The sequence below is a fragment of the Oppia nitens genome, unplaced genomic scaffold (genome assembly GCF_028296485.1).
Source record: "Oppia nitens isolate AA-2021 unplaced genomic scaffold, nextdenovo-longstitch-racon4-pilon3 scaffold5_pilon_pilon_pilon, whole genome shotgun sequence".
NCBI classification, from domain to species: domain Eukaryota; kingdom Metazoa; phylum Arthropoda; class Arachnida; order Sarcoptiformes; family Oppiidae; genus Oppia; species Oppia nitens.
Window position 1 is genome coordinate 1,649,130 of NW_026533243.1, and position 113,487 is coordinate 1,762,616.

At 24.4% G+C, this 113,487-nt stretch overlaps 12 protein-coding genes across 12 annotated transcripts; 8 read left to right on the plus strand and 4 right to left on the minus strand.

The window, feature by feature from the left end:
* Positions 1-9,056: 9,056 nt before the first annotated feature.
* On the plus strand, positions 9,057-22,551 carry LOC128961168 (hemicentin-1-like). The gene is made up of 16 exons (XM_054307374.1): positions 9,057-9,061; positions 10,463-10,516; positions 14,029-14,352; positions 14,634-14,744; positions 14,958-15,164; positions 15,887-16,034; positions 16,435-16,586; positions 18,566-18,727; positions 19,404-19,532; positions 20,678-20,959; positions 21,233-21,274; positions 21,367-21,624; positions 21,712-22,008; positions 22,073-22,248; positions 22,313-22,441; positions 22,507-22,551. Exons 2-16 carry the CDS (start codon positions 10,486-10,488, stop codon positions 22,549-22,551), a joined length of 2,493 nt encoding a protein of 830 aa, XP_054163349.1. The 5' UTR covers positions 9,057-9,061; positions 10,463-10,485.
* Positions 22,552-27,270: 4,719 nt separating this feature from the next.
* Positions 27,271-31,304, plus strand: LOC128960893 (solute carrier family 12 member 3-like). Its single transcript, XM_054307058.1, has 12 exons — positions 27,271-27,670; positions 27,778-27,849; positions 27,923-27,998; positions 28,099-28,334; positions 28,410-29,090; positions 29,161-29,542; positions 29,609-30,184; positions 30,267-30,546; positions 30,645-30,731; positions 30,822-30,921; positions 30,996-31,063; positions 31,161-31,304. The coding sequence occupies exons 1-12, from the start codon at positions 27,302-27,304 to the stop codon at positions 31,294-31,296; spliced, it is 3,063 nt and encodes a 1,020-aa protein (XP_054163033.1). The 5' UTR covers positions 27,271-27,301; the 3' UTR covers positions 31,297-31,304.
* Positions 31,305-32,071: 767 nt separating this feature from the next.
* LOC128961169 (transmembrane protease serine 9-like) lies at positions 32,072-35,481 on the plus strand. Its single transcript, XM_054307375.1, has 11 exons — positions 32,072-32,261; positions 32,436-32,679; positions 32,781-33,207; positions 33,324-33,361; positions 33,452-33,569; positions 33,934-34,006; positions 34,076-34,148; positions 34,245-34,487; positions 34,555-34,975; positions 35,043-35,080; positions 35,361-35,481. The coding sequence occupies exons 1-11, from the start codon at positions 32,204-32,206 to the stop codon at positions 35,479-35,481; spliced, it is 1,854 nt and encodes a 617-aa protein (XP_054163350.1). The 5' UTR covers positions 32,072-32,203.
* Positions 35,482-35,661: 180 nt separating this feature from the next.
* Positions 35,662-36,430, minus strand: LOC128961171 (uncharacterized). The gene is made up of 2 exons (XM_054307377.1): positions 36,208-36,430; positions 35,662-36,134 (listed from the first exon to the last, which is right to left on the minus strand). The coding sequence occupies exons 1-2, from the start codon at positions 36,314-36,316 to the stop codon at positions 35,662-35,664; spliced, it is 582 nt and encodes a 193-aa protein (XP_054163352.1). The 5' UTR covers positions 36,317-36,430.
* Positions 36,431-37,422: 992 nt separating this feature from the next.
* Positions 37,423-41,731, plus strand: LOC128960894 (fibulin-1-like). The gene is made up of 8 exons (XM_054307059.1): positions 37,423-37,542; positions 37,610-38,041; positions 38,108-38,419; positions 39,135-39,742; positions 39,813-40,296; positions 40,366-40,911; positions 40,989-41,118; positions 41,200-41,731. The coding sequence occupies exons 1-8, from the start codon at positions 37,434-37,436 to the stop codon at positions 41,621-41,623; spliced, it is 3,045 nt and encodes a 1,014-aa protein (XP_054163034.1). The 5' UTR covers positions 37,423-37,433; the 3' UTR covers positions 41,624-41,731.
* A 1,481-nt stretch (positions 41,732-43,212) lies between these two features.
* LOC128960920 (MAP kinase-activated protein kinase 2-like) lies at positions 43,213-48,916 on the plus strand. Its single transcript, XM_054307087.1, has 6 exons — positions 43,213-43,679; positions 47,075-47,214; positions 47,283-47,594; positions 47,729-47,889; positions 47,973-48,058; positions 48,456-48,916. The coding sequence occupies exons 1-6, from the start codon at positions 43,500-43,502 to the stop codon at positions 48,657-48,659; spliced, it is 1,083 nt and encodes a 360-aa protein (XP_054163062.1). The 5' UTR covers positions 43,213-43,499; the 3' UTR covers positions 48,660-48,916.
* A 19,975-nt stretch (positions 48,917-68,891) lies between these two features.
* LOC128961172 (terminal uridylyltransferase 4-like) lies at positions 68,892-72,463 on the minus strand. The gene is made up of 3 exons (XM_054307378.1): positions 69,823-72,463; positions 69,398-69,755; positions 68,892-69,325 (listed from the first exon to the last, which is right to left on the minus strand). The coding sequence occupies exons 1-3, from the start codon at positions 72,223-72,225 to the stop codon at positions 68,892-68,894; spliced, it is 3,195 nt and encodes a 1,064-aa protein (XP_054163353.1). The 5' UTR covers positions 72,226-72,463.
* A 198-nt stretch (positions 72,464-72,661) lies between these two features.
* Positions 72,662-74,294, plus strand: LOC128961173 (exosome complex component RRP43-like). The gene is made up of 9 exons (XM_054307379.1): positions 72,662-72,915; positions 72,986-73,022; positions 73,088-73,151; positions 73,224-73,297; positions 73,361-73,558; positions 73,637-73,733; positions 73,815-73,929; positions 74,010-74,181; positions 74,289-74,294. The coding sequence occupies exons 1-9, from the start codon at positions 72,893-72,895 to the stop codon at positions 74,292-74,294; spliced, it is 786 nt and encodes a 261-aa protein (XP_054163354.1). The 5' UTR covers positions 72,662-72,892.
* Positions 74,295-75,420: 1,126 nt separating this feature from the next.
* LOC128960922 (carboxypeptidase B-like) lies at positions 75,421-77,352 on the plus strand. Its single transcript, XM_054307090.1, has 9 exons — positions 75,421-75,665; positions 75,728-75,998; positions 76,061-76,174; positions 76,260-76,392; positions 76,475-76,561; positions 76,623-76,845; positions 76,923-77,007; positions 77,079-77,108; positions 77,189-77,352. Exons 1-9 carry the CDS (start codon positions 75,498-75,500, stop codon positions 77,335-77,337), a joined length of 1,260 nt encoding a protein of 419 aa, XP_054163065.1. The 5' UTR covers positions 75,421-75,497; the 3' UTR covers positions 77,338-77,352.
* Positions 77,353-77,694: 342 nt separating this feature from the next.
* LOC128961174 (leucine-rich repeat and WD repeat-containing protein 1-like) lies at positions 77,695-80,032 on the minus strand. The gene is made up of 3 exons (XM_054307380.1): positions 78,403-80,032; positions 77,874-78,294; positions 77,695-77,784 (listed from the first exon to the last, which is right to left on the minus strand). The coding sequence occupies exons 1-3, from the start codon at positions 79,908-79,910 to the stop codon at positions 77,695-77,697; spliced, it is 2,019 nt and encodes a 672-aa protein (XP_054163355.1). The 5' UTR covers positions 79,911-80,032.
* A 607-nt stretch (positions 80,033-80,639) lies between these two features.
* Positions 80,640-82,775, minus strand: LOC128961147 (thyroglobulin-like). Its single transcript, XM_054307352.1, has 8 exons — positions 82,448-82,775; positions 82,243-82,362; positions 82,004-82,145; positions 81,818-81,894; positions 81,520-81,726; positions 81,266-81,428; positions 81,101-81,189; positions 80,640-81,021 (listed from the first exon to the last, which is right to left on the minus strand). The coding sequence occupies exons 1-8, from the start codon at positions 82,653-82,655 to the stop codon at positions 80,732-80,734; spliced, it is 1,296 nt and encodes a 431-aa protein (XP_054163327.1). The 5' UTR covers positions 82,656-82,775; the 3' UTR covers positions 80,640-80,731.
* A 12,328-nt stretch (positions 82,776-95,103) lies between these two features.
* Positions 95,104-96,390, plus strand: LOC128961176 (uncharacterized). Its single transcript, XM_054307381.1, has 2 exons — positions 95,104-95,717; positions 95,841-96,390. Exons 1-2 carry the CDS (start codon positions 95,563-95,565, stop codon positions 96,388-96,390), a joined length of 705 nt encoding a protein of 234 aa, XP_054163356.1. The 5' UTR covers positions 95,104-95,562.
* Positions 96,391-113,487: the final 17,097 nt, after the last annotated feature.

Consider the following 113,487-nt stretch of genomic DNA (forward strand, 5'->3'; position numbering starts at 1 on the left):
TAAAATTGCTGTAAATTTTAATGATCACTTATACAATACAACATAAATTAATATATTTTATTAATACTTATATTTGTTACACATGTGTAAAGTGATGTATTGTATGATAAAATAATATTAACTGTTATGATATTGAATTTGTTGATATTATAATAAGCATTTTTGTTATTTATTTAAATGAATAAAACATATAACTAAAATATTTGCATTGTAATTATATATAATACAGTTGAGAGAGAGAGAGAGAGAGAGAGAGAGAGAGAGAGAGAGAGATATTATAGTAAATGTTATATACATATTTGATAGCATATAATTGAAAGCAAACATGTAATGCAATATCAATCTGACAATTAAATACATACCAAATATATTATACAATATATACTATATATTATAAATGTAAGTCATAGTCAAATAAAATGTTAGAGAAACTATAGTTTGTGATCCGTTATGTTTCATTCACCGGTGCTATACTCTTAAACTCTAGTAGCAGAGCTCATAGAGAGCAAATCACTGAGCATTGAGAGCATAGGCTATAAGGGATAGACGAATAGTGAGAGGAAAGGGATCAATAATTGAGAGCTCATATTCTGGTTATATTCACATAGACTGGCATTTGCTGGTGTGAGTGCCGTTCAGTCGGGACGTCATACAAGACAACAATCTATCCGTTTATATAAATTATATAATAATATAATATCTATATATTCAATAAAACACATATAAATATCAATGATATAAGAAAAGCACTATTATATAAATATATATATAAATTATAGTGACGTTTATATAGTTAAACTCACAGTATATTTATATATATATTATAAGATACATATATGTCTTATGACATATACTGTATATCTATAAATATAATATCACTATCAATATATCCAATCTAWCTCAAGACAACTCAACTGTGTATTTAATAAAGTGATAATAAAAACGATAGTTTTCATCACTTGTTATTGTTTTGTTGCCACCACTTGTCTGAAACCAATCAACACTTTAACTCTATATATATATATATACTGTACTGTATATACACTACTACTGACATAAATAAAAACAGTTGTCAAACTTAATATCACATGAAAACCAAATTTGTTATCAATTTATCTATCGGTAAGTCTTATAGTTTGGTTATTAATAAAATTTATTTCATATGTTATTATTAGTTGCAATAAGTTAATCAAATAATAGTCATAAACTTTATAACTTAATGAATAATTATAAAAACAAACTTTTAATTTTTTAAATAAAATACTAAATAACTATTATTAAAATAAAATTATTGTCTAATTTAAATATTAATATCATAATCTAATATTATTATTATTGTTAGTATATAAGAAAAACAAATTATATCATGTGTAAATTTCAATAATTTTTATTATGTTATAAAAATATAATAACTTTAAAAAATATAAACACATTATAAACTCGTTATACTTTTACTACTTAAAGTAAAAAGTTTATTTTTTTGGCATTTACTTCACATTTTCATAAACAAATTTGTTTATCCTTTGAGTAACATTAGCTTATATAAAATATTTATATCGTAAATATCATATAAAAATAATCCATTATTTTTTAATACTAGAAAAAATCATATCTAATAGTGAAAAGTAAACGTCAAGTACTGTACAACAAAAATATATGAAAAGAGGTTTTTCACTATTTTTACTCYTTTTTTATAGACAATCCACGAGTAAGTAATAGTATATAATATATATATATTCATACAGTATATACTGTATATGTATAGTAGTTATAAATATATAAAATAAATGTTGTGAGACTTAAATTTCAATTTACTGTTAGACCTGACACTCCAATCTATCGTATATTTTGACATATCTTTTCATACATATTATCATATTATACACAAAGGTATTCAAATAATAAAATATACCCAAAACTACCGTATGATTTGATATGTGAATATTACAAATACATATACAGTATAAATATATATATATTTGTTGGCACCTAAACATGGGATTGGATTTCAAAACAAAATAAATATAAAGTCAAAAAAAATCTAATTTTATTTCCTTTTATAAAACCTTTTTCATCTATCAATGGGAAATAAAAATATATATACCAGTACATAAATAACTTTATAAAATGCAACAAAATTTTTCAATATTTATGTTTTTTCAGCACCGTATGAAAAAAAATAATTTTTTAAAAGTCATATGTTTGTAAAAATATGTAATAAATAAACAAAAACATTACTCATAATATTTGCATTTGTTTTTGTTTGCTTTTGTAAGATACTGTACATACATATGCATAGTATATATTTTAGAGCAAAAAAAACTTATTTGTTTTCAAAATTTTTCAAACAAAATAATAACAAAAAACCAATAAAAATAAGTTTTTTTCTACAGAATATTCTGTTATTAAAGCAATATTCATAATGCGTTATATATTAGTATATGAGATATAAATATTAACAAACATTTACACACATAGATATAAAAATGTTGTTATCCAACAAACTAAAAAAAGCTCACATCTCAGTGAATAACCAAACTATTTATCATTTTTTAGATAATAATGCAATATTGAAAGTATATCATAATTAACAGTTGAAAAAATATATCAAATAGAAAAAAGAGACGGGTATTAAAAAATATTATATTATTACTAAATGATATACTGTAATACTGTACTATAATGAAACATAGATTTATAAACCATATCATAGGATATGATATGATATATATATACTGTATTATTTAAAGAAAAATTACATACACTTTTTTTGAATACATGGCATTATGTTTTTTTGTATTGTATTGTTATAGGGTCTATGATTTGAGTTATTGCTATTGTCTTAATGTTTTAGTTTTTAGTTTTGTTTTATTGGGAATAAATCAAAGGCGATATTAATTTTATGAGTGTTGAGACTTCACTGATGTTTCAGTTATTTGTTTGATTTGAAAAATTGGATTTTTTTCATTTTTGAAACTATAGTAAATTCAAACACAAAAATAACTATATTGTCTAATAAAATATATCAATAATTGTTATATAATGTAAGCAATAATAAGAATATATACAAAATATAGTAATTTATATATATATATAATTATTGGGTACAAAAATATCGTCTCTAATATGTTGCTTTTAAAAAATTTTATTTATTATTTTATGTTTAATTTTGAAATTTAATTGAAAATGATAGCTTATAATAGATAAAAAAAAACATAAACACAAATATTTTACAATAAATTTTCCAAAACATTGTTATCAAAAAATATTGTAATGAAGTTAATAAAGTGGAAATATGCAAACAATTAATTTATTTGATGGTATTTAGTAATGACAATAGTGTAAAATACATTGATTTATTATGCATTAAAATTATATAGTAGTAGTAGTAGTGCAACATTATGATTAATTGATTATATGGACTATCAAACATATTAATGTTAATGTTATTTTTATTATTATTATTATTATTTTAACTATTTTATTATACAGTATTTAAATATTTGCATTAAAATCTTTACCAAAATAAAACAACTCATTAGAAAAATGCTGAGCAAAATAAAACGAAAATTAAGAAAAAAWTTTTTTTTGTTGTTAGCATTCATTGTTTGTACATTCATAAAGAATTAATTGAAATTCTGGCACAATTAGCTTAAACACTGGCCTACCAGTACTTATGTACCAAAAAGTATTGTATTTTGGTGGTGATGTACGTGCCATACAATCATTTATAAAAATAACAGTAAATTTAGTAATTGATGAGACAGTGAGTGAGTGGGTGAGTGATGAGAGAGAAAGAAAGAAAGAAAGAAAGAGAGAGACTTATACAGAAATCTTAGTAAATATTATTAATGTAATTAAAAATATAATTATTAAAATCTACAGTATATTAAAATTTTATAATATAAAATAAATATAAAACATTACGTTTTGTTTAATAAGTGATAAATCTCAAGGTAGTACTTATAAACAACTATTATAAGGATTTTATAATATAGATTAATGTTATTATTATTATTATGTATATAAAGAATAAATAGCTATTTATAAAGTAATAAAAACTATAATAACGTTTATTATAATATAGATTATATTATTTGTTTAGTAAATTTGACAAAAAAAATCTAAATTTGAATTAAAATCAATTGGTTTAAAAAACTGTTTTCTTACTTACTCAAAGTTAATGGCAAAATTATAGAACTATAAAAAATTTTATTATAATTTTTTTTAAAGTTTACAATATTTTAAATATTATTAACCAGAATGTAATGTAACTCAATTTTTATATTAACCATAAGATGAACTAAATTTTATATTTTTAATAATAATCATTTTTAGAGATAGTTGTTTTAAATTTTGAGATAACATAAAACTTTATTTTAATAAAAAAATAAACTTAGCATTTTAAATATTTTTTTTGTGGATAAAATGTTAATTTTTCAAAAAAATTGCTTTCTTCAATATTAAATCTCATTAATAACACAATTCAATTATAAGAAACATTTAGTAAAAAATGCAAAAAACAAAAATTAAATAAAAATTATTACACTTTTATTAAACAGTGGAATCTGTTAATGAAAAAATTGGTTACAATTCTAACCCAAATACAACAAGAATATTCTGGTAATAATAATAATAATAATAATGTCATTAAATTAGTAATTAAATAATAAAATACTTGAAGCATATTAAATACCAATATTCTGTTTATAAATAAAATGTGTTATAAAAGTGACGCCACTATTCAATAATGTTTTACTAATAATATTATTATGCTATTCCCAAAAGTATTGATTAAAACTGAGAATTTTGTTAYTTATATTTTCCAAACATATATTTTATACTGTATATAAATTATATAGTGTATTATATATATATATACCGGTATATACGGTATAATGTATTGCATACAACCATACAATATATGATTTTCATTTCTGGTTTAAAAGTTTAATGAGATTTAATTTGTTTTAACATTTCAATGCATTAAATATTAAAACACATACAGTAGTACTAATCAATAGATCACTGATTAATTGAACTCTCTTTTTAATATAAAATGTTTTTTATTATAAATGTTAATTGTATTGCTCTCTCTCTCTCTCTCTCTCTCTCTCTCTCTCTCTCTCTCTCTCTCTCTCTCTCTCACTCACTCACTCACTCACTCACTCACTCACTCACTCACTCTTTCTCTTATTTCTTTCTCTTTCATTATAAGGTTTTATCAACAATTAAATCATATAACTAGTCGTTAAATTAGACATTGTTTTGAGTCAAATCAGAGCACTCATACATTTATTTGATATGTAAATCACACACAAAACAAATAAATTAATTAAAGTCTCACTTTTAATTCAAGTTTGAGTTTTTAGTGACAACAAGACTGAGAGAGACAGTCATTAATTCGTTTATTTTATTTCATCCATTCATTCAGTAATTCATTTATTTCACTATCAATTATTGCATGTTTGCTAATGTCTATTATTATTACTATTTTATTTAAATCTATAGTAGGTTTTATTAAAATTATTATATACACTGAATACTGTTTATTAAAATAAATGTAATTTTCATTTTATTATATTAAATATATTTGACAGATCATAGTATATAAAAACAAGCTCTAAATTTTAGAGTCTAAAACTTTGTAAAAATATACAGAATATTTTTAATAAAATAATTTACATTATAATACAAGTACTGTATATACTTTTAATACGTTAATAATTTTTACTCATTTTATGCTTAGTTTGTAAATAAACTATTTAAAACTTATCTTTATTATGTTTTAATTATAAAAACTTTTTTTTAAATAATAATTCACAGTTTTTTTATTAGATTATTACATAAAACTGTTATAATTTATTTGACTCAAAACGTATTTACAAAATATAGCTTTTATTGTGTTAAAACATTTCACAAAAAAATATTAAGGAAACTATAAAACAAAACAAAAAATATTTTAATTACAATATTATTATGAATGCGATAAAAGTTGGATTTAACACATTGAATAAAAATGTATAATAAATGCACGACTAAAACAAATTTATTTAAATCAAGTCATGTGTGATGTGGTTATCATTGAAACACTTTATACAACAACAAGAGATGATTACTTATATATAAAATTTTAAATACAAAACAATAGAAATAAAAAAGACAATAGTTTTGGCACTCAGTCATAAAAATAATAATTTTTAAATATATTATTTTATAAATAAAATACAATTTTTTCTCAAGTATATACAAAAACTAAAATTTTTAAAAATATTTAAATGTTTATTATTTTTTTAATTGTAATAATTTAACTCTTTTTCATATAAAATTCTATACAAAAACTATTCATGTCAAAAAAATTATAATTTATAGCTTGATTATAGTAAATATTTATAATAAACATAAATTTAATACTATGATATAATACTATTCATATGAATAATAATACTCTAATAATAATAATAATAATAATAATAATAATAATAATAATAATAATAATAATAATAATAATAATAATAATAATAATAATAATAATAATAATAATAATAATAATAATAATAATAATAATAATAATAATAATAATAATAATAATAATAATAATAATAATAATAATAATAATAATAATAATAATAATAATAATAATAATAATAATAATAATAATAATAATAATAATAATAATAATAATAATAATAATAATAATAATAATAATAATAATAATAATAATAATAATAATAATAATAATAATAATAATAATAATAATAATAATAATAATAATAATAATAATAATAATAATAATAATAATAATAATAATAATAATAATAATAATAATAATAATAATAACAAATTACTTGTTTGTCATTCATCTCCACGTTTTTCTAAACTAAATGGTCGGTTAGTTTCGGACATAAAAAACAGCATTTATTCAAACAACAAAATTTTAGTTTATTTTGAAATTTCTAATTAATTACAAAAGTTTTTATACGGAATCTTTAAAATACAGAATAGCATAGAAAATCGTTATTACATTTTATTCTTGATTCTCGACATCATTTGCTTTTTAATATAAATATTATATACAGACTTTTTTAAAAAAAATGTAACTATTGTTATGTGGTTTTACTATTGAAAAGATATGAGAAAGATATTCAAAACACATACTTAGATAACAACAATAATAATAACAACAACAACAACAACAAAGTTATATTATGAGATAAAAAATATCTTATATTATTAGATAAGGTTTATGTGGTTTTTTACTTCTAAAACTAATTCATAAGATAAGTCCGATGACATGTATTACGCGAATAATAGGATTAAATTAAAATAGAGATTTGCTTTTGACTTAACCATCAATTGTGTGAAAATATCTTTAGTCTTTAAAGTCAATGGCTATTGTATTTGGCGAGATATATATATATATATATAGTGAATCCATAAGTGTTGTATAAACTATAAAAAGCAGATTTCATTGATAATAAAAATGTGTTTACAATACATGTGTGACACAATGTTTGACTCTCACAACTACACACTCGGTATCGGTCGACAACTTCAGCAAAATAATAATCATAATATCAAGCAATCAATAAAAATGACAAATATATTATATATAACTTTACAATAATTTATTGTAAAGTTTTACGGTACAAATTTGACAAAAACAATATTTTTCTTGAAATTTCTATTAGCTTTATCAAATAAACAATATTTTTTGGTTAAATTATGTAATATTAATCTAATCTAAACCTTAGGGTATATTTTTATTATTTGAATTAGTTATAAACTTTATTAAATTGTTATATTTCTTATATTGAATTATACATAAATAAAATTAAATAATAAATACAGCATCTACTATACATCATATTATTATTTATATTTCATTTCACATTGTTAATAAATAACAATTATTAAATATTATKACTGAAATATTTAATAATATAATTTTAGAGAAATTTGACACTACTATTCAAATTACAAAAATATTGATTTTGACACAGAAAAATAATTATTAAAAATTGAATATAATAATAGGCTACTATTATTATTATTGTTATTATAGTGTTTTATATTAAACTGAAATTTGTATTAATTTTATATATTATGTATTATACAATATGTAATCACATTAATCATAGTAATTGTAAACTAAATACAGTATACTTATAGTAAACTAAAAATAAATTATTAAAAATTAAAATATAAAGTAAAGTATTAAATTTAAATATATTAATAAAATTCAATAATTTTTTTATTAAAACACTATAAATTTTATCATCACATTTATTGAATCACTTTGTGAATAAAATATTCAAAAGATATATTTATATAAATTTTATATACAGTATATTTTCTATATACACACACACATTTTTGGATAAAATTTTGTTTTTTTAATACAATTGTTAGTTTGAATTAAAATATTTTGCTCTTTATTTGTGTGAATTGAATATATAATAACTACCATTTTGTTCAATTATATATATATATTTTGACTTCAGAAAAATAACTTTATTTTTTGATTAATATCCATTATATCTATCATTTTGAAAATATTTATATAAAATATACTAAAGTGAAAATATAACTTATATTTGCACAAAATAAATATAAAAATAATAAGTTACCTAATTGAATTCAAGTAAAAATTGTAAATATATATTCAATCATATAATAATGATTAGGTCAATAAATGTTAACAAAAAATAATAATTTACAGAATATACAGTATTTTTATAAACTAATCTATTAAATAGATATATAATATTATATTAATAATACAATAAATTAAGTAATATTTAAGTATTAATTCATTAAACTTTTTTATATTTATTAAACAGGATTTATTAAATAATGTTTGTAAATAATTTGGATAAACTATTATTACAACAAATGGATTAAAAATGAAAACAACATTTAGTTTTTATTGACTATCAAATCTCAACTCTCCTTATATTATATGACATTACCATAACATTGATTATGACAACCACTCCTCACTATTGCCTTATTATCATAATCTGTGAAATTTTATACACATTTGACGCCAAGGAATGGAGTAAGTATTGCAATGAATATTGTTTTTGTTGTGTCTTTAAAGTTAAGATTATAGTATTTTTTTGTATTTGAATTTATTTTTTTTAAAGTTTAATTTACAAAAGTTAATAATTTAAATTTACTACAATGAATACAAAAATTATTTATTTATATTTTAATTAAATTCAATAAATAAGCAATAGATTTATCAAAACTATATGTTCTGTATGTTTGTTTCTATAATTAAATTTGCTTTCTATAGATACACATAGATATTAAATAATAATAAAATGATAGTAATTAGTAATTGTATAATTAATATAATTGTATTACAAAAATAGCTCAAATGACGCTAAATTGATTAATTTTATAATATAAAACTAAAATGAAAAAAATATATTTATTTTGTACATTTATTAAATGTTATTTTATGTATTTTAACAGATAAAATGTTATTTAATATTTGACAAGAGATTAATAGTAAAATATTTATAAATATAATATAAATTTAATAAAATCTTATTAATTATGTAATATATATCTCATATAACATTAATGAGTATACTATGTAATGTTTTTACAAATAAAAAACTATATTAATTGATTTTTATAGATTTTTTTGCATATAGTGTATGAAAAAAGCTAAAATAATTACATATTACTTGCGATTGATATCCGTGATAAAACTATAGTACAGTATATAATACTGTACTGTAAATATATGGTTGTACTGTACTGTACAGTATATCAATGAAAATACAACAAAAAACACGATTTTAAATGTCAGATATTTTGGATGACTATAATTGAGTTATAGTATAGTGAATAGTATTTTTGATTATAACTACTGCTTTATGACTTCAAACAAAAAAAAGACAACAAATTAAAGTCACATTAACTGTGATAACAATTATAATTATTTTTGTTAACAAATTTGATATAAATAAAATATAATACTTGTATTTAAAAATTAAACATTTATAATTAGCAGTGATAGCCACTAAAAACATAATTATATAACTGTTTAAATATTTTTTAAAAATAAATATTTTCTATTCAATAAATAATTAAATAATAATAAACAGTATAATTGAATTATCTTATAATAATTTTTTCAAATTAACTAAATTAGCTTAAGAAAGTTTTTTGACTAATGTTAATATTTTAATATTTAATAACAAAACAAAAAATATTTATACATTAGTCTTTAATTAAAGTGAGTTTATGTTAGACATTATGTAAATGTATAGAAAAGATCAGTGTTTGTAATTGAATTGAATGAAACTTATTGTCTATAATTACAAATGTGTTTCTCAAGTGGTAACAAAACAGTGTTATAATGTAATCTCATTTAGTTAAACAATTTTATAATAAAAAATCGCAAATCTAATTTAATCATTTTATTATTTTTATTTTATTTCAGACACATTGCCGGCTAGCTTTCAAATGCCCGGATTTGAACAACAAGAAAATATAGGTAAAAAATTTTAAACGACTAAAAGCTTTATCCAATTTTTAATAGTATTTTGTTATTTTATTGAAATATTTTAAATATACAATTTAATTTAATTTTTGTTATGATGGCATTGATATTAAAATTTGTTCAATAACTAATAAAATCATGAATTTATATAATAGTATACAGTATATAAAAATTCAATATATATTATTATAATAATACTAATATTTTTTTGTGGTCAATAACATACATTATTCTCCACAATGTAAACACATAAATAATAATAACATTTTGATCATATAATGCATTTGCTATTACATAATATTATAGAAATAGTCAGTCATATTGCAATAAAAAAAATATTTTTATGTTATTTATATGTCAAAACTCAACATATTGTCAATTCATTACAAAAATAAACCATATAAATTCAAAATAATAGTACAATTTATTTATGTTATACATACATATAATATATTTTAAGATTTTGATATCTAATGATGTTTGAGTAGATTTTATTGATTTCATATAAATTATAAATCATAAGTTATTTTAAATAAAAAATAAAAAATATATAAATATAAATAATATTTTATTTTAATTACATTTTGTATGAGCTTATTTGATACAATAATATATAACAATAATATAATTTTATTATAAACTGATGTGATTATGAATTAATATAAAAAATATATTTATATCAAACACAATGAGAATAACATTTACAAATAAGATAAGAAAAGGACAGTTAGATTTTCTGACATAAACCATATATTATATGCTGAAAAACGTTTGATATGATATTATGTGTTCAAACATATTGTGTCACTAAAAAAATAGCAAATAAAACATAAAAATGATTTTCAGATTTTACCAAAACTTATAAAATCAGCAAAAGTTTTTAATAAAATAAATATTAGTACAAAAAAACAATTGAAACCCACTTTAAAGTGTTACCATATCTTTAGCACTACTGTGCAGTGATAGCTATAGAAGACATTATTAATGTATTTAAATTTAATACAATATATATAGATATATATAATTTTAATATATTTAAATATATGAGCAAATGTAAAAACATTTGTATATTTTGTGATATTAAATATTATATATAATTTATACTATATATACAGATATAATCGTATAGAATATATAAAAATATTTTACTCTTGGTTATTAAATAAATATAATTAATATTTATAAATACAAAATATTAATTATCATTTAGTGAAAAATAATAATAAAAAAAATTTAACTAATTTTATTTTAGACTAAGAGATACATTTAAACTATTCTTATATAAATCAAATTATATAATTTAATCAATAGTTTTTATTTCATTATTTTCTTATTTTTAAAATTTTTACACTTTAAGTGTCTGACTTACATTTGCTTTTAAAAAATAATTCAACAAATTTCAAGAAAAAAAATAAATGAATTTTTAAGTGATTCGTAACAATCATTTGATTTGTCTAACAAAAAAAATCAAAACTTTTAAAATCTAAATACTGTTTTTGTTATTTATTTGAAAAATTCAATTTTCTCAAAATTTATTGAAGTCATAGTATATGTGTTTGAAAAATATATGGTTTTGTTTTATTTGATAAGATACCATATAAATTAAAACTCAAATAATAGACATATATTAAACACAAGTAAAATAATTGTGTGTCTTATTTTTATAAACATCAATTTCTTGTGAATGCATTTTATCTAACAATTTATTTTGTGTGGAGTATTATTGTAATTTACTGTAGTTATTAAGTTAAATCAATTTGAAATCTCTAATCTAAATAACAATTTTAAATAATACACACATAAAAAATATTTATAGACATATATTACGTATATTATATATATTACGATATTATATTTGATTACATCTTATTTTACTATTTTTTGTCAATAATTTAAATGCGAGGAATTTCCCGCTAATATTACTGCCGATAAAAATTCTAAATAAATATCAGTATTATATTGAATTTGTTTRATAGTTATGTCAGACATATACAGTATATACAGTATATATATATATATATATATATATATATATATATATATATATATATATATATATATATTATTGTATATATATATATATATATATATATATATATATATATATATATATATAGCTTTGATTTCACGAGTTTATAGCATTGATACTATACAGTTATGTATAAATATAAAGATAAATTTTATTGAATGGGAAAACATATACAGAAAAMTATGAGTCAATAAAAGTCACAAAAATTGAAGTATAAAAAATTATGCCTTTAATATCGTTCATATATATAATGGTTGATATCAGCAAAAATCTAAAACTTTAACTTTCTATTTATTTAATAAATAAATATACAGTATATACGGTATATATATATATATATACACTATTACAGTAATATATAATATTTATCTATAAAAACAGCAAAAAAAGTTAAGCTCTTAAATAGTGGGTAAACTTAATCATTCAATAACTAAAACATTAGCCTTAAGTTTATGAGTAACATCAGACACATAACATCTTCAATATTACTGGTAATATAATTAGCGAAATGTTAAGACATTTATTCACAAACTATTTCCCTTTTTTGCCCCATATATTGGCGGCTATTAAATGTTAGACTCATTTCCGTAAATCCAAGAAAAAACAACTCTAATAAAGAGTCTGTAAACAAATCCATAGACTGATAATATAATAATAATAATAATAATATAAAAATTTATGTTTTGAAATACTGTGCTTATTGTTGGTGCAAATCATTGTACAGTATATCCAAATAAAATATATATCATTTTCAAACAAATTTAATATATTTTTAAAACTACTGTACTGTAAATGTAAATGTAAATGTAAATAAAATACTTATGCATAAATTTTATTATGATTTTTTGAATAATTATTCAATAGTAAAAAAATCTATTTAATAAACTATAGATATTTGTAAAGCAACTTATATACTAATTGATTGTAATATAGTTTAATACATCTAATATTTTATGTATTTGCTAAGTTGAAAAATGTATTATTAACTAATTAAACAAATTTCTTTTTATATATATATATATACAGTATATTTGTATATATATTATAAAATATATATTTTGCGTGTGTGTTTGTAATACTGTATAAATAATATTGTAATTTATAATCATTTTATTATTATTATGGTGTGCAACTTTTAATTAAAATTTAAATTAGCATTTTAAAACACTAAATTTTAGTGTTAAAGTAAATTATTTATATGTAATATTGAAAAATGTTTCAAATGAATTGTTTATTACTCTAAATGTTACACTAATAGAAAATATAAGAAATAATAATAATTTGCAAATTTATTGTGACTTTGCATAATAATACCATTAAATAATTTTCAAACTAATTGCAAAATATCAAAAACATTTATAATATATACAATTATAGTRTAATATTAATATCTTAAAAAATTTATACAAAATTATTTATATTGTTATTTAATTTTATATAATAATTATTTAATTATTGTTAACCCAAATGGTAACAGTATTACCCGAGTTTCGAGTGTTGTCCGGCGACCGCATTCAGCTTCCGTGTAACATAACGTTCCCCACCAATGGTGACTCCATATCACTAATACTGTGGTATAAAAATGATTGGGGCAATGGACCCATTTATTCAGTAGACAATCGGCAAACCGAGAGCAGACACTTTGTGCACAATGACATCACCAAYAGAGCCTATCTTAACATAAGTGCCCGAACTCTGACCATTGATCCGGTCAAGTCTGAAGACGAAGGAGAGTACCGATGCCGTGTAGACTACCGATGGGCCCGTACGGTCAATACATTAATGAATTTAGTGGTCATCGGTAAGCTGGTCACACATAAAACACATAATTATAATATATATATAATTTATATATAGTATATATAAAATTTATTAATACCATTATATTAGTTGATATACGAGTTGAGTGGCAATTGTTATTATATATGAGACAAATAAAGTTATCAATTATTGAATAGCTTAGGCATAGCTGAGAGACTAGAAATGTCATTATATTGAATATATTAAATAGGAAAGTCATATATTGTATATGATATATACTGTATAATATATATATATATATATATGTCTGTCTGTATGTAGTGCCGCCTCGCAAAGTGATCATTAGGAACGAGCAGATGGAGGCTATAGAAGACGTGGCCGGACCTTATCAGGAGGACACCACCATTAAGCTGATATGCGAAGCTAAAGGTGGTATGTGTCTGTGACCAGTGTTATGCCTACTACTGTCCAACTAATTTATTTTTATGCCTAACATTCATGCCATTAAACCGCCTAATCTGTGACAATCACTACTACTACTACTACTTCTCTACATTCACTCATAATTGCATCACTTTTTTCTTTTTTTCACTGAATTTATCGCTTATGGATGTTATGTATACATTAACTGCTGGTCGCCAATAGCCAGACCACCAGCCAAAGTGCATTGGTATCATCATAACCAGCTTATTGATGGCACCAGTTATGTGGTACAGGAGGGCACCCGTGTAAGGAACGAACTGACCATTGGTCCACTCACTAGAAGTCACTTATTTGCTGTCCATCGATGTCAGGCCTTTAATACCAACCAAACGCATGCTATAGAGGCCAGTGTTATGTTAGATATTAATTGTAAGTCAAACACATTGTCTGTCGTTTTCAATAATTGTTATAAATGTTATAACTTATTGTAGTTTATTATACCATAAGTGCCGTATTGTCTATATCTGTATTATAGTTATAGATATCACAATATATATATATAATAATAATAATATTTATTATTAATTTTGATTTTATTATTGTTACTACTCTTTTACTTATTCTGTATAATACTGTATACATGTACAGTATATATACAGTGTATATAATTTATATTTTGAGTGTTAATGTTTATTATATTTTACTTTTTTGAGTATTGATTTTTTGACATTTGTTTTAAATGAGATATAAATTATATATTATAAGGGTCTAGAAAAATATAAAAGTTAGTCATATTTTGCTATTTTTGTAAATAACATATAATTTAAAATAAATGCTAACTTTATTTTCATTTTTATATTTATTTATAAGTTTATATATATATATCAAAATTAAAACTATAGTATATTTATCATTACAATAAATTGTCAATAATTATCTAAATACTGCATAAAATATATCCAACGTAAACGAAAATCTTATTTATTGAGACTAACAAAATTAATAAACTAATAAATAATTTTGATTTTTTTCACAACAAACACAACAAAAATATAGCTATTAATAGCATACATGTTATTTATATGTTATAAAATAAAATAAACTAAACTATAATCTTATTATTTATTATTATTATTATTACATTTGGACAGTTCGCCCAATATCTGTCCAAATATTGAATGACTACATTCAGCCACTAATATCTGGTAGAAGTGTTGAAATAATGTGCCAATCGGTGGGTTCGCGACCGGCGGCGAGGATTATGTGGTTTAAAAATGACAAACAAATCATGTCTTCCAGGTTTGTCAACTCATTTATCATTTTTAAACATACTTTACAACCATATATATTATAGATTATATATTTCATACATAGTATACATACAGTATATATATTCAGTATTGTATTAATAATAATATAACCACTAATCATATCTCAATTTTGTCATTATGTTATACAGCAAAATATAATTTTATATAAATATATGACTTTTTTCTATTCATTAATAATTTTGTTTTAATATAACACAAGAATACTTTAATAGCAAAATTTTATTTATTATTTATTAAAAATCTTTTTTTTTGAAAAACATGATTTATGAGTATTTGAAACAAGACATCATCAAAAAAAGATGGTGTAATTTATTTTTTAAAAAACAATTTCATATATATATGTTGTACTACTACTACTATAATCATAGGGAATATTATTCAGATGACAATAATGTAACCAAAAGTGTGCTTACAATGACACCAGTGCCTGATGACAACGGCGCCCGATTAGTATGTTTGGCCGATAACGTCAAGATAACCAACAGTTCCATAGAGAATATCTTAACACTTGATGTCCACTGTATGTTGAAAATAATTTTTATTATTATATCATAAAAATTGTTATATTATTTTTAAACATTTTATTTTGTGTTCAAAAAGTCAGTTTACAAATAGCTAATTATTAAAAGATAAAAATCAGTAAAAAATAACTTTGCTTAATTTAAATATACTGTACTGTATATAATGAATATTTTATAATATGAAAATTTAGTGTCAGACAAGTGTCAAACAATAACACATTGAAATAATAATAATAATAATAATGATAAACAAAAAATCATATATTATTAGGTCCCTTAACTTTACTTTTTTTTTAAATAAATGAATTGCAAATCATTTATTTTGTATATATTTTTTTGGGTAAAATCTTTAAATATTGTATTGACTGTGAATAACAAATACCCCTTTCATTTGCACACAATTTTTTGTTTTATATTGTCTGTCATTTCTATTGATTTATTATTTTGATTTTTTTGTAGTAAATTTTAAAATTATAGATTTGGAGTATTTTTTGTTTTGTTTAGAAGAGGGTAAACCCCACTAAAAATCAATACACACCAGTAATTTGTGATGTTATAAGTTATATACTGTTAGTACAGTATTAGTTAATAAGTGATATATATATATACCACTGAATATATATATATATTGAAATAAATCCTAATTTCTGACAGATTTTATTTACAATAGAGCAACAAAAAATTCAATTAACTATTTTCATTGTTAGTATAAAATATGTTTTTTTGTTTGATAAAAATAATATAACGAAAGTAGACATTTGTTTTTTAAACACATTTAATAAATGTTTTATCAAATATTTATAGTGTCATTATTATTAATAACATTATTATTAGTATTACAATATAATACAGTACTTTATTAACAGTACATTTATTGTTTAGCAAAATCTTTTATATTATCATTAATTAGTTAGTTGTTAAAAAAATAATAATTTAAAACAAAGATAACTCACAAAAAATATTAATTTATATATTAAATATTATTTAAGTCATTTGTCACAATATTAACTATTAGAAAACAATTGTATTTAATGTATTTGTCAATAATACAAAATTGAAAATAATTGTTTTCTCATTTTTATTTTGTGTCGCGAATTTGTTTGTAAAGTACATATATAAGCAATAGTTTATCAAATAAAATAAAATAGTTTTAAATGTCTCCTTTATATAGTACATCAAAAAATATCTAACAGTAATATAACAAATCATTGACCCTTTTTAATAGATAAAGTTTTTTCTGTCATTAATGACAGAGAAATGCTGTCTGCAATGGCAACTCCACCTCCAGTGGTGAGACTAACTCCGGGGTTGTAATGATTTATTTTTTGTTTTTTGTGCACCACTTATATGATAGTAAAACATTAGTAAAACAATCACACATTCATCTCATTGGTAGGTTCACCGTATTTGTAGGCCAAGTGCTCACAGAATATTCTGTGTATTATATTTATATATTCAATATATATATATAGTATATATATATCAATATATAAATATGTGAATTGCTTAACAAAATTTAATTCAATTCTGGTGTTGATTTCAAAATACAAACACAAACTTATTATTATGATTGCAGTAATATTACTATATTTTATTATAACAAAAGGTTTTGGACCTTTAATTTTGATTTCCTTTTTAACCATTTCTATTGCATACCTTTTCATAAGTTAATCACACAAAAAAAGATCGTAAATATTTTATTACAATATTTATTAGATTAACATTTTATTTACTCTCAAATGGATAAAGTTTTTAAATATAATTCAATTCAATTATATTATACAGTACTACACTATATACTGATATATACAGTATGTATTATATACTGTATATTATATACTATTATATTAAAGATTCAGACATAACAATAATTTCTTTTAGACAATAAATCCATTAAAAAACGATTAGGCATTTATCGATAATATAATTTTTGTTTTGTTATTTTGTCTATTATTATCGTCAAACATGTTATAATCAGTTGAGCCGAGAGCCAGTCTTGTAATGACAACGAGTCCCAAGAATAGTGTTGTCGCCGAAGGAAACGACGTTCACATGGATTGCAAAACCAAATCAAATCCGCCGTCACTGGAGTTCAGTTGGTTTTACGACCAGAGGATTATCAAAACCGAACTAAACTATGGTATTGACCGATAAAATAACAATTTGTTATTTTTTATAGTAGTCTTTATTTGTTGTTAAGACACACAGTATTTGAGTCAAAAATAATAACTCACAAGAGTTTTATCGCATTTTTTTCTTCTCTCATATCAATTGTTTGTTTTGCCCACAAATTGTGTGTTGAAAGCAAATATCTATATATCATAAAAATATAGTTATATATATATATATATTACTCGATATTTATTTCATATATAAAATTTTATTTTTTAAATCCACTTTAATAGCAAACATACAAAAAAATAAAATAAAATCAATTTGTTTATTATCGATAACCTTATATATTATTAGTCGGTTTTTATAATATTATTTTTATTTTGTTTTTTTTGGTATAAAAAATCAAATGATAGATGAGTTTGTTATAAAATATTGATTTGACTTTCAATCACAAAATATGTTTTTATTATTATTAAAGTTAATGATTTATAAATAACTATTGATATTCTATACTTATTATTTATCTATATATATCATATATAACTTATTTTTCTTTCTATTAATATTTAGATATATTGTAGTATAGATTTTTGTCACTTTAAATTTAATCCATATTTATTAAAATTGTGTCACTAAAACTTTTTTACAAATTATTCTATACATAATGATTGATATTATTATTATTTTTATACAAAACTCAGGGATCTTTATAACTAACTCTACGCTCAATATACGTAACGTTAGCCGAAAACATGAGGGAAAGTATTATTGTTTGGCAACTAATTCGGTCGGAAGGGGAAAAAGTAATGATTTCATACTTTCTATTGACTGTAAGTACTCCTTATATAATCTCAAAGTAAATATAGTATATATTTTTTTGTTACTTTTTAAATATTTTTTTTAATTATACCTCTACTTAATAATATTAATAATATGTATGTGCGCTACTGTTGAAAGCTATCGATAAATTATTAATATATAAGTATTTCTATTAATTTTGTGTATATATACTGTATATATCTAATATCAGCTCAAATAACAATTATCTTTTTTTATTACGAAACTACTATATACTTATAGCCAATACTTCTTATCCATCTTTTAGTCAATTCATCTAAATATAAGTCGGCTTTTAGTTAAAGTGCAGTCACTTTCATGGAGATCAAGGCATTGAAAGTTAAGCCTATTGTTTATAATATACACTCTGTGTCTGTATTGACTACAATATGGGATACATTATTATGATTACTATTGATTGTGATTATTGTGATTATTACTATTACTAATCTATAGATTTAAGAAATTTATTCAATGTTAAATAAAATATTTTTATTAATTTTTAAAAAAAAACTAGTTTATACATAAATAAAATAATTATTTGTATATATATTTATAAAATGTGAAAAAATATACCCAAACTTTATTTAAGACTCTTTTTCATTTGAGATTTTACACTATATATTATATACTTTGAGCTAAATCGAGTGAAAACAAACTAAACTATATATTATTTGCACAAAAATATATTACTTTAATATTAAATTTAGACAAATATTATATTATAGATGTGGACAACAATATGTTGTATTTCACATATTGTATTATATAAGAGACAATAATATTCATAGATAAATTGGACAGTAAATAAATTTAATAGATTTTAAATTTTAAAAAATATTTGCACACATAAAAACTAAATTACCAGGGTTTACTTAATTTTCGACAATTTCATATTTTTTTATCATATTTTGAGTTATACTAACTGATAGTTTTATCACAATATGTACTTAATAATAAAATTTATGAACAAATTTTTATACTTTTAAATTTAATTCCTTATAAAATTAATAAAATAATAAAGTTTGCTATTCATTGGAATTATTATTATTAAATAAATTGTATTAATTTAATTTTAAATATATTTAACAATAACGATATTTAGAAAAAAATTATAATTTTTGGTTTCAATTAATAGATGCACCCATTTGTAAAAGTGGTCAGAAAATAGTATACGGAGTCGGTTTGGACGAAACGGCCCGAATTTTATGCGATGTCGACGCCCGGCCATCTCATGTCACCTATCAGTGGACATTCAACGATACCATTGATCCGACTCTAAAGTTTTACAGCGAAGGTCTTCGTAGTGTATTATTATATACACCAAAATCCCGCCATGACTTCGGTTATCTGAGCTGTCGGGGCACTAATGTGGCCGGCATTCAACAGTCACCCTGTGTTTACACAGTCATTCCCGCCGGTAATGCCCAACACTTTTTGTGTGTGAATATATTAACATAAATTAATTGTACGACAAATAAATGATCAAAAAAAATATATAATCAAATATTTACTTATGATAATTGTCTGAATGTTTAAAGACATTTGTTTTTGTTAACTGAAAAAATCAACAAAAAAATTCTTAACACAAACACAAAACTTTTAGTGAATACCAATTGTATTAATATTATTATTATTTAGAGAAAAAAAATCTAATTATTTTATTTAATTTTATTRCTTTAATTATCTAAAGGCAAACCAGAAGCTGTAGTTAATTGTGAGACTCATAACATCGGTGTGTAAAACCTTTTTGATTATGATTTATRTGATATCATAAATAACAAAACAACTATTTTTTTTTGAAAATTAAATTTAAATTACAAATAGGTTTTACATCGTTAACCATAAGCTGTTCGCCCGGTTATGACGGAGGCCTACAACAGACGTTTGCGTTGGAAGTGTTTCAGAAAAGTGATGACAAATTAGTACTCAATCTGACCAACAGTTTGGTGACTACCTTTGAATTAAGTGCTTTACAACACAATACCGATTATAAAATTAAAGTCTACGCCAATAATGTTAAAGGCAAAAGTGAACCGTTCACCACTTGGGCAAAAACCAACAGTCCTCCTGTATCGACACCAGGTTTGTTCACAATAATCCAAATACTATTAATAATAATAATAATGCAAATAATAAAACTTAGATTAAAATAATATGAATAATTTGCAGAAATATCGGCTAAAACTGATGAATCTAATGGAGTAACAGAAAAAATTGTGATAATAGCTGTTATATTAGCATTGATTGCAATACTTTTGGTAGTATTTTGTAAGATTTTGCGTAAATTAAAACAAAAAGTCGGCGAAAGTGATGACGAAGACAATGTCGACGACGACAACAAATCTGAAGAGACCGGCGATTATACTGCTGGCGATGACATTCATAGTCAGCTAAAGAGTTATCACAATCTTAACGGAAGCGCCACTCGTAATGACAATTATAGTAACTCATTGCCAGCGGCGACCAGTTTAGTCAATTATACATCAGATTTAAGTTTTATTTAAATTAATATAATTATTATAATTTACAGATTATATCAATGAAGTCAATAATAGAGAGAGAAGTAATCAGGACTGCTATCAGATATATGAAGTTCAACTCCAAGAAGACTTAAATGATTTTTACCATCAAAACGACTGTATTTATATTAATCGCGATGTCAACAGTCCAATGATGTCGGAACCGGGTGTCCATTGGTCACCAAATGTTAGAAATGCTTTAAAAAAATTATATTTCAATTTTAAAAAAAAATAAATATATTGTGATAYAGGTTTCGACTAAATCAAGTTGTCTTGAAATGTCTTATCCATCGATGGACACCAATACCTTAGGACGATATCATAATAGCAATAATTATAATCAATATTTTTATAGCAATACAATTGCTGGTAATAGAAATGTATGTATTATTTATTGTAATAAATTTTATGATAAATAATTGATTTATAAAAATTGATTTAAAAGGCACACCGAAAAAGGACACAATCTTATACATCAACACCTGTTTGATAATAAAATTGCTTTTTTTGTTATTATTTTGCACACAATTTATTAAAATTTTTGTTAATATTAATCATTAAATCTTCTTAAAATTGTTAACATATCTATCAAATAATAGAATTATTATTATTAATAAAAACATTTTTAATTATTTTATTAAATTTATTAATGTAACAAATAAAAGCAATAAATAAATAAATAAAGATATGATAAATAATAATATTTTTAGATAATAAATAAATATTGTATATAAGTTATTGATAAGCGTAACATTTATTTATGTATATATATTATATTATATTATATATTATATGTATTATAACATTATATATATATCTTATATTAAGATATTTTAAATTTAATATTTAAAAATATTCAAAAAAAAATTTAAAAATATTATACTTTTGTGTGTGTGTGTGTGTGTAGCATTTCATTTTGCGAATTTTAAATTCTGACTTCAGATTATACTACTAATAATGTATAAAAGTTGCATTAAAATTTTGATATCTCTTCGATAACATAGACAAAATATCAAAGTAAAAAAATTTTAAAAATTTTTTTAAAGTATAATTGAATAAAGCATTAAAACAAGCATAAAAATATTATAAAATTTTGATATTCTTCGTGAACATGAAAATACATCAAAAAAATTTTAACATTTAATATAAATAAAAATAAGATATAATAGATAAAAATTTTATTTTTTCTAAAATTGTTGCAAAAGTATGATAGCTAAATATTTTGATAACTTCTGATAATATGTCTATAGTCGAGTTTATTACAATATCAATTAATTTACATGATATTCAGTTTATTAATTTAATCATTTGATATTTTAATATATATTTTATATACTTAATCATTTATATTTACATGACTAAAGTTGAATTTATTTTATCATATGAGTCATTTGACAATATGACTAAAATCAACTGATAATTAATTTGCTAAGATAATATTTTATAAATTTTTTTTATAATAATTTTTTTGATCAATACATAAAGTATAATAATAATATTATTTTCTGGGCTTTTATAACATTTAAATATATCTAAAAAATATTAATAAGTTGCCATTAATATGACAGTATTATTACCTATCATTAGTATTATAACATTGGATATTACGTTAATGTACATAAAATGCTATCATTTAATATAAATATAGCTGTAATGTAGCTAAAAATGTTATTTTCTATAATTGTTGACAATATCTAAATATTTGATAACTTTTGATAATAAGTCATACGATTCACAATATAATTAATTTAAGTGATATTCAATAATTTAATTTATTTTAATATATATTTTATATAATTAATTAATTAATTAACATGAGTACAACATTGATTTAGTTTTATGACAAAATATTAAATACTGTAGATATCAAAATAAATTATTTTTATAATAATTTTTTTGAAATGTCAATTTAATTATCTGCGATTTTTATTTTTGATTTAAATTAAAATAAATTGTATTTAAAAYACAACTAATTTAAAAATGCCTTTAAGTTTATAATAAAATTATTTGACATACATTATCAATGCTCTATAAATTAGTGTCACTATTGATTCATACATTTTGTTTACTTTTATCATATGATAGTTATAATTGAATGTCACTATTATTGTGATATAAACTTCTTAAGAGTATATTAATTGTAAAAATTTATAAATTAAATAACTATTAAAACATAAGCATCACATCCAAAATATTCAAACTTATTTAATATAAATCAAAATAATTTACATTATTTTTTACTATTAATAACGATAATTTTAAAAATGTTATAATAATTTTTATTAARTAATTATAAACATTTTAATAATTTTGGCTATTTTTATTTAAATTATATAAGTTCAMTCAAATGAGTTGGGTCAAATGTTTTTTGGATATTATAAGCTTAAATATTATTAATAATTTATTATTATTTTATAGATTTTAATTTTGGAGATTTTGAATTAGATATTATAAGTTTTGAGATTATAAATTTGTATAAATCAAATTAGATATTTTCATTTGGATTTTATGAGTTTGGATACATTGTATTAGACCCAAACATAAACATATTGTACAATAAATTTGAAAAATCGTATCTATAAATAACTTTATATATTTTTCATACAATTCTAAATACAGTATAATATTTAAATAAAATAAATGCTATTACAAAAAAATTGTTGATAACTAGCAAATAATTGGCATAAATTACTTTATAAAATATAAAACTAATAGAAATACAACGAAATAAATACAAAAAGACATGTTTTTAAAAACATTAATTTTAAAAAATATTTAAAAAAATTATTCATTAGTATATTATTGCTGCTAATAATAAACTTTTTGTTAAAACTCATAAAATCATTAATTGTCATTGCTATAAATTCATATTTCTAATTATTGTTTAATAATTTTCCATAATTTATATGCATTATTAGTGCTCAAGTTTTTAAAATATAAACAATTAAAAGATTTTTAAATAATATTTGTTATAAATGACTACAAAATATGTTATTATTATAAAATTTATTTATTTAAAAAAGATATACTGTATTAATAGTCTTGAATATGTTTACATAAATATTTGCACAAAAGCTATTAAACGCATTTATCAATTTGTTATAATACGGTACTTGTTGTTTAAATTTCTTTAAAGTAAAAAAAAAGTTTTATTAATGGTATCATTATTTAAATTGTTTGTTTTTTATTTCACAAATATTTATGAAATATTTTTTTGATGACTAAATAAATRTTATAATATTTTTAGTAACTTTAGAGTATATTATAAAATAGCAAAAGTATTAATCATTAAATACATATTATATAGTTTATATTATACAGTTCAATTTACTAAATTTGTTACTGTATTTAATTAATAAAAAGATATTAACAAAAATATAACCTATTAATAATAATATTATAAATACAATACTTTATAAACTAGTAAACGGTATTTAAAAATCAAAAACTAAAAATAAATTTATTATAAAAGTTTGTGTTAAATTATCATCAATATTATATCTAAATTACTTGTATAAGATTAACGATAATACATGTATAATCATTTAGATCACTTAGAGATGAGTAAATCGAAATTTCTAAATAATGTTTCCACAAAATTTTCAAGGTTTCAATCAAAATATATAAATTCAATTTATATCATAGTTCAGGAAATTTATAAAAATGTGTTAAACTGTATTAATTTTGTTAATTTTTAATATTAATTAAATAAGTACTAGTATTACGAAATATTAATCATAGAAAAAATAAAATTTATATAAGGGTTTAGAAATATTATAGAAATTTCTGTTTACATTCCTTTTTAGTCATTTATAACATTATTATTTTATTGCTATTATATTTAATTTATTATTATTTTAATCAATCTTTGACATCTGTATATATGACATATTTATATATATATATATATATGTGATAACATTGATACTAAAAATAAATTACAAATTAAGCAATGTTTATGTTATTTACGGTAAATAACAGTTAATTATAAGACAAAAACAAGTGAAACAAACTATATTGATAATTATTTGTAAATCTTTATAATATTTAAATTGATTATTTATATAGTTAACAAAAATATATTTGATCTATKGTTTAGTTTCTTAATAACTAAAAGATAACTAAAAGATAACTAAAAGATAACTAAAAGATAACTAAAAGATATCTAAAAAAAATAATTAAAAGATAACTAAAGGATAACTAAAGGATAACTAAAGGATAACTAAAAGAATATTAAGACAAAAAATTATTTATTTACTAAAAAACATTTTTCTGATTCTATTAAAACCAATAATAGAGTATTTTTTGTATTAGTTATAAATAAATGGTAACTAAGTATTTAAWTTATAAGTTTAACTAATATTACATAAGATTATGTGAGAAACTATACTATATTAACAATTATAATTTATCTAAAGATGATTTTATATCATTGTTTATAAAATTATTCACTACAATTAAATTAATAATTAATAATCTTTTAATAAAACATAAAAAATAATTCATAGTTTGTTTATTAAGAAAAAATAAAAAAAAGTGTTAAATTAAAACAATTTATCCTTTAATATGTAGAAAATAAACTAAAAAAAAATAAAATATAAATTTAATTAAACTAATAAATCAATTGATTTATTATTTAACAGAAACACTTGTATAGTTGTTAATGACATCGACAAAAGTGCGATGAAATATAAATATAAATTTTATATAAATGTTAATTACATATAAAATCGAGTGCATATTATTATTATTATTATTGTTTGACAAAAAAACACTTTGTTTCTATAATTTTTTTTACAAACACTTATATAACAAATAAATAGCAATTATTATTTTCTAATAAATAAATTAAAATACCGTTTCTTAACTTTACTATCAAACATGAATCAACAAATTCAGTAAATATAGTATATTTTTTTCTTTTATTGTTTTAATTAATATATTTAATGATAATAATAATTATTATTATAATTACAGAAATTATTAATGAAATGCATTATTAATATGCATTTGACGCGATACACATAGGATATAATAAATAATGAATGAAATAATTAATTATTGATAATAAAAAATACAATTAATTGATTTATAAATCTTATAATGAAATCGAAGTCAATTGTATAAACAATATGTAATCATTGATTGCAATAAAACTTGCGATTCACTAACAAAAATATCTTACAAAACAAAAAAAAACTTTATATCTTAATAACGTTAACTATTGGTAACAACAAGTGATGACAAAATACATACCGAACCGTTTCCAACAGCAAAACGGCGGTCATCTGAATGCCGCATATCTTAATGATCTCAACGATGACAGCGAGAGTACAACTGATCGCGAGTTTTCCAATTATATTCCGTCTTCGTCCGTAGTTTTGCCCGAATTTCTTAAAAATTTGGCCACAAATCGGCAACAAAAAAATTCACGAAACAATAATCTTGAACTTACATCAAATGTTAGTCCAGAAACTGACGCTAATATGAATGTCATCACAGATGTCATACCACACGAAGACTTTTATCGACGCGACAATACTATTCACAAGAAGTCTCGCAGACCTGACATTGAAGAGCTTCACTTACCATACAATTTAGGCAAAAAGGTATTTGAGTCACAAGTTTTGTCTCAAAAAAATTAATATAAAATATTTTTTGTTGGTATTGATGGACACATATTTGATTTAATTAATTATTCAAACATTTTTTTCAGAGTATTGATGGCGACAATAATGAAGACAGCAATGTTAAAAGTACTAAACTAGGATGGATTGATGGCGTCTATGTATATATATAATATTTTATATATTATTTTAAAAAATATGATTCAAATATTTTATATAAATTTTGATCACTAGATCCGGACAATGATGAACCTGTTTGGTGTTATGTTATTTCTGAGGATGGGTTGGATGGCGGGTCAGGCAGGAGTCAGTAAGTGATCATTAGTTAAATCATAGTTGATTTTATCATACAGTCATTTAAATAAATTATTTAATAATAAAAAAATTATCTCAAACTTATTTCTAATTAGTATTAGCATTGGTACAAATACTTGTGGCAACAACTATCACTGTAGTGACCACCACCTCAATGATAGCTATGTGTACTAATGGTAATATAGGTGGCGGTGGTATATATTCAATGGTATCGCGAACGGTTGGCCACGAGGCCGGTGGAGTCATTGGGTTTATGTTTACCTTTACTAACGCGGCATTTGTTGGACTTAACGTTTTGGGAACCGCTGAAAGTGTTTCCGATATTTTAAATGTCTGTATAAATTATATTAAAAACTATATATTCAATATCTACAGTATATACTCAATATTGTCAATGTTTTGTTAGGCCTTCAATACAGGCATATGTCAGGTGCCGTCCGAAACCAACGATCAGCGAATTATTGGTTATATATGTCTTATAATAATAGCCGCCATTCCTATCATTAGTCTAGAGTTCGAGTCAAAGACAATGATGTTCTTCTTCTTAACTTTGGTTGTGTCGCTCATTGACTACTTTGTCGGATCATTTATACCGCCAACAGAGCTTCAACAGTCACAGGGATTGGCCTATTGGCACAAATATGTTATTGTTCCCAATTTGTTTCCCCGATGGGATGGTTCAGATTTTTTCGGTGTGTTCGGCGTATTTTTCCCGTCGGTCACCGGCATATTTACCGGTGCCAGTATGTCGGCTGACCTGAAAGAGCCAGCATCGGCCATCATAAAGGGCACTTTCATGGCCATAGCCACCACATCCACGACGTACTCCATTATTGTCATATTTTTGGGTTTTACGATTGTCGCCTATTCAGATGGCAACGCTGCTTCAATTATCTTTAACAACCAAACCTGTGAGGCGGCCAATAACTGTCCCTTTGGTCTAATCAATAACTTTCAAACTATGGCACTCACGGGCGCCATATCGCAGACCGGCATTAAAATAGAACCATTAATATATGCGGGAATATTTGCGGCCACTCTGTCATCAGCACTGGGCTGTTATACAGCCGCTCCCAGAATATTTCAGGTTTAAATTTATACATACAGTATATAAAAAACAATTTATTTAAAATTAAATATACATCAAATGGGTTCAGGCTTTCTGTGACGACCATTTAGTACCAGTGATTACATGGTTTGGCAAAGGTTATGGACCGAGTCGTGACCCGAGACACGGCTATATTATTACGTTTATAATTGCGGCTATATTTGTGGCAATCGGTGACGTCAACACTGCGGGTGTCTGGATATCAAACTTTTATTTGGGCGCCTTTTTTATTGTCAACATATCTTTGTTTCACGTTTCRATGGTTAATCCCATCAGCTTTAGGCCAGGCTTTAGATTTTACAACAAATGGATCAGTTTGATTATAGGCCTGTTTTGTGTGGCACTTATGTTTTTATTTGATTACATATCGGCAGCAGTTGTTTCTGGACTTATTATAATCATATATTTGCTGATGTTTTTTGTCGACCCATGTATGTTAGCTATCAATTAACAAATTATTTTTTTTCTAATTATTTGTTTTATGTTAATCTCAAAAGCAAAGGCAAATTGGGGCTCATCTACCGAAGCGTGTTGTTTTGACTGCGCCCGTAGTCTAACTTTCCGTTTGAATAAACAGGAAGACCATATTAAAAGCTATCGACCAATCGTATTGTTGCTATCGGGAAACCCGAAAAATCGTCAGGTATTGGTTGATATGGCCAATAGAATCACTAAAGGTCACGGTATGCTATTTCTATCGCACGTTACGGAAGGTCCGCTCTCCTATAAGACTAGGGAACGGGTGATCGACTCCCAGAGAGTCTGGATTAAGAGCGAACGTATCAATGCCTTCTATAAACTGATTGAATCGGAGTTTCTCAGCGATGGTATTCGCAATCAGATGCACTCAACAGGTGTGGGAAAGTTTACACCAAATATTGTTATGTTGGGCTATAAAAGTGATTGGAGATCAGCTAAAGATGACGATCTGCGCGATTATTACGATGTCATACACAATGTCTTGGAAGCACACTATTCGCTGGTTATGTTTCGGGTCAAAGAGGGTCTCGACTTTTCCGATCATTTTGTCGCAACATTTAACAACTCTTTAACTGTTAATCGCATGGAAAACAGTTAGTATTTWAACAATTTTTTTTTAAAAATTAGTTTAAATCATGTTTTTTATATAAATTATATTTTTTATCAATAAAATAGATGGAGAAATCTATTCAATATCATCGACAATGGATTCAAATACCAATGAAACAACAACAACGAAGACACCGATGTCGCACATGGAGTGCCACCGGTTAGCCAATCGGTTTAAATATAAGCAATCGCCCGGTTTTATAGATGTCTGGTGGCTCTATGATGACGGAGGACTCTCTCTAYTAATACCCTATATCTTGATAAATGACAAAYTATGGCAAAAATGTAGACTAAGAGTGTTTACCGTTGCTGAAGGCAATCAGGAACTAAATGTCATCAAAAATAAGTATATAATTAATTATCTATAAAAAAAACTATAATACAATAAATGTGTAAATAATATATAGGATAATATTGAAAATATTAATTTTGTAAAACACACAGTTTGTCTGAATTGTTAAAAAAATTTCGCATACCTTTCGCTGATGTGTACGCCCTGTCCTACGATGATGTCGAGCTATCCATTGAAACGTTTGTATAACTTATTGATAACAATTAGTTTTTTTTWAAATAATCAATATTTGACTAAAATAACAATTTATTAAAACATTCATTTCTTAGTAAAAGAAAGTTTGACTCAATACTKGARAATCGTATTATGGATGACATTACACCCATTATCAAGACATCACCTAAAGAACTATTTTCATTCAAAGAACAGGTAGTTTTTTGTGACTAATAAACACATAATTAGTATATTAAATGACTTTATTATTATTATTATTATTATTGAAGACAACCAAAACTATGAAACTGAGAGAACTGATGGTTAAATACTCGACTTCGTCGACATTGATAACACTGTAAATGATTTTTTTTTTGATAAATATATTTTGCATCTTTATTTGTAAACTTAACACAAATATTATTTATTTAACAAATTATTTTTGTATTTCATAGGACACTACCGATTCCTCGCAAATACAAGTGCTCGGCTACACTATACATGTCATGGCTTGAAGTGTTAACCTATGATATGCCGCCTCTATTACTGATTAGAGGCAATCAAAAAAGTGTGCTAACGTTTTATTGTTAAAAAATGATATTGACTTTTAATTTAATTATGTTGTTATTGTATGCATTTAGTTTGATTAATACAGTTTAATTGACGCTAATTTCCATAAATTTGCTTGAATTTATTTATTATACTATATTATTGAATTAAAAACAAAAATAAATGCAATTATAGTATATTGTAAAGTACGATATGTTATTGTTATTTTTTAGTTTAGTTGTAAAAATACTTAACAATTAATTTATATATTATTAATTTGTGATGATTATTAGAAATGATAAATAAATAATACAATGAATATCTTATTTATTAATAATTTTAATTGTTGCAATTTCCTTTTGAATATATTAAAATGTATTGCATTAATAATTTATAAACAATATTAATATATACAGACATAATCATATATCATATTAATATAGATACTGTATAATTTATATATTTTTATTTTATATAATAATAATAACAATAATAATAATATTAAATTTTTAAAAATAAAACATAATTTATAAAAATTAATTAACTTTTAAAAATGGATACTATTTTTTAAATATTGAGATTCAATATATAATTATTATATTTTTAATATAGAAAATAAAATCTACTGTTATATTAAATTACATTTATAATGAATGTTAATTTTTTTTATATAATTGAAATTTATTATTATTTTAAAATAAAATATTACAAAACAAATTATTTTTAAAAAATTACAAGTTACATTTTGAAATCGATTTAATTTTGATGTAATTATTCAATTATTAGCAAGTTTATATAACAACATTTAAAAATAAAACTACTAATTTTTTGCTAATTTTTAAACAGATATAATTATAACAAATTAGTTAATAATATCATCCATTTTTAATAAAGTTTTACATATATATATAGTGTACTAAATAATATCCAATTTAATCTATTAATTGAGATGTGCTCTAAATTCTTATTAGTTTTAATTATAACAATAATCTGCATAAATATAAAAGGTAATTATTATTATTATTATTATTATTAATAGTAGTAGTAGTAGTAGTAGTAGTAGTAGTAACAGTAATAGTATATTATTATTAAAATTATATCTATAAATAATTATTTGTTATTTAGCTAAAAGCATACTTGTATTATTTGATAATATGAAATAAAAATATCAATAATTTCAGTAAATGATGGCAGAAAATACCATAAAAAGTCAATGGGAACCGATAAAAGTTCAATTAATTACAAAAACTGCGGAATAACTAAGAAAAAGGCCGGCAATATTGTTGGCGGCGAAAAAGCGGCTGAATATGAGTTCCCATGGATTGTATCGTTTCAGAGACCAAAAGGCAACTTAATGGTACACTTCTGCGGCGGTTCCATAATCAATGACCGATGGCTACTGACGGCGGCCCACTGTTTTCAAGGGTATGCCTACAACACACACATACACACACATTCATATTTGTATTTTTTCTATAATCAGATGATTGTTATTTATTTTTTGTTTGTTTGTTGAATTTAAAAAGTGTATTCAATACGACGATGAGAAAGATGAAAGCTGTGGTGGGAACTACTCAATGGGCATCAATTGGCACTAATGGGGCCGCCTATGAGTTTGAAGGGGTTTTTAATCACGAAAATTATGATCCGGAAGTCTATGCCAATGATATATCGCTAATCAAGACTAAAAAACCGATTGAATTTAGTGATTCAAAAACCATGTATTTTATCAATAGTGTGTGCATTAGTGATGAAAAGACCAAACTTCCCGCTACGGCCACTGTTTACGGTTGGGGTTATCTGAAAGAAGAAGGTGAGCCCAGTCCTGATCTAATGAAAGTAACGGTTTCCAAATATGACACAAAACTATGTAACGATGCCTATCAAGAATTTGTCGGCAACTTTACGCCCCAAATGTTTTGCTATATGTCTCCCGGAAAAGATTCGTGTAAAGTATGCAATCTTTAAATAATTAGACAATATTTGATAAAAAATAATTTATTATTATTTTATTTGTTTGTTTGTTATATTTATAAACAATTTAATTTAATTGCTTATATTTTTAAAAGGGAGATTCTGGTGGACCACTTACTGCAGTTATGAAAAAGTAAAAATCATTCAAAGTTTTGTCGATTGTTTTGTTTTATAGAAAATATTAATATTTGTGATTAAAACTTTTTTTTTTAATTATTATTAGAAAGGGTACCCAAATAGGTATTGTATCATTTGGACATGGATGTGCCCGACCTAAAACACCCGGTATCTATCAAGAGGTGGGCAAATTTCATGACTGGATAGTCGAAACTATTAACAAACATTAATTATTTGACTTATTTTGATGAATGATTGTTTGCGTTTAATAAATTGTAATTAATTCAAAACAAATTTTTTTTAATCAACTATCTATGCAATACAATACTATTACAATAATTTATATAATTAAAAATAATTAAATAAATGTAGTTATTTTTAAATAATTATATTATAAAATTTCTAGACAATAAAAATGTAATTAATTTTATGCAATAAATAATTAATTTACTATAAAAATGTCAGATATTTATTTACATATTTATTTCTATAATATATATTTACATAATAAATATAATATCATTTTTATTATATTATCAAAATAAACTTATGAAATACATTAATATACAAATGTTGTTTCAATTCAAGTATAAATATCACTTAATAATAAAATCTATGTTATTTAAATCTGCTATCTTATTGTTTTTAATTATAAATCAATGTAATAAAAATTAAATCAAATTTAATTATAAATTATTTATGTTATATTTTACTTACTATATTGAAATAGGCTTATTAAGCAAAAAATCGGGATATTTGCCACTAGTAGGCAACAATTTCACTAAATCTGGAAATGATTTCTAGTACAGTAAAAATATTTGAAATTAATTATAATTAAATTATATAAAATCATTTTAATTTAATATATATATATATATCAATTTGATTTATTTGATTAGTTATCAAAAAAAGACTATTACGACTACGAATGTATATAAAGGTCCGTCAACACGAATCAATCCATCAAATTGTGGAAAAATTGGTATCTCTGGGAGGATAGTGGGCGGCAATGAAGCCGACATACGAGACTTTCCGTGGATGGTATCGTTTCAAAAGACAATAGGCTCCAAATATGAACACATTTGTGGCGGATCTATCATTAATCCCCGATGGATACTAACAGCTGGTCATTGTTTTTTCGGGTAATTTTTACATTATTTAAATTATACCATTTCCTCTAACATGTATTGTTTTATTTTTGGATTTGAGACATAAACATTCATTGGGTAAAATTCGCGCAATGGTTGGATCAACAAATTTAAATGATACCAATGAAGGAAACACATACAACATAGAAAAACTGGTTATTCATGAAAACTTTGAACGAATAAACTATAACAATGATATTGCATTAATTAAAGTTAAACACCCGATTGAGTATAAGAACAATGGTGCCAATCATTTTGTTAACTGTGTTTGTCTACCGGCACCTAATGATAATCCACCGAAAAATGTCAGAGTTTACGGATGGGGACGGTTAGGTCAGTTTGATTCTGTGAGTAAAGTGCTGATGAAAGTGAATCTACAAAAGTCAGATACTAGTAAATGCAATGATGTCTATAGGAAATATGTGGGACAGTTTACCAAAGAGATGATATGCTACACAAACCCGGGTAAAGATGCCTGTCAGGTATGTTACCTTTAAGTATGGTAACAATAATTTATGACAAAATACTAATTGTTTCCCAATATAATAGGGTGATTCTGGTGGACCACTATCAGCCATTGTCAATGAGTTTGTATAACAATTTGTTTGATCTTTTTTTAAAAATATATTACAAACAAACTAAAAACGACTAATTCATTAAAAAATTTTAGTAAAATTATAAAAAATAATATTCATTAAAACTGAATTAATTTTATTACATTAATATAATATAGAAAATAAAATTATTGAAAAAATATAATCAATTATTCGATTAGACATAATCCATTATAATCCATCCATCCAGAATAAAAATTTAATTTAATATTAATAAATATTATTTCTATTTTTTACAACAATTTTCATTTAGAAAAGAGTATCAATTTGGTATCGTTTCATTTGGCCAGGGATGCAATGAAAACAACTATCCCGGTGTTTATACAAATGTTGCACTTTATAGAGATTGGATTATTAAAACTATCAAAAAATAAAATCTAGTATTTGAATTAAATTAGGGTTTTGTTATTTTTGTATAATCACATATTTTTTATATACTGTATTCAACAGTATAATACCTACAGTAAATAATAATAATTTTATTAACATATATTAAATTATAATATTAACATAATATACTAAATAAAAAATTTAATTATATATTTTTATAATATTCAGATAGCTTTGACAACAGTTGGATCATCCCTATGACTATCGTGTCGTACCTTTTGGTCGCCGACACCCACCATAACAGGGTTTCGTTCTCTGTTTGGATCAAAAGGTGTACTAAACTGTTCATCCATTGTCTCATATTTGTTGGTTTCTGATTCATTTGTTGACTCAGTTGTTGTTGTAGTCGTCGTCGTTGTTGACGTTGTTGTGGCCGACGATGTTATAGTCACCCATTCATTTTGTATCTTAAAAGGTGTCGTCACATCAATCGTATAAATTTTGGTAGTCTGTAGACCCACTTGACCACCGATGTCTTTCTCCACACAGATTACCACATTTGACGCGTATCTATGTTGAGAAGGAGTTGGCGGCACTTCTGTAGTAGTAGTAGTTTGTTGTCCATTGGTTTTTCTATTGTTTTTGAACAGATTATCAAAAAATTTTACCACTTTTTGTACAAATTTGCCGACTTGTGCTAAAAATTTAGTAAATGATAATATGCTTTATGTAAATAAAAGTTAGCAATAAATAAATAAATATATGAATACCGAAAGCATTTTGCCACCACTGACTAAATTTATCCCAAAATGTCCGTTTGTCGGTCTCCGATAGGTTACGACTGGATATCTTATATTTGCGGAACACCTCTTCGGGCATATTCTCAGGTTTTTCTGGACTATAACAGCGGACAGACTTTTTCGAGTCATTAGTCGTCTTCTGGTAAACTGGTTTACAGTCGATCACTACCGCTATGATAGTGACAATCAAAGTAAAACTAAATATTAAATTAATGGCAAACATTTTTTTATTGTATTTTTTAATCTATCAGAAAAATTAGGTTTCAAACTGTATGTGATATTGAACTTAACAATTGATTTCAAAAATGTTTTGCATTATTAATTGTTTGACTAATCTGTTTTGTAGTGCATATTCAATTGAAATTATATTTATTGTAATTTGCATTTTTAAGCTGAATCAACATGATCATTTATTTGATTCATTTTAAATAACAAACTTGTATATCATTAGTACTTTTTAATTAAAAACATATTTAATATTTATTACATGTTAATTACAAATTTTAATAATGTTAATGATATTCAAAAATAATTTTCCATATAATCAATATATAGAATCTATAGATTATAAATATAAAAAATTATTAAAACAAATTGCTTTATTTAATAGTAACTTTTTTAATTGTATTTGTTTATTAAATAAAATAATAAATATTTTTAAATACATGGCCTCTAATTAATTTTAAATGCTTGACAAATATGACAAATAATTATCTATGAAACATAATAACTATAAATTATTTATTTATCTTAAAGTCCTTTAAGATTGATTTCATTTATTTGTTTATAAACTCTATTAAAATATAGCAATTTATTTATGAATTCATTAGAAAACTTGATGCAAATTATTTAATAAATTATTGTTGACTTTGATAATAACCATATCAATCATTTTTCTTAACAATGTTTAATTGCTAATAGATATTTAAATAATAATTATCATATTATTATAAATTGACATTTAAATTTATAGCATATTTTATGGGGACATCAAATATAATCTATGTTAGCGTGTTTTAACTCATATAATTAAAATGTAAACAAATAATACTTTTAATCATAAATATTGAGATAAAAAAAGTTTTGCTTAAATAATTTAATATATAGAATAGTATTTACTATTTATTTCTATTAAACTAAAACAGTAAATAAATATCATTTCCTAAATAAAAAACTTTTATTTAAACTATGCAAACATGACTTTTAATTTCACACAGTTTTTATCATTATTAATATTATTATTAACATTATATTTGGTTAATAACAATAATTTTGCCACAACTCTTGCCAGCAGTAGATATGACGGTATTATTATAAATATAACTAATAGAWAACTAATAATATTAAAAAAAACTATTTTTTTAATCATCAGATTATGAGTTCCTATTAGAGAAGTGCTGCGATGTCGGCACTAAACGGGCCAAACAAATGCCGACCGGTGGCTGTGCGTACAGTAACACATCGTTTGACAGACTTGTGGTCAACTCAGAGTTTCGTCGACAGTGCGAACATGTGGTCGAGATCTGCTGTTTCAAAGAGCACCGGAGCCGACACTGCGATGAGGGTAAGTCATATGCCCGATCAAATGGTGACTGCAGTGGATTGAATACCGGACATACCATCAGTCCATTGCTCAATGAGTCGGCCAAAGAGTGTTGTCTATCGTGCAAATTGGGTCTAATGGCACGTAATGATCGGTTCCCCTGTACATTCAACGCTCATGGCACTTTTGGATTGGGATATCCCTATGAGGATGTCTACTACGAGTGCTGTCAGCAAAATGTCGAAAACATTAGAAGAAGTGGTAAATACAGTATATGCGATTTTTAAATACTAGATAATTGCCTTTTTTAAACACTCAACAAATTAGGTGCATCAATTAGCATATGCGACACTACTGCATCTCCCTGTGCCCATAATTGCTACGATCCCGGTGCCGATGTCGGTCCTGTAAGATGTTCATGTTTTAAAGGATATCAATTGGCAAATAATGGCAGAGACTGTGTGGACATCGATGAATGCGAAGAAAAGACACATAACTGTGATCTGAGTAAACAACAATGTGTCAATAATGTGGGAGCTTTTGAGTGTATAAACAGTACGGCCAGACAACAACATATACAAGAATCACATACCTGTCCTAATGGTTATAAGTGGAACAGTAAATATAAGCGATGTTTAGGTCAGTCATTATTTAATATATATATAATTTATTTATTTTTTACATAAGCATTGTCAAATAGATATCATTATACTGTAAATTTAACGAATGCAATAATTTTTATATAGTTAATAACTATTTTTTTAAAAGCATACTAATAATCTCTTATTAGCATTGAATGCATTAAATTTAAAATAGTGAAATTACTGATCATACAAATAATATATAAATAATATAACTAATTTTTATGTGTTGTCTTAATTTTAAGCAAACATTATTTAGCAAAAAAAAGGTATGATATTTTGACATTGAATCATAGCCTATGATAGTTAATAAGTTATTATTAGTTATTAGTTATATTAATAGATTTCAAAATTAAAAATATTAAGTATCAATACTGTACTGTATAGTAGTATTCATATTAATATATTTATTAAATGTTTTTTAATAGTTAATAATTAAAGCAAATATGTTTTTAATATACGTGCTTTTAGTATATTAAATGCTAATTTAAAATTTGAAAAAATTATAATATAAAAATGTGACTAAAATGGAGAGGGAAAATTTTTCAAAAAAAAACGATAATAATCAATGACTAATTATAATAAGCATCATATGATATGTTATCAAATATCAAAAACATTTAATTGAATTAATATTTATGGTTATATATTGTTTGCTTAAAAATATATTATGCATTATAAGCATATGTATTACATAACAAATTAATTAACAGACTTTGACGAGTGTTTCGCCAAAACCGATGATTGCAATCGCGTGACACACGTGTGTAAGAACCTGTTGGGATCATTCACGTGCATTATGTTGGGAACTACGTGTCCACCGGGATTCAAGAAAGGTCCCGGTGGAGACCGAGACTGTCAGGACATAGACGAGTGTCTGGAAAATAATCATCAATGTCAGGAACCATTAGAAAACTGTATCAACTCTCAGGGCGCCTATTATTGCGAACAACTGCCAGATAATATAGGCGACAATGAGATCGAAACAATATCGTCGACATCAACGGTTGATCCAACAAAATGCCAGAACGGCTATCGATTCTCCAAATTGACCTATCAGTGTGAGGATATTGACGAGTGTCGTATTGGTCAACACACGTGCAATCTGGCCACACATAATTGTATTAATACAGAAGGTAGGTATGAATGCGCTCCCATGATGTCGGCCAACTCGGATGGAGACAACTGTCCGGTTGGTTTCCGCCGCAATCGGTGGTCAAAGTTGTGTGAAGACATCAACGAATGTGAAACAGAATACACGCCCTGTCGTAGGGATCAGTCGTGTCGTAATACTATTGGTAGTTATGTTTGTTACTGTCAGGTATTGGACATATTAAGTAAATTTAGTCAGATATTTGTGTACTAAACTTATTTTGTTTTTTAATAAAAAGGCCGGTTATATCAAAGACACGGTGACGGGTGAATGCAAGGATGTCAATGAATGCCAATTAGGGACACATACCTGTCATAATTCACTCAGATGTGATAATACTATTGGATCGTATCATTGTGTGAGAGTACAAGACTGCGGCACCGGCTATACAATCAACGCCGAAACAGATCTCTGTGAGGACATCAATGAATGTTCGTTGGGAACAGATAACTGCGGTCAGGACTTCCGGTGCCGAAACACCGAAGGATCATTCAAATGTGATCGTATTCGGTGTCCATATAGCCAGCACCTGGCCAGCGATGGCACGTGCATTAGTAATGAGTGCAGAGATGGAAAAATATATAACTATACTTACAACCGGTGCGTCGATATCAACGAGTGTCTCAACTCTCCCTGTGCTATCAATGAAAAATGTATTAACACAGTTGGAAGCTACCGGTGTTCCAGCTATTGCACGCCTGGCTATCAACTCACCAAATACGGTATTAACCTATTTTTGTTGCCAATAGTTTATTGACTTCAATATTGCACTTATATGCTGTAATTAACAGGTAACGCCTGTGAGGACATTGATGAGTGCGCTTTAGGTACACATGAGTGCAAAGGTATGCAAATATGTCGCAACAGACCGGGAAACTATATGTGCGAGTGTCCACTCGGGTATATACTTAATCAGAACCGGGATTGCGAAGACATTAATGAATGTACCCGTTATGGCACGACTGTATGTTCACCAGACTCGTCCACTTGTGTCAATACATTGGGCTCATACAGGTGTGAGTGTAAGCCGGGCTTCGAGAACGACGGTTCCGGTAAATTCTGTACGGATATCAATGAATGCGACAGACATTCACACCGCTGTTCAAATAAATGCTTCAATACCTGGGGATCATATCAATGCCAGTGCGATGCCGGCTATAAACTGGGACCCGATTTGAAGACATGTGTTGACATCGACGAGTGTGAAGAGTTTGAAAAGAAAGACATGTCCAACAATTTCTATCTATGTATCGGTAAATGTCATAACACTCACGGATCTTTCCAGTGCTCTTGTCCTTCGGGTTATCGATTGGGAAGTGATGAGAGGACATGTCAGGGTATGTCTAATCAAAACTTTTATTAATAACTCATCTAATAATAAAATTAATTTTTATTTGCACCTATATTTGTGAAGATATTAATGAGTGCGAAGAGAACAACCATTGCAGAGGTGAAGACGAGACGTGTTTGAACACAAAAGGAGACTATAAATGCAATCGCATTGTATGTCCGGTTGGCTATCAAAGGGATGCCTCACATAAAAGGTATTACATTTTTTGTTCAGTATTACTGATAATTAATGATTCATACAAATACTAAAAATCATATTTTTATCACAAAAACAGTCGGTGCAAGAAAACTCACGGAACTGCCATTTGTACCGACACTACATGTATTTCTGAAGACTTGCGCCAACCATTGGCCTATTCGTACAACTATTTGACGTTCACATCCAATATGACAATCCCATCCACTGGTTATCTCGATCTGTTCACAATGAAAGGCCCAGTACTGTCGGTAACAACTGTCCAGTTCGAGTTCAACATGAAGTCGGCAGTGGTTGGCAAATACGGTGTGCCGGCGGCCACTGAAGACAACTTTCAGTTGCGGCGGACATCGTTTAACGAGGCAATGGTATCGTTGGTGAAGCCGGTCATCGGCCCACAGGATATTGTGTTGGAACTGGAGGTCAAGCTATACCACGGCGGCACTTATGGCGGCTCATCAATGGCTGTACTCTATATATTTGTGTCGGAATATACTTTCTAAACATTATTTCTAAACTTATAAATAACACATTTTATTCAAATTTTACTATTCATATGATATATATTTTTTAAGTGACTGTATTTTTATAACAATTGACAATAAACCTATCATGCTCAATTTAATATCAACTAGATTCTTAATTCATTGTAATCTTAATGTAAAACATAAAATGAGTTTTAAAGCATTTACACATTTGTTGCACCAATAGATTAAAAACTAATTGAATTTATTGTTAAACATTTTATTTTAATATGAATTTTTGGTTCAATTTTAGTTTATACAGTATATTGCAGTCGTAAGTAACTAATAGTATTACTGTGTTATCCCTTATAAATTATAGGGATTTCAGACAATAGATTGACCCATAAAATAGTCGGCAGTTATTTAAAAAATGTAATTAAGTTATAAAAAGAGAATATTTTCTATAAATGATATAAATATTGAATTTAAATCTATTTGTTAATTAAATTATTGCTAAATTTTTAGTGAAATATACATAAATATATATTATTATCAAATATAAATTATTTATACTTAACATATATAATTTTCTAATCTAATAAATGTACCTAGAGTATAATATTATATAATTTTATATAGCAATTCTACAGTAACATTACACACACACACACACACACACAAAATGTACCTTGTCAATATCTTGATAAACTTAATAAACTAATAAAAATTAAAGGGGGAAAAATCCAAAATAAAATGTACTGTTTGCTGCAATTTTATTTTATTTTATTTTTGAGTACATAAAAAATTGATCTAGTTGAAAAACAAACATAAATATATACAGTAATTGAGAATATGTTTGGCAGTGCGTGTTTCAGTTCAATTACAATACTATTATGCATACAAACAGTACATATTTCATAATTGGTGTCATATTGATTGTGCAATCATTGAATAGACAAATATTTTTATTTTTTTTAAATAGTCCCATCACTATATATCGTTATATTTTATATAAATTAATCAAATACAAATATTTCATAAATAATAATTTAATAAATTTTGTGTTTGATTGTCATATTTTTAATAATTGTCGTTTAAATAATGAAAAAAAAACTGTATGACCTGACCAAAAAATTTTGGTGTTCGGACCCGTACCTGACCTGACCTGAGCCCTAACTTTTACCTGACCTGACCTGACCTGAAAAATCAGGTCAGTTTTCAGTCTCTAGTACATATTTCATAATTGGTGTCATATTGATTGTGCAATCATTGAATAGACAAATATTCACAAAAAATAGTCCCATCACTATATATCGTTATATTTTATATAAATTAATCAAATCCCTTTTTTAAAAAAAAATAAATAAAAACTGTATGATTGTTTCTCTCCCCCCCAAACACTCTATTATAATTGTTGATTACTATTGCATACACTGTATGTAGTCATCAACTGTCGTAATGTGTACGTCGTGTATGGATTGGCAGCACTGAACACATTATATATGTTAGTGACGTAACTGTCATACAATGGTTTCGTCACTAAAACGATAGGCAATACTACAGTATTAGACTTTTACTGTAATAATAATAATAATAATAATTTAACAAAAGTAATGCAGAGTTTAGTTTGAATRAGTAATTTAAAAAACAAGTCATTCATTCAATACATGTATTAATTATAACATAGACTTCAATAATAGCAGTCATTCAATAAAATTCATTTAAAAAAATTCAAACAAACGTTTTGTTTTTGTCATAAATATTGATTACAAATCAAAAAAGTATTATTTAGTTTGTGTTTAGATTTGAAACAAAAGGTGAAAATATTTGTTTAATACTAATATTGTTATTATTAACAAAAAACAGTGTTTTATACTCAAGTTTTTGTTGTTGTTGTGAACCAACTGTTCCCGCGATGTTTAAGTCGCTCACCGATAGTATATCGTCGACAAAGCCGTCGTCGACCGGCCTTAAGGCCAAAGGACACCCCATTATCAACGACTACCGTATCAGCGATAAGGTGTTGGGTTTGGGCATCAATGGTAAGGTTGTCGAGTGCTTCAGCAAAGCTAATGGACAAAAGTATGCACTGAAGGTATGTTCACATTCATCAATGTCTTCATCAGTTGTATCCATATATCCTAAAGTCCTGTCTTTTTACCCGAAAAGCCATTGACCGTACATTTGAATCATTGATTTAATGTTTGTATTTTTCGAGACAATAAAATTAAATTATGTATTCAATTGAATCTTAAGTCATACATATATTTTAACTTTTTGTTTATTTGTTTGTTTTTGTACTGAAAAAAGTGTTACTTTTTTTCTTGTAATATATACTGTAAATACTTGAATCACTTTCCTCTTAAGCTTTCATTTTGTTTTTTTTTTAATAATTTTATGGTTATATTATTAATTTAATTAATATTTAATTGATATATGAATACTGTTTTTTATGTAATTGTTTGACTGCAAAAAAAACAATAATAAGATAAGTGATTAAATGAAACACAATTAAAATAAAATATTTTTTGTATTTATTTATACTATACAATATATTTAATTAATACTGTAATAAATAGTAATCCCTGAAAACAACTATATACAGTATATACCTGTTTATATTATCATTAAAAAATGTTAACCTTAAGGTTTAGTGTCAAAATAAAAGGTATTGATATAATAATAATAACTTATATTTAATATAAAAATAATAACAATAATGACATGTGTTTACTCATAGTATTAGTCATAGGGTTTTGATAATTATTATTGCATTTTCATCGAAAGCATTGTTTGTAATATTCATTAACATTAAGTGATTTCCTTTAAATGTTATAAAAACTAGTATTTATCCTGAAATGCAATTTAAAATAATAACATTGTCTACATAAAGGTATAATACAGTATAATATATTATAGATATAGTTTTTTATTGTATTATTTTATGATTATTATTAATCTATTTGCCAATAGAGAGACACTAATATTAAATGTTTAGTTTAATAATTAATGTGATATTAATCTAATATCATTGCAAACTATCAAAAAGTCAATAGTATTTATAACCTTTTTTACTCATATTTTTTTATTATTTTTATTTTAAGTTGATTTTCCTTGAAAAAAATTATTGAATTTATAATTTTTTCTAAATAATGAATTATTTATAAAACAACCAATCATACGTTAAAAAACAAAAAATAATGAAATTTTAGTATTTTTTGTCGTTAAATGTATCGTTAGAATCAATCAATCATCGCATAAGTAAATGACATTACGATCGACAGTAAAAAATTTATCGTAAAATTAAGTAAAGTTATTATTGTAAGGGAAAGTAAATGTTGTGTGATATTTGAAAAGTGATATTATTATTTTTTTAAAAATAATATTTTTATTACTTTTTTAATATAAATATTATAGTTTGAGAGCAATTTTCAAGTATGTGCTAAAGTATCCAATAAATTGTTTGTATTGTGCAAACATATACCCATCGCTTTGTATCTAATTTTATTTTATATTAGATAAATAATATCTATTATTAGTTAAGATTAATTTTTATATACCAAAATTGTTTTGCTAATATATATATATATAATTTGGTAGTTATGATGAATTGCATGAAAATGGAAATTTTATTGAAAACTTTTTTTAGTTGCATAAATGTGTTTTGATCTGTAATTTCCAGTATAACCCTGTTTTTGAACAGTTAGTATTATTTGTATTATTATTATTTAAAACTTGTATGATGTCATGTTAATAATTTAGAAACTTTATTGAAATATAAAGAAAATTTGTTGTCTATATTTATATAATCTGTTTATTGTCATCTATTTATTAATTTAAATTTATCATTTTATTTTATTTCTATTGTATAAAATATATAGGTGTATATGCATTGTATTAAACATGATTTTACCTATTTTTTCATATTCAATGATAACATATACACAATCATATTTAAATAAATTAACGAAATTGTAATGTTTTTATTATGTTTTTTATTTGTATGCTTGCATTCATATTGTATATGAAACCAACAAATGAATTGAGATAATTAAAGATATCCTTGAATTTCAATTGATATCATTTTTAGTGCCGTACTGTGGGTTTGAAATAAATTGAAATAAGAGATGAAACCCAACTTTAAGTGCATTTATAAATAGTTTTTTATTTTGATTATTTCATAATGTAGTAGACTTTTAATATATATTAAATTAATAAACAATTGAACATAAATTACAATTTAATTATAACATATTGTATAGTCTATACTTTAGACCAATAAATGTCTAACATATTTATTATTTGTGATATTATTTATATTGAAAAAATGTTATCTCATTATTTTTAATATACTTATACTTATTTAGAGGAATTCCTGTTAATTTATTACACAATTAAATGTATCAATATTTCTTATTTTGTATTGTTTTATTGAAAATATTCTAAACTATCTAATATCCTATTTGATTGTTTTAATTTTTCTCAAAACAGTTATAATGATTGAATATTATTAAAAATTATATATATTAAAAATATGTATTTGTAGATTTGTTATATATTATAACAAAATTAAACTATAATAACAACTGTCAACATAATATGTATTAAAAATAAGTAACACGAGTTATATCAGATGATATTAAATTGAGGTTTACATTGAAGTAACAAACAATTTCGTCATAAATATTATGGATGACTACTATTATTATGATGACTAAAAACAGTTGTGTTTCTCATGAAAATAGTTTGTATGGTTGTTGTGATAAAAGTGAAACCTATTTCATAAAAATCATGTCATTTATTATTGCCCAATCTTTTTGTTGTTTTTTATTTTTATTTCTGGCCTATTATTTGATAATGTTTTTTTTTGTTGAATTTGTCTAATATTTATTTGTTTGAAATTTTAAAAAATATATATTTCTTTATTTATAAGAAACATTTATTTATATTTACAATTTTTTTCTACACATAATATTTTCTTCAGTCAATCTATTATTAGTTTTTGGCTCAAATATTGCGTGAATTTGCAGTTTTAAGTTACTTTCATATTTATATAATGTTATTTGAGTTTATATTAGATAATATTTATTAAATAGAGTTTATTGATTTATATACATGTATGTATTTTTTTATAAATATTTTTTATTTTTTTAGTTACATAACGTAGTGAAAGTTTTTAAAATTGTAATTTATTATGTAATATATTAGTTTTTAAGTGCATTAACTTTATATTAGTATTATCACAAGATTTTGTTGTTATATATTTTCAAAAACTATGGGATAATTATAGCAATTTTTGGGTGTTTTTAGGAGATTAGTGTCATTATATAAGGCATTTTTGACAGGAATTTCGAAACAGAATATTCTCTATGAATATTAATGTATTTTAAGTCGATGTGTGAAACGTTTTGATGACTTATTTTTATATTTCTATGCGTTGTTGTTATTTATATACTAATGATTTGTTGCTTTATTTTTACTGAAACATAGGTTTTACGAGATTCAGCCAAAGCTCGGCGTGAAGTTGAACTCCATTGGAGAGCCAGTGGTTGCAAACATATCGTCAATATCAGTGATGTCTATGAAAATGCTTATGGAGGACATAAATGTATACTTGTTGTCATGGAATGGTTGGTTTTGTTGATAATTGTATTATATGTAGTAATAATTATGTAATTAATTTGTTTTTTATGGACAGTATGGAAGGCGGAGAACTTTTTCAACGAATCCAAGAGAGAGCCGAAAATGCATTTACAGAGAGAGAAGCGGCAGAAATAATGCACGATATATGCCGTGCCATACAATATCTTCACTCCAAAGATATCGCTCACAGAGATATTAAACCAGAAAACCTATTGTATACCCGAAGCGATAATACAGGTGTACTAAAACTAACAGACTTTGGTTTTGCCAAAGAGACCTCAAATCAATTGTCATTACAAACGCCTTGTTATACACCATATTATGTGGCGCCCGAAGTTTTAGGGCCTGAAAAATATGATAAAAGCTGGTAATTAACCATTTGTTTGTTGATTGATTGATAAAAGCATTGTATAAATGATTTTTAATAGTGAAATATACACTTATGAATACTTACGATAATTAAATAATAATTTGTTTTCAAAATATTTCTTAAATTTTCAGTGACTTGTGGTCGTTGGGTGTAATTATGTATATCCTATTGTGTGGATATCCGCCTTTCTATAGTAATCACGGTTTAGCTATATCTCCGGGTATGAAGAAACGTATCAGAGCCGGTCAGTATGACTTTCCTGATCCAGAGTGGAGGCATGTTTCCAGAGATGGTATGTATTTTTTGTTAGGGGTTACAAGTGATTGATTTAATTTGTTTTATTAATTAATGTTTTCCTTTATTTTTTCATTATAGCTAAAGATCTGATTAAAGGCTTATTAAAGACAGATCCGGTACAGAGATTAACCATTGAACAAGTGATGAAACATAATTGGATTGCTGTAAGTATTGCACATATAATTAGATTTAATTATTTACCGGTAATAGTGTTATAATAATTGGTTGTTTTTAATTTGTAAGACTATTTTTAGTTTAAATTAAATTATTAAATAAATATTTACTATTACATACCAATGCCTCTAATTTTAATAAAAATACCAGTAGTGATGATTAGTTTAGTTAAGCCTACAATTATATGAATTACCAGAACTGTTAGATATATATTTAATTGATTTATGGCTATACCTGTTGTGCGAAATCTCTATGATTACCGCCAAATAGCAGTCTATTAAAGACAGTTTTTATTACTATTATTATGGATAATGTTATTACGATTAACAATAATAAAAAATATTTTATTTGTTTGATTTGATTGGATGTCAATTACCATATAAACAGCGTTACGCTGAAGTCCCACAAACGCCGCTCCATTCAGTTCGTGTTCTTCGCGAAGATCAGGAACAATGGCCTGAAGTACAGGAAGAGATGACTCAAGCCTTACGTACGATGAGAGTCGACTTCGAGGACCAAATGACTCTTAAAAATTTAGAGACCAGTAATAATAGATTATTAGAAAAGAGAAAAATCAAAAGCAAACGTTAAAAACAACAACATATTCATAGAACTGACTGACTGTCTGACTGCCCATCACTTGTTTAACCGTCACCTCTTTGATGTCTATTTTTTATTACTTAATTATATGCTATTAAATCTAATATAACAAAGAAGTGATGTTTTATCTTATGTAATGTTATGTTAGTTCAGCTTTTGTATTATACGATTAAAGCTAATAGTAATAATAGTCCAAAAATCAGTGCCGTTTTTTTTGTTTGTTTATAGCAATGAAATTATGTTTTTTATGTTAATTGGCAATCATTGACATTAAAAGTGTTTTTATTTGGCAAAAAAAACATATTTTATTTTTTCTTTAATTAAATATATCAATAATTATTTAGCAATTTTATCATTTAAATAGTTTAGTTAACATATAAAATATTGTATAATCAGTTATCTATGCAGTCTTTCATTTGAGAGTTCATCACTCAATGATTACTAATTATAACAATTTTAATAATAATAATAAAATTTATATATTTTCTGAAAATATTTATATAAATAAATAAATCATTGTATTGATAGCACTAAATATATTACATTAAATATAGAGAATTTATTTAAATAAATAAATAAAATCCATGAATAAAGTTATGAAACAATAATAAAAATGATTGATTTCATATATAAATATTAATGCTATTATTTATTTTGTATCAATATTTAAAGTATATTTTTAATTATTTATTTAATAATAATAATAATAATAATTTTTAAAACTAAATAAATAATAAATAGCTTATCTGATTAGACAATAATATTAATATTACTTATAAATTTAACCTAATATACCTCGAATAGTATTGTTGCTTGATAATTTAGATACAATTGTATAATTTAATAATGATTTAAGTTAAAATTAATTATATATTTAATACAATGATGAATGATTAACATGAATAGCAATTTTTTTCTAAGTCAAGTGTCATTGTATTGTGTTTTTGCACTAAAAATGATACAATTATTTCACAACAAAATTGAATTATTGCAATAATAATTTTTCAACGTTATACTGAATAATAATTACAAATGATTATGAATTTATGAATAATAATAATAATTTTTGCATTCATTGTATGAAATTTTTCTCCTCATAATGTCATAAATGTCTTTTGCATTACAGGAAAATAAAACTTAAAACTAAACTTTTATGAATTGATGAGTGAGTGTATTGCTCTTTATTATTATTATTATTTTTTTATTATTAAATATACAATAAACTAGCAGATGGTCTAAACTTTATTATAATTATTATCATAACTTATTTATTTGTAATTGTTTGTAACCATTACCCGGCTATAATTTTAAAACTTTATTAAAATTAAGTCATCATTACATTTTATTATGACATGTTATTGTTGATGACATCTAAATTATAATATTAAATATAATAATAATAATTGTTTGACAAGACTATTGTAAATACAGTACAAAACATTACTAATAAAATACATATTTGTATTCAAATATTAAAAAAGTATGAGTTTTTTGCACTCAATAGCCGAGACAACTGCCATTAAAAGTGCACTTTATATGCTAATTGTTTACTTAAATTTTAATATTTTAATTAATTTTAATTGAATGTTGGTTTTTTATGAATATATTGTATTTTTTAAAATTTTATTTTATATCGTTATTATCTTTTAATTTTAATCATTTTTTTAAATCTCAACTCATATAAATCGTTATAATAACTTATAAAAACATTTGTATTTATGTATAATTGCATAAATAACTGTTTACTTAATTTCAATGCATTTAGCAAAACAATTATTTCTGTTTTTTTTTTGTCAATTACAATTGACAATGAATTTATAGTATAATAATAATAGTAATAATAATAATAATTTTGTTTGAGTAAAATTATAATATTTAAAGTGTCAACTATACAATAACAATAACAGTAAAAAACATTTTTTTTGCAAAATTATAACATAATTTGATGGATCTTTATTTTTTTACAAAAAATGTTTTTTTTACGAAATACTGTATTACGCAAACACTTACTTATATATTATTATATAACTGTATCGAAATTATAACAACAAATATTGTTTAGCAAACAAAATATTTATTTTAAATATATATCTATATATATTGTATATGCAATATATTCAAAATATATTTATAATGCCTTTTATTATTTAAGCTGAATATTTTCGGTTTTAAAAAAATAATATAATATACTAAAAAATGGGCCAAATTTCTAAACTAGTATACGAATATACAGTACAAACCATTTGGTATATATCTTAAGTGTTAATGTCAGTCAGTTTAACGGTCTATTTGTTTACTTACCAGTGCTGCTGATTATAAAGTCTTTAACAATCATAGCTGTAGATACACACACACACACACACACACACACACACACACACACACACACACACACACACTGTATGTGTCAATCAATTAAATTCATATATATTTTATTATTGGATTCACCCAAACATTGTTAAACGAAAATAAAAAATAATATATAAAACTAACTAATTGACACCTATTGTGTCATTGAATTTTTTTTATTAGTGAACAATATATAATTGTTTGGTCTGTAAAAAACTAATGTTATCATTATTAATGAATTTTTAATAATAATATTACTGTAGATACATGTATAAATTATATAGTTTAGATAGTTTAAATTATTATAATTAATAATACTGTAATAAAAATATAATAAATTAATAATTATTTTTATGACTAATCTAATTTTATCATTACTATTTTCACTTAACACTTAATAAATAGCTTAACAAATTATTAGCAAAAAATCGAGATTTTAATTACGAAAAAGTCATTGCCTTTATTTTTAATTTATTATTATTATAATATTGTTGTTTTTATTTGACACTATTATATCATTATTTTCACTTTAATTAATATGCATAACAAATAATTAATTATTATTACTATATTTAAGGAAATTATAACAGTATTATTATCGATAGATTAGAAATCTATATTTTTGTTGTTTGTATTATTGTCAAAAATTATAAAAAATAAAATTATTAATAATACATTAATAATATTTATTTTTTAAAAAAGTATTGCTTTTTTTTATATTAAATGCATAAAATGCATAATTATTTTATTATTATCAAAAATTAAAACACGCTTTAATGGCTAATATTATTATAATATAYATATATTATTTATATTGATATAAATAAAATTATAATTTCCGTATAAATGGTACAATAAGTTAGTTTTTTAGTTTATATTTGAATATAAAAAATATGAAAAATGAAATTCAATTATAATTTAATTTGTCCACATGTTTACGCTTATATAACATTGTATTATAATATTATATTTACAGTAAATGTGATACAGTATAATGCATTTGGATCTAATGGTAATTTATAGCACAGTTTATCCAAAAATAACTGATTAAACAAAAGTATAATTTTGTTTTTTAAAAAATAAGTACAGTTATATCATAAGTAGATTAAAATCATTTATGTTTATTATTATTATTAGTACTACTGTATTACTATTATCATTTTGCACTGAAAATTTGAAACGGATTAAATAAAAATATTATATTTGTGAAAATTATAATTTCTTAATAATAAAACAAATACTAGTATAACGTTATAAGTTATATAAATATATATATATAAATAACATAGATATGACAAAAGTCGTGATAATATTTAATAGATTATTGGAAACAACAAAAAAATTAATTAAAATTTTTTTAATTGATTTTATACTCTCAAAAGTTTTCTTTTAAAAAAATAAATCTTATTAAAAAAGTAATAATATTTTATAACTTATATTTTTGTTATTAGAGAAACTAAAAATAGATTAATATAATAATAAGTTAGTAGTAATATTAATATTACTGTATTATTATTTACTATTACTATCGTTATAATATAAAAAAGAGAAATTTTTGTCAACATTTGTCTAAAAATAAAAATAATATCATTTATTATAAATCATTATTATAATGTTATTAGACTATAAATATAAGTTTTAGTTTTACTGTAAATATTTAATATATCCGGTAAAGTATTTTCTATTTTATTTGATTTTTTTGTCGTTCAAAATATTTTAAGAGTTAAAGTTTGATTTTATTATTTTTATACCAAATATTTCACCACATTTTTTTGTCTGTTTTTTAGTATAGCTAACAATCAATTTTATTATTATTATTAAATTTATATATTTATTTATAAATATTTTTCTTGACTCTCAACAGAGATATCTATTGATTTTTCCGGTATTTTCCGTATAAACCATATGTTTGTTAGAGTTGTTATCGAAAACCACACAACAAATCGGATCACAAATTTTTCGTTGAGTTGTATTATCCGTATCTTTAAAATTTGATATAATTTTTTTTTGTTCAAAATATGTTGTCATCATTTTCCCTAATATACAATAAATAAAGAATTCAATATACAGTTATTATTAATAATAAAAACTGATTTTTTTATTAAATATTTGAAAAAAAATCCGTATTTCATAACTACAGTATTTGATTCGCTTCGTTAATTCAATCAATTTATCAATAATAATAATAATACACATATATTGTCTAATTTATAAATATCTATGTTATATACAATAACTTTATTTATTTATTTTATTATTTCATATTTTTATTTGACACCTTTCTGTTTAAAAAATATAAATTAAGTTAATTAATAATTTTTAAACATTTTAAACAAAAGTGTCAGTCAATTAATTTATCGTTTATTTTTTTGTTTGTTTTATCTACAGTACTATTACAGTATACTATATAATATTTCATATAATATAATTAATTTTGAAATTTTTTTCAAAGTCATTTATTAAAAATATTATTCCATACAAAAAAATGTATTTTTCAAAAAATCTCCCAAATAGTTATATATATACAGTAGATATTTATTTATTGTTATTTTTTCAATAAAGAAAAATATATGGATTTTTTTTGTCTTTATTTTACCACAAATTTTTACCACACAATAAACAAGTAATTTTGTGTTTGTGTCTAAAGTATTTTTTTGTTTGTTTCTTTCAACAATAATATACAGTATTAATGGGATATTCAATGATTTTCAATGTTTTGTTAGTTTGTGTTTTTTGTTAGGGTATAGTCAGTCCAACCCCCTAAAGGAAAGGTCACCAAAAAATTTATTTCATCTCAACTTTGTTTTATATATATATAATGATATATATACTGTACAGTACTTGTGTTTGCAATTGAATAAACACTTATAGAGACTTAAAATGATAACTATTATATACTAACCTGTGTTTCAATAATAAATAGATTTATATATCATATTATATTAAGTATTTAAAACAATTAATGATTTTATTTTTTGTTATAACAACTGATTTCCTGATATAATAACACATTTATATATTTTCTATTTATTTGACAATAAAAGCCTTTTTGTGTTTTGTTATTTTGTTATTCAATATTATATGCTGTACAGTATATATATATATATATATTTAGTTGTATTTATTTATTTAATGATATAAGCAATTAAATATTATGGTATTAAAAATATTGAAAAACGTTATCATGCAACAATTTAATCAACTATAAAAATTATTCACGATATTTATTTAAAGATTGCCTATTATTGATRAAAAAATTGTACCGCAATAGAGTATAGTTTTATATATTTATATATATATTTTTAAAAGCAAACAATAAAACCAATTATATACCATTTAAAAACAATCTGTAAATTTATTTAAGAGTTCAATTAGTTTAAAATAATATTTTTGTTTTCAATTAAGCTGATACACAGCAAATAACAGATATAAAAATATGTAAATAAAAAATAACAATTTGCTTAATAGTTTAATGTTTGATGTTTTTATTAATATAGTTTATATTTTGTTATTTTTTAAATATATTACAATTTATTTAAAATAGAAATCCGTAAACCATTTAAAATAATTGTTTTAAAATATATCATTAATTTACAATACTTATAATAATGTATTATAAGTTATAATATATCTCAAATATAGTACGATTGCATAATACTGTATATTTAAAATATTTAATTTTAATCGACATTAACTATAATATCATTATTATGCAGTATAATATTATTAGAGTAAAAATTTAAGTGAAAATTTTTTTGACATTAGTAAATTTGAATATAATTTTAGTATTTATAAACTATAATAATAATAAAATACAATATGTTTGTATTTTTGTGTAAATACATATAAATTTTTATTTGATACTGTAATTTATTATATTTTAATTCTAATTGTATTTTTTTAAATGTTAAATAATATAATATTTATAGCTAAAAATAAATATACTGTTTATCTGTAACGTTTATTTATAAATATTATTATTTGTGATTTTTTTTGTTAAATATTATTATTTTTATATAAATATTTATTTATTTATATAGTACTGTATATACATTTTTTGTTAATATATATTCATATATACAGTATATAATGTATTATATAAACAAATATATAATCTATAAATTTAACAATGAAAACAACAAAAATATTTATCAACTATTTGATTAATTAACTTTAAATTATTTAATATAATGATTTCTTTAAAAAAAACTTTAACAAAAACAAAAATTATTTTATATACACAATGAATTATATTACACTACTATGTATACTATATATAATACACTATTATTTTATAATTATAATTTATAATATTGCACTATTAAAATAAAACATAATAAATCATAACAATTTTATTGTGTATATTAAATTGTTTTTTTGATGGTTTAATTTTAGATATGAAAATTATTTAATATATGTATATTAATATATCTATTTTAACAATATATAAATAATAAAACAAATATTATTATTTTGAAAAAATATATTATAATTTAGGCATTTAATTATTTATATATTTATTAGTATTAATATAATATTATGATAAAAATGTATTTCATATTATTTTTAGGTTAAATATGTATAAATATAACATTGAGAAATAATAAATACATGTATAAAATGTATGCTAAGTTTTATGAATAAATTTCAATTTTGTCAATACATTTGTTTACGCTTTGAAACACATAAAATATATAAAACTGCAAATATTTTTTATTTATTTATTTTTTCCGACTGATGTCCATATAATAATTAATTTGTTTGTTATATTTTAAAAAGTATTTTTAGAAAATGATATTTTAGATAACATCAACGAAAATGGTTATTATAATTGTTTTTTTGTTTTGTTTTGTTTTGTTAGTCAAACAGTTTATTATAATTATTAAATTCAAACTCAATTTGGATAATATTTACATAAAATATTAGTTTAATTAAGATTTTTTTCAATAGTATGTGATTTAAAAATTTGTTTTTAAGTTTATTTTTTTATTTTCTCAAATACTTACATATACTATTAGTAAATAAATAGGCTATTGATTACCATTAATCATCAACGAGTATATAATTTACAAAATGATTTAAAAGTGTGCAAAATATATATCCAATAAATGTCAAATTTAACAGCAATTTTTATTTTTATTTAAAACGCGATAATTTGTCGATAAAAACCAATTAATTAATTAATATCATTAATAAGTTGAATTTATTTTATTATTAAAAAAAACAAAATATGACATTAACTCATAAAATTTAACGTAAAATTTATTTAATACTTTTTTTTGATACACTTTAGTTTAATTAGATATTATACAAATTTTATTTTTTATAAATGATAAAAACGTGTTAATTTTATAATATATGGATATAGAAGAAAAATTTATGGCACTATATAAATACATAGTAAAAATTAAAAATAATGTATTTAAAAAAACGGCCCAAATATAATAACAATATTTTTCATTAATAATTATAATTATTAAACAAATAATATATATTTATTAGATATATTAATTACAATATACCTCTACTAGTAGTACAGTATGTAATATATTTAAAAAAAACAACGATACTATGTGTGTGGCATATAATATAGGCACAGATATAGTAATATATTACTGATGACATCCCGGTTCTGATGGGACAATGATTTTAGATGAGTCTCTCATCGTTGCTATTATTCCAGACAACAATATTTTCGTTAGCTATCTGTCTATTACGGGCTCTGAAGTTGTTATTGTGATTACCATTGTTTACATTATTGATATTACTGTGCTTTTTGTGCAATTCGTCGACCATTTCCGATGAATGCAACCAATTGTGGTTACCGTTTGGTTGTGCAATACGTCTCAACTGTTGTCGAGAAGTTTGCGCCGTTTGGTTGTTGACTGAAACGGGACAATTGCCCGGATGTTGATGTCGACCGCCGTGATGGTTGTCCATAAGATCGCTTGTATTCAACGAATCGGTATCCCCTTCGTGGTCGTCGCCGCAACAATTGTTTGGGTTGTTGGTTGGATTGGCAAATCGTGGCATAAATGTGTTGACACTGGACGCGGCACCAAAGGGTAACTTACCTCTCGGCGCCGGATGATAGTAACCCCGTTGGCAGCACCAGTCACGGCCCGCTTTGTTGGCATCCCTGAACAACCATGAAGATGAACAGCTGATACAGTGACAACAGGTTGGACCGAATAGCGGTGCCGGCACTGCAACCGGATTACCATTTGGCCGGCTGTTGCCAGACTCCGGGTTGGGCTCAACCGATGTGCGGAAATAGCGGGACAGATCTTGTTGGTGATGTTGCAATCGGTACTGATGTCGTTGCCACCGAAGGGCTGCCTTTTCGGCTTTTTTCCACGACCTGTACTCATCGCACATATCACGACAGCGAACAGACATTGCGACCACAATAAGACACAAAACGGAGAGCGCACAGCACGAGCCGATCAATATATAGGCCAATCGTTCAGTGGTCAAGCGGTAATTGGCACCGGGATAGTCGCCATAACCATCAGGAGACGTATAGTTTGGGTTGAGGGCTAAATTGTCGGCGTAATCCAAATCATTTAATTCAGTCTTATTGCTAATGCCTTCCGTGGTATAGTCCTCTTGTGGAACTGTTTTCTTGTTACTGGTTCTCAGCACAGGGTTATTGTTAGCAAACGATTCTTGTGGTTGAAAGCCAGTCTCAGCTCTATGACCTCCCGGTGAATAACTTTCCGAATCGTTCAAATCATTGGTCTCGTAGTTCACTCTTGAAGACCAGTCTTGACTTTTATTGTTTTTATTATGACTACTAATTGCTATAGAAGACGATGACGACGATTGATGATATGTTGGTCTCTTTGTTGTTGTAGATGTTGTGGTAGTAGTAGTAGTTGTTGTTGTGGATGGAGTTGTAGTAGTTGTTGTTGTTGATGGTCTTGTAGTTCTGATTGTTGATGACTTTGGTCTGTTAGTGCTACTCGTGCTCATTGTCCTGATCTTCATTTTAGTGTATTGTATTGGACGAGCAGTTGTACTTGACTTTAGCACATAGACATTGTTGGCCATCGATGTCGATATAAGGCTAATACTGTTTGGTGTAGTGATGGCAATAGTTTGCTTATCTGACGGCACATTTAGACGTATCGATGGCATACCTTCACTAAAGAGAAACTGTCCCATATTTGTAGGGTTTGAGTGATAGTTAGTGCTATCGCTTGCGGACGTATCGGGTGGTGGTCTCATAGTAGTTGATTTGTAACGATTTGGCGACTTATAGTTATTGTCCAAAAATGGATTGTTAGTTACGACAGGACTGGGTAACAGTGCAAACAAGTTGGGCGCCGCTGTATATGATTTTGTTTGATCCAATTCAGCATTTTTGGCGTCTAATTCTGCTTTAAGAAGTGTCGCCAAATCGACTGAATTTCTGCTTATTTCCAAATTGTTTGACTTTAATAGTTGTGTTAAATTGGCTTTTGTTTTAACCACAGAACTACCGGCGTGTATGCGGTGCTCATATGGAGGTAACGGTGCTATCGATGATGTTATATAATGAGATTTTGAATATGGTGTTGAAATAGTGTATTGAACAGGGATTTGAAATTTCGGCGGATTTACGGCATCGATATACTCGTGCGCTATATCTGGCGGTAATCCCAGATCACTGTCCTCTCGTCGGTTAGATTTTTTGAAGACATTTAAAAGCCGATTGAGTGCAACACTAGAATTTGGATTTGTCTCGGCTTTTGTCTCATTTGTTAGTTCACTATTGAAGGCACTGTTAGGTTTGACACTATTGTGATCATTGGCCGCTGATTTAAACCAATTGATCGATTGGGAAGCACTGGCAGTCAGATCGCCGCTACCGTCACTATTAGTTCGACTTTGTGTCTTATTGTCGGACACCACCGATATCTCCGGTGAAGTCGTCGATGTTGTGCTAACTGTGCGCTCACTTTCGCTATCATTGCCATTATTAGTGATATTTGTATTGTTTGTACTAATTATTGTCAACTGTTTAGTGACGATAGGATAACTAAATATAAACATTAAAAACAGTGTTTCAATGGTATAGAAATGGCACAACATTTTATGTAACGAGACATTCAACTAAACCTAAATTTCACACTCAGTTTATTCATATAAATTGTATAAATATTAGGATTTGTGTTATAATTTATTTTTATGTTTCTTTATATTTCTTGTCAAATATTGTTATTCATAAATAATAATAATAATAATAATCACTGTTGGTATTGAAAACTACTTGATTTGCCAATTGTCATATGTATTGGTAGCTCTCTCTCTCTCTCTCTCTCCCTCTCCTTAATCTTAGGATTCACTTGAAGGGAGTCTCTGGCAGTGAGGAAGTCGTGGATCGGTAGGCATTAAATGAACCAATTTGTTGGGTGTCTTCACACAAACCAATTACTTGTCTTACTTTATAAATATAATCTTTTTTAAAAAATCATTGAATAGTTAGATAAACGGACTCTTCTTTTATACAGCGATTATCTCAAATCAACAATACATTTGCCTTTTGTTAGACATCGCCGGAAATTTTTGTTGAGTTACTATTTATTGCAATGTTATTATTAAATTGAATTACACATGAAAATCACAATTTAATTATATGATACATTAGTTTTTAAAAATATATATACAGTATATATACTGTGTATATATATTAGAAATTACTGGTGAAATCTAGCATTTATTCAATTTGCTAAATTGCAATAACAAAAATAAACGTTGAGCACCGGTAGTTTATTTGTAGTGAATTTATTTGTAGGTACAGTATTGTTGACATTCATTGTATTACATTATTATGATTATTATTGTCCGTATTATTATTAGCTGTCAAACAATTGACTGATAATTGAGACAATAAGTTGTCGACAATTTCGATGAAAAGCATTTCTTTGATTTGAGGAAAAAAACAAATAAAAATTATTATTATTTTATAATAATAAACATTTCATTAAATGCTATGAAATTTTATAAAATATGTCAAATTGTTATAAAATTGGAGCATTTATATACACTATAAAAAATTATATACACTGTTTATATACTGTATTTAAGAAAAACAAAATTAAAAAAACATTTTTTTATAAAATATAATAAACGAGTTCACAAATATATGCTGTAAATAATAATAACAATAACTTTCAAGTTTTTTTTATTTATTTTTATATGTCTACAAAACATATACAATAATACAAAATTGTAATTCAAATATTATACTTTCTTTTTATTTTTTTGCTAAAAAAAATCTGTTTTAGACTCACTTAAAGAAAATTATATACACTTTTTGTATTAAATTTTAACTTATATTTGGCATTAAATGCAACGCAAATATATATATTTATAGAAATAAAAATAAATTATTGGAAACATTTGCCAATCATTGAAAGTCTATTGAATATAAAAACACTGAATTAAATAAAAATCAATAAAAAATTTCAAATATTCTTTTAAAACGAAACTATTATCCATTGATGATAGTAATGGATATCTTTTCCTTATTTAACACATTTTTATTACAATTTAAACAACTTTTTATATTATTATTATTATTATCATTACTATTATATTATATACATAAAGATAATGAATATATAATATAATAAAAACACAAATTCTGTAGTCCTTATGACTATTGCAGTCAAGTGCTTGCCTTACGGTTTACTTCAGACTAACTCAAGTGAGAGCTTCAACAGCAGCTGAGGCACAGGTATGTTCAGTCCCACACGTTATACTGTTTGGGCGAAAAAGCAGGAATTGACGGTTGAGTGGCAGCAGCACTGGTAGCGCAACACAACCATTGGCAGCGATTTGCAACAACAACAGTATACACAATCATTAAAAGTCACTCATGTATATGACTTGATAGAGAAAACTACCTGTCCTCTATATATACATATATAACATTATACAGTAAAAATGATAGCTTTATATATGATATGCCGTCTATTTGGTCTCACTTTGACATTAGGTTTGAACATTAAATTAGTCGACTTGTGCTTAAAATTCTTGAAATTACATTATATTTATACATATATGAGCGCCAAATACCGGCCAATTGCCTAATATATAATATAATAACTATTATATAACTAATGGCATATTACCCTTTAGGGCGGGTCAACAACATTTGTTTGTCTGTGTTTTTTCATATATGTTTTTATTTGTTTTTTTATTTGCTGTTTTTCTACTAAATTCAGTAAAAGCGTAAAACTTTGTTGTTTTTATTTTTATTAAATCTTATTACAAACTTTATTTTTTTCTACTGGAAAAAATTTGATTTATTGTCCAATAACCGAAATATTATTAAATAAAACTGTAACAACATATCATAAACATTAAATATATATTAAACAGTTTTTTAAAAACTATTTTTGGGGGCTATATTACGAGCATTTAATAAAATAATAACAAATGGCAATCAATGGTGTAAAAACTGGATGATTATATAACTTATTATTATAATATATGCTTATATACTATACAATAGTAGTATTAGTAGTGTTTGTTAAATAAATTGCATTTTCTTTTCTAAAAGTAGTCCTAATTTTTGTTGAAGCTGTCAGTTAGTTCACAGGTATAGTGTTGTAGCCAACTGTGCTAACTCTTTAGTACATACTGTGTGTGTGTGTGTGTGTGTGCACTGGGAGTCATGCAATGTTGCGAGTATTGTCGGCTTTTGATAACATTTTGTTATTAAATTGCACACAATTTTGTTATCATTGGTAAACTTTTTTTTCATTGTTAGACATAATAACATTGAATGCCCTTAAATATTATTTCACATGTGTATTACTAATACATTTAGTTTATTAAAAATAATTTTTTCGTTTTGTCACAAATTACTTACAAAAAAATGATAATAAATATATTTTTCAATTGACATTAAATTTTATTATTATTTAAGCTATCATTTAATAACCAATCTTGCAATTGAATGGTTATTTTTCCTAATATCTCATACCTTTAAAAAAGCAATTACTGTACATTGCATTAAATATTTGACATTTCGTTCGTATAAATATTAGTATCAAATCGGTAGCCGGTATTATAATGTATATAATTTTTGCCAATATTTTACATTTCAACAAATAAATGATAAGACATTATATTTAAAGTAAACCATAATATTATTTGTTACTATTCTAATAATATTTGTCTTCACTAAAGTAATTTTATTTATTGCTTTTTCTAACAAATATTATTATTATTATAATAAATAATTCTTTCTTAACAATCATTTGTATCCAAATATACACATAAATATATATATATAACTAAACTATTTTTATGATAATTACCGCATTTTTTTCGATTAGCATTTAATAGATTTTTGTTGTGATGACTGATATATATATATACTTAAGCAATAGTTTTGAATACATTAAGAGGTATGTCATAAACACAATGTTGTGTTATCTGCTAATGACATAAAACCCTTGATTCCTGTGCTCTAAATTATTGATCATTTATTTTTTTTTGGTTAAGAATTATTAGATAGAAATGTATTTAAAGATAAAAACACATAATCTTTGGAACTAATGCCTGATTGAGAGCCAAAAGTCTCACAACAACTGAATAAGAATTTCAGATTTATGTGAGAAAAAGACAACTCATTTGTTTGTGACAACAGTTTTAGCCCTAAATTATGTGTGGGATTGCTATTGAAATGGTTAAAGACCTCACCGATCGACACAAGCCATTGATTAACAATTAGTAGTTTTGACTTAATTTAATTTATACATTATTTTTAAAAACCCCCTATAATTTTGTGTGCCGAGTAATTTGTATTTGAAAATTATATGCTTATATTTAGAAAAAATATAAAAAAACAAAAAAAAATTAATTACCTTTTCTTTTCCTATATATTTAGCAATAATATTAATAGGATAATAATAATAATATAGTTTATAATAAGAGTATTTGTAGCAATTATTCAATTAATTTAGTTATTTTAAATGTATAATTTGTAAATAGCCCTGAAAGATTTACTTGAGTTTAAAATGTTAATTTAATTGACATTTGTCTTATATGTACAGTATATTAAAGCTAATTAAAACTGTCAATAAAATTAACAACATAATTTTATAATAGTTTTTAAACAAAAATTTCTGATATAAATTAATTTAATGTAAAAAAATATTTAATATTTTACGATTGTTAGTATACCTTACTTTATAAATAAAAATAAAAATAGCAATATTTTCAATTATATATACAAATAAAAATCTAATTTAATAATACAATATTCATTTATATAATAACAATCAAATTGAAATTTAATATTACATGTCTATTAACGAAATAATAGAAAATTGTTACATTTAAATTAACAAACAATTTAATTTTAATCTATTTATAAGTATAAAAACTAAAATGCATGACTTTATAATTTTATTATAAATTTAAAATAAAATATATATAATATATAAGTAATTTATTTTTAGTAAAAATATAGCTTAAACCTCGAAACAAATAATACATAAAAAATTATATTATTTTATGGTTTATTAAACGATTTACTTAATAAAAAATGGATACACAATCCTATTGTTGATATAATAACTTTGGTATTATATATACTTTAAAAAGTTTAACTCAAAGCAAAAATCACTTTTTGAATAGATTTTTATTTGGAAACCCATAACCAAAATCATTAGTCATTTGTTGCTTTTGAATATATTTAAAAATAGATATTTTCCAAACTATATACAGTTAGAAATTTTTATAAAAATACAATTGAATTATTTTTTGAGAAAAATTATTACTACCAGTAGAATAATAATAGTTAACTAAAAAAGAAATATTAACAATAAATACAATATTTTTTGAAAATAATAACACAAAAAATAATGCGCGAAAAATAATTGTCGGAATTAAGGCCTTTTGTTAAGTTTTATGTCAAATATAAAATAACATTAATAAACACTTTGATTATATAAAAACTATAACAATAAAGATATAAATAGAGAGAAAAATTTTATCTAAAAAAAAGTTATATTCAATATTGTTAATATATTTTCACAACAAAATAATATAAGTTGTTGTAATTGTATTGTAATTAAATATAAAAATATATTTAAGCTGCTTCTGAATATACTCATTGATATAACTTTAATTATTGTATATAACATTTTTTTGTTGAAAATATAGTAAACCATTATTTTTGTTGTTGATAGATAATGGACAATAAATTTACTCTCAATTATAACTAAAACTGATTGTCTGTTTAGATCAATAAATGCGATGAAAGATATATATCCTCTTAAATACTTTTWAAAAAAATCAAAACTTTAATATTATTATGTCTTTCATTATGAATATATTATCTGATGAGTTGACATACATTTCTCGTTTACACAATTTATATGATGTGTCAAAATGTGTGGCATTTATTTATTATTTTTTGGTGTGAATATATTATCTATAAAGTTAATATATATATATATATATATATATCTTAAATTTATATACAAAGAGGCTTTAGGAAATGATAATTAAATTAAATGGTTTAAAGTTTTTTATTTTTGAAAAAAAATTAAATTAATTTAGAAACTTAAAAATAGCAATTACAAAACTAATATTTACTTAATTTATCTAAAATATCTTTTTTATCTTATAATAAATAAATTATGGTTTATTTTTTTAAAAAATGCGATAATAAAAGTAATAGTTAAAATGGAAATAAAAGAAATTTTGTGGAAAATTAATAATTTATTTAAAAGATTTTATTTTCTATAAAGAAAAATAGATAATACAATAAATAATAAATAGCTCTTTTAATTTAAAATTATTATTTTTAAGTGAATGAACTGATTATTGTATGAAAAACTGAAATAAGAGAGAAAAGTGTGGCTTAAAATACTTTTTTTCTATTAAATAAAACTAATAAAACATTTGAAATACTTTTTCTTCAATCAATTATTTGCAAAAACGGTATCAAAATTATTGGATAAAATTGCTATTACTTAAAATATAGGATAAAAATATATAACAAATCGATTTTAATTGACTTTTTTTGTTGTTAGTTTTGCTACAAATAAATTAAATTTTATTTATATATCTATTAATATTTTTAAAAATTATATTTATAATACAGAAATATTCTATAATACAATATAAAATAATAATGAATGATATTTTTAATTCAATCATTGAAGTGAAATAATTATATAATATTGTATAATAAATAAAAAACATAGTTTTCATAATTGAATGACCCGTACAATGAGATCCAGACACATAAAAAGCCAAATAAGCTTTATTACAGTTAATTAATTATATATTTAAAAATATAAAAAAATAATTTTAATTTAATTTAATTAAAACTTGTGTTTACTAAGCATATTACTAATTTCTTTTATGATTTTGTAAACAATTATATTAATTAGTAAAATAATTTTAATTATTATTTTTAATTAAGTATTCAATTTTAAGTTTTTTAAATTTTAATAAATGAAATAATTAACAAAATAAGTTATAACATATTAAAATTTAACTAAACGTTAGAATATTTAAAGTAAATTTATTAGTGAATTAATTTTATAGTACAACTGTATTGATTTAAACTAACTGTTAATACAATATAGTTATATCATTAGTTAATTGATGCGGTATGTGATAATTATTGATAAAAATACATTAAACAATTAAATTACATATTAAATGTGAATTATAAAAATATTGTAAATTATTTAAAAATACTGTTTAAATAAAAAACATATCAATAAATATATTAATATAATGTATAAAATCTATTTTTAAATTTAAGAAATTTTTTCAAATAAACAATTTGTATAAAAAATATTTAATTATCAATTTACTGTTTAAATTGGATCAAATATTTAATGTAAAATCATTAATTTTAAACGTTTGGTTAAAAAATTTACTTATAAATTACAATAATTATTTTAAATTGTTTTAATAGTAGTTTATGTGGTTACTTAATTTCATAATTATTTTCATAAATTGAATAATTTTATTTTTAATATCTTATATTTAAATTTAATATTAAGTTAAATCACGTTATGTATATCAAATGCAAATATACTTAAATAAATTATATTATTAACAAAAAATATATTTTCGAAAATTATGTCAATATTATTAAAATTCAATCAAACAATATAATATATAAATTTAATTTCGTAAAGTAACAAAAAAATACATGTATAYAAAGGATAATTTTTATATATTTATATACAGTATATATATATATAAGGATATTATTTTTATATATTTATATACAGTATATTATAGTGTATAATAAAATTGTATTATTTGTTTTTGCTGTTTAAAACACTTGTCTTATCATTTCCTAATTTTGGTTTAATATGTTATATAATGAACTTAAATTCATAAAATAATTGAAAAAACTTTTTTATTTTATTTATATTTAATGATTGATTAAAAAATTGTCGTTTTTATAACCCGATCACTAATTATTAATAAATATAAAGTGAAACGTTGAACTTTTTATGTATTTAAAAATTATTTTGATCCCAATATAATTTTCGGTCCCATTTTTATTGGTCAACTAAATTTTTGTAAATTTAAAGTACATTTATTAAAAACAATTATTTTTACAAATAAATATAAATTATAAAGCATTTAATTTAAATGACATAATCCTTATAATTTGTGATAAATAATATTAATCTTTATTTTGATAAAATGTAATATAAATTTTTAGGGAATAAAAACAAACAAATTTTTTTTTTAATTTTTAGGTCCTGTTTTTAATCTAATAGTATTTTTTACAAATGTTGGTTAATTTATTATTATTTTAAATAAATGATAGTGTTTTATCTAAATCATTATACATGTATAAACATAAAATATACAATCTATTAGGCAATTATTTTTATATATAAAAAAAATTCTTTAACTAGATAAGTTACTAAATAATACAATATTTACTTATTATGCATATTTTTTAAAAAGATAATTGACATTTTTATAACAATTTTAAACTTACTTTCTATAATACGGTATAATAAAAATGTTTTTCAAATGTTATGCATTGTGAATATGCCGTAAATAATTTGATCGACTTTTTTCAAAATCATTGGTTTTGTTTGTCAAAAATCAATGGAAAACACTTAATAATAGCGATTCAAAAGCAATTCATAAGAGAGTGAAGAAATGAATTTAAAAAAAAGTTTTTATATATCAATATATTTAGTTAACTTCAATATATGATATTTAATAATAACAATAATAATAATAAAAACATTTCAATAGATATACAATTGAATAGCAATTTTTGAATAAACTTTTAACCGCAAGTGTTATCAATAGCTTATATAAAAGTTATTTTGAAGTTACAACAAGTGTTTCCCAAACAATTGAACAATTGCTTTGGAAAAAATGGGTAATTTTCAAAATCAATATTTTTTAAAACATAGCGTATAAATAAAGTTAGATGTCTTACCTTAGTCTTTGATTGATTTAAATATAATAATATCGTAATATGAAAATCGTTTTTTCATAAAATACAGTTATTTCATAGACAAACAAATAAATTGTATCGATATATTAATATATAAGTATATAAATATAAAATAACAATAAAAATTCATGAKCTCTTTTTATAAGCATCAAATTGAAAGCAAATAATCTGATTATTATTTTCTCAACTCAAATGAATTGATAAAATCAAATTGTTTATCACATTTTTGGATATATTGAGATATAAACATTAATCAATAAGATTTTCCAAAAACACACAATAATAATAGTAACGATAAAACGTGATTACATGTAAAAATCAGGTTTTTGTTTTGTTATCGGTTTTGTGAACCTATAAGTTATAGGCTATTACTCAATGAGAGAGAGAGAGAGAGAGAGAGAGAGAGAGAGAGAGAGAGAGAGAGAGAGATAAGTCAAAACAAATGATGGTTTTCTAGCATTTGCTCCGATATTATCGTTAAAAAGAAATCATTTCCATATTATTGATAGATATCTGTCTTTTCTATTTCAATTGAAGCCGTCAGTCAATCACACAAAATGGTTAAATAAAAAAAATCAAGAACTGATTGGTGACTCTTCTTAACGATAGCCGAATAAATGGAAATATATATACATTATATTATATATTTTTGACTATTAATTTAACAATTAAGTTATCTATCGATTAAAATGACAAACTCGAGTACCTATCCCAGTGATAGCCTATCATTTATGATAGATGTCTGTCCCCTTCATGTGAATGACTTGAGGCAATAATTTCAAATCAATTATTTAAATTTATTTAAATATATAATTTTATAGATATTGTATTATTATATATATATATATATATATATACTGTATATATTGTATATCATATACTACTGTATATTGCATTACATTTTTAATGTCCACTCACTATAATAATTATATGACTTATAATTTTTGCTATTTTTTAAAGTTCATTGGACTTTTATTATAAAAAAAAAATATTTCAATATATATATATAATTTGATTATTAATTATTTTGATAATCATTTATAATAGATATTATTAAATGAAATTATGCTGGAAATAAAAACAAAATTTATAATTTTATAAAAAAATTAAGATTTATATTGAGTGCAATTTTTAAATCTATTAATTTTGTCAAAAATACATTAAAACAGACAAAAAATATAAGATCAGTAATACTCTTCGTTTTGTTCATTATATATATATTTATATATTTAGATAAATATATGATTTACTAACAATAATATAATATTTTTCAAATATTAAAGAAATCTTAGTTAATATTAGAAACCATTGAAATTACATTTGTTTAACAAATTTTATTTTATTAACAAGTTTTATTCAACTTTTTTTGGTAAAGACTACATTTATATTTATATATTTTAATTCAATTACTATTTTCGTCTATTGTTTTGTTTAGGTTTGTCTCTACTATTGCGATCGTGTCGTTCCTGTTTATTAGGTCTGTCCTCTCTATTTTGTTGTTGTTGTTGATGCTGATGATGATGTGGTGGTTGTTGCGGTTGTTGTTGAAGTCTCGGTGGTCTTCCTTTGTCATTTCTTTGTTGTCGAGGCATTCTTTCGGGACATTTATTCTGTTTGTGTCCAATTTTGCCACAAACACGACAACCTCTTCCCGTTGGAGGCGTTCCGTTAGTCAACAAATTTCTATCAAAAAAGTAGTCGTGCCAATACCGATACCTAGAGTCTAGACCACCATTAGGCGGACAACCAATTAGATTGCGACCTAAGATAAATGATGTCCAGATATAGACAGCCATTTGGGGTGAAACTCCTGCCCCCAAATTGTGAGACAATAGAAATGGGTCTAAAATATACAATAATAGTGGTTAGTATACCATACAACTAAATAATGAAAATATTTTTAATTAATCCATACCTTCAATAGCTATCTTAGATCCGGTCCACATCTTGTCGAGTCTTTTCAATGGTGCCAACTGTCGGCAACAGACAACGTACTCATCGAAGTTAAACATTTCCGAATAATATCTCAGAAATCCAACAAACAAATGGCCGACATTTTCATTATTAGGTTGAGGTCTCCAATATCTGTTAAGCATCTGAACGTTATCAAAAAACCAAGTGTCCCAACCATCTACCATACGTTCTTCTTTACGATCCAAACCAATCTCCTGAAGAACAGGAATAATACCCTTTTGTTGCAAATAATGAATAGTCATCAACGTATAGGCGTATGAGGAAAGACTGCCTCTGGAAGCGTCGCCAATATCACAGGTCTTATAAAAAAAATAATTATAATAATTATTTTTCAATTCAATTATTCTAAAAGAAATTTATTATTACTTTAGCAAAATGTTTGACAACAAACCCCAATACTTGAACGCGAGGGTCAATAAATGTATAAAGTCTTAGCCATTGAGTGTTATATCGGGCGAGAATGTTATACAGACTGATATCACACTCAACCAATCGATTCCTATCGAAAACGTAACAAAACTTAACGATCGGTACTTTGGCCGACACTATAGGTATAATATTTTGAAGTCTTTGATGAGTATTGAGTATTTCGCTGACATTCTCAATGATGGCACCAAATTCGAGACCTTCACCGGTAAGGTTGTCATCAAATGTCAAACAGATATCCAGATCGCAAAACTTGGCGCCAAAACCATTCTTTGTCGAACCAAAGAGTTCGAGTCTTGCATGCGGTAACTGTTGGCGAATAAAGTCCTGTAAATCTCTTAATATATAATCTTGGATTTGTTCTTCATTTTTGTCCATACGTTTGGCCTCATATATCTCATAACAAATTTGATTTAATAGTTGACTGTATTGATAGTCAATTTGATTTGGCAATGGTTTCAATGGCGGTAATTGTGTTTCGGGACATCGATTCTGTAGATGACTATATCGATGACAAAGACGGCAAAACTTTGGTGGCAACTGAAAGAATGGAGCTTTGTTTATATGAAACGATGCATATAATTGTTTGGCCGGAATTAATCGGTAAGTGCTCTCTAATTCGGGACTTAATACCGCTTTGAGACCAAAATGTTTTAAAACTTTAGTCATTCTCTGATGCAAATTGTTATCGCCTTTATTTTCTTCTTCAGATTCCGACTCTCCCTCACTATTTCGTTGATTATTAGTTTCAGTTTCGTCTAATTCGCTACAAATTTCATTGACTTCAGCTAATAGATCACTACAATCCATATTATCATAAATTTGTTTATTGACCACAACATCAAAATCTTTTTCAGAGAACAGTGGACTCGCTCTGACATTTGAATTATAGCTGGCGTTTGATAAGACATTTACAAAAGGAATGGCAAAGTATTTGAATGAATGTTTCAATTGTTCGACAAATACGTTATACAATCTCATACTTCCCACAGAACGCGACAAATTCAATGACGGACGGGTCGGGTCTTCGACGGCTAACATACGAGTCGACCAGCGTTTGTCTCGTTTTCTATGTAATAAACGAGTCGTACGAATAGATACCACATGAGTCTCGGAGTCAAACTCTGAGGTATAATATCGAAACATTTCTAACCACAATTGGCCGACACTTTTGTGATTAGTTTTCGTCCACTTAAGTGCATTCAAATTGAATTCTTCTTCGACCGCATCGTTATCTTCATTAAACTCTTGTTTCGATGAATGGCTCATATTTTGCACTTCAGTTGGCTTAGTATTGCTTGAGTTTTGCATAATTTCGTGTAGACAGGGAACTACTGGCGGAGAACAGCGTTGCAAAAAATGAATGACCAAAATGGGAAAAGCAAAGGCCGGCCAAAGACCATTCTCCTGGTCATCAAAACGATACATTCGGGCCCACTCTCGTAGAGCGACACCTAAAACGGCAACTCTATTATCAATATGACAGTACTGTTGAAGCAATTTCGAGGATCGGTAGCTCTTCTCGACTGTAATCGAGAGCTCGACTTCAAAGCGATGTGTTTTGTCTCTGAAATGAACTTTCGGTACTTTCAGATTATATTCATTCCTAACGTTTGTAAACTCTCTGTCATTTCTTTTGATTAGATCTGATATCTTTGACAATACCATTGATACAGAACTTATAGATTTACCGTTTGTATCGCCACTCTCTGTATGACCGCAAACTATATCAATATTAATGTCTGAATAGTCTCTCAACGCAAAGCCATTAATGGTTGAGCCGTAGAGTCGGACCGAATAATCTTTGAGACCAGTGTTACGTATCATTGCATTGACTTTGTCTATCACTTCGACTCGTTTGTGATAATCTGTTGGATTCAATGAATTCTTCTGATGTATCAGTTCTAGCATTTGCGACAATTTAGTGGCCAACGGCTGACTGTCAATAGGCAGTGAAGACAGAAATATAAAATTCATCAGTTCGTCGTGTCTTTGTTTGTGTCGCTCGGATGTGATGTGCAATTGGATGGACTTGTGGTCGGAGGTCAGCAAACAGAGTTCGCATTTGACTTGTTTGGTCTTCAGACAGTCGGTGTGAGATATGGCGTGAAGTCGACAAAAATCAAGGAAATCTTGTTCGCATTGACAGCCAGAGGTGGGGTCCGAGCGCTTGTTGGCCACCTGTGATAGCGGTGGCCACTGTTGTTGCGGTTGCGGCGGTGAAGATGACGACGATATCACGGACGACACTTCATTTGAGTTGTAGAAAACACGTGACTTTCTCGGAGGATTTGGTGGCACACGATGTCTAACACCGCCGTTTGGAGACGATTTGGTGGCCATTTGGCGGTTATCGGTAACGATGGCCAGCGGTTTGTCTGAAGAAAAAACGGATCAAACGCTGGCATTCAATGCATACAAACAAACACTAAAAACACTTTTATTTTCTATTTGTTTCACACATTTATTGTCGTCACTGTACTTGTCGTACACTTTATGTACAATTAGTTAATACAATAAGCAATTAAAAACAATTAACAATACAATAAAAAGTACAGTTTTTTAAGCCAAACGTTGACATTAATACAGTGTTCACTCATTGTATACTTTTGTTTAATAATAACAATAAAATATGTCTTTAATATTTATATTCCCCATTGAATATCATTTTAATGCAATTATGTATATAATAACARTAATATTTTAGCAAACAATGTTGACGTAATTTATTTTCAATGTTATATGTTTTGTCAAACACATTGCCAATTGAATTGTTGTTTAAAACAATTTGTTTTACTTTTTGCTAAAAATAAAAGTTTTTTTTAAACAAATTATTTGTCATTACTTCAACTGTGGATCAGTTGTGGTGACATTTCATTGGGATTTTTTGTTATCAATTTATTGATTGATTAACTGACACAACAATAATCCACAAAAATCGTGTTTTTCAGAGATTTTTGTGAAATTGTGTCCACAGTTTTGTTTGTTTCTCTACTAAACAAACCATTTGATGATAATGTCTGAAGAAGTCAAGTATGTCTTGAATAAAGGATTTCATGTCATTAATTAAATTATTGTTTTTTGAATTTGGATTAACTAACAGATTATTACAACCGCTTCAGTATATAAATGAATTTCTTGTAAGGTTTTTAATTATGATATTTATTTACCACCGATGATAACACGTCTTGTATTTTTTTTATAGAAAAACGGTGTCAGAACTGATGGCAGAAAAGTGGATGACTTTCGACCAATGCTTTTGAATTGCGGTATTGTTTTGTATATTTGAAATGTCATAATTGATTATTAATTTTCTTTATGGATTAATAATAAACTTTCAGACACTGTGGGAACCGCTAACGGGTCTGCAATGGTTAAGTTTGGTAGCAGTACTGTCATCTGCGGCATAACCACTGTTTGTCTTTAATTTATTCAATCATTTTCTGATTTTAATTGAGAATCAATTGATTATTTACAGGAACTYATTGAAGCAAATCCCGAAACACCCGAAGAAGGCCTAATCGAGATTACAGTCGAATTGCCTGCACTTTGTTCGGCCAAATACTGTATGACTGATTCAACCAACGATGCACTTGTATTGACACAATCGTTGAATAACGCCATCAAACAAAGCAAAATCATTGATCTCAAGAAGTTATGTGCCGTCGAGTCAAAGGTTTTTTGTCAAAAAATTTCTTAACTTTTAATATATAATTGAATCAGAAATTAATTCACTTTTTTTAATTTTAATCAGTTTGTATGGAAACTCAACGTATCTGTGATTTGTCTCAATAATGACGGAAATCTATTGGATTTAAGTCTAATAGCAATAGTCTCTGCATTTCATTCATGTAAAACACATGTTTATTCAATTTATTTAAAACAATTTGTTAATACAGTKTTTGTGTATTAATAATAAATTAAATTATTAGGTTCACTGAAATCAATTGTTATCAATGAAGATAATACCATAACATACGAAAAGCAAAGTAAACCTCTTGAAGTGAAAACATATCCGATCGCAACAACAATTGCTATAATTAATTGGTTTGTTTTTTTAAAACATTAAATAAATCACAAAATTATGGCTAATTTTATGTAATTTTTGTTTTTAATTGTTATTATAGTATGTGTTTACCCGATCCGTCGGCAGATGAAGAATGTTTAGCCGATACTGTTATCAATATTGTTGTCAATGCAGATACCGGTGTCATTCATTCGTGGTATATGACGGGAACTGCAAAACTTGATAACAATTTTTTTGGTAAATGTTATAAAATTGCCAAAAATAGGTCAAAAGTAATCAAACAATTGATTTTATCGAATTGTAATTTGAAAAATAATAATTTATAATTGATTTATATAAATGATATTATAGATTTTACATGTATTTTATATTTTTAAAGTTATGATTTATGGAAATAAATATACTGTAAGTTATAATACTGTATTTAACAATCATTTCAAGCGATTATAATAAATAAACATATTATTTGATACATTATTATTTAATGTCATATAATATTGCTTTAAATATTAATATACATTTTAACACAAAAATTACTGGTATTAATATATAAAATTATTTGTTTAATTTAAATTAAACAATTGSAATATTTWTGCGATACTAAATTAGCAAAATTTTATAACTTATATTGTATATCAAATGTAAATTACCCACATAATATACAGTACAGTAGTACATAATGCCATTTATTTAACAAAACTTTTAGATAAAAGAGAAATACTTTTTTAAAATAAAAATAATTTTATTACTAAAAAAAATACCGTTATTCCCATTACATAATAACTTAATGTTTGAAAACTTGAAAGTACATCAATAAAATTGTCAACAGGAGGTAAGATATTGTAACAAAATATTTATATTTGTTATCCTATTTAACCCCTAAAATTACATGCTTGCCATCTAATAAAATATTATCAGGATTATTAGCTTTATATAGATTTATTATATTGTAGTATTATTTAGGTCACTGTTTTTTTCTGATTTTAGTTAAATTAATAAATTTTATAATTTCATATTTAAAATATTTATTTTTAATATTTAATTGATAATTTTAATTATTAAATTATTTAGCATTTGTTAAATTGATAAATATACAGTAATTATATATTGTATATAATTATTATATTTATAATTACCGTAAWWTAAAAATTAGAGAAAGCGTTATGAAAACAATGTCATAAATTTATTAATTTAGATTATTATTATTATTATAAAAATTATTTTTTATCTAAATTTGATAATACTATATAATATATAGATATAAATAAATTTATTTGCAAACTTGCAATAATAATAAACTTTGTAAACTAAATATAAAAAAGTATCAAAGGATTTATAATATAATTTAGTTTATTTAATCAAATAATTATAATTATTTGACAATATAATCAAGTTTTACGACAATTATAGACCCCATATAAATTATAATCATTAAATGGTATCACATGTCATAAAATAACATCAAATTTAATTATAAGTATTGCATTTACAGTAAAATTTTGTTTCTAATAAATAGAGAAAGATTTGTATGAAAAATAGTTAATTCAGTTTTGTTTTGTACAAAGATTTTGACGGTTTGTCGACCAAAATGATGTACAAAACCGCACTGATTGTTGCTTTTGTGGGAACGGCTATCGCATCACTAGTTGTAGAACCGGAGCCTCCGGTCGACTTTAGTCAGCACCAGATCGTCAAAATCCTACCAAAACGTTTCGGTGATTTGCAACGATTGCATCGACTTCAGGATGTCTTTGATGTGATAATATTTTTACATTTTTAATCAATTTGTTTTACACACAATTATTTTATGTTTTGCAGACCAAAGTTGACTTTTGGGGTCCACTAATGCGTGATATGCGACCAGTCCTGTCACTGGTTGGTCCCGATGGTGGCCAAGACTTTCTCAGAGCTCTTAACGGTTCACGCATTCAGTACGAAGTGGTGGCCAATAGTTTTCAGAAAGTGATTGACGAGGAAAGGGCTGCAAACGAAAAGTCTGCTTTATATAGTACTCGTGACTATGATTACGATACCGTTTATCACACATATGAGGATATTGTGGCCGAAATTAATACATTGCAATCCAAGAGTATATATTTTTATGAGTTTATTATTATTATATATAATCAATTTGTTTGATCTGAAAATAAGGCAATAAAGTAAAGACTGGTGTCGTGGGAAAGACAACCCAGGGAAGAGATATCCCATACATTTCCATTACAAACCCGAACGGGGGTAACAAGAAAGTCATATTTTTTGAATGCGGTAATTATTAAGTTTTAAATTGTGTAATAAATGTTTTTTAAAATTTATATACTAATAATACTTTAAATTAACTGTCAATTCAAAGGTATACATTCACGTGAATGGGTCACCACAGCTGCCTGTATGTGGATATCCAATCAATTGATATCTACCACAACTTATGACAAATATCTGGACAAATATGAATTCATTATTGTTCCCACACTTAATTCCGACGGGTAACTTACCATAACTTATAATATAATCTGATTTAATACATATGAAAAAATCAATATATTTTTAATTACAAACAAAAAAAAGTTATGTGTATACGTGGACAACCAACAGGAACTGGCGTAAAACTCGTTCACAGAATGGTCTGTGTTATGGCGCTGATCCCAATAGAAAGTATGGTAACATACAATAGGAAATTGAAAAAAATATAATATTTTTGCATTTATATATATAGCTGGGACGCCTCATTCTGCACTCAGGGAGCCTCGACCAACCCGTGCAGTGATACCTACTGTGGAAAGTCGGCTTTCTCGGAACCGGAGGCCAAAGCAATGTCTGAATTAGTCAAAAAAAGCCAGGGCAATATTGCCGCCTATTTTGCTATACATAGCTATAGCCAACTCTGGATGTACCCCTGGGGCTACAAATATGATGAACCATCTAATAGTAAACAATTGGTACGAAACTAAAATTGTTTATTAAATAATATATAATAATTGCTTCAATTKGTTTTGTTTTATTATTTGACATCCAGAATGATATCTCCAAATCATCGGTGGCCGCCATTAAAGCCACAAATGGCCTAACCTTTCAATACGGAAGCATTGCTAACACTATTTGTAAGATAGRATTTTARTAAATATAATCAATTGAATTATTTTTTTATTAATTGTTTAAAATTACTTATTAGATATAGCATCGGGATCTAGTATTGATTGGRGTAAGAMTGAGTCTATTTAAATATAATTATTCATCAAAATTCATATATAATTAATTATATGAATATTTTGTTTTATGTAGCATACGATAARGCGGGWGTGCAAATATCTTTTGCTCTGGAGCTCCGGGATACTGGAAAATATGGATTTATTTTGCCACCCGAGCAGATATTRCCGGCTTCYAAGGAAACRTGGGCCGGTCTCAGAGCAGCCATYGATAATTTGCCTTAAARTTCATTATTACTATTATTATATTAAAACAATTTTTAAGCATTTATGCATATWTTATTGTATTAAAAACATTTATTTTCGGCACAAGAAAACTTATATATCAGTAATTTTTAAAAAATCAAATTTTGTTTAATGTGATAAATAAGTAAGGTAGTTTTAAAACAAACTGATTAAATATCTAAAAAAATCTATATAATAATTAAATATTAATAATTATTAAGTCAAAAAAAACAATTACAGTTAAGTTTAAAAAATAATACAAATATTATTAGTAATATATTATGATAATAGTATAATATTGTGATTTTAGTTAAATGTATTTATATTACGATAATTTTCTTTTATTGTCGATAATATTTAAGACTTCCAAATGCATACCATATTGGTGTTTGTCGTCGATATAATAAACTTATTGTCATCACTCATACAAACTGATCGAATKATTGTCTAATTATTAACAAATTTTAGAAATATATATTAATATACAGTATATAAAACAAATTAATAATAAAACATGAAAATTGTTTAAAAAATACCGGATTCTTAGTCCATGTGATATCTTCACCGAGAATGAGAACCGGTTCGACACAATTCCTAACTTTTAAATCAATAACTTTATAGACAAATATCTTTCCAGAATAATCACCACATGCTATAAGTCCACAGTTGTATGTCATCGATATAAACTCGATGGCCGACTCATTTGGACACTTTGAGTGCTTCAATGTTGGACCCATTTTATAGGATAATTGATAGATCTGATTGGTCTTCGATGACTTGTTTTCTGCTTGTTTTTTCAGTTGTTTCAGTGTTGACATCATTTGATCCAAATTGCAAATAGTTTGCAAACAATCCAAAGAGACTGAACGAAATACAATCATTGAGTTGTCCGGTATGTAAATCATACTGGACACACAATTTACTTTGCGGCCCAAAGTCAAGGAGCCTTGATATGGTCTAAACAAAACAAAAATCATCAGTAATTTACCGAAAAATATATATTACCGATAATATAATAATTATAATGTAAAAACAGAAAATAAAAATTTCTAAATAAAACTATACTTTTCTTTAGAAATGTCTGCAATAAAAAGCAATTCATTAGATTCGCCGGAAACGATCAAACAGTCATATTTGTCGATATAGACTAATGAAATAATTGTGAATCTAGTGGTGAATCTTAAAACAATGGATGACTGGCTTTTGACAAGAGTTCCGTCTAAATTAAAAACCAATTTCCAGACAATAACCTTATGATCGGATGTACCGCACATCAAATAATTGGGTTTTTTCGGATTAAATACAATGGCTGTCACCTCTTCTGCGTCAACGTTTAAACTGTCATAAGTTGTTACCAATTGCTGATCTTCAGGTTCTTTGCAAAAATAGATGAACCATTCGGAACCAATGACACAGACATTAATAAATTTATTATTTTCAACGATAAACTGAGTGTAGGCCACACACCGTAGGTTATTATTATTGGGCGCTTCAAAAGTGCCCAATGGTTTGTACGAGTCGTCCAAATCATACCAATTAATACACTTTCCTCCGACTACTGCTATCACGTGTCGATCATTCTCTGAATTGTTTGGTACGAAACAACTGTTCCATACGTTTGTGTCGACATTGGTCTTAGAGTGCGTCAAATACTTATCGATAGTGTAGTCAACCGTTTTATTGACTGATTTTGTCGAACTGATTGYTGGTTTCAATGAACTGATCCTTGGTTTCAATGAACTGATTCTTGGTTTTATTATCGATGAATATGTTTTAATTGATTTTGAGTTTTGATAGCTCGTCACTTCGGGACTGTCATCGGCCACTGATCCAACCGATTGGGTACTTGAGTTTAACTTACATATYGAATGATCGGTCACTAATTGGTCCATTGAAATGTTACTTCTATTGATAATGTCTTCATCAATAGCATTATCTACTAATTCATCTATCGATTTATTATCCAAATCATCGAGTGATACATCATTTTGATCTGATTTAAGRAATGGTTGATCACTGTTGTCGGCGGCAAACCGTTTAATCGACGACTCGTTGAACGATTCTTTTCGTTTACTTCTTTTGGTCACAAATGAGTTGATCTTTTCCGATAATTTCATAAATTCATTCATATCGTCAACGATTTTCAGTCTTTGTTTTCTAAGATCTAACTTCTCATACATTGAGTCGTGACCTAAGATTATACTGACTTTAATCATTGAATCAATATTATTATCATCGATGTCCAGCTTATCATTGCCACTGTATAACCAATCAATTATAGCTTTTAAATCATCTCTTTTGCAATCATTGACAACAATATGATTGTCCGATTGATTCAATAATTTGTGGCAATTCTTTAGCAGAAGAAAATGTTTGTTCACTTTAATTGGTTCTTCATTTGTTGCAAAACGAAACTCAAAGTCTGTCGACATCTTTGCCAAATCAATGGCCAATTTTCGCCAATCGCTGTCAAAACTAATGGACGCCGACTTTGTGTCCACTTCAGTGAGATCTGAGTCCATATCACTCATGATTTGGTCAGTTAGTCGTGTCGTTAACTCTGAGGCGGCCATTGTTTGCTATCACCGAAACAAAACCAATTGAAAGATAAAATAAAGTATTKATGACACAAATCAATGACAATTTGATTGAATAAAGTATTGTTTGGCAAACCATGTGTTGGCAATGCTGTCAATCACTTATAATAACTTATATAACAGTAATTAAGTATTAAATACTAAATGTTTTTTTGACTAAAAAAACTGTATAATTGTTTGCAACAAATAATAAACTTTTATGATATGTGCTAACAATATATGATATACTGTACTGTATATCATATACCGGGTAATCAGTTAATCAATTAATTTGTTTTGATTACATTTAATGACCAAAAAATTAGTGGTCAACCAAAATCTTCGACCAATACATTGATTTTTTTTATAAAAAAATAATTAATTTAAAATCATCATTGAATTAATGAAATGATACAATTTTTTTGGTGAAAAAATAAAATGATAACAAAAAAAACAAATTTGTCGATAATTTTATAAACACTACTAATTAAAATTTTTTATTCATATTATTATTATTATTACAATTATTTATATCACATTAATTGTAATTATTAAACAAAAATATCAATATTTTTTATACAGTATATAATGTTGAGTCATAAGTTGACTTATTAAGTCAATTATTGATTAAAATTATCCAAATATTTAATACATTAAACAAATAATAATTAGAAAAATAAATAAAACTACATCTACTGTATATAAAAACATTTTGTTTGTCGAAAAAATAAAATAAATTGATCATGGTATATAATGTTTTTTTWTATAAAAAAAATTTGATATCTATATATGTATACCAAAAATAATAAAATAATTGTTTAAAATTCATTATCATAGACCAGTTCCAGATATGACTGGTCGTGATGTGTTTCTGTCGGATAATTTATATAACAGTCCAGCTTTCGTATGTCTTCACCGGCCGTTTTCAATAAAAATGTTGAATTAATGTAACCGTTTTGTCGGTCAACACAATAGCAAAACGATTCGGAACACTGAAGAGGAAGATAATTGCCATTCTTGTCGCAGATGTATTCGCTAAACATTTCGGTCACTTTGTCCCGACTTTCATCCGGTATATCTTTGAACAGTTCCTTATCTCTAACACAACCTTTTTTGTGTTGTTGTATACAATTTATATATCAATTATTAAATAAATAATAATTAGTTATAAAAAAATGATAATATACTGCATGTCTGGCTGTAGGCATAGTCGATGTCAGTTCGGGCCACTTGTGTGTCATGTATTTTCTCGCCTTTTTTGTTAACACAATAACAGCTAACAAATAATAAATGAAAATTTTTCAATTTTAAATAACAATAAGATTGTTGTTATTTTTTTCATCGAAACTAACTGATCATTGAGACACTGGACGGGTGCATAATTGCCGTCCAAATCACATTTGGGAACGTCGTAACCGACAACCATATATTCTTCGTCTTCTAAGAGTTCAATATTTTTTATGGCCTCAAAGTATCTCTTAATGCAATCAGTATTATATGAATAGCTTTCGTGGGCTAATAGTTTAAGGACACAATAAAAATGTCAATAATTATTATCCATTTTTAAAAAAATATATATAATTACTTTAATTTAATAGTCACTCACCGCACGGTAACTGATCGGTGTTTTGTTTACTGACAGCTCTCTCGTGTAATATACCGTCGGTTGTGTTGACACAATAGGTAAAATTGTTGGTCGCCTGAAACGGCTCGTAGTTGCCATTGGCTTTACAGCGCATGAAAAATACCGGATCAATACTGAACTGGTGTTCCGCTAACTCCCGGTTCAATTGATTGAATTGTCGCGAACATACTGTCCAATTCAAGTTAATCCAGTTGTTAATTATTAATCATTTGATTTAGTAATCTTTATTTATGAACAAACAGTTTTAAAAAAAACTTACGACAATTCATATCATCGATTTTGTCATAAGTGGCGGAACCGAAGATTCTATTACCGTTTTTGTCGACACAATAACAACTAAATTCATTGATTAATTAAAAAATAATAATTAATAGTTTTTGTTGATGATATAKATACTGACATTTTTCTATTATYTTATAGTTATAAACAAATAAATGGTACAAACATTGTGCCATTTTTGCACTGCACTGACGAATACTCGCCAAACTCGTCGCACTCGGGAACTGGTGGTCCGGCGGCCAACTCATTCATATTTGTGCTAATATTAACCCGTGCGGCCTCACAACCATTTGGATCGATATCAGATACTATTGATTTGGAAAAACATCATAATTATAAAATAATAAATATATATWTTAAAAGTATTTTATATTAAAAAAAACTAAATAAATAAATTTAGAGTACTTTTCTTGCAGATATAACTAATTTTTTTATTTGTTGTCTCTTTATTGCATTTAAGGTGCGGTTTGCACATTGTTTCGGGAATTATACCCGACCTGTCGGGACTACACACTTCGCCTTCATCTGTAATTATGGAAACCAGTAGTCATTAAAATAATATCTATTTTTCTTGTATTGTTGTATTGAAAAACTCTAATACTATTGATACCTAATTCTTTAACACATAGATGACAACAGCCACAAATGGTAGCATTTTTATAGACTCTCATATCCGGTCCCTTACAGTGAAATTCTGGACAATTTTTGACAATAGCTGTACAGTAGGAATCAGTACAGGTGACACCCTCTTGACCAATGGCCACGTATGACAACTGGCCAATCAGAAATATTAATACTAATAAATAGTTGATATACATGTTAATTATGAAWACATTAAAATTATGGTTATTATTATTATTARTATATTGACAACAATTTTTCTATTAATGTTGATTTCATTGACATAATTGTAATATTATATTACATACTGTATATTGTATGTTATTTTGTTTGTTTCATAACTATAGTGGCATTCATTTGAGATATTTTTTCTGTTATTAATAGATAACAAAAAAAGAGATAAAAACCAATTTCTATGACATTTAACATTTCAATAATGCCTGATATTGTATGTAATCATATTACCGGTAAGTGTTATTATATTAATATTATGTTTTGTTTGATTTATTTACGGAATTTCTAAGAAATCCTGTATTAATTTTTTTTAAATAGCACAGTATTAAAAATATTTGATATTTTTAAAGTATTTTTTAATTATTTTTAAATAACTAGAATATTGAATGAATATATAATATTTAGACTGTATATACAGTATATACAGACTAAGTATRTATTAAATWATTAAATAATTTTATTAATTTATATTTTTTCTATTACTGTAAAAATATATTTATTTATAGTAAAAATTAATTTAAATAATTTTTATATTTGAATTATTTATAATCTGCAATGAAATTAACAAAATATATGCAAATTATTATAATGGAGTTTAATTAAAATTTTTATAATAAATCTGATTATAATTTATTAAAATTGCTGACAACGTCCTATTAAATATATCGTATAATATTTCCACACATTTCCTATATTTAAATATTTTTATGCATTAATATGCAATTTATCTCATTATAATAATTGATGTGTCTATTAATGATAACAACAAAAATGTAATCAATTATTTTTATTTAATATGTTTTTAAGGTAACATTGAAAATGGAAAATGTATTTTATATAAAACATTTATATATTAGTTTTTATGTATTGAGCCCATATACTGTATATATATATATATATATGTTTATTAATATAAAATACGGACTTTATTGATCACATCAGCGAATCTATATGTAATGGTCATTGAAAATCAATATACTGTAGTAATAGTTGGGAAAATAATAACTTCTAATTAATTTTTAAAAAATATTTTTKTTGTTGATATTTTAAGTAATAAATATCTATAGTATCCTCATATACTGTATAAGCAATTCTAATATTATCATACATTTAGTATAACACAATACAAATGGTATTCAAAAATATATTAATAACATTAATATAATTTAATACTAATAAAATAATGTTATTACAATTAGTTATTATACTGTAATAATTATTATAATTCATTTTTAAAATATAAAAAATAAAAAAAAACAAAATTAACATGGTGATCGCATAGACAGAAATTTCTTGAAGTTTTTAAAAAATTTTCTAGAAATTTCTCAATTATTTTAGAAATTTCTCTTTTTTGCCAAATTTAACAATATTTGAGGAAAGTTATGTGTGAATGGAATGTGCTTTTACTCTAATACCAGTGCTTTTCATACACAAAAATGTCAAAGGTTTCTGTGTCATCGATTGATTACTAATACTAAATAATTTATGTTATTTGGAAACTTGTTTTTAAAATTATATTAAATTATTTTTTAATGATTAAATTTATACTGAATCTGGTTTTATTTTTATGTAGATGAAAAATTAAATAATGATGATGATAATAATAATAATAATACTGTATTAACTTTTAATATAACTTATTATTAAGTATATAATTGTATAGTGTTTATTTTATTATATTGGTAAAAATAAAATTTTTCTTTATTTTAATTTTTAATAAAAATAAAATTATAATATTTAATAATTATTTTTGACACCTTTTCTTATATTTGATAAACAAATTGATAACATTAAAAGTTATTAATCAACAAAGTTGTTATTAAAAAAAACATACTATCAAATATATTGCTATACTATATCATGTTATAAATTAAAAATAAAATACAAATTGTGCAAATTATAATAAACAAAATAATTATTTAATTGTTATAAAATTTTTACTTTTAGTTATTATTATAACCTCTATTTAAATATATACTGTAATATAGAAATATCATATGAAAGTTAAAAAAAATGTTTTTCTATGCAGTATTTAAATTAAATGCTAATATAACTAAATTGTAAAATTTCATAATTATTGTCACACACTATGAGTTTATTTTATATTAATTACTGTCAAACGATAAATTAAAGTAAAAAATTTGATAAATGAAAATTAAATTGAAGATAATCTAATAGTAACTTAAAATTATAGTAATTATATCAATCAATTTTAATTGTATAATTTTTTAAAATTTTATTATTGGATTAAATACAATGACATTTAAAATTTAGATTTAAATTAGAGACAAACTTAAATGTTTCAAATAACACAATTTGACGAAACATTTTTGTCATTATTAAAGTACTCAAAAATTTTCAAATTCATTCATCTTAATTATATACATAACTTTACTAATGATTTATTTTATTTATTAATTTTATGATAATTTTTGTAACAACAATAAATCAAACTTATGTTCACTAAAGTACAGAAATTTATGAAATTTATTCAAATATTTAATATATAAATTTTAATTTAAGAAATCTCCAATAATTTTTTATAATGAAATGTTATTTAGTTATCAATCATTTTTCTATAATTTAATAAGTTATAGTTAATCTTTACTGATAACATTGTTTATAATATTACTGAAAACAATATGAATTAATTAAGTAAAAGTTTTATTTGTGTTAGAAATCTTCGAATAAATTGAGATTCATTATAAATACAATTTGTATTTTTTTGCGTTTATACACTGTATAAATACATTATATAATATATATTGCGTATATGTTGTACATTATATGCTAAAAATAGCAACTTATAAAACAAAACTATTTATTAGGAAACAAAAACAACAACAAAAAATTTTGTTTGTAATATATAGGCAATAAATTATATGGAATTTTGCTTTCATATGAAAAACAGCAAAAAACAACAGAATATTCTGTAAGTTTTTAATGTAATTATTTGTTACCAGAGAACTGACACCAAAAAAAAAAAGTTATGATAGCTATTAGAGGAGTATCTAATTAAGTATCGATTTTACCAAAATGATAGGCTATTTATTTAAAATAAAATAATAAAATATATCATCAAATACACTATAATTGTCTACAAAGAGATAAAATATATACAGCAATTTTGGATAATAAWGGCAGACAATTATGATGATTGCATTGTTGGGGCAAAATATTTTCTGTACAACTCTATGGACATGTTTCGCATAGCCTATCATTATATACACACACAATAATATAATGATAGACACAATTTTATTGTCACAATTAAATTGAGTCTTTATTTTTTTGATGACCGGATCTCTTACTGATACTTTAAATTAAGATCCTCTACAGTAAATTGAAAACAATATTGAATAAAAATTATATACTATATAAATAGTATATATATAATGACCATACAATACAATACTTGACATAATTATCATTTATAATGATTTATTTTTAATTTACCAAAAATTATATTTATTTATATTACACTGAAACTCAATAGATTATTTTGTGATTTAGTATAATTGAAAAATTAAAAGTAAAAGTATTGTACAGTAGTTTAATTAGTAAATACTGAAAAAGACTATTTTTATTTTATTTATTTTACTAAATGATTTCTCATTTTGAATTTAGTATTTTATACATAATCTACTGTATAGTTTATTATTATTATTATTATTATTATTATGTGTATTTACTGATATATAAACTAAATGAAATACTTTTTATTATTAATAACATTAATCTATGCAAACTTAATAAACAGCATTTACTATTTAGATTTTAATTTTAAAGATTAAAATTATCAAATTTTAATTGCAAAACAATTTTAGTACATTTTGATTATATGTGCAAATTATTTGAAGAATAATAATTTTCAAATTTGTTTGAAATTTGCATAATAATAGTTATAAATTATAACTTATAATCTTAAATACATTATAAATAATTTATTTCAGTTTAATATTTATCGGGTATTTAGCAAACATTAATAAATAGATAAAAATTATTTTTTCAACTAAACTAACATAAAAAGTTATCCATATTATATTTATTTTTACACATCTATGTAATTGTTTTTCATTTATTTGTGATATTTTTCTCATTAAATTTATGTAATTTATGATTAATATAAATATGAAAATTTTATAAACGCAAACAACATTTACCTATTTATTTAATGAATCAAATATCAAATCAAATAAATGTAAATTTATAATATATTTTAATATGTATTATGTGATGATAGCGTTTTAATATTATTTTGAATGATGCATAAAATTGATGTCTAAAACTTGCGGTAAAAATTTCAAACAAATAAATTTTAACTATAATACAGTATAATAAAGTAAAGTATAATTTGCATATAAATAATAATATAATAGCACCAAAAAAATATTTTTGATGAAAAATTTAATAATTTTTGCTGTAATTTTAATTATTAGCTTAATTAAAAAAATTGTGTTAATATTGAGCGCACAAAACAATTTGTATTTTAAACCTAAATATATTTATATATAAATCAATAAATATATATTAAAAATTATAAAAAATTATTAATAAAAAAGTTAATTTTTCTTGAACATAAATATTAAGTGCTATATTGAAAACAAATGCTATATTTTTATAAAAAATGATTTATTATTAGCTATTTTAATATAATTCACATTATAAATTAAGCACAATATTGTTATATATTTGTTGCAAAATGTTACATAAAGTTTTAATGATTTTGTTTTTATTGTCTCAAAAAATTGAATATATTATACATTGAATACATTAATCATTGCAAATAAAAGTTTTCTTAAATTGATTTTAACTTAATAGTATAATTAATTTTTTATGTATGATTTTAATTAATTATATGGGTTTATGTTTTCATAAAATGTTTGTTTATAATTGATTTTTTTTGCAAAGAAAAAAACTTTATTAAGTTTGAGGTAAAAAAATAAAGCAAAATATCAATAAAGTACAGTAAAGTTACAGTATTTTACGTTTTTTTAGATATTAGTATCAATTTGTTTTTTTGTTGGTTATGTTTTTTATGGTTATTGAGTAGAATCAGTAATCGATATAAATGTTTAACATTTTCTTAAATGATTAATATATAAAATATTTATATTAAAGATTTTTGCAATAAAACAATAAATTTTGTAAGTTTTATTGTTATTATTATAAATAAAGAAAATGTTAGCTTTTAAAAAACTTTTGTTACAACTTATAAACCATTTAATATTTTTAATCGTTTAATACGATTATGTTAATAAGTTTAAGTGAATCTAAACTTAGAATTAATTATTTTTATATTTTATAATTTGAAACATATATATATATATATATATATATATATATATATATATATATATATATATATATATATATATAGTATTACTAAACTGAAACTGTAAACTGATTACTACTAAAAATATTAATTAAGTTTTTTTGTTATCAAATAGAAACACAAATAACTAAAAAAATAACGATTTTGCAATCATAGTAATTAGCAAACAAAAAACTATTATTTTATATAATTAAAACTACTAAACTATTTTAATAATTTTTATATTTTTTATAAATTATTTTGTTTAGATCTTTAATAAAAATAAATTTATTTAATCTTATACTATAATTTATTGAAATTTAGTATTTTGAAAATATTTTTCTGTCAATATTTTAATGTATTTTCTTTATACTATTATTAACAATGTTATATAAAATCTAAAATGTAATTTTTTAATGCATTGTCAATACATTCAATGGAATCAATTTATTATCACAGAATAAAAAATTTCTTAAATTGCATTTCTCAGATAAATTGAGCCAAAAAATAATTTGCAAAAATATTCAATAATGAAAATTATTGGCCCATAAAATTCATACGAAAATAACAAAATAAAAATTGTAAAAATCAATAATTATTATTCATTTACCAAAATTTTTTTCATTAATATGAAGAAAATGTTTTCTACGAAATTCTTATATAAATATGTACAGTATTTTTAAATAAATTTTTTTTGCAGAAAAAAAATATTTTGAATATTTTCTACGATATAAAAAACTTTCAATGCCTTAAAATTGTGGAATTTAAAAAAAATAAAGATTAATGTATACTTAGAGTGACCAAAACTAAATGAATTTTTTCACTTATTGTTTTGTTTTACAAATCATAATTTTAATATTTTAATTTTACAAATAATACATATAAAATATCATAAACTATTTTATTTTTTAAAAAATTATTTAAAATTTATCGACAGTTTATTATTATGAATAAAAAAAACTATAATATTAATTGAATTATTTTGAGAGTTTTAATAGCATATCTAAAATCTATTTTTAAAAATTCAATAAATATGATTAAATTAAATGAKTATTTATAATAGAAATAGAGATATATTTTTAAAAAATATTGTTAAATAAATAAATTATGCGAATTTTGATGTTAATCTGAAACATTACAGAATATGTATTAAAATTATTTAGTTTTTTCAGTCAGTCTATATATCTACATAAAAGTGTCTTTAAAAATGTCAAATATTTCACTAAAATAGTATTTTTTCATAAATTAATTATTTTCAATAAAGTAAAACACAGCATATAATAAATACTATATTTATATAATACATTTCACTATATTATAATATACAAATAAAAAATTGTTTTAACATATTAGATATATTTTATTACTGTGAAAGGTCAATAGTTCAATAAAAATACAGATTTTCCATATTTATTTTTGAGACTACATTAAAAATATTTATTTTTTWAAACTTGATATAAGCATAATATATATGGTATATATATATAATATATATTTATATATAATGTTTATATTAAAATTATAATCAAATCAATTATTAATATCAAATATGCAAAAAAAATAAATTAAAGCAAACACAATTAACACATCAATAAAATAAATATATCATCGATTAAAATACTCTCTCTCTCTCTCTCTCTCTCTCTCTCTCTCTCTCACTCACTCACTCACTCACTCACTCACTCACTCACTCACTCACTCACTCACTCACTCACTCACTCACTCACTCACTCACTCACTCACTCACTCACTCACTCACTCACTCACTCACTCACTCACTCACTCACTCACTCACTCACTCACTTATTTACTCATTCACTTACATACACACTCAGTTGAAATCTTGACTTGACTTTTAAGTTTGCTATTATATTGTTGTCGATGGAAATGAATGGTAATAAATAGTCTGTGAGCTAACACTTATTTGGTGCCTCTCTATTGCTTTTAATAGCAATACATTAATGAAAAAGTCGACAATATATCGGATGAAAGAATCGAGAGAGACATTAGAAAAGTAAGGAGAGAGAGAAGAGAGAGAGAGAGAGAGAGAGAGAGAGAGAGAGAGAGAGAGTCAGTCGATAAGGGTTGACATTTGTATAGCAAAACTTGAAATATCAAAGATTTCTTTGAAAATCAATAGCTTTGTATTATATAACGAAACAAAGTTTTTCGTCTTTATTTTTTCGATGTCTTATATGTTATATATGTTTTATATTTGCTATTATTTTCTATAGACTATTATTCTTTAAAAGTCATCCAAAACACTATAATTGTTTTGGATTTTTATCATTGAAAACAACAATAAGATATTTTCATGGCTTTCCACATAAAAATGGATACTTTAGATAATAGTTTTTATGTCAATTTTTGTATATGACTTTCTCTTACTATCTTTTTATTTTTATTTCACTCAAAACACTCACAATTCACTCACTCACTCACATCAGACACAAACACACAATATTTATAAATTGATAATAAAATACACAACAATTTTTTACTAACAATAATATATAGTTGTAATAACTATAATAATATATGTACAATAGTTTATATATATATATATTTGATATTGACAAAACTATAAAACTTTAAATACCAATCAAATATTTATCGATTATTAAAAATTTATATTTTATGAAAATAGCGAAAATTCTAGTTTTTTCTACAATTTTAATTCCATTGCTTTTAAAAATGTATGTATATATCATTCAACAATAACTTTTATTATACTCAAGTTTGCCATAAAAATAAAGATATAAATAGTGTTTTAAATGTAGTAGAGAGAGAGAGAGAGAGAGAGAGAGAGAGAGAGAGAGAGAGAGAGAGAGAGAGAGAGAGAGAGAGAGATTTTAAAATAGGAAAATAAAAAAGTCGATTAAATTTTTATGAAACATTTAATTTATATTATAGTATATAAGATATGCAGTATTATATATCGCATAAGTAATATAATATTTATTTTCATTTTAGCTAATAAACGTGTATAAATATTATATAAATATTATATATAAAGTTAATATTAGCTATTTAAGCAAAGTTTTGTGTTGACCTACTGAGGGCACAGTTATGTCTTTATTAGGCGCTTCTCCTATATTTGATATTCTCTTGTCGTTTGCAAATAGAGTAAAGAAAAAATAGTCATCGATTTTGTCGACCAATCGATTGTTTTCAGCCGCAAAATAATGCATTTTCCGGCATTTCAGACCATTATTTGCAGTTTTTACCGATAAAATCCATGACTGACTAACATCTCACTAAAAAATTTCGTGATTTTTAAAGCAAACATTTGATAAAAAAATTTAGTATACATTTCATACACACATTTGTTAAAAATCAATCAATTTTTATTTACTTTATTTTTATTTATTTATTTTTTGTAGATAGTTGTAGATAGTCATCAGTATTTTTATAAATCAGTTTTCATTGTAAATCAGTTGTCAATTTGGATTAAATGGCAAACAAATTGTTAGGCCAATCAATATGTAATGAAAATAGATTGTTTAATATGAACTACAAAATCAATGTCTTTTTATTTGATTTATTAAATTATATTTGTTGTGTAATTTAATTGATTTATTTTAGTTTCTTTACCTAACGGCTAATCTATTTAATTGGATCTCTCTCTCTCTCTCTCTCTCTCTCTCTCTCTCTCTCTCTCTCTCTCTCTCTCTCTCTCTCTCTCTCTCTCTCTCTCTCTTTCTCTCATTCATACTCTCTCTCACTTTCACTGATTCGTATTCTACGCAAACATTTTAATATATAAATAGTTTTTTTGGTAACAGATTTTAATTTAGTCATTGATTTGTTGACTGAATTATCTTTCTCTGTGCTATTGTTTTCTAATGCACTCTACAAATGTGTTTTGCAAATAATTTAATTAAAATATTTTGAATAACTTCGATAAAAATGTGAGTTTATTTCGATATATATATAAATTATATATAAATATACTGTATTATTCTCGTAAACAAATTTTTCAATTAATTATTTTGTATAATAATTGCAATTCAAATAATAAATATAAATGATTTTTTCAATTGTCTCTAATTTAGCAATAAAATACATAGATTTTTAGGTATAATAATTACTGTATATATACTGTATATTGAATATATAATATAATAATTTAATTAAAAAAAATATTTTTTTATAAACAAAATATACAATATATCTTAATTATAAACTATATATAGTATATAATTAAGAGTTATTATTATTTTTATTATTAATAATAATTTATTAGTAATTTATTATAATACAAATACAAATGTAGTGATTAAACATTTATTTAGTTAAGTAAAGGTGTGGCAAAAAATTACTGGAAATTTAATCACTCAATACATGTGTGGAAAAACACTCAGAAAAATGTTGTTTTAGTAAATATTAAGAAAAAATAAATGTATTCACAACTCAAATATCATGCATTTATATATACAGTATATATATATATATGAACAGAATATTCTGTTTATGTAATATTTTGATCAATTTTTACAGTGAATTAACACAATATATGTTTGTTTTTATTTTATGTAAGCATTTGAACACCAAATTGACTTCCTATACATTGTTTACTAACAGGTTTTTTGTTACAATCATTCAAATTTTTATTCTATATATAGAAATAGTATAAATATAATACTAAATAATATTAAAGTGTTATTTACGAAAAAAATATACTATAATATAACACTAAAATAGTAATTTTAATAAAAATTAAATTATTAAATTAGATGTCTATAAAAATTATATTATATTGAGAGAATATACTGTATTCATCTTTGATCGATCTATATTTCCTCTAAAGTTATATCATTATAAATACTTATAACAAGTCTCCAAACTGTTAATAACTATCAATAACTCTGAGACTCTCAATCTTTACTATCAATAGACAAAATACGTGTTTATATTAGCCTATAAATACGTGTCTATTTCTATGCATCACTGGTTTGTTAGCTCTCAATGAGTTAAACATCAGTCCCTTATATCATTTACTTATTATTATTATTATTATTTGTACCTGGTGTATTAATAAAGTTATCAATTTGATGAATGTGTTTAATAAGCATTCAATTAATTCAAATATCTAAAATGAAAGCGTGATCGATGACCGACCGGTGGCCACCAATTATATCGACCATCCGATGGATCCTATCGTCGTCTTTCAATATAAATTTATATTAATATATATATATATATATATATTTGCATATATGTAAATATGCAAAATGCTATTGTTATATTTATAAATATATTTATATATAATTTATTTTATATACAGTACATAAGTACATGTAGTACTGTATGTTAATAATGCTATTTATAGACATTTGCTGCATAAGTACTGTACATATATGCCCACACATATATACACACAAATAGTTTGCTGTAATTTACTAATGAATGCCTAATATATAAATTAAATTTTCAATCATATAAATTATATACTCAATGATTTTTTGGGTTTAATTTTACWTTTAAAATGATAGCAACAAAAATTGATTTACTAGTTGTCTATAAAAAAAAAATTTGTTTGAATGAGAAACTCTTGAATACAAGTCATGCGTGTTGTCGATAATTAGCAGCGCCGGCAGCTAACTGTACCGATATCTCTGGTGGTATAGTTTATACCAGAGCCTGAATATAGCACTTGAATGTGAAATAGTTTTACTCTCTATCTCTTCAAATGACTCTCTCGTGAATAACACAACAGAATATTCTGAGTTTTCGAGTGTTTTTTCGAAAGAATTTTCTCTAATTCACTGTTAAAATCCATATAAACTGTATATTTGTATCTCATTTACATTAATGTTATGTACAGTTGTGTGCATTTTGTTTATTAATGTTTATTAGACATAAAAACGACATTAAAAATATTTTTACTATTAAAGTATATTGCATTATCTAAAAAAAAWTTTTAGTTAAAATTGCAAATACCAGTAATATGTTGATATAAAATCAAGTCATTGTTGTGTCGTATTGAAACTTTAATGATTTTATTTAAAAACTAAAATTTAAAAAAAAAGTTTTTTCTTATTATTGATAAACATCTATATATATATAAATATAGTATATATATGTATGTATTTATCTCTTGATTTCAATTAGATATTGTTTTGAAATAAAAAAAACTATTGATTTATATCAGTAAATATACTGTATGTTTGTAAATAGACCCGTATATATAGTAGATTATTATCAATAGTGAGTTTTTATTAGTGAACTCAAAAATATTTTCTTTACTGTCCATCAAATCTATTGAAGAGTTGAAAGTAAAATACAAATATATATATATTTATCTAATATGAAAAGTTCAACATTTTTGACATTGCGTTTACTATTATGAGAAAAGTAATATCTTGTGATAATACAGTTAATGTTTGTTTGTTTGTTGATTAATATTTTGGTGAATTACAGAACAATATAAAAACGAGTAATAATAATAATAATCAAAATAATAATAAATAATATATATAAGATGATGATAACTAATAATAAATAGGAGACAAAATTGAGTGTTTATACTATACTATACTTATTATTACTCTTTATGTATAAGTTTTTCTATCTATAGGAATGATAAGAATCTATTTTTATCGATATCTATAATAATAATAAAGCCATACGAGTGTACTGTATGTATGTGTGTATTGTGTTATACAATAAGTGAATCGATAATAATAATAAAAGTATTGATAAAATTTTTTGTTTTCATTGGTGACATTGAGTGGCATACAATATACAACTATATAACTAAACATATAATTTATATGCAGTTTATCTGATTTTATGCTAATGTTATGAACTTAATGGACTAATTGTGCGGATAAGTAATAGAGTGTATATATGTTTATATGTAAAGTGAAAATGTTGTTACAAAAACTGCTACAAAAATAATAYTGCTATTAGTGTTTTATAAACTAAACTATATATTTATATATAGTATACTTTATACCATTATTTTTAGTGGTTTGTCAAACTTTGACAACATCTATAAATTAATATATGAGAGATTTTAAAGCAAACTTTCTTTCTTTTTTTTGCAACAAATAATAAAAACAAAAATAAAATAAAATAATCAAAAGGAAAGGGCTTTTAGTGTGTTTTTGGTCGAAAAGATCGATAAATAGGAAAATTCTTAGAGAAGCTCTACTGAAGAGGAGAGAGAGAGAGAGAGAGAGAGAGAGAGAGAGAGAGAGAGAGTAAAGAGAGTTTTAGTGAGGAAAACGCATGACTACTCGTCTGCATCGCGCAAGAAGTGGTAAATAACAATATGATGAGCAAAATGGAGACTCGCAGTGATTGTCGAGAGCGAGTCCAAGCAAGTGGTTAATGAAAGCTCATTATTACTTATACTTTAGACAATGATGACACTATCTGTCCAAGAAGTGCACCGATAGATCTGAATGGACACAACTGGTCCGTCACTGATTGACTATTCAGTCGTTTGCTTATCTACTGTTGGCCCCACCGGTGGCGGTGTGTCTGAGTGTATATGTGTGTCAATTAGTGGTTGTAATAGTGGTGGCCGCCTGACGGGGCTGTAAGTGATGAACAAATACAAATTGATGACCTGTACTCTTGTCGTGTGTAATGTGATCTCATTGGTGGCTATGTTTATTGCCGCCTTCTGGGGCTTCACGTACCCCACCATAGAGGTCGATGGCTACGAGAGCGGGAAATCGGCAATTGTGGCCACTTTTATGTGCGTATTGTCATGTATTTGTTTGTGTGGACTCAACTATCAGAACTACTATCTACTTATAATCTATGGATGCCTTCATTTGCTAATAATGTTTAATCAAGTGTTTAATGTATTGCCGTTTAGTTGGATGCGAATACCCAACTATCCGGTATTGGGTAATGTCACCACTCAGGTGTATGTGATGGCTGTCCCGAAGCTCATTTTGGTGGTCTTTTCATTTGCATTGTCGTGCAAACTAAGACAGGATGATATACAACGAAGACTCAGCCGCTCAGACCCCCGGTGTCGGTGCGATAGCAACAGCCGACACACTGCCAGCAGACAAAGTATGCGAAGCTTTCACAATATGCCAATTGAAGGCCCGGCGGGTGGTTTGCCAGGTCTACCTCCACCGTTGCCGCCGCCAAATGCCATCATTCGGACGCCGCCATTATATCCGATGCATAGGCCGAGTCTTTCCTCACCACTTCCGCCGCAACTTCCACCAGTTTGTCGGACACCGCCACTGCACGGCCCGCCAATCAACGGACCAATGACGGGCCCGCCCGGCACACCTCCCTGGAGGACTGAACGCAAATGGAGTGCCACCACTGATAGGGTGGTCAGCCATAGTCCACATCCACGTGATTATGACCGCCACTACTATCGTGATGTCTATAATCCAAACTATTAGTAATTTTCAAATAATAATAATACTAACGAAAAACATCTAATAATTTGTTGATAACCACAACATAATCTCTAAATAATATAATATATTATGAAATGACTTTCGCCGTCCGTCTATTGTATTAACGAATCGGTTAATGCAAACAAGTATTGAATATTCAAAAATAAAACCAAACAAACAAATGAATTAACAAATAAAAGTATTGATTGCAACTATAAATATATATATCAATTGAATGAAAGATAATGTCTCAGTTGGACCTCAAAATAATTATTAATGAGTGGTCAGAAACAACTTCTCTCAGAAACACAAAGATAGAAAGAGAGAGAGAGAGAGAGATAAAGAAAAAAATCATCGACAACTACTACTACAACAACAACAACAACACCATTACCCATCATCAGACCAGATCATTGGTTTTGAAATAGTTTTAACATTATTACGGTATGTTATACATACAGACACACATATATACTGTATATATATATACACCAATTATAACTTCGGTACGGTATTTGAACTGTCAGTTAAACGAGGCTTTTAACGACAGACAGTGGTATATATTCTGTATTTATATATAAGCGAAAAGTTAAGAATAATAATAGAGTTGTGTTTAATCAATGAGAAAATGATTTGAAAAAAGAGTCAAAGTTTGCACTTTTTTTCTTCATTATCCACACAACTCTTCTAACATTAACCAAAAGGTCTGTCTTTTACACAGTGTTTGTGCCAATAGTGCCACCAATTTCTTCATCAGTAAATGTCTTCATCATTGTTCGTCTCCACAGAAGTTGTCGACAAACAACACAACAATTCATTAATGTATTGTAAGAGACGCACAACACATGTATTTTTTCGCTGACATGTATTGCAAATATAATTTATATAATAAAATGATAACAACTAACAAGTTATTTAATGACATGATTTTGGGGTAACACAGCATAACTATAAAACAAATTTTGAGTTTTTTGTTTTGTTAATAATTTTTTTTATTTTACAAATTTATTTTCTAACAAAATTACAAAACATAACATAAACAATGAGAAATATCTACGGAATTGTTTTTTTTAAAGCGTTGCGTGACTTATCTAATGAATGATAAACTATATATATATATAAAACAAAAATAGTTTACATTTTAGTAAAACAGTAGTTAAAACCTTTAATTAAGTCAAAACCTTTAATTAGTGAACGGAATTCTTAATTATATATAAATCTTTAATTTGTTTGTTTTGTGAAATTTCTTGTTAATTATAACTTCTTGTTATTTATAATATAATTATGTTTTGTTATGTTTTGTCTTGTTTTTCGCAGAATAATAATAATAATACAAATTATAATGACGTTGAAATGAAAATGCTATAATAATAATAATAATAATACATTTTGTTATATTACAGTTTAAAAGAGAAATACAAATTAAATTCTGTCCATTAAATTCTCAAATAATAATTATTATTATTATATAATTACCTCAAAATACATATTATTAATGTAATATATATATATATATATATATCTAAATGTATATTCAAATGGGTTAATCATATGGTAAATATAAGACAAAAAAATGGTGAACTTATTTACAGTTAATTTATAAGAATAATAATAATAAATTAAAAAAATTAAATCATTAATTATTTTTATGTCGATAATAATAATATTGCTCACAATTTTTTAATAGTTTAATATAGAGATAGTTATTAAAAATAAATAATATTGACTGAATTTTAATACCGTTGTTAAAAATAAGATAGTATTTAGTAATATAAATAAATATATATATATACATACAGTATAAATATCATATTAATAAATATATTATATATTAATTGTAAAGAGGGATATCATATATAATTTATTTCATACAACAATCTATTTCTCAGTTTGTTAAACAAGTAATTCGGGTCTTAACTCAAAGATATTGATAATAATAATAATAATATTAATAAATTTTTTTGTTACCGCCACATAATAGAAAAATATATCATTACTTAGTAGATTATATATATATACAGTATATATATATTGAATATATATACTATTATATTTGTGACAAATTTTTTTATATAAATAAATGAAACATTTAAGTTTAACACAACAAACTCATACCATACACACTCACACACACATACATACAACATATACACACAAAAACAAGAAAAATGCTATTAAATTGAAATCCGTTATTTGAAAAAATAATATAAGAAAGTAATCCAAAGAAATAGGAGGATTAAAACTAGTATTGATATATAAAAAATAAAATTTATATATATATATATATATTATTGTTGTTGTTATTATGATTATTGAGAAAGAGATTATTACAAACAAATAAACAAACAAAAAAATGTTTAATGTATTAGAGTCTTCAAACAAATATTTGAAATAATATAAAATACATTTATAGTAAAATATATATACAGTATATAAACTAAACTCAATTAATCAATAAACTGATTCCTACACCTTGTTTCATAAATAAATAAGTAAATTAATAAATAAATAAAAAAATTAAAAAATATGTAGAAATTTTTGTAATGTAAATTTTTTAATTGATTTTATGTATAAATTGATTATGTATTTTATTAGATGTATATATAAATTATATATATATATAAAGATTAGAATTTAATTAAAAAAAATTATTTGTTATATCAAAATTGTTTATTAAACAAATAATAACAAACTTTAATAAGTCTATAAAAATTATTTCTTTAATTTATAATATTTAATACATATTATATATTAAAATAATATTATCCATTATTTAGTGTAAATTTAGAAGAAAATACTATTTATTTTGCATACTCTTACAAAAAAGTTGTGAAATTCATTTGCATAATAGAGTGAAAGTATTTTAAATATAACAATTTTATTTGCATATTTTTGTTGAGTACCAAAAAATAAATAATTATAATATATAATATTGTGCATATATATCAATATATATATAAAATTGTATAAAACTAATTGAATATAAAATTATTTGAACTAAATTTTTTTAGTATAAATTTATTTTTAGTGACGACTTAACAAAATCATGGTTTCATCGATTGACAAAAATAAAACTAAATTATTGTTATCAGCCATTGATGTGGTTATTGTTGTCGTTGTGTTTCAAAAGGACTTTTTAAAATCACAAGAGTTTTCAACAAAAATTTATAAGAATTTTATCATTTCTTTCTTTGACTTCAACTTCTTTTACCATTACATTAGATCTTCAGTGGAAATGTCGTCTTTAAATAGATTTTTCTATTATTATTATTATTACAGTATTATTATACTGTATAACAGTTTTCCTCTTTTTTTCAATGATCATCAYATGGATAGTTGTTGTTATTATTATGTACAACACAAGAATATTCAGTATATTCTGTATATATATATATATATATATATAAATAATCTATATTTGGTTTATATCAACAATATTTTCTTTTTGATGGTAAACGAAAAAATAAAACCTAATTTTATACTAACTCTCTCAACCAAAATAAATATTAGATAAAAATATTATTTTATTTTATTTTTTTTCTGCCACTTCAAAAAAATATATATCTCTTTGAGTTACTCAATCAAAATCATCGTTTGATAAATTTTATTGTTATCGTATTATTGATATATATATATTATGTATATATACATACAATATATACTATATAAATCTATAAAGTTCATTTTGTAAGTCATATTAGTATATTTCTCAGTATTGGTGATAATAGTTTTTAAATCTAAAATGATATATGATTTTTATTTCACTTTTAATATTTAGTATATAAATAATGTTGTATATAAAAAAAATATTTATGGAAATTTGTGTTAGCAATCATAGAAAAAAAATTGAAAATGATTTTATATATATATATATATATATAAATGTTCCGTCTTTTAAAAAATTTAAGCTTAAATAAGTCGTGAAATAAGCAAATGAAATGTGAGAATTGATTTTTGAAAATTTTATTCACAATTTTTTCAATATTTTGTAACAAAAATAATAGACTTCATGATTGATAAAAATGACACAATTTTTTTGCAAATATTTATAAATAATATATAATAAAATTGGTAAAATAGTATATCCATTATTTATCAACATTTTAGGCGAACACACAAACGAAAATAAATATATTGTAAATATTTACAGTATATGATGAAAATAAAATATATACTAACTTTATATAATACATCGAAATAAAAACTAAAATTTTATAATAAATTTGTCCGACAAATTTGATGCAAATTTATGTCAAACATTTGAATTTTTAATATCCAATGGTTTTTTACCATTTGATAAATATGGTGATGATATTACTTTAGTTAGATTATATAATATAAAGATCTAAAATACAGTACACCATACAAAATATCACAGATATAATATAAGAAAATTTATATAATGATTATGTTAATAATAGGTGTATTTTTTCATTATAAATAACTTGAATCTTATCTAATGCCATATTTCTGAAACAGCTTTCTTATTATTTTTGTTGTTATTATTGTATAATATTATATAATATAAAGATATAACAGACAATAAATTAATGGCTTCTATGGTTTTTAGGAGATTTTTTCTAAACTTAAGATATATGTATATAATATGTATATATAATGTTTTATACGTGTATTGCATATAATTTTAGCAGATATGGATTTTATTATCATTAATTTTTTTTGGCCAATTTATTACATAACTTTATTTTATGACATTTTTTGTCTAATAATTTTCTTTATAGTATATAAAGTATTTTCAAAAACTTTTCTAACACAAAATCTTATTATCTTGTGTTCAAAATTTATAGTTATATTTATAAAATTAATTTATTATACATTGAATTAAAATTGGTTGATATTTTGTTGACTTAACTCCAACTTAAAGTTAATTTTTGTTGAAAAGTGCAATAAATCTATTGTTATTATTATACAGTTTGTTTAGTCTTTATTTTACCAAAAAATTTTTGTTTTTGAAAATTTTACGGAAAATTGACTAAACAATTGTAATTTTAAAATATAATAAAAAAAACTATTTATGCATGAATTCTAGTTAGTATTTAAAAAATTATACTAATTTATTAATACTAATGAAACAAAATAATTAAATTTCCTTTTAGTTTAATATAATAGACAAATTAATATACAATGTTTAATCATAAATTATTTAAAAATTTGCTATTTTATTATATATAATTTATATTATAACATAATTACATAATACATTTGTAGAAAATACAATATAAATATTTTTTAATTATACTATATTTTATTGTATGGTACAGTACCATAAAGTTCTAGAAATATTACATGAAAGATATAATACTATATTATCGTAAGTTATATTAATTTTTATATGTCATCTAATGAATTCATGTATTTTGACTATAATATTAATAATACGATAATAATATATACAGTATATACTGTATAGTACACAATGTCATAACAGAGTATACATTGTGAAATATTTTGTGATTAATTGTAGAAAATTTTTATGAGATATGCACGACATATGAGTCAAACATATATAATAATACTGTATTAGTTTCATTGAACATACAGTTTCCTATCCCTATCCCTCTAACAGAGCTTTCAGTTATATTTATAATATTTATATAATACAGGAATAAGAATAATGAGATCATAATTCTGTTGCCGACAAATATAATACAAATTTCTATTGACGACTAATGACTGGCCATTAAAGTCATAATTATTATTATTATTTGTCGACTATTTTACAATAATTAATGTATCTTTTTAGACAAATATTGCTTATAGAATATATATATACATATAACAAAATAAATGATTTACAGTTTAGTTTCATAATATATAAATATATATGTATAAAATGTATTATACATTTAATATAACATAAATTTTTTCATAACATAACATTAATATACACTAATATCGTGTGATATTAAATAAAAGGGTATTTAGTAAAATATTTTTCTCCGACATATTAATCTCTTTTTTATATCTTTCAAAAACATTTTGTTTTGTTAATCAATTCATATTTTTTGTATAAACAGTGTCTTTATATAATATATCTGTTTTCTTTACTATGTTTTGACAAACACTTTGGCATCAATTTATTGATTAAAACTAAAGGTATCGTATATACAGTATGAAAGAGACTACATTTCAAATAATTTTATATCTATAAAAGACAATACTAGTGGTTATGTCTATATGGATAAAGTTTTTTTGTGACTACTATTGTGTGTCAGCCGTAATGCATACAAAAGTTTGATGTCTATAACCATTGAATGTCATCATCTAATGTAATACTTGAAGACCAGACAACTCAAGTATCTGTAAATCTTGTAAATCCTTTATTTGTATGATTTTATTATTGTTGGACAACAACTAAATTTGAAGACCATATATGGGATAAATCAATATCAATGCAAAACACATTTATGTGCAATATAAATAACAGTAATATAATGCTATAAAATATAATAATATACTGTAAATCTACATAATGTTATGCATTTTCTTTATTATTTTATTAGAGTGACCCAATAAATATAGTTTATTTTCTTAAATATAAAWAATAATAATTAATTGCAAACTTTATAATAGTGTACAGTATTGTGTGTAAAAAACGTTTACTTATATAAATATTAATTTACATTTTTGTTTTTCATCAAAATTTCACTAAAATGTTATCACCATTCAAATGACTAATTTTCATATATATTATTGTACAGTATATAAAATATTATATATTACGTAAATTTATGAATATTTTGTTACATTAATTGTAATCACAATGTTATTATTTGATTCTATTAATTGTTATTTAAATAAAATTGTTATTTATCTAAATAATTGTACAATTCCTACAACGAAATACATTTAATATAATATATTAAATCATATTATACTTTAGTTTATTTTGTTATTTATTAATATAATACAGTATTATATAGAATATATGATATAACATGTTATGTAGTAATAATCATCTATAAAATTATTAAATAAATGTATAGTATATACAAACATACAGTACTTATTTCATTTATCTGTCCTATTAAGTCTATATTTATTAATATTTCTTTATATATTAATATTTATATATACATTACTCTATATTACTGTATATTAATAATAATCTTAAATAATAGAGTATTAATCATATTCGTGATAATTAAGATGATTTTAGTATTATATATATTTGATTTATATTTTAGATAATTATAATGTAATAGCCAACAAATATTTAAATTTATTAATATTTTTAGGAAACTTCTAAATTATTTGAGATAAAAATATTTAAATTAAAATTATATGCTTTAAACTTTTTTAGAATTATTAATATTTCAATCAAAATAGTGTTAAAATATTTCAATCAAAATAATGTTAAAATATTTCAAATTTTAATGACATTATATTAGGCTCAAACATTCATTGACAGTGATTTATATTATTTATACATCTATTTATGTACARTATTTACTCTTAMTATACTGTAATGTCATTATAGTCTACTGTATCGTCAAATAATATTAATGTTGTAAATATTATCATATTTGCTAATTTTTAATCGCTATATTTATATAATTATTCAGTATTTTATTAACTCAATTAAAAATACATTAATAATTTTCTAACAATATCAATCCATCACTGTCAAAATAAGCTTGATGCATTATCATTCCACTGGTGTCACAGTATTGGAATTATTGCTAAATTTAATACTATTTAATTTAATTTAAGTATATATATACCGATATATATATATATATATTAATTCAAAAAAACCTAAATAATCCAATAAAATAAAATACTAACTTTATATCGTAATATATGAGAAGACTTTTTATTTAAAAAAATGTTTTTTAAAATTTAAGATGCATTTACTTTTTTTCTATACATAAAATCATACACTCGACTAATACAGTATGTATTTTATTTTATTTTATTTTTTTGAAGTCATTCAAAAATGTATATAATTGAAGATTAAACTGACAGTACTATACACTACTATTACATGTGTGTAAAAAATGTTTCGACAATCAGCTTATTATAAATGCAAAGTAAGTGTTTTATTATTCATAATATCTCTCGTGTGTGTAAATGTGTGCCAATACAGTACACTATGCAAATGCTTGCGACAGTTTCAGTGTTAATATAAATACTTATATTTTTATACAGTATTTAGTGAGACCTAAAAAAATGTGACTTTCAAGTATACATAGTATTATTGCATACTTTATACTACACTAAGTTATATATATATATATAAGTCAATAATCTGGTTATAAGAAGAAATCATTGACTCCTTAGAGCACTATCCTTGGATGTGCCGCACTGGTAGGTAATATCATTGAAACATATTATATCGTAAGATATACAGTATATAATATATACTAATCTCAAGAGTTTTTATATTACTTACTCTATTCGCAAATATTTTGCTCGTGTTTTTTAGTGAACCTAAAAAACCTAAAATGTTTTTTATACTATTGACGATGAAATATATAAATAACAGTCAAACAATTTTTAGAAAACAAAATTTTTTTAGTACAGAAAAACACTACAAAACAGTCAAATATTCAATATATTTATTGATTTCTCTCTTATTTTTTTTAATCATATATTTGCAGTAATTTTTTGCAAACATTTTGTTGTTTTTTTCTCAACACTCGCTTACAAATTATATGCCGTCTAATATTTGACACATTTGTAAATTGTAATAACTATTGAAAATAGGTATAAAGTATAAGTCGATGTAATTTGCAGTACAGTTTTAGTATTATATCAATAATATCAAAATACCATACTATATACTATATTATACATAATATATAAATATATATTGTATATATTTATACTGTATAAATCTTTATATCAAATATATATTTATATAACTTATATTAAAACATTTTTAGTAACCGAAAGCTTTGTTTTATCTTTAAAAAAAATCTCTTTAAGACTTATAAATATATATAGATTTTATAATACATTTTTCAAATTTAAATGTTAAAATTATATTCTGTGATGTAAACAAAATTGAAAAATTATAACATTTCTATTATATAATTTATGTTTTATAAATAAATGTGTAAACAAAATATAATGTTAATAATGTATAGTATATAATATATTATAGTATAACACATAATAAGTATTAAAATATTTTTAGTAGTTTTAGTTATTTTAACTAAAATGTATATAAAACAAGATTTTGCATAAAAAATATAATACAAACTCTTATTCTAATTGAATTCACTTATTTTTTTTATTCAGTCGATTAAAATTCAACAATTTTTTCCACTTTCTGTTTGTTTGAGCAAACTTTGCAAAAATTGATGTAAAGTTTAGCTAATGAAAAGAGAAATATAACGTCTAAACTATTGTATACAAATTTTTTGTGTAAAATTATGCACTCATTTAGGATTCATTATTGACTTTTGTATTGAAGAGAAATAAATGAGAGAAAATGAGATAAATTATTTCAATGAGTTGTTAATCAAATAGTAGCTGCCATTGACTGGCAATAAATGAAAATTTGATTTAATGTCATTTGTAGTGACATTATTATGACATTTTTGTCGCCGCGAGTGAGACACACACACACACACACACAATCAGCCGTCATATAGACATTAAGTATATTTTGATGACAAACACATGAGAATTAATGTTATAAAAGTGATAAATAATGGAGAACTGGAGGTTATACTATAAAAAATCAGTGTATAAATCAATATAAATTAGTTATCAGTTGCTATACATTATAATAGTGTGAAATGGTTTGACAATTATTTGTTTCAATTGGATTTATTTTTTTAAATATATTGTATTATTGCCTTTGAAAATCAATTGTCTGAATCACATAATTGTTCAACAAATCAATTACAATACTGTACAGTATATGTGTGTTAAATGTAATTGTGAATGAAATTTCATTTATTATGCATTTTTTCCATTTATTGTTAAGACATATACAATAAATGCAATTTTAGTTATTATGTGAATTGCCATTCAATGACTAACTCATTGCTCAGCAGATCAGTACAAAAGAGCTACAAGTCTTGCATTAAATTTATCGTTCAAAAAATATATAGAGATATGATTTATGTATATATATATACTGTATATATAGCTGTATAACAACTTATATATAGATATTAATAAATAAAAGAAAAGACTATTCAATGGTAAACAATGAGACATTGAGTTCAGACATTGACTTCAAAAAAATATATGTGAAGAACACAGTATTGGAGACACGATAGCATCGACAAGAAGTAAGCACTGGTAGGTTAGAGAGCCCTGTATTCTGGGGACTTATGTATAGCAAAAATCAATATCTGCCGGTGACGTAATGGTACGCCAAATCACTAGACCATTGAACGGCTGTACAGTTATATAGCATTCGGTTGTGTGTGTTGTGTATAGTTTTGAGAGATAGGCATATATATCACAACCAGTACTGTATATATCATATATGATATAAAGTTAAAATGCAATGCATTGGATACATACAAACTATAATCTAAATTAAAGCAGCAGTACTCGCATCACAACATAACCAAACTATCAGAGAGTACAGTGAGGTTAGGGCTGAGGAGTCGCCGACAATTGAATTGTGTGTTTATTGTATAAGTGTTTGCCATTCAAATTCAGTGACTTTTATATGGGTCTAACACTCTTAGTGTCTGTGCGCTGACCACTGTTTTTCCCCGGTATTTGTTGCCATTTGCAGCGCTTCTCATAGAAAAAGTCGATGGAATGGTTGTCTAATGGAGTTACAGAATATTCTTGAGTGACGGGTTGGTTGGTTTGAAAGTAGTATTTTTTTAATACACACATACCATACGAAAAATGGGTGCGGATGTGGAGCTTCGCCAGCCATGGCTTAGTTTGTGGCCTTTATTTGTGCTAATACTCAGTCAATTAATGCCAATCAATGGGTTCAGCGCCGACTTACTGTCAGTACCGGAGCGCATACCTATTGGTGAGTATATCTATATATATACATAAACTATGTTTTTTCCACTCAATTATCATTTATATTAATAATTGTCAACTCAATAATCACTGGTTTATGACAAGCACTGGCTGTTTCTCATAGCCTTATGCTGTTGTTCTCATGAACTACCAGTGCTTTAAACAGTAAAGAGTATATAAATTTAGTATAAATATACAGTATATGTTATTATACAGAATCGGTTAAAGTGAAAGAGATGGTGTACTGTAGACACTAATTAAAAACTCATCACTCGGTGCTCTAGAGTTTGTTAGTAAACTGTGTTTTTAGCAAATTAGTTGGGCGTTGACTTTGATTGTTTGGCTATCGGGTTAAGTAGTAGGCGCTGTTCACACGACTTTCCTTTCTATGCCAACACCTTTACGCTAATGTCTTTTTTTTTGCTGTGGCTTTACATGTAATCCCAATTTACACATTCACTTTCTCCCCGCACCAAAAACCATCCATATTTTTCTGTCAGTTCTCTTTTAATGGTAAATCTACTATACATTTGTCTGATTTTTACGGTTATATTGATATAAATTTATAGTCTCTCTCTCTCTCTCTCTCTCTCTCTCTCTATATATATATATATATATATATATATATATATATATATATATATATTGGGATTCTTTTATTTGTTATATAACTCGTATGTTTAACTAAGACTTTTTTGTTAGTGCTTTATATTTGTTAGTATACTGTATTGTGAATGCAAGATATTATATGTATATAATATATATAAATAAACCACTTGTAAATTATATGTATACAGTATATTGCACATCATTTTTACAATTTTTATATATAGACATAAATTTCTATATTGAAGATATATATAAAATATATTCTTTAAATGAATCAATATTTGAAACTATTTTTTAAAGTTATTTATTTAACACTTATTCAACAATTTGCTGTTTCATATAATACTAAATAATCCATTGAATGACATATCATTCTCAATGGTAGTCTCTCTCTCTCTCTCTCTCTCTCTCTCTCTCTCTCTCTCTCTCTCTCTCTCTCTCTCTCTTACACACACATACACACTCCWAAACAGATCAATGAATTTTATTTTATTTTTTCATTAAAAAGCCAAACCATTAATTCATGTTTGAAGACGTGGTTTACGGGTGCAATGGACAGGCAGTTCATTCATATATGTTTGCATGACTGGGAAGCGCACACTCCTAATCAGTTTTGTAAACAATTGCCTTCAAACCACATTTGATTTTTTCTGTATTACACTTTCGGTGATTTCGTGAATCATTATCTTTTTTTATTTTTTTGAAAAGACATCACAACTATAGTAATAACTCATTGCATCCTTTGGCAGTGTTTTAATGGTTACAGAAAAATTTGATATCAAATAGTATATTGACTATTGAATGACTAAATGCCAGAAAGAAAGAAAGARAGAGAGAGAGAGCAGACTTGAACAGCATTTTAATCAGAGATAACATGAATAATGGTAAACGAGGTCCATATTTGTGTGTATACAGTATATATATATACAAATATATTTATACATAAAAAGAGTGAATAACTAATATATTTTGATGAATATATATTTTATACAAAAAAAATCAAAATAATAATATAAAAATATAGTAAATACAGATGTATTTTATGAATATTTTTATATTTATGATGTGATGCGCGTGTAGTACACCATTGACAGTGTGTCTCTACTCTTGTATTTTTAAATGCATTTTATATTATTCAATGACATAAACAGCTTGTGATTGCATTTATTGCTTGTATTCCGGTATAAAAATATATCTATCCATACATATAATGTTTCGTATCATTATTATTGTGTTTATGGCACTAACTGTTTTCTATACATTATATTATCCAATATAAATAAATTGTATTATTGTATTGACTATTAATAATAATAAAAAAATCACGAGAAATCACTGTAATTAGTTGTAGTAACAAAAGAGAGGGAAGAGAGAGAGAGAGAAAAAAAAGAGAGAGAGAGAGAGAGAGAGAGAGAGAGAGAGGAAGAGAGAGAGAGAGAGAGAAAAAGAAAGAGAGAGAGAGAGAGATCCACATCATTGACCAGTTGTTGTTATTATGAAGGAAAGACAGTCAGATTTTGTAGAGTATTGTTTGATTTATTAAGTTTTTCATATATTTTGTTAGTTTTCATACTATTTGTCTGTCAGTCTGTCTGTCTGTCTGTCTATTTCTTTCAATTCAYGAGTCCTCACAATCACATCAATAAACGTATAGCACATCCGACCCAAMGTTAAGCTTCAATTGGCATTAGACCTAACTTATAGAAAAACAATCCGTGAAAACATAAGTTAGTCTTAAATACTGAATTGTCAATCGTTTATATCAACTCTCACTATTAAACACATCACTTACATTAGAGAGAGAGAGAGAGAGAGAGAGAGAGAGAGAGARAGAGAGARAGAGAGAGAGAGAGAGAGAGATTTATATATATATTCAACAAAATCAATGTTACTTTAATACAATGTTTGTTCATTAAATGTTAATTTTATTTATTTAGAGCCAAACTCTTGTCAACACTAGTGTACAATTCAGAGGTCACATAAAATCAATAAAAACGTTAACAAACAATATATATAACATTATATTGATATATATATAACCATTATAAGTTTATAGTTATATAAATCGTGTTTATTGATATAAATTTTGATTAGTAATACAAGTTTTTTGAACACTATAAAAATAAATCTAAATTTGTCCAAAACATTGCTGACATGGGATTCAATTATTTTGTTTCTAAATTGAATTTTCACATTACATGCTATCTATTAAGCTATTTTCAATGCAATGGTTATTCAATATTTATAAATATTTTTGGATTTACTTACGGTTTTACTGCAACTGACTCTGTAATAGACAGTTACACAACACACACACACATACTTTTGTCTACATTGCCAATAGTTATAATTCCCAATACAATACATAAATTTATATAGATATACCATTTTTCATCTTCAAACTAACCGTCCTTTTAATGTATTGTATAACCAGAGAGAGAGAGAGAGAGAGAGAGAGAGAGAGAGAGAGAGAGAGMGAGAGAGGGCTTTTCGTGTTATATACTCGACTACACACTTATATAACTTATATATATTTATATAACGGTAAATGAGATCCCCTGAAAAACTCAATATATTGATTGCATTTTTACTATAGTATTGTATTTGTTTTCAGCATATTATATAAGTGGCCGGATATATATAAAAATATTAAATATTTGAAGAGATTGTGTGGTCAACACAATTGCACACAAAAGTGCTTTTTTAGGTTCAAGTTTATAGCACTTGAATATCAATTTAAATTATAATATTTTAAAAATATATTTAAAATATTTTCCTAAATTATTTTGTTTGAAAACAGTATTACAGTATATTAAATATATCAAATTTGATAATTTATTATATGAAATAAAATTATTTGCTTTGGGTGGCATACAATTATTATTATTATTGTTGTTGTTGTCTTGTAATTAAATATAATTAACATTTTTCATCAATAGTTTTTTTTGTTCATTTTAATTGACTATTGCTATTATTGCATCACTGAATTCACATTAATTTATCATCATTACATTGCATTATTATTATAATTATTATGAGAGAGATAATATGGTATATATTTTTTTGTGACCCTAATGTCAAAAAATGCTCTCAAAATAATAATTCATTTATTTACTCTCATCGCTTAAATTATTATACATTTACTGGCATTTAATGAATTAGTTAAACATTAKTTGAATAACTATTTTTATGTGAATGTTGTACCAAATAATTATGAATGTGTGTGTGTGTGTGTGTGGTATTGTCTACTAAAAAAATATAATTTATGATCTGTTAGCCAAAGTGATGGCACCGGTAGTGAATCGTTGTTGTCGTGTCGAGAGTTGTAGTATAATGTTATATAATAGATCCAAAAATACATTTTTATCTAAAACAAAATCCCATTAGACTTTGACTGTATATTCCTGTCGATACTCTATTATACAACGACACCCCTAATGGCCATTTCCCTTATTCAATGCCCACTATTTTATGGTTGGCATCACCTGATGGTACCGTTAGATAGATAATTCTCCCTATCTTTCTATGTCCATCCATAGCAACTACAACAACAACATCATCAACAACTACGACAATAACGACAGCAACAGTGATATAATATATATTATAGTTTAGGGAATATATACGGGTATTATTATAAACAACTAAATAATACACATAAGAGTTGTACACAACAATTGCTACAAAAAAAGTCTCTTTCATGTGTCTAATAATGGACTTTACATTTTTTGGTCATATTTTTGTTGGTTGTATATCACAACAGCAACAACTGTGTAACCATTTGATAGTAATGGTTTGAAAGACACAAAAATATATATCATTTTATTTCCCCGGCGATGACTGTGTTTTCTAAACCACTTTTTTGAGTTTTATTACATATTATTGCAATCGCTAGTGACTATAGTAGTAGTAGTAGTAGTGAATAGCTTTTTTCTAATGTAACCCTCAAAAAGCTATACATTAAATGATTGATAAAAGCCTATTGAGGTATTCAATCAAATATTTTACAGTCGACTGCAACTCTATTGCATTAAATTTCATATATACTTAGTTACAGTATATTATTGTTAACCATTTAAATGGGTTTTAGCGATAATTAAATTGACTATTTTTTATCTATCTGTCCCCACATTTATTAGGCGCTCTTTTCGACCACAAACACCAGAATCTTCAGACCATCTTTCGGCAAACCATTCATCATCACAACACCAATGAGTCGGTTAAGTATATCGTGGAGACGGCCGCCGAGTTTGTCGACCACAACGACCCGACACGTATTGTACGACAATGTAAGCTATGATAGAGAGACACAAATATCCCACACTCTTTAGTAATAGTAATGGATGTAATAAAGTGACATTAAAGATAAGTTTTATGGTCTGTACATATGTGTGTGTGTGTGTGTGTGTGTCCGCAAGGGGCCATTGAATGGTCCATTAATGAGTGAGTGGATAATTGAAGGAATGGTAGGAGGAGTGATGTCAATATTTAGTGGACTATATTTAGCCGATATAGTGGTGATGTGTGTGTGTGTGTGTGTGTGTGTGTGTGTGTGTGTGTGTGTGTGTGTGTGTGTGTGTGTGTGTGTGTGTGTATGTATGTGATGATAGCAAAAGATTGAGAGAGCAATTGAGAAAACATAAGTGCTATTATTTGTTGAGTAGTATATTGTTGTGTGTGATAGACGTGAAAAACATTATATTTGTAGGAATGGGTGAAAAACCCATTCGCAGACCCATTGGAGTGACACAACAGCTGTCAGAAAGACATCACTTATATATATATATATAGTAGAGATGGCTATCGATATATATATTATAAAAGCTATATATTATTATATGAATCATTACTTTAGACTACTTTGTCTGTGAGTTTGCATTTAATTTTTTTTATATCATTTCAGTGCAATGCCTTCATTTCAATCGTGGTATATATGCTTTCCTCGCACCGCATTTCGAGGCCTATGCCTACAAGTCTGCCCTTTCTTTCGCTAATACTTATCGGGTATTAACAATATTATATGTTTTTTATATAAAAAATTTATATATAAATATTATATATATATATACGATATATTTATTGTACAATACATAATGTATATATCATTGCATGCAGTACTTCCAGTATATCAAATATAATATTACTTTATTATATTTCAAGCAATACTATTATTTTCTGTTAAAATCCAATTCACTGTTTCACTGATAATAATTGAAAAGCTTTTAGTGGAACTGGTATTTAAAATATTATACAGGAGTCCAACATTCAGATGGATAGAGTCAGAGTTTGTGTGTATGTGTCGACACAATTGGTATATAATTTGCTTTTCTCTCTCTCTCTCTCTCTCTCTCTCTCTCTCTCTCTCTCTCTCTCTCTGTTTACCAATTAATAATTCAAAAGCATTAGTAGTACTTTTGTGTCCGTATTGATTAAAATGCTTAACAATAGTAGATTAAGGAGGGTTTATAGGATATATAAAGTTTGATAATATGATATGCAAAAGGGAGTGGGGGTAGA

Bases quoted from the DNA above. Each gene is read 5' to 3' on its own strand.
- LOC128961172 (XM_054307378.1), bottom strand. From the start codon at position 72,225: ATGGCCACCAAATCGTCTCCAAACGGCGGTGTTAGACATCGTGTGCCA. The intron at 69,756-69,822 runs GTAATAATAAAT...TTTTTTTATAAG, and splicing joins TTGTCAAACATTTTGCTAAA to ACCTGTGATATTGGCGACGC. The intron at 69,326-69,397 runs GTATGGATTAAT...TGTATATTTTAG, and splicing joins ATCTAAGATAGCTATTGAAG to ACCCATTTCTATTGTCTCAC.
- LOC128960920 (XM_054307087.1), top strand. From the start codon at position 43,500: ATGTTTAAGTCGCTCACCGATAGTATATCGTCGACAAAGCCGTCGTCG. The intron at 47,215-47,282 runs GTTGGTTTTGTT...TTTTATGGACAG, and splicing joins ATACTTGTTGTCATGGAATG to TATGGAAGGCGGAGAACTTT. The intron at 47,890-47,972 runs GTATGTATTTTT...TTTTCATTATAG, and splicing joins GAGGCATGTTTCCAGAGATG to CTAAAGATCTGATTAAAGGC.
- LOC128961171 (XM_054307377.1), bottom strand. From the start codon at position 36,316: ATGCCCGAAGAGGTGTTCCGCAAATATAAGATATCCAGTCGTAACCTA. The intron at 36,135-36,207 runs GTATTCATATAT...CTAAATTTTTAG, and splicing joins GTGGTGGCAAAATGCTTTCG to CACAAGTCGGCAAATTTGTA.
- LOC128961147 (XM_054307352.1), bottom strand. From the start codon at position 82,655: ATGTATATCAACTATTTATTAGTATTAATATTTCTGATTGGCCAGTTG. The intron at 81,895-82,003 runs GTTTGTACCATT...CAATGAATTTAG, and splicing joins CAGTGCAAAAATGGCACAAT to TTGTTATTGTGTCGACAAAA. The intron at 81,190-81,265 runs GTTAGTTTCGAT...ATTATTTGTTAG, and splicing joins GTCCAGTGTCTCAATGATCA to CTGTTATTGTGTTAACAAAA.
- LOC128961176 (XM_054307381.1), top strand. From the start codon at position 95,563: ATGAACAAATACAAATTGATGACCTGTACTCTTGTCGTGTGTAATGTG. The intron at 95,718-95,840 runs GTGCGTATTGTC...ATTGCCGTTTAG, and splicing joins GCAATTGTGGCCACTTTTAT to TTGGATGCGAATACCCAACT.
- LOC128961169 (XM_054307375.1), top strand. From the start codon at position 32,204: ATGTGCTCTAAATTCTTATTAGTTTTAATTATAACAATAATCTGCATA. The intron at 34,007-34,075 runs GTAATAAAAATT...ATATTGAAATAG, and splicing joins GTTTTTAATTATAAATCAAT to GCTTATTAAGCAAAAAATCG. The intron at 34,149-34,244 runs GTACAGTAAAAA...TTATTTGATTAG, and splicing joins AAATCTGGAAATGATTTCTA to TTATCAAAAAAAGACTATTA.
- LOC128960894 (XM_054307059.1), top strand. From the start codon at position 37,434: ATGACTTTTAATTTCACACAGTTTTTATCATTATTAATATTATTATTA. The intron at 38,042-38,107 runs GTAAATACAGTA...TCAACAAATTAG, and splicing joins CGAAAACATTAGAAGAAGTG to GTGCATCAATTAGCATATGC. The intron at 38,420-39,134 runs GTCAGTCATTAT...ATTAATTAACAG, and splicing joins TAAATATAAGCGATGTTTAG to ACTTTGACGAGTGTTTCGCC.